The sequence below is a fragment of the Hippoglossus stenolepis genome, chromosome 1, assembly GCF_022539355.2.
Source record: "Hippoglossus stenolepis isolate QCI-W04-F060 chromosome 1, HSTE1.2, whole genome shotgun sequence".
Classification (NCBI taxonomy): Eukaryota; Metazoa; Chordata; class Actinopteri; order Pleuronectiformes; family Pleuronectidae; genus Hippoglossus; species Hippoglossus stenolepis.
In genome coordinates, this window is record NC_061483.1 from 13,969,438 (window position 1) to 14,091,333 (window position 121,896).

Sequence of the window (121,896 nt, forward strand, 5' to 3'; positions counted from 1 at the left end):
GCACAAAGAGCTGTTAATAAGTTCAGTGAAGTGCGACTTAGTTTGCAGAAACCCAAACTGCAGAATGGATTGTCGTTGGTGCCTTGAACGCACCTGTTGTCGTGAACGTGCTGTTGTCATGATCGACCATGTCGCTTATATCCATGACAAGCCGCCACTACTACAAAGTGCTGGTCGCCTGTTTATTCAAATATTAATATGGAATGTATCGCGTTTCCAAATTGCACCAAATTCAGTCCTGCACTTCCTTTGGCCATTAGCAATCAAAAGAATAGTTTGTAAGATATGTGAGCCACATACAGACGGACAGAGATTTCTGGAATTAGTAAATTAGATGAATAAAACACAGATTTTTTGTGGTAAACCCTGATAAAGATGCTTCAACCAAACCATACTTCATTTGTGTCATGTACAACAAAACCAACAAAGTTAATGCCTTGTTAAAGCCTCATCTTAATCTCATTTTAAGTCTAATCTTTAGTGATTTATAGTCTTTATATTTTTCAAAATTCTTTTAACAAATCACAAGGTTTACCTACATTATACACAGAAATCCATTGCTGTGTGGGACTTCTTTCATTTCCAGGAATCTTCTCTTGCAGACACAGCTCATACAGTCCAAAGCAATCCTCACACACACACACACACACACGCACGCACGCACGCACGCACGCACACACACACACACACACACACACACTAACACACTAACACACAGTGTGGGTGAGCAGTGCTGCAAAACCTAGCACTCCTGCGTTATTGTTTTGCTTTTGTTATTTAATCCCAAGACTATTTCTCATTTTCCATTTGCTCAGTTCACCTGGGAGCTTGAAGTTATCCTTGATGTGAATGTAGACCATGTTAGACTTTGATTTAAAACACGGTGTGATTCAAAATAATAAGAATTGTTTTTTTGTTTTCCTCTGCTGAGGGTACATTCAGTCAATGAATCCCATAATGTGGGAGTAAGATGTGTCAGACTGTGTCTCCTCACATTTTGATGATCGTGACCATATATGATTCACCCTTCTAGCACAGTAGATCATTTCTCTTTCATTTCTGTCACAAATGCGGCTGTGATAAATCTAATTTTATAGTGGTAATTTGTGGTAAATACACAGCATACATTTCTCATGATGCATGTCACAGACAGGCTTTGTGATAGTGATGCGTATCTGGACAGCCTCATTACAATGGAGGAACATTTATATGTCACATCAGATCTCAACATCATCACTAATGAGCGAAATTCCAATATGATAGCCATTTCATGTGTAAATCATTCTCTTTCCCCAATGGATTACATTTGCCAAGAATAGCTTAATTAATATGCAAGTGACTTAATCTTGGATCAGGAAATTTGCCCGCAATTAAACCGAGCACCTGCGGAGGGAGGTGGACATCAAGCTGAGGAAATTTGGAAAAAAATGTGAAAAGTACAGGGATATATATTTGACAGCTATTTAAAGGGTCTTGTATTATGTCTTTTTCCAAAGTGCACCTGTGGTTTTCAAGGGAAAATATAGAACTGCCAAGTGAATGAAGCGTTCTTAATATCTTGCACGCTGAGTTCACCGCTCCAGCATCACAATGCAGGATGAAATTCTCCTCTGTTCTTGGACACCGGGAGTTTCCCAGCACAGAGGAATGAAAGGCTTTACTTTATCACTACACCAAAGTTCCCTTTCTCTGCATGAGTGAGAGGATCTACTGAGGCAGGACATTTCTTTTTCACCGCAGAGACTTTTAATTCTTTGGCTTAATTGCATTCAGGGATTTCTATTGTTCACTTTTTATCTGCCAGCTTTTTTGCTTCCAAACCATTTCCTATTCATCCGCGGCTCCCTAACAGACACCACACAGTGTCTGAGGCAGGGCAATTAACCTCAATACAGTTAATTAATTTGAGGAAACAAATGGCTGGGCATAAAGGGAGAAGTGTGAAAATTAGCAGTATTTGCAGTCATCTGGAAAAACCTATTTGACTTTAACACGAGGCTGTGTTGAATAAAGATTGATGCAGCTCTAGTAACATAAAAAAGCAAATTGGTGTGCATACAGCAACATTGGCTAAAAAGTTCCACACTGAACCGTTTTTTGTTGGCTTCATGTAGAGCAACACAAAGACAAAACTAGGACAACACAACACGTGGGATGATGAAGGATTTTGTAGGATATTGTAGTTTTCACAGGAGCTATCTTCTTTTTCAGATATATTGGAACTCAATGGTTAAATAATAAAAATAAAAAATCCTGCCTCGAGTTTGGTGTTACGGGAAAACCTGTAGTATCATGTAAAATCACATAATATTCCTTTTTTGGTTTATTCCCAGTGGAAGCATGAAGGAATACAACAAAGCCCTTTTTTGTTTTGTTTGTTTGATTGTTTGTTGATATTTGTTTGATCTGGTAAAACAACAAATCACAAGTTCGAGGCAATTGATCATTTAGGCTTTGATATTTTTTGTGAACATGTTGACATTTTAACCTGACAGGAGTAGCTTTACAGGAATTGGAACCAAGAAGCGTGGAAATCCGGACAATACGTCAAGTGTTGTATGACAGTGGTGTCACGTGTGCAGGAGTCAACGGAATAATGGATCATGTGTTAGATCAACAGTGTAGGTATGTCAACCAATTGCAGTCAGAGTTTTTTTTTTTAGGCTCACTATATGACGTTAAAATGTTGAAAAATCTTCCTCACAACACCAGGAAGCAGAAACTACCTCACCACCTCCAGAATGAGCCGTCTGCAGACTTAAAGACAAGTTTAAGAACCAGGGCAACGGAACAGGCGATCGAAAACCAAACAGATTTATCAGATGCTCTGTCAGAGCTGAATCCCAAGAGGCTGCATGACTCACAGGTCGGAAACCCAGCGATATCAGTAGTCCAGTCCTTGTTCTGCGCTGTAAGCACAGCCGGGCCATTCACTGAGACTGAAACTCATCCTGTTCAATCTCTTAAACCAGTTGCTGACCTGCACCTCTGGGCAATGGGACATGTTTCACGTTCAGTGGGAAAAGAGTGCAACACGTCACATAATGGCTTTATTTCTGAGTTACATGGAGAAAAAAATCCTATGGTAATAGTTGTATTAATATATGCTTGACCTTAAAAAGGAAGGAATATTCACACAGCTAAATAGAGCAGTGTTAGTTTCCATTTTTCGCAGTATGATGATCTCCAAGTAACTTTATCGTAGATGCGATGTAATCTGCATGCTATCTGGTCGATGTTATGCCAGAACAGAATGACAGGTTCTGTCTCCTCTAATTAATCAGTTTACTCTGAGACTGAGAGAGGTATATTCACATATTTTCCACAGTAGTTTAAGGGCTTATGAGCTGTGGAAATAAGCCTCTGATACTGTTAAAGTTTGCATGTGGCACATAAAGGATCTATTTTAATATCTATTTACGTACCTACCTGTATCTCAAAAGCAGGTTATTGCCAGCTTTATTTCCCTCATAGCTTAATGTGTTAATCTCCTGACAGTGTGAACATGTCCCGGGGAGAACTGATTCCTAGATGCCAGCGGCCACAGCAGAGGACATCCACGCTGTGCAAACACTGCACCTAAGCTGGACTGCTGTGACAATGCAGGATGATGGAGGAGGGGGTCTTAGGATCTGTCCTCTGCACTGCAATATATGTTGCTGAAATATGGACAAGGATCAAGGAAAAAAAAAAAATCTTAAATTTCACTGCAGGCCATCTGAGTCATAAGCCTGGCAAGCACCGAGCTGTCAGAGCAGTCAAGGCTGTCCATGCTCATAACCGCCACGACGCCATGCACCAATATGTTACGACAAACTTAAGCTTAAGAGACACAATTAGGAGAAGGCAAGAGCAGCCAGTTATCGGTTGGAGGGAGAGCAGATTGACAGCTACGGAGAGGCAAGGCGGCATTTGAGATCAGCTCAGTCAGGAAGAGCGGGACACGGCTCCGTCGTCTCTCCAGAGCCCTCTCTCCCTGCTTTTCATTACCAGGTCAGCATAGGATAGAGAGGCAGGGAGTCAAACTGCCTAAAGAGGGCAAAGTTAAAGACGGCAAGTCCTGTCCCGTTTTATCTTGGGCTCAGGAGGGAGTTAAGAGCAGAGGGGCGCTCAGCACAAGCCCCCACAGATACACCACTTGAACGGGAAATTCCATCCATCAGACATGAAGAAGAAATCTATCATCTTTCTTTTGAGTGTCAGTGTAGAATTAAAACATAAATATGAAGTTTATATCCATCTACGCTGCTTGTTTTGGTCAAATATGTCTCACATTCTTGCCTTAAAGGCCTTTATGTAGTATTTATATTGCCTCTGCAAGATGTGTTGAATTAATTCTTGGCCACAGTGAGTGTTCGAGTGTATGACATCAGTTTTGAGATGTGATGGACTGAGCAGTGACCTCCCCAATAACATCACCGTGATGTGTTGTGAATAGGAAACAAGTGTAAGCAGTGTTCGAATCACACAGTAGCTTTCTGGGGAGCCCTATTTTTGGGTGGCACTAATAACATGTCACATACACCCACACGTGGAAATTGCAGGCTATTATGGAAAACACAAGTTTTGTGTGTCTCTGTCTTCATGGCTGACCCAACGTCGCTGATTTTTTTCTAAATGAATGAGTCACCATTCAAACACCACGGTGACCCATATGTGATTGACAGGAGCGCCGCCACACACGGATGGCCACAGCAGGAGTAGACATAGCTGTTTGTTAGTGACACGTTTTTGACATGAACGAAAAACACTTTGACATATTAATCCACTACTTATTCATTATTTATTTCAGGAGCCTCATCAAGATACGTCACCTATAAAAAAAAAATGGAAGATGTGTCATTGCTGATGTTCTTTACAGGAGAGCCGATTCCTCCCTTTGCTCCTCCATAATTCAAACCCCCAGTGTAAAAGTCTATGACCGTGCCAGCAGCCCTGTGAGGCTGAACGCAGGTACAGTGGGGAGCCTGTTGACACGCTGATGTTTAAAAGTTCATGTTAACCATGTTCTCACTGAGCTAGCCTGTTTAAACTGTAAACCAATCAGCTTAGAGCTAAATTGATATTTTAGACTTGCTGGTGGTACTAGGATAAAAGGATCATCAAAAATGATTAGGAATCATTTCCTGAGACGTTGAATATCGTCAAAACCAACGCACATTCACAACATCCAGTTGGATGAGAGCTGGATCAACAAAACATCACAAAAAGTTTAATATAGAGAAAATCCACAGACTTCGTTCACCTGAGGCAGAGCCTTGAAACGTCACTGGCAAGAAAAACTGTTATCGGGAGCTGTAGGTGTGTCGACTTTCTGTCTTTACAGACTTAAAGTATCGGCACCAAATTTCAATCTGTTCAACTGTGGTCGAGCCATTTCATTCCAAACCAGAAGTAAGCCCCATGATGGCACTAGAGGAAAAGTCCTGTGATCAAGTGGTGAAGACAGTTCCTCCTCCTGGGACCATGAATGTCTGTAAACAAAAATGACATAGCTCTGCATTAGGTAGCTGGGAGAATATTTCAGTTTGGATAAAAGAGGCGTGCTGACCAACTGACAGTGCTTTCCAAAGAGCACGACTAAGTATATGAAAAGGCCATAAAGGCCTATATAAAGAGAAGTCAAGTTAGAGAGTAAATGTATCCACATTATATTCCCCAAATTACTCCACAATGTAATGAATAGCATAGTGCCTATTGTCTATATGCTGCACTGTGTTCTGCTTACAATAGCGCTGAAAATCATTGTGATTCTGCACCAGTCAGCGATGACACATAATCACCATGATTTGTACGTGACCAGTTTCCCTCTTAGCTGAGCTTCCATACGGACTGTAGAGAGTAGTGATGCACTATCCAGTGTTTTCTTTGTTATTTCATTATGTGCTGTTATTGTATTGTGTATTTGTATATATGTAACTCCATGGTTGCCTTACCACAGAGTCATTCAGGAAATAATTGTCCATCTAAATTCTTCACCTCCATGATTGATGAGTGCTCTGAAAGGCCCAGCTGCGTGAGACAGGAACACACAGGTACAGACTGGAGACTAATCTGATCTGCATCATGTTACAACACCTGCACTGAGGGGACATTAGAGGAGAAAGCTGGTGTGTATCACATGTCTCAAGCATTTTGGTATGGTAATGAGGCCCGAGTGTGAGTGTGTGTGAGCTGATAAGGAAACAGAGGAGACTTTGTGTGCAGGCGAAGTTGAGTGGGAGGTCAGAGGGGTGGTTCCACTGAGAGCTATTGTTTATTGTAGCTATTGTGACGTCTGGAGCCGTGGTTTCTCCATTACTGGAGGGAAATATAACCGAATCTGACACGGACCGGCCAATCCGAAAAAAATACAATGTGACAATTATTTATTTTAATGTCATGGAGTTGAAAGAAAATCAATCTAAAACTTTTTTCTCGTCTTTCCGGGATCAAATGTGTCCTCCTCTCCTGAACCCAGACCGTCAATTTATCTTCAAAAAGATATTTTTACTGTAGAAGACTTGTGATATGTATAGTTCTGTTTCATGGTGGTACAGCAGTTAGAGCTGTGGCATCGCAGGAAGGAGGTTCTTGGTTTGATTTCTGCTTGGGCCGGGGACTTACTATGTGGATTTTAAATGTTCTACCTGTGTCTGTAGTCCGACTTCCTTCCCCTGGTCCAAACACATGCAGATAGGGGTTAGGCTAATTGAAGACTCTAGATTAACCGTAGGTGTGAATGGTTGTTTGACACTGTATAACCGTTTTTTAGTCAAGAGGACACTGTTTCCTTTCACACATGAAGAACACAGCAGGAGAGTGTCCGGTCAGACGCTGAAACTTTGCTGCAGAAATCGTCCCCTGAACACCTAAAGCTCTTGAATTTCTTCGCTTTATTCTGCTGTATTCTCACATGGGCTCACTCTGACATTTTTTAGGGGGCTGGCAGGAAAGGTTCCGGAATATGTTCAGATATCAGTGCATATCTGAAAGCCGCTTATGTTGGCCCTGTGATAGGCTGGTGACCTTTACAGGTGTGCTACCACGACTCTTGTTATCAGGGACTGGCTCCACCGCCCGCAACCCATAAAGGATAAGCAGTGTAGTTAATGGATGCATGGATGGATTCAATTCAATTTCAATTCGATGAGAGAGGAGAGTGAGACCAGGAACAGTTTTCTGAAAACTTTGTTTTCAAATGCAGCTGTCTAGCATGTTGTTTCATAGCTGATTGCTCCTATTTTGGTATTTCAATCTGTTCTGTCTTTATCTGTTTGTTAAGTATTAGTAAAACAAACTGTAAAACAGAAGCTGTTAAATGTTAAATTGCAACCAGTGCTTGTAAATGTTCACATTAGGTATAGAAATGTTAGGTGAAGACTATTAAAGATGAAAAGAGGCTTGTTTCCATTCACAAGTCCATCCTTGCAGTGCAAGTGGGAACATGCAGAGCTTTCTTAGTTGAAAGGAACTTTGGGGGACTGATGCTTCCAGGATTAGATCTGACATTAAGATTTTGTTTTCAAGGGCCTTTCTCACGAGGCAGGATTAGCGGGTTACCAAGCTAAAGTCGGGCTTACCCGTGGCTTTTCTGTCTCAGTGCCAATGACTCAGTATGAAGCTAAGCTAACCTGCAGTGGGGGATCAGAACATAAAGCGCAGTGAACTCTGTGAAAAACATGACCCGAGTCCTGCTGATGAAGGAGAAAAGGTCTCAACCTTAAAGTACCGAGAGATGTCGCATGTTGTGACAAATATAAAAAGAGAGTCATGCCAGTTGAAGGTGCTGAAATTCCTCTACTAGAGTCTCAAGGATGAAACAATTGCCTGCACTCATATTTCTCCTCAGCGCAGCCTTCAAGGGACGCAGAGCAAAGCAAACTTTGTATCGTGAAAACCCTTCCACCGCCTCAGCGTGAAGACATTGTAGTGTATTAATGAAAGAAATCCCCACAGCGCTTTAATGACCTGGCAGTGATGAGCCTGTTTACTCACACATGCAGCTTTCCTCCAGACTTCCTCTCAGAGCGTGGCAGCAGCCGCCGTTACGTTTTACTGTTGCACTTTGGTGTTGCTCATATTTATTCATTATGATCATTATTTGTTCGTCTTTACAGACAAACACAGTGCTACTGATCCACTTCTTCCCCATGTGTCCCACTTTATCTGCCTTACTAAACAGTTTCCAGTTGCCGACTATCACAGAAAGCCAAACTTTGTAGAACTTGTTTCATGAGGTGGTGCTCGATGTTTGTCTGATCCCCACCATAAAGCATTTTTGCGTCATTCCAGCAGATGTACTATAGAGTTATAGATTTGGCTCATTCTTGCCTTACAAATTTCTACGTCAGCGCAGGATAGACAATTTGCTGAATCCATTTTAGTGTGAATCTTCTCATACAGTATGTCATATCTATTCTTCCTCTGCTGCCTGAATCCACTTGCTGTATTCAGTAAAGCCCATATATTCATCTCTTGTCATATATTTCCTGCTAGTTTCCATTGTGTTTCCATCCTCTCTCTTTTCACCCTCTGCGGTTTTATTTCCACTGACAGACTGTTTGTACGTATCAGTGCTGTTTCTTTGAGGATTAACACAGTCTTTGTTCACTTTTGTGTTCATCTTTTTCATGTGATTGTGATGTCTCGCTGTTTTTCAGAGACTTTTTTTCATCCAATCATTTATTACCTTCGCCCAGAAGGTTTTGTTTTCACTCGTGTCTGTTTGTTCATTTCCTATTACGACCAAACTGGCTGAGCTTGTGCAGTGTGCAACTGTCTTTAGGGTGTTTGATCATCACATCTAGACATCGGGGGATCCAGAGCAGGGAAATGTCCACCAAACTTGTTCGAGGGAAACTTTGAAGTGGAAGTGGACAAAGGGGCAAATGCAGGATTTTTTGATTTTTTTCTTCGTCTTATTAAACTGTTAAATAACAAATAAATAATTAAGGTCACCGGACCACTCCATTCTTTCTTTTATATTTCTACTATAAGAACTAGAAGAGGACTGTTCAACCTTTGTGGAGGTACGTCTCCAACTGAGTGCCATTCTAGTTCCTGGAGCTTTTATTAGACATGGATGTTCTGGCGGCTTAAGAGATGTTTACCTACTTAAGTAAATTGTGTTTGTTTGTATAAAGTGTGACGTATCGGACACAGTAAGTCATTTCCACTGCAAAAGATTGGGTTTAACTGATGTCACATTACAGTTAAATTACCTCCCATTGTTGCTAATACCTCTCCTATGTAAACTTTCCTCATTTGTCTCTCACTACAAAAGTAATCAGGACATATAAAAGGATCATGTAGTTACAAACAGCGTATTATGGCCCATGATATTATACTTTAGTGGCATTTTGCACATTATCTCTGACTCTGCTGAATTGATATGGATTGTTTTTAAAACTGTCCATCATGATGACAAAGTTACAGTGAGAATCAGCAACTTTCCCGAGGAGCTCTCAGACAGCAGGAACTCACCACTTCTGCCTCCTCCACTGTTTCCGCTGTAAATATGACAGCAAGGAAGCAAGAGGCAGGGCTGCTGCTGCTGTCACTCCTGTGAATGTGCACGGGTAATGCACATCAAACTGCCACACACACCTTGGCGTGGGAAACTATATAGGGGTTTATCATATTATTATCCGATTTCCCTGAATCATACTCCTCAGCAGCAGCGAAAAAAAGATCAAGTTAGAGAAACGTCTTGAAGCATCATCAGCTGTAGTAGATTTACTTTAAACTGAGTTTACAACACTGTGTTTGTCTGACCTCTCTTCACTTCTCTTCACTGCTATTGAGTCATGAGCCACATAAACTGTTTTCAAATAGAAAATACTATTTATACTGTGCCTCAGTTATTATTTTACTGAGAGATCCATATTAGCCACTATGCCAAGCTAATCAACATTTTAAAAACTGTATTTAATTAATAGAGCCTAAGAGGGACAGCCCGCCTTTAGAATGGCTCCAGATCTGGAAGTAAATTTACCATTGATTTCAGCTATTGATGTTTCAGAAAATCCTTATAAAAGAGTTGTATGTCTGGAGCCTGGTTGACTAGCGACAATATGAATGGTGAGCATGAAACTATTTAATTTGAAGCAAAAACAATTATTAGAAAACAAGATGAAGGTACAAACTTTGTACATTATTATTTTAAGAGTGAAGGAACTACACGTTCTATTCATTGCAAATGATCTCTTTCCAATGACTTACAGAATTCTTCTTCTCTAATTTAACCTTGTTGAAGTGATTTTCACCACTTTAGAGAATCTTTTCTTCATCTAAAAAAAGACGCAGAAACTGACACTTTCCATGTCTGGGACAGACAGTGTTTCCCCTCACCTCCTTCTTCACACAGCATTAATATGCCCACCGACCATTGGGAGCTCAGTCTGTGGTGGCATCATTACAGTCAGTGCCTGCCGGCTGCCTGTGTGACAGCATGTGTTGCTTACACAAGCCTTCACCGAGTGTGTGGATCCTGCTCAGTGTGTGCTGAGCTTTCTCCTCCCATTTAAACACCTTCTGCATTTCAGTGATTTAATGTGGCAGTGATATTCCACGCAAGCTTAAGTGTCGCCTTCCACCTCATCATGTTTTTCATTTTCACATTTAATTTGTGTGTGTGTGGCTGCTTGTATCCAGTTGATTGTTTTTTTTGTTGTTGAACCTGTTGAATACTCAGCTGGGTCAAGATAATTAAGCTGAAGCATCTAAACCACTTGACTATAGCAACAAAAAGGTTATCCAAAACAAACGCATTTAAAAGTGGTGAAAAAATAGCCTCCAACATTTAACTGTTAAATACCAAAAAATAAACGTAATTTACAGTAACTAACTGTATTTTTGGAAACTTCAGTAACATACTAGTTAAGACATTTGCTGCAGTGCTAGTTTACATAAATTTATTTATATAGTTGTCCTTGGTTTGTTGTTATAGTTAAAAAGTAGATGTTAGGCTACACATCAAGAACTGGAGTATCAAGGTTAAAAATAAAATGCAAAATAATTTTTGTATTGTTATAATATTCTGGTTCACTGTGGCTTCATTCTGCCTTCTTCTACCTGTTGTGTACATAAATACTTGTCTACAATCTGACATCAAATCCCATTTAGGGCACTGGCACAATCTATTGTTGCCTCTAAAAGCCAACACAGAAGGAAAGTGGGTTACTTGTTCCTGGAAATATAAGGTTTCCAAATTATTTATGAAATGACATTTTAATATCAGGTACAAATGAGATGTCACATGAATCAGATATCATTATTCAGGCCATAGACATAGACTGTATGTAAATAACAACATATCAGCTCCCCCATAGTGAAGCTAAAACATTTCAGTCATCATGCACTGGTGGTTGCCTCCTCCAGGTTAGCAGATAGGACACGGACCAAAGTAAAAGAAATCAAAGAGCATGTTGAATAGATTTTTCTCAAAGGGGCTTTCTGTCATTTTAGGTTGTTGTTATCACATTGATTTATATTCTGGAATTCATTATTCGGGTTCTGTTTGTTCGTTAATTTGGTCCTAATATTGTGATGCTATAAAGTCTGAGTGAAACGCTATGAATGAGAGCTGAGACCGACTCACGGTGGGTCAAGCACGTTTAACGGCTGGACCTCGTATCCTGGATTATTGCCTTCAACAGGAGATCAGACCAGGTGTCATTTCTAAAAAATATTTTTTTCATAATTTGTTGTCAAAAATGTCCAGAATATCAGTTTCTTCAGTTACAATTTGTTGAACACAAGGTTACACACAAGCTACTCCACATATTTTCTTCTATCTGCAGTTTTCTGTTCCCCTGCCTGTGTTAAAGGAAGACACCCACTGCGACACCGAAGTCAGGGCTTAGAGCGCTGAGCCAACATGCACAAAATGTCAGACTGGATTTTTGGGTTCAGAACTGTTGTCTGCCATCTGTTTTATCTGCAGTCACAGCCCCAAGCACAGTGACATGTGACTGAGGGTGCTGCTGATGAAAATGATTGTCAGCTTCCAGGATAGCCGTACATCCTTATCATAGAGGAAGTTGTGCTTAATAATGTAATTGCTGTTTATTTATATTGACATATGAGAGAAATCCTATTTGTTAACGTGAGATTCACACCACAGTGAGGTTTTATAGTCTGGCATGAGAGGTGCATAACTTTGTCCAAATATGTGGTGCGTTCACTGCCCCTGGGTCACCATCTCCAACCCCAGCTGCCAAACAAAGCACATGCAGGTTAGCGCACAAATCCCATGAGGGAGGCTGGAAATAGAATCACAATATTAATGAGCAATTTGATGGGTATTATATATGAGTGTGTGGTGTACCTGCCCACACAGCACTTTCAGTCCAGCAATGGCAGTCACATTCCTTCAGCAGGATAAATGATGAAGGTTTTATGCTCTGGGGATGATGTAAGCAGGGATGATCTGACCCGGGAGTAAGAATGAGTGATGAGGCCGTTTGAACCTGCACAGGGCACATTCACATAAGTTATATGAAATTATTAGTGTGAGAATCAGTGGCATTTACGCAGCAGTGTGGTTGTGCCCTGCAGGCTCAGCGCTCACACAGAGGTCGTGTTAGTTAAAGGTTTGGGATTTTACAGTTTGTATTTCAGGCCTGAAGTAACTCAAATATATTTTTCTAGAATTAAAACATCATAATTATGCCATTACAACAATAATATACAATTTGTAACATCGCTTTATTTTGCTATTAGCTCTGGCAAAAGACCTTCTGCAGTAATTAATTCCCCATAAATGATGCATTAACTAATGTTTTGGTCACTTTTTGGGAATACTGAACACAATTTCAATACATCAATCAACTACAGCATTAAAACTCGTAACTGGTTATAATAAAATATTTGAAACTGCATATTAAAGCTAAGTTAATCACAATGCTAATGGTTCAGGGTCATCTCTTTAATAAAAGGCCAACATCAATTGGCCACAACGTTAAAGCTGTTTTCTGTTTTCGAACCAAGTTTCAACATTTCACTTAAAATGGCAAACTTACAAATTTAGCAGCTATGGAGAAATGTTGTGATTTAGTGACAATTGCATGTCCATTTGGTGAATTTAAGTCCAATATTCACAGTCTTTTTGCTCTGTTTTGTAGTTTCTACCAACTCCTAGGAGAAATAGATGTGTAACTGTTGTGTTCATCAGCTGCTATTTGTCTGCAGTTTGGTTGAAGAGCACAGTGCTGAAAACAGTGAGGTTGAAGACACTACAAAGATCTGCAGAAGTGCAGGGGAACTGCAGAGATAGATAATTACCCTCAGCAAGGAGGTTATGTTTTCACTGCTGTTTGTCCGTCAATCTGTCAGCGAGATTACTCAAAAACTACTGAATCTATTTTCATGAAATTTGTGGAGAGGTGGGCCATGACCCAAGAAAGAAACTATTACATTTTGAAGCAGAACCGGATAAATGGGCGTATCCAAGATTTTTTCTTTCACTTTCGTTACCGTGGTGAGATAGGGGGGCGTTAGTCTCGGTGAAGGAGTGGACACTCTGAGTGCCCTCATAGTTCTCTGTGAGTTTGTCACTACAAGTGACTGCTTCCACATACAAATAGTCATGAGATAAATTATTAGTATTGTTGATTAGAGCTGCTTGAACGTTTTTCAAACCTTTAGAGAAAGTGCACCTCACTGCCTCCTTTTAGAGATTTAGTTACTCAATTAAACTCAGATGTAATCGAAAGCTTGTAAATTGAGCTAGATGAATAATTGTATTATTATTATCTTGAAATAAAATAATGAGTTTTAAAAACATTTCAATAAAAAAACTGCATAAAATGAATGAAATGTGATAATAAAGGAGAGAAAGGACAGTGTCCTCATTTGCTTTTTTGTCCAGGTTTATTGTTTGTTGCCAAAACTCTTTTTTAAACCTTTTAGCCTCTTACTTCTTTGGACTGGCTCTCTGTCACCCACTCTGACCTCTGACTACAATGACACCCTTGAATAATTCCAATTAATGCCACTGCTCTTGGGGATGGTCTAATTACTTTTCCGCTGCCACAGCTCTGATGATGTGTCTGCTGCGTTCCCCTGGGCTTTACCTCCAGTAAATAAGAACATAAGGCATTTTCTTAACTTCCTCCTTCAGTCATCTCGATAATTCTGCCCAGTATATTCTGTAGCGTTCATCTCCCCAGTGAATACCACTTGTTTGTAGGCAGCAACTCCACCCCGAGGCATTACTTATCTGTTTCCTGTGCGAGAGCTCTGGCATCTTCCACCCGGCACAACAACACTTTTAATCTGCAGTTGTGCTTATCATCTCTTTTCTTTATTCCGCCCAGTGTTTTGATGGTCTGTGCGGCAACCTTGTAATGTCCACAACCTCAGGAGCGCTGTTCAACACAAGGGCCTGAATCTGATCCAACCAGGCATCTGCTGAGAGACATTTTCACAAGACTTTACTTGCCTTAAAGGAGCTATATGTCATTTATTTACTGTATCAAAAAGTTAAATAACCATGATACATCATCAGAGATTAATGAATCACGATAATTGAAACACTGACTTCTCTGACAACAGTGTGTAGCCTGAATATTCCCTTTATAAATTCTGCGTTCCGTCCCAGGATGTGTTTTTGTTTTGCCCAATGGCTGTTTACATAGATTGTAACAGGCAGTAGTCCCGCCCACTGCCCGACCACTTCCAAACACGGGTTGCCAGACTGACCAAACAGACTCAGCTGTAGCTGCCGTGAAAGCACCAAAGCGAGCTGGATCAACAGAGATGGACTCTACTCAACAGCAAGGCTAGATCAAATAGTGGCAGCGGCAGCAGCAGCTACTAATGGCATCTTTGGTGGGAACAATGAATTGCCAGGGCAGTTGCTACCGGTAATAAGAGATGCCACGGCAGTTGCCGCTGTTATGGGAGTTGCCACTGAGTTGCCAGGGTAGTTGCCGCTGTTAATAGGAGATGCCCGCCCGAGAAACAGGAACCTGCAGAGCCAGAGAGCCCCCCCCCCATTCCAGACGTACGCATGCGCCACCAGTTAGACATACGCAGAGAACCAAACTCTTTGAAGGCTGCCAACATTATCTATAAATATAAACATTTATTAAGTTAAAAAAGCCATATGCCTATACATTATAAACATACATCTAAAACAGCTGTATCTCCAACACGCATACGCCTATACAAACACTATATATGTTTTTAATTTAAAATTTTCAGCCTTTATGACGTTAAAACAGTTACTAGATGTTCAGTTTCCTTCTCTTAGTGGCATGGCGTTGCAGGGCACATGAACTTTATAAGCTTGTATCAACTCAAATCTTCAAAGGAAACAGTTCATAATGGTGTGGCTTCAGTTAAAACCTACAAAGCAGCATTAGTATAAACATTCTTTACTGATTCTTTAACGTTTACAGAATTCCAGATTCTGTAGTCTGGACAAAAATAAACAGCTCAACAAAAAGTTGCATGATAAGTCTGAGGTAGTGATAGTTGTGGCTGAAGCTGTCACTTGGGCACCAGGCCGCGGCATTTTGGGTAGAGAGGAGGTCCTGGACTGGAGGGGCTGCTCGACCTCTTGCTAGCTCTTGATCGACTGAGTGACAGAGAGCAAAGAGTGATGAGTTGAACAGATTGTTGGAATCCATGCAAAGGTCATAAATCTAAACAAACCTTTTGACTAATTAACATGTTCTATGATTTTCTTTAGTTTCCAGCCAAAAACCAAATATTCCAAGATCCAGCCGAACTTCAGGACAAAACAGTTAGCTCTTACGTCATGTTGTGATTTGGTGCTATGCATAAAATGTAACTGAATTATTAAATAAGTACAACATAGGGTATTGACAGCTGAAGGAGAGCTTACAGGTGACATTTAACTTACCCAGACTTTGATTTCCTGAGGCCGGAGATGGTGCTGGCTGGCCTTTCACAGTCTGAGGCATCTATCACCATCACATCCTCAATCTTGAGAGCGTTCCTCAGAGCTTCTAACATCGCTGGGGCGACCACCGGCACCTGATAGTCCAAAGTCGTCCGTGTTGGAAGGTCCAGTTTCAGTGTCGGGATGTGTACAGCCTGGGGGCAGAGAAGCACAAACATTTTTCTATTCGAAATGGAGTAAGGATGCACATTTTAAATGTCTTTCTCACTGATAACTGACACCGGTTTATCCACCATACACCGTTACAAGATTCAAATGTTTGATAAAACTACCAATACATTTTTTAAATTACAATTAATTACACATTTTACATGTGCAAACAGCAGCATAAAAACAGTAGAACATGAGGATTTACATCATCACACACCTGCTGCTGCTGTGAACAGTACCAATAGGTCTACATGGTTCTTGTTACCTAGACACTCCCATTTCCTTGCTTCTTTTATACACTCATAATAAAATGAAAGATCTCAAACTTGTGATGTCTTGTGACGTTGCTTCATCGTAGAGCTGTGTGCTGCACTCTTTGCCTCTGATTATAAACATATCATGTATAATAAAATAAGAGGTTTTGTCTCAATTGTCTGCACATTTAAGCTCAGCCCTTGTGGTGTAACATGAGATGAGGAGGACGAATGTACAGTCAATGTGTTTGTTTTTTTAAGCATAGAGACTCATCAGGGAAACAGGTGAAGAGGAAGTGCAGCTTACTTTGTATCTCGAGCCAAGTTTCGTCATGGGATAGCAAGTGTGGTAAAAGAGAGGCCTCCCGTAGTCAGGTGGCCTGGTCATCATCCCATGTTGAAAGCAGACACACACACAGTGAGCGAAGCATCTTGGGAAAACTTAGCATTTGACATTAGGGCTGTGCAATATGATATAATTAAATGATAGAAAAATACCTATCATTTCCTATGATGTTTACTTCACTGTGCCACAAATCACTTAAGATAAAAAACGTGCTAGGAATATTGTGTAACTCACTTCAGTACAGGCGTGATGGGCTTCAGTTTCCAGTGCTCATCCTCTTCATCAAAGTAAACTCTGCTGTCTAATTCGCTCTTCTCCTCTGGGGGAATGAAGTTCTCAATGATCAGATGTCTGAAAGACAAACAGACAAGCAATCAGCCAGAGGCAGTAAGAGACAGAAAAGATGGCCAGCAGAGAATGACAGCAAAACACAAACACTCAGATGTGACTGATCACAATCATTCTTGTGACTCTTGCCCTGCTGGGTCATTTATGACACCAGGAGCTCTGCGTATTCTAGGATGTGGTTTAGAAATTATACACAGAATTTAACCTCATAGTTTAATAATAAATACAGATACATATTTTAAAGGAAAGTCTGGTTGAACAGAACTAGTTCCTAAGTATGAAACCGCACAACTTTGTTACTATATGTGTTCTCTCCTGTAGCAGGACAGATTGTGTTCATCATAGATATAATACTGATGGCCAACAGTATGATATGCAAGCTCCATACTTGAGTTTGAGCTTCTTGGTGAGGTCATTCTGGTTCTGTTCCAGCTTCTGGCGTTCTTTGCTGTGTTCCTCCTGGATGTCGTGGATTTCTGCCTTCATTGCCTGCAACCTGGCAAACACCTGAAGCACAGAGGTGGAGAGAGGAAACGAGAATTTCCATGATGAAAAGGACTTTTACAATATTCAGTCTTTTTACAATATTCAGTCTTTGGCTTAAACACTGACTGTCATGACGAGTAGTCGAATAACTGAATCCACCATCAAAGCCAATCATATATGTTTTTACCCAATTTAAAATAGTACCTGACCTATTTACCTGCAGGGCTTTTTATCACCAGACACATAAATCCTCAAAAGCAGAGCACACAACATTTGCAAAATTAACGGTAATGTATCGAAAACATATTGTCATCACGATATCAACATCAGACTGCTTGAACTCACTACGGGCGGTTGATTATATGAAAGAATTGCGGAGCTTCTTTATGATCCCTGAAGCCTAGAGAAAAGAAATGGCGCTAACACACACACACACACTGACTCTCTCTCTCTATATCTCTGTCTATCTCAGACTCAGCTGACATCTCTGACTAGTTACAGTTTAAATGTTGATTTGTTTTAAACATTGTGATCGGACAAATGTGTAAACTCAGACTAGGTAAAAACAACAGTCTAAAATTGACTAAAACTTAGTCAATGTATGAAGAGCCGGATAATATGGCGACGTGCTCGGCTTGGCTTGAGGCGGCGGCCAAAGCACACACAAAGCACGCAGCGCTAATGATAGTGTCAACTCTCCAAAACTTTTCACGGCCCAAACGTGTATGAAAAGACCCCAATTGATCACTGTAAGTGGACTTAGTGAAGCTGTGCATGGCTCCCTGGGTGTCTGCCCCAGACTCAGTGTCTGCATAGACCACTTGCTGTATAGGGTCTATGTCAGCAGTGACCTAAGCGTTTATAAATAATTAATATTTATGCTAGCAGTGAATTTGTATGTACTCAGAATAAATTCATTGAATGCAGTGGCCAGGACCGGAGATGCATCCTGAAAACAAGTGAGTGGAGGACAGGTTGGAGCTGATACCTTTCTCAGCTTCTTGGTTTTGCTGTCGACAACCTGCTGCAAGGACGTAAAGGTCTCTTTCAGCTCCAGAGTCTCCTCGTCACGACACTCCATCTGCTGCTGCATCTCTCGCTCTCTGTCTTTCTGCAAACACACATTTTAAACTTTAGACCACAGTGCTCTGTGTGTATGATCAGGCAACACAGAAGTTGAGTTATTATTAACTGAAAAATTCTTTTACACTAAGGGTCTCCTAATGTTGCACCATTGTTTTGTACGCCACCTTTTGCCCAAAGTCAACTGGGTTTGACTGCAGGCCTAAAACTATCCGGTAACTTGCCATCAATTTTTGTTGACTTGAGACCTTCAAACAGTCTTACACTACTTTTCAAATGTTTGATATACCTTTTCAGCGATTTCATGCTTCCTCTGCTGCAGCATTCTCTGTTGCTCGTTGGTGTGATCCACTATGTTCTCCCCCCCAACCAGGAGCTTACTCTCCATTGCCTGAATTAAGAAGAATAAATTCATGATGGCACTTCAAATCACACAGGATATAAAGACAATTCACACTAGCAGAACAACATAGTCTGCTGACCTAAAAGAATATCCACTGGCCTGTTTGTACATTATAGACAAATCAGTTAGTTGTTGCATCTAATGAAAATCTAATTTGTCATGTTAAGGCAACAGTTACATTCTAGCTGTACAGAAACACAACCTTTCTAAAAAAGTCTGCTTACCTTAACTTTAGCCTCAATCAACTCTCCAGCCTCCCTCTCCCTCCTCAAGTCTTCCATTTTCTTCTCCTTTTCCTTGAGCAGTTGAACTTTCTCCTCAGCCACCAGACTGTGATCCTCCATGATGGCATTCCTCTCTCTCTCCAGCTTAAGCTGTTGCTCCCGCCAGTAATCTCCATTGTCATCTCCATCTTCATCATCATCCTCTGTCTCTCCTTCCAGATCCTCACCATTGCTCCCTTCCCCAGCCCTTCTCTGCTTCTTCTTCTTTTTTTCCCCTGAGCGCTTCTTCAGCTGCGCCTTCAGCCTGGCGATCTCCTCCTGAAACTCCCTCAGTAGGGCATCCTTGGGGTCGTCATTGATGCGTGGTTTATTCTTGATGTTCTTTGCCCTGTTGGAGTATCGCAATGTTGTTAAGGTCTCCTCCATGTTGTAGGATGCTGGCCCAATGTTGGCAACCATGACAGTGCAGGCATTGCCCCCCAGGGAGTCCTGCAGCAGACGGGTGAGTTTTGAATCTCGGTAGGGGATGTGGCTGGTCCTGCCATCCACCAGAGCTGACATGACATTCCCCAGAGCAAAAAGCGACTGGTTGATCTTTGTGGCTTCTTTAAGCCTCTCCCCCTCAGCGCCAGTTTTGGCCTGCCTTTCGCTGCCCGCTAAATCTACCAGGTTCAGATGGCCAACTCTGATATGGTTCTCTCCATCCACACCCAGCTCACTGCACTCAACAGTGATGACGAAAATGGCGTGAGATCGGGAACTGTGTTCATTCATGTTTGTAGCACCCACAGAACGATTCTGGTTGCCCACTTTCATGACATGCTCGATCTCTTGCACACTCTTTGTGACAAATGATGACAGGTCTTTGACAAAAACTCCCGTGTCAGGCCTCTCACTCAGCTCAAGACGATGGGATTGGTCCTTGGAGAGCAAGTCTTTGATCTCATCTTGGTAAATTTCAAGATATGATGCTCTCACCAGGTACTGCTGATTCTGGGACCGTGAGATGTGTGTGAAGATGTGATCAAAGGCGTTAGGGATCACCCCTCTCCTCTCTGGATCATTTCTCAACCCTTCCATTGTGTATGTCTTCCCTGTACCTGTCTGCCCATAGGCAAAGATAGTCCCATTGAAGCCAAGAAGAACTGAATTTACCAGGGGCCTGAAGGATTTATTATACAGATCTATTTGTTTGGAGTTCCAGTTGTAGACTGAATCAAAAGTGAAGACTGTGGGAGGACTGCTGGCTGAAGCTTCATTGGGGTTCCTGACAATAATTTGGCCCAGTTTCACATTCACAGAGACCACCCTTTCAAATTCGTTTGCCCGTTCTTTTTCATTCATTGGGCGGCAACGGACCACCACCTTTACTGACTCAGAACTCATGATGAGGATCTGAGGCAAAGCTGACATGTCTTCCAAGTGTCAGGAACAATTGGACTGTAAAAATCTGAATCTGCTGGAGAAGACACACGTAATGATTAGTACCAACCTTCAATGACAACCTTGATAATGCATCAGACACACTCAGTGAAACTAAACTATGAATCGACTTTAGCCTTGACATATCTATCCTGATGCTAACACCTGTGCTGCAGGTCAACATGTCCCTGTCCGTGGCTTTAAACACTTTTCCAGAATCACATCTCAATAATCAGCATAACATTAGAACTGATGAGGTTGAACTTGATCATTAAAATTCTCCCCTTAAAATTACAAACCATTAATTGATGTCTTCCTTATTACTGCTCCTTTACCTCAGTTCCGCATTTGACAACATTGATTATAACATTCTCATCAATAGACTAATAAAGTGCGTCGGCATATCTGGAATTGCCCTTAGATGGTTCAAGTCTTATCTCTCAGACAGAGACATTTCTGTTTCCATTGGAAATAACATCTCATCCTCGGCTCCACTGATGTGCGGGGTGCCACAAGGTTCTATTCTTGATCCCATTATATTTTCGCTGTAAAAGCTCCCATTAGGGAAACATCATTAGCCACTTTAATGGGATATCCTATCATTCCTATGCCAATGAACACCAAAGCTACCTGTCTTTTAAGCCCGACAACATCAGCCGTGTGAGTGTCCTAACAGAGTGTCTAACTACCATTAAGGAATTGATGTCACTTAACTTCCTTTAGGTAAAATCCAACAAAATAGAAATAATAATCTTTGGTCCCGATCAGCTAACAGGCAAACTCCTACCATCTCTCAGTCCCCTGGCAACCCTCAAAATCTAGCTGTCTCATTGGATTCCTAACATAATTTTAAAACACACGTTAAAGTTCACCCAGAAATGAAAATTCACTCATTATGGGGTGGGTGAAGTGTTTGAGTCCACAAAACACTTGAAGTTTCAGGGGTAAACAGCGTAGCTGATAAGTGACCTATCTTCAGACGTAATAAAACACCAGAAAAAAAACACAACATGCCTCCATACTGCTCGTGTGGTGTGATCCAAGTGTCAGGAAGCCCGACATTCATATTTGACTCGAAACGAGGTCATTTCCACCTATTTTAAGCTTAAAAGTCCAACAGAAGTGGCCAAGCTAGCGGACGTAAGCATTTCGGACGGTCCCTGAATGCACCTCGTCAGAAGATATCAGAGGACATTTAGACTAAACACTTGGTGTAAAGTCGCCGTTAGGAGTCGAACTTAAACGTCGGGGCTTGCGGACACTTGGATGACACCACAGGAGCAGTATGGAGGCATGTTGTTGTTTTCTAACATCTGAAGAAGGACTCACCATTGACTTCAACTGTATTGGATTCTGCTCTAACAAAGTTTACCCCTGAGACTCCAGAAGTGTTTTGTGGACTCAAACTCTTCACCCACCCCTCCCATTGGCACAGTGGTGAGTAGATAATGAGTGGATTTTCATTTTTGGATGAACTATACTAACTTACTTCCATCTACAAAATATTTCCAAAATTGAAGGAGTTCTATCTCTCCCTGACTTAAAAGCTACTTTGTCTTTTCCCGTCTGGACTATTGCATTGCACTTTATATATTCCTTAGTCAAACCTTAGAAACTCATTTGTAGCTTGTTCAAAATGCTGCTGTTTGTATTCTAACTAAAATAAACTGTAGGTCTCATATCAGATATATCCTATCAGATATATTCCTGTAGTTACAGAAATACTGTTTTGTTTAAAACCCCTCTGATCCTTTTATGTTACTTTTATTGCATAGGACAACCTTTGACTCTGCTTCTTGTTTCATTCCTTTGATCATTTTATCTCTTTTTTATTGCAACCACATTTCATGTAGTTTCTGAAAGGGATATAATGAGAGGGGATTCACTTATTATCCACTGGGGTGGGTGAAGTGTTTGAGTCCACAAAACGCTTTTGGAGTTTCAGGGGTAAACAGCGTTGCAGCCAAATCCAATATGTGAAAATATGTAAAATCAATTAGCTGTGATTATTTTTCCATTTACTGTACTGTGACACTTCATATTTTCCTCAGGTGCATTACACCAGGGAGTGAACATGCTACACCGGTAGAAAAAATCAATCCAGCACAACACCACAAAGCTGCAACCTCAGACATTAATCAAAAGCTCTGACAGCTTCTACTAAAAGGCTTCATGAAGGTGGTGTTTACTGTATCCCAGAGCTATTGTACTGGCATGTGTGGTGCACATGTTCCTGTCATGGTGTCTGTCATCTGTATATGTCACATCAGATGAACAGTTATTACTAAAACTTTAAATGTGTGGCTGCCAACAGATGTTCCTGCGATATGGCTGACCTTATAAGGAAGTCAGTTCGGTAAGGAAAATCAATCTCACACTTTTCTGCTCTCGCCCACTGGTGCCATGTAGTCAGAGGCTCATTACAACCTGTGGTGAGTGGGTCTGCATGTATAAGCCTGGATATGTAAGAAAGAGGCTATTTATATAGAGAGGATTAAACGATCTTTATCGTAATTATATCTTTCCATTTCTGTATGAAGTCAAATCTTTCCATAGGTTCAGAGTCAGCACCGGTGGACACTGTGATTTTCTATCTGGGATGTTTAAAGGACACATTTTATATAAACGTTAAATCTCCTGCAGTATAGTTTCATTTTTACGAGTTCAACTCAAAGGCAAAAAAGGGTTTTAGAAAGTGCCCTCCAGTTTCCTCTCATTTTTGCTGTCGGCTTTTAATTTTTAGTGATTTCTCTTGCAGGGATAGCCGTGGGCCAGAAATAGCCCAGACCACGAATGACAGTGAAATCTGAATTACTATATCTCTTAAAATGTTCTGGGGGAGTTTTAGCACTCTTTGGGAAATGAAGCTTTTTCATTAAACCTGCTGAAGCAAAAACTAAATTATTTAACAAGGGACATTTTTTTATTTTGTAAAATAAACATAATCAAGTAAAAACTTGTTTTGATTAATTTTATATATGCAAGGCTCTGTTAAATATGAACTATTTATTGAGAACAGCGACTGACTCATGACAATGATAAAAAATAAATAAGAAAACACTAAGCAGGCTGTGCACACTGTGGTTGCACCATTGACCTTCTGTTTTTAAATTACTGGGCCTCAGTAATAACACTGAGCTTGAATTAATAAAATCAATGAGCACAACAAACAACGATGTTTGTTTTGAGAAGTGTAAACACTCACTTCGCTGCAGCAGAGTGTCATGACAAACATTATTCATGTGAGAACTACTGCTTTTAGGTATTGATGCCAGTGCAGTTGTTTTTTCACTTTTCTAAATGAAATATATATTGTGACTGACAGCTTCATGGGTTTAAAGTGGAACGAGAATGAGCAGAACTCATCTATTGTTCATACTCTATGCTACAAGGAAGTGCTTATTACAGAGCGTTCAGGACGCATCCAGCTGTTCAGTGTGTGCTATAGTGTGTGTGTGTGTGTTTGGCATTTATACACTTCAGCATTATTCTAGACAGTATGTTGTGTGCAGGAGTGCGGGTGGACCCAAAATGCAGAAGCCAGGTTAACACATTTTTTTTATTTAATTAAACAAAGGGTCTTGCAGAAAAAAAGGTTCATAGACAAAGTCCAAAAAATACACAAACCAAAAAACACTGGGAACCAGAAAAGACAGCAAAAGGGGAACAAGGTGACAGGATCAACAGGGAACACGAGGAACGACAGAAAACTCACGAAAGAAAAAAACTCACCTCAGAGTCCAGATTCATGACATTGTGCTTTATTGATCACGTCGGCACAAACGGTTTTGTGGAATCTTTTTAGATAAAGGTTTCTCATTTGTTTCATTGAAGGGACTTGATTTCATCTCTTGACTTCGACTCCTGAATTATGCAAAGTTTATGATACCAGACCAATAAAATCCATGTTTCAAAGTGACATAAAAGTCTCCTGTTTCCAGTGATTACTGCAGAGAAACCTGGTGGTGTTTTTTTCCCCCTTTCTCACAAATGTCTTATGTTATTTACATTGTGCTTCATGACATTTGACTATAAAGAGCCACCCCAGAACGTATTCATCCCCACAAATGCAGGGTATGTATCTCTCTGCTAATGTTGAAACGTTTCTTCGAAGAGAAATTGAATGAGAAACTCTTGTCACAACTCACGTTTGTGTTATCAAAAATGTTTGATTGAAAACATGCTGCAGAAGGACAGTACTGCAAAGATACACCGCTAATACACCTCACAGTCTTTTGCAGTACAACAGTGTTCCACACTCACAGATCAATAAATAATGATTTTCATGAAGAGGGACTGTGAGGAACAGCATTCCCAACATGCAGCTGTAGAGATTTAAGAAATGGTCTGACTTTAAATGATGTTGTTTTACATTGAGTTATGCATCTGCATCACAATGTGTAAACACTGCACACAGTCAGTGAGCACCGCAGTGTTACTAACAGTGTGTGCAGAAGTCCTTCTTCATTTCCTAAACAAAGACCCTCTGCAAACATCACCTTGGAGCAAAACTCTAAATCCTGTGTTTGTTGACAGGCCTGGTGGAAACCAGTGAGAACACAGGTGTTCACTGATAGCAGTGTGTACGGCAGACTGCAGTTCACTCGGTGCATGCGACCTTCTCAAATTTTAAATTCATTTGGAACTGTAAGGAGCCTTATCTATAAAGCCAGAGTTCCCTCGAAAGAAATGTATTCACTCACACCCTTTTAAAGATAAAAAAAAACTGCGAAGACACATAATGAGGTTTATTTTATAGTCTATGTGTGTGGTTGTCGAACTAACGGCTGTGACAAATTGGTGAGTTTCCGCAGGTAACTTGACGATTCAAGCCGTGAGTATAATGAGTATAAACATTTTCCCGTTGCTGAACTTCTGACCTGGACAATGTCATGCTGCATACTTCAGAGGGTGAATGTGACTTGTACTGTAAATTGCTTTGAGTGCTCAATAAGACTGGATCCTACATAAATACATTCACCATTAACAGGATGAAAGGATGACGAATACTGTTCTGTGCTTTTCAAAATAAGGATTCTATCAAGCAGTGTCCCTATGTGGCCTCTGAAGCTGTAAAATGCTGTGATCGGTATAGAAAGATGAGTCTGACCAGACTGTGATTCTCTGAGGTAAAGCTCTATTCTTTTCTGTTCTCTGCATTTATCATTTTGTCATTGTTTACCTCTCTAACACTTTGTACATACTCTAATCCATCAAAACAATTTGATACGAAAAGGTTTTATTGACAGTCTCCAAAGTAAACTTCACTGCGGAGCCATTTGGTGGGAGTTTATTGTTGGATTATTGAAAAATCCTTTTGTTCCTGTTGCCACAATTTTTGCACATTTTTACTGAAGATGTAGTTTTATTTAATTATCTTCACCATTGGGATTTATATGGAGGTATTCACTTTCCTATAAGTCTCTCAGCAATCATCACGCACTCAGTCTTGGTTCATAGAAAAATATAAATGTGCCCAGATGCATATAGTTTTGCATCAGACAGAAGTACATCAGGAGGATTTCAGGAAAGACATTTTAAATTTTCGTCTGTGGTGATGTAACTGAAGTGCACAGAGCAGCCTCTGCAGTACTCGACCTGTTGGGGACAGTTTGCCATGTAAGCTCTGTGGTTTATTCTAGTTGACAGCGCTGCAATCTATTCCAGCCTCAGCACTCATCTCTGTCACCTGTTCAAGTCTGCAGGTTGGAAGTCACTACTTGTTAGAGGAGTAGCAGCACTGCCAGCTCTCTCTCTCTCTCTCTCTCGCTCTCTCTCTCGCTCTCTCTCTTTCTCTGCAAAACTCTCAAACATAAACTGCAAATAACCTCTTATGACTCTTGATTTCAGCTGCGCCTATAAAGCAGACCAAACTGAAAACCCCCTGCAGCTGCACTGCCCTGCACAGTCAGAGGCCGACGAGCGGAGGATTAGCCGTCCAGTTTCCTTCCCTGCTCTTTCAGTGGTCGGCCTCTGAAACAGCGTACGTACACTGTAGGCAGGTGCGTTTCAGCCTCGCACATAATCCAGATAATTATCAACCATGTAATTACAGAGCTCATATGGTAACCATGGAGACAGTAAGCATGTATTCCATCATGTTTCCTATATGTGTGCATGTTGTGTGAGTGCACAGATGACAGTAACTCAACATTATAGATCACATTATGATTACAATCATCAGTTTATAATACATTTTAAAGTAGATACGATTTCAGATTTAAGTGTTTATTAATATATTGGTCGAGATTTACAATATCTCCATTGCTTGACTCCTGCTTGTTTGTGTTTTGAGAATTTTTTCTTGCCATTTTTCCCTCTCGTTTAATCCTTTGCATTTTTGGGCAAAGGCAATCGAGGCAAATAAATAAGTAAACATATCCTACACACAACTGCACAGGAATGATTGTGAAGGGAGTCTGCAGTCCCTGATTTCTCAAAGGCTTAGAGGAGTTTTTACAATTTAATTCCCTTCAATTATGAAAACAAAAATAGGTCAGTTCAAAAATTACCCAATTATAAAATAATCCTGAGGTAGACTACAGCTGTAGGCATTAACAGTGACTTCTTAATGTGTCCACTCTTGCACACAGAGGTACAGTGCACAGTTGAATGTGAGTATTTGTTGAGGGACCGCTGGACTGAATTGTATTACATGGTTTCAGGTTAGAGTTTCAAGTTTTATTTGTCATATGTAATTCATCACAGGGTCCACAGTACAATGAAAAGTGTTGGACGAGAAGGACGGGTCAGCTCAGCAGTGCACTTAAAGCAATAATCACATTTAAATAAAAGCAAAGAATAAAGAGCTCAGTATGAGAAAGTCAACAATACTAAAAAAACTAAATACATTGGAGAATGCAAGTGTAAAACCAAGCTGACAAGTGTAAATTGTTTAGTAATATGTGTATGTATGTATAAGTTATTTCTCATTTTCCTGAGGTGAGTATGCAGAACAGTGCAAACAGGTAAACAGACATGCAGAGGATATCAAACTATGAGTTTAGAAGCCTGATGGTCTGAGTCTGGTGGTGCGTGCAGCCCTGCTCCTGTACCGTCCGCCAGGCACTAACAGGGAGAACAGTCTGCATGCTATGGCGGCGGCCCTTGTTGGCCATTAGCATTTACAGCTGTCATTTGTTGTTGGTGAAGGAGAAATTCAAACCATTTCCAAACTTTACCATATTTGCCAGATCAACTTCCTTCACTCCATCCTTCACAGCTGCAGACTGGACTTGAACTCGCTAACATCATTTTGAATAATGAGCGTTGTGTTACATAGTTCTCAAAACCACACACAAACAAAGTGTGTGATGCTATTTAATGACACAAATCCATAGAAATAATCTAAATGTTGATGATGCCAATTTTCGACACTAATGGAGTTCTTTTTGCCAAGTAGGAGGTACTTTCAGCTGCCCCTGCCTGTTTCTACAGCTATTACGTTTTTCCTGTGTCTCAGCCTCGGCCTTCGTACATTTTGTTCAGACTTTCTCTCCCCCTCTCATGAGCCTGAAGCTTGCGGAACATAATTTACAGTACATATTGAACTCACACTTGGTAGCTTAATTTCCTGGCACCGGCATACTGGTGCATGTCAAAGCAGTTAATTTCCCGAGCAGTGTAGTTTTCATGCAATGTATCTTTTATTCAAGCACCAGCGGCTCATTAAAGTGAAATCATAGTGAATCAGGAATCTGTGGACTGTGATGACCCGATTCAATACGCTTGACGAATGAAAGGATCCAAACAAGTGAGACTGGTTGTTTCCAGGCTCTGTTTGAATAAAGTTGAACCTTTCTCTCTTTCTGCAGGTGGCGCCACTGGGCGACTTTTCATTGAAGTTTTCAGTGACATGATGTTATTCTGAGGTCCACTGGTCGCCTTCATGATGTGAAGTTTGCCTGTACCTCTATTGAGTATTTTAATCTGTCTGACAAAGTCTTAACTCAACTGTGTGTGTGTGGGTGTGTTTGATCCAGCTGTCCAGGTATTCCTCATGTTGGAGGACTTGTCTTCCACAGGATGAAAATCAAATCCCAATAAGGTAAATCATAAAATTTTAGGATTAAGACATTGTACAGTTATAGTTCAGTTTAGATTTAGAGTAAGTTGAAGTCCTCTGAAGTCACGGATATATGACTCTGTGTGTGTGTGCGTGCGTGTGTGACTCATGCAGCTCCCCCTTGTGCGTCATCTAATGTTTGGGGCTCTGTCTCCCAAAGTGAGACAGAGCTGCTGACCACACTTTAATTGCTCATGTTACTACATGACAGGTGGATGAAGTGACAGCAGAAAGTTGTGAGTTTAAAATGACCCTGTGGAAAAATGGTAGTTGCTTCACTTACAGACACAAAATGAATGCCTCCTCCTCTCCTTCAGTCTGTCTCTCTGCATTGTCATTGTCCCTTTTAGTATTCACAGGCTGATACTTTTCTTTCACAGTTGCAACAGAAGCTCCCCCAAGACACTCTTGGTCCAACATGTCTTTGACTGGCCTGCGCGCTATTTTATTAAAGCAGCCTTTCCTTGCATTAAATATTCATCGACTAGAAAGAAGTTTCCGTTCCCATTGAAAAGGAATGTGTCAGGTTTTCATTTGGCAACTTCAAACTCAAAGACCTGATATGAGTAAATTTTGCTCAGAAGAAATTTAGATCCATTTTTTCGAAGGTGTGCTCAGCAAGGCATTTGTGGAGAAGCTGTGTTTATTGAATCTGTAAACGCAGCGAGAGCATCTGATGTGTGTCCTTTAAAATTCATTAACGTCCCAGTGATCAAAAGCTTGGGACTTCAAAACGATGACTCACACACTGGCAGCATCTGCTCTCAACTTTATTCAGTTTTGCTGTGTAAACTCAGTGTCACCCGAACAACTGGATTCAATGGGAACTCATGAGCCAATATCTTTCCATGGGAGTTACTATTTGAAGTATCTGAATCTAAACATGTGCAAGCTGTATTATTCATGTTCGATGAATAATTGTTAAATGTGACCCTTTACCTTTAACTTATAAAGTTTCATGAAAATTGTAAATGTGATTAAAATACATAAATATAGCATTTTAGGCAAAAATATTTTGTGAGTGGATCAAAATTATACGGTTTATTTGAAAACCAAAATCTAGCAGTGCATGAGTGGATAGAAAATCAATTAAAATCATCTTCTAACATAGAGCATACTGATCACAATTAATTAGAGTCTGGACGTATTTGTGTTTTCCAATGAATTTCATTTGGACTCCCATGAATTTCATTTAGGGTCGTGGGCAATGGACCAATCTCTGAAAATCAATATGTGATGCAGAACACCAGCGAAAAGAGTCTTGAGGTTTTTCTTTTAAATTCAAACCATGCCTTGCTTATCTGCTCATGCTGTTCTGTACTTGTGTATTTTATAGAAGCACGATGCTACTGCGAAGGTGATACAGGATTAAATGCAACACTTGCAGTAGAGCCGGAACGTGGCAGTGAGAATGCGTTTGTGTATTTATGTGCAATAAACCTGTACAGTGGAAGTCAGCTGGTGAGAGGTTACTGTGCATTGTACATAAATCCTCTAGTAAACAATGGTACTTACAAGATATTCAAAGCAAAAAAGAAGAAAATACTTTACACCAACTTTGTGTAACGATATTTAGAAGACACACAGGCTCAAGGGAGAAGTTCAACTTTTGGGATGTACTTTCTTGCCAAGTAGAATGAATGAAGCTGCAATCCAAAGGCAGTTTGCACAGCTTAGCATAAAGACTGGAAACAAGAATACTCCAGCACATAAACACCAATGCATTGTTTAAACAGACTAAATATAACATATTAAATGGGAAGGTTTTCTATGTTCCAATTAGTTTTTGACTGTGCAATAGGCTAGAAGATCCCCCTGTTCCAAGGCTTAAAGCTAACCAGCTGCTTGCTCTTACTTCCTGTCTCACTGTCCTCAATGTGGACATGTTTACGTCGTGCAGAATGTCCGACGTTAACACAGGAGCCAATGTTTGTCAAGTTTGTTGTCCTTTCAATTGTGATTTGTGGTATGATTCAAGAATTAATAAACATGTTACTTGTTCTTATTGACAATTACACGTAGGTACAGTGGAAGAAAACAAAACCATGTGAAACATGAAAAACAAAAGAGGAGAAATAAATGATACAAAGAGTAGTAAAGTGTTTCCATAAAGACTGTGTTTCTAAAGGGTACAGCACTACAAATACACATAAGTTAAGGGAAAAAAGATATGCTTACTGTGAGAGAGATCTTACGAATAAAGTATTCATCTCAATACCAGATGCATGAGGGAGACCAGGCTGATGAGCCGTACAGAAGGAGAACAGAGCAGTTGTATTGCTATCACCGAATCTGAGTATTGTAATGTCACAGGTCACAGTGGCCACATTAGTCTCTCTGTGGAGCTTCTTTATTGGACAAATACATCAAACCATTGTTGTGGCTTCTCATAAAAGACATATCCCACCTCAACCTTGGGTTCTATGAAAACTGCATTAGAGTAAATGGAACCTTGTATTATAACACAAATATGTGGTGAACTAGAAATATCTTTCATTTGACCACTTTGAAATGTCACCTTGGGTAGAGAAGCCCAAAAAATGAATTTGTAGTAAAAAAAAGAATAAACTAAATTAACAAAACCATAAAATAATCCTTAACATTAACATCCTGGTTCTAACTGTGTGATTAAAATTTAGAACTCATTTAGAACTCATTATCCAACTCTTGACAAGGAAAATAAATATATCAAACTATTCCTTTAAATATAAATATACACTACCGTTCAAAGGTTTGGGGTCACTTAGAAATTTCCTTATTTTTCAAAGAAAAGCGCTGTTTTTTTTCAATGAAGATAACATTAAATTAATCAGAAATACACTCTATACATTGTTAATGTGGTAAATGACCATTCTAGGTGGAAACGTCTGGTTTTTAATGAAATATCTACATAGGTGTATAGAGGCCCATTTCCAGCAACTATCACTCCAGTGTTCTAATGGTACATTGTGTTTGCTAATCGCCTTAGAAGACTAATGGATGATTAGAAAACCCTTGAAAACCCTTGTGCAATTATGTTAGCACAGCTGAAAACTGTTTTGCTGGTGAGAGAAGCTATAAAACTGGCCTTCCTTTGAGCTAGTTGAGTATCTGGAGCATCACATTTGTGGGTTCGATTATACTCTCAAAATGGCCAGAAAAAGAGAACTTTCATCTGAAACTCGCCAGTCTATTCTTGTTCTTAGAAATGAAGGCTATTCCATGCGAGAAATTGCGAAGAAACTGAAAATTTCCTACAACGGTGTGTACTACTCCCTTCAGAGAACAGCACAAACGGGCTCTAACCAGAGTAGAAAGAGAAGTGGGAGGCCCGGTGCACAACTCAGCAAGAAGACAAGTATATTAGAGTCTCTAGTTTGAGAAATAGACGCCTCACAGGTCCTCAACTGGCAGCTTCTTTAAATGGTACCCCAAAACGCCAGTGTCAACGTCTACAGTGAAGAGGCGACTCCGGGATGCTGGCCTTCTAGGCAGAGTGGCAAAGAAAAGCCATATCTGAGACTGGCCAATAAAAAGAAAAGATTGATATGGGCAAAAGAACACAGACATTGGACAGAGGAAGATTGGAAAAAAGTGTTATGGACAGACGAATCAAAGTTTGAGGTGTTTGGATCACACAGAAGAACATTTGTGAGACGCAGAACAGGTGAAAAGATGCTGGAAGAGTGCCTGACGCCATCTGTCAAGCATGGTGGAGGTAATGTGATGGTCTGGGGCTGCTTTGGTGCTGGTAAAGTGGGAGATTTGTACAAGGTAAAAGGGATTTTAAATAAGGAAGGCTATCACTCCATTTTGCAACGCCATGCCATACCCTGTGGACAGCGCTTGATTGGAGCCAATTTCCTCCTACAACAGGACAATGACCCAAAGCACACCTCCAAATTATGCAAGAACTATTTAGGGAAGAAGCAGGCAGCTGGTATGCTGGCTGTAATGGAGTGGCCAGCACAGTCACCAGATCTCAACCCCATTGAGCTGTTGTGGGAGCAGCTTGACCGTATGGTACGCAAGAAGTGCCCATCAAGCCAATCCAACTTGTGGGAGGTGCTTCAGGAAGCGTGGGGTGAAATTTCTACAGATTACCTCAACAAATGAACAGCTAGAATGCCAAAGGTCTGCAATGCTGTAATTGCTGCAAATGGAGCATTCTTTGACGAAAGCAAAGTTTGAAGAACAAAATTAGTATTTCAAATAAAAATCATTATTTCTAACCTTGTCAATGTCTTGACTATATTTTCTATTCATTTTGCAACTCATTTGATAAATAAAAGTGTGAGTTTTCATGGAAAACACGAAATTGTCTGGGTGACCCCAAACTTTTGAACGGTAGTGTATATATATATATATATATATATATATATATACACACATATATAAGCATTAACCAGAGATTAATGAAATGACCAAAACAGCAGCAGTTATGATGAGTCATGTGACTGTGAGGAGTCATTTGAATAAAATGAATACTCTTCACTTACAGCCCGTAGATTTCTTAATGGAGTTGTTAAAGCTCAGTGTTACTTTTTAATGTGGTTAAAGGCTGAGTATTGAATATTTGATGGGTCAGTTAATGGAGCCCAAAAGAAGTGGAATTTTAGAATAGGTTCATGAATGTGATATGCAGAAAAGAATTTGCAGTGATAATAGAAGACGATTCAGGCAAAATGCTGGGGGCGGGAGTGGGTAATAATTTTGCATCAGTTTATCTTTCATGCCTGTTTTTTTTTTTTCTGACTCCATAACTAATCAGGTTCAGGATCAGCTCAGCATCTCTGGCTGTGGAAGGTCATGGAATATGACAAAACCAGCAAAAAGGTTAAAGGTTGAGATAAATGAAATCCCTGAACAGCCGCATGTTTGACGGATTGTAGCTTTGCGTCACTCTTTAGAAATCTGCAGCCTCTACAGGTAGGTAAGCTATAGAGAGAAGGAATCTAACCGCACAGCAGGAAAATTGGGCTTCTGTGCTAATTCTGCCTTTTAGCTCAGCACAGCGGTGCATCAGTTTGAGTCGCGACACATCATCGTGGTAACTCTTCAGTGGCACAGATCCAAACAAAATAATGAAAAGCCAATCAGCTTTGAAGAAAAGTGGCAGCTGTCGGACCACCTGATAATTAAAGTACATCCACATTCAAATTCCAAGGTGTGGTACAAAAGACATGAACAGGAAAACACAACAAGATCAGCAGCACCATCAGGACATAAGTGAACAGGCAGTTATCAGCTACTTCTACTTTAAATTCCATTGGCTCTGAAACCTTCTCACTGCTTTCAGGTTGCATTCATATCAAACCACATGGGACCTGAGTGCAAACCGAGAAGTCCAGCAGGAGTTGTTTTTCTCTCCAACTGGCTGCCTGTGTGGTATTTTGTGGATTCAATAGACAAAGCTGCTCTGATGTTTTTCATTCAATGCAGGTCATATAAGGGAATTGTTGGTTAGTTTCCCCCCCAAAAAAGTAAAGTAGTATCAAGTGGGATAAAGTGTTTATTGGGTTCTTGTATGTAGTGGTACGCTCGTGACCTGTCCAGGGACCACCCAATGTCAGCTGGGATTGGCTCCAGCAGTACAGATAAGCTGTATTGATAATGGATGGACGGACGGATGGAAGGATACTAATCAGCAAATACAGTGTGTGTAAATAATAAATCATATGAAAGTCTGCACATTTGTGTATAGTCTGAACAATTTGTAGACCTAAACTTTTGTTTGGGTTGGTTGTATTGTTTCTTTATAACTTTTGATGCAAAGATTTTTGTTCAGTTTTAAACATTTCCACAGCTGGTATGGAGCCGACTTCTCCCCACTGCCCTGTATTAAATTCAGTGACTCTAGATGACATATTTGCTGTGGGCCGGGGTGTGGGAAGAATCTCAAGTCTTCGGTGACAAGTTTAGATTGTTATTCTATATTTGTGCCCTTGGCTTTATTGTTATTTTACTGTCAGACCGCAGAGCCTCTGTTAATACATCACTTCTCTTGGTGTTTTCATATCACTTTTTGCTTTATCACTTTTTTTATCACATATTAAAGTGCAGGCTATAAGCTCAGTGCTGTACTAGACATACTGAGTCTTTCCAGCAAAGTATTACTAATAAAACAATTTATTTTAAAAAAGAGGAGTTTCATTGGGTAAACTGAACTGCTGGATCACAGTGACCTCTTGTGGATGAGACCAATATTTTAAAGTGCAGGTGTAGGAATATATGCTGTATACTGTACTCCATGTTTCACCATATCACTAAATACTGCTGTGATATTGAGGAAGTAGCATATAATCCAAAACATAGATGTTCCTATGACAGTCTGACACCTCTGACTAGCTCAAGATATTGTATAGATTCAATTTACCTGTGCAATGCCGCAAAACCAACCATCACCGGGACACTGCACTTGCTAAGAAAGTCTCTCCTCTGAAGTGGTAAAACATCAGAGGACACTGTGTGGGATGTATATCTGAAAAAGTGCATGCGTGAATAACCATGCTACTTAAACTGTGTCCAGAGCACAAACAGTTTCTCTGACTCCTCCTCTGCCCACCTCCTGTGCAGCTGTACATTCATGTCAGTGCACTTTGCATATGATTTCTTTTCTGTTTTGCAATTTTCTCTGCCGACTGCCACTTGCTTCACCTCACAAACACTTATTACAGAGTCATGCTGTTCAGCCCACACAAACCCAAACCTGCAGGATCTTATTTTCAATTCCGCGATAACATTTTCCAAAGATATCAAATCATGTCAGGCGGAATTTTTGGAAAAAACATATAGAGTTATGGTCAAGAATGTTTCCATTTAAATGAAGCAATAAAAAACCAAATCCATAAAGATTTTATATTTCAAGCAATAACAAGTTTGGCAAAAAGCTGGAAAAGAACGCATTAGATAACATTTTTAGGAACTCAGTAAAGTATATGTGCTTCCGAAACAACGACATTCATTTTTTTCTATTCTATATTTATTAAATAAAATACATATAAAGTCCTGCAGTAAACAGAAAAATACCTAAATCAAATCAGTATTTAATGTGACTACCTTTCATACAGCACCAATGCTCAAGGCTACACTTGTGCAAAGTTTTTCAATGACCAGTCGAGGCAGGGAAGTTGTTAAAGAAGTTAAAACAAGTCCTCTGTGGACTTCTTTGTGTTTTCTGTCTCTTCATGTCATCTCACACTGACTCCATGATGCTCAGAACATGCAGGTTTCTGTGGATCCACATCATGTATTGCAGGACTTCTTCGTGTAACTGAATGAACGTGTGGCTGGTTAGAAAGAAAAGCACCGAAATGATTGCAGCGGAATATCGTCTCTTTTATTCCATGCATTGTTCTTCCTTGTCAAAACCTGCCACCTACCTGAAGCTTATACAGGATTTACACTGGCAGGCGATGCTCTGTGATCACAACCTCAGGGACCATATCAACAGCTGTGGATTTATTCTATCATACAGGAATTTACATCACATAATTGTAGCAATACTTTACTGAGCCAGCAGCAACATTGGCTTATGCAGTGTGTAGCTGAATGGCATTAATACAAGATTTTGTTTAAAAAAGGGATGAGCCACTCTCGGTAGCGGTTTGGAGGTCTGACGCCCCCGAGGCACAGATCGACCCAACAGGCCCAGTGGATAATCTCAGCTTGTTTTCTAACTGTACGCCCTCAGATGTTTTTTCTTCTTCAAACATTTTCAAACCAAACTGACGATGACTCGAGTGACATCCCTTGAGGAGGATATTAATCTGACCTCAGACAGAACCCTCCGGGAACCACAAAAGTTTTTTACTTAAATGGGAGAAATGTTTGTTATAGAGTAAATCAGATATCATCATATTGATAATGATCATCTTTTGTTTTAGTGATAGTGATGATTATGATGACTGTGAAGAAAAAAGCTCTCCGCCTGCTCTTTCGTTGCAGTCTGTGGACTCGATGCTCCGTGTGCACAACAGTGAAGAGATGCTAACTTGACACCACCACCACCTGTGCCTGGTAGTCAGATGGACATTGCAAAAGTACGTGATAGATTGATGTGAGTGTGGGGATCTACATAAACATGACTCCGACAGGACTTGACATATCCAACCTGCGAACCTGTTTCATGGAGATATGAAACATTTAGTTTGGCAAAAGAAACTCAAAAAGGCTCCGAGATATCTGAATGATTTACTGCTGCACCAGAGTCTCCCCCATTCATGAGCAATAAATGTTTATCCGCATGGTATGATGTAGATATGTGTTCTATGTGTTTGTTTGGTGTCACTGGCAAAGGCGGGATGATGTCAACAATCTAAATATACTCTATTTCGTTACATGATACGCTTGAGCAAGGTGACCTCATTTCATGACAAAAGTAACTCCATTTATGGGTTTCGGGGAAAGCATTGCATGGACCTGCTGTCCTTCCACACCTTTAAACATACAACTGAGATGAACCTGTCGCTAATTGGGTCCAATAAAAAATACGTACCTCTTACACATAAGGTTAAATTTAACTTAAGTTGGTTGCATTTAATTCCCAAATTGTTGTGACATTATCCTAATTATATGGATCTAAATGCAGCAGGTATGACAACACATGATATACATAGAAAAAATGGTAAGCATAACTATCTGAAAATCTATGAAAACACTTGTGTACGGAGGCAGCCTATTTACAGCCAACAAACTTACATATAGTTCAAAGAGATGAGTCATTTTTACGGGCCTTACTTTCTTTGTGACATGGGGGTGACCCATGTTAATGATTTGCGTGCAATTCTTCCCATCAATCCCTGTCAAGTCCTCCTGCACACACCAGTGGCATACCATCACTGAGATGGCTCACATTCTGACTGCATGAGGTAATGAGAGCAACTAGTATACTACATGTGCACGAAACATCGAGCTCAGTTAAAAGCACAGGATGGGGAGGGCTGATAGAGTCACATGGTCAGCATCAGGCCCTGCGTGGTCTCAACACTTCTGTTTCTCCCACAAGGAGGACCAGCCTCAGTCAGTTTGACTGGCCTGTTATAATAACCTCACACTCTTATTGGGTTTTCAGTGATGTCTGCAAAACACAGGGGAAAAATAGTCACTAACTAAAAATAAATGTGAGAATTTGTTGAGATTTTCTATTTTCCAGGCTTTTTTTTGAAGAACACAATGTGCTTGAACAAGGAACAGTTGTATTGGATGATGTCTGGCTTTGCTTAAATGATTTAAATGTGCACCTTACCAAATCAGGACTTGTGCATGGATGTTGGATATGCAGTGCCACATTTAGAAAAAATGGTTACTTTAATCATTTAAAAAAAACAGTTACTATCATTGAATTTATTTTAATTAAGACTACACTAAATATTGCTGAAAAACACATCTAATAACTTGCAAGTATGCAAAATTGCTAATGTAAATGTATACCATATTGTGCAGGGAACCTTAATGACAGAAAGATATAGGTCCTTCTGTGGCACCTATTCCTTCAGTCATGGCATAGCCATTCCTTTGCCACATTTAGAAAATGTCTTTCATGGTTACCTAATGCACCTTGTGACACAGTGACAAGGTTATCTACAACCCATACATCATAAATACTCAGTTAACTGTGTATTTTGTTTTAAATGTCTCATTAAACCATGGATATACACAGGGGTGCACCTCGTATGGCATCATACATGATTTCTTTTAGAATAGAAAATAAATATAACTTAAAATACGACTCTTAAAAGTGGAAAATGATGACAGATCCCAATTCCAATGATGTTTTGGTTTTAATAAAATGTGAATCTGTTCTTCTTTACATTATATAAAGAAAATGTCTGTGACGGCTTCATAGCTGATGAAAGCCTGATAATGGACAGGTTCTAGTGAGAGTAAAGCAAATTTGGAAAGTGTGAGACCTTCAGTCGAAGAGCAGGTGCGGTCTTCTGATCTATGAACATCCTGCACTAAAAAATGAACCGTTATCTCTTCTCAGATCTTCTCTGTGTGCGAGTAACTGTTAATCTGCGCTGAATTGGTCTCTCTGCTTCAGACCCTTAGGGCTGACCCACTTGCACTTCTTCACGACCTTTAGATGCTTGCATGAGGTGAACCATAAAATGAATTGCATTGCTAATAAATTCAGCATGACAGTCATTGCCTTTTCAAAGAGTATATGTTTTCACTGCAGTCCCAATGCATGAGACATGTCTGATTAGAGGTATTCTGACCAACAGGATAAGATCTGTTCAATAGTGTTTCATCAGGTTCACATAAGCATCACAACAAAACTGAGATCATTCAGCCTGAAGGGTGAAAATGGAACAAGTTCAAAAACAGTGTGACGAACAGGGCGCTTTGCAGAGGTGTTGACAGATGAGTTAGTAGTGAGCGGTGGTGGTGGTGGTGTCATGCAGATGCCTGTCCCCATCGATGCATTTGAAAAGTGACAACATAGACAGTGAAAATGGCTTATTGATGACCAGGGGAGGGCTACTCTGCGTATAAAAGGAAGAACCTTCTTCGCACGAAAAGACTGATCAAGTTTGACTTCGCCTCACTGATTCAGTAGTTCCTCAACAAAACCACCTGCCATACTCTTCCTGGATATACGGACAGAAAACCTGGTAAGAATGGCATGACAGTGGAAGAGTATTTGAATTTAGATTCGGGTATGATTAAAAAACATCAGGGGTTGTAACAGAAAAAAAAGAAATTACATTTTCTAACCACTTTCTGTTTCATTTGTTTTAGTTACGGAACATGTTTTCATTGAGGTACTTGGAAACGTTGGTTGTGATCTTCTTCTTCACCAGTTTGCACATAGAAGCTAAACCATTGAGGTAAATACAGTTTTGAGTTTGTGTCTATACAGAGCAAAATAAATCATTATTATATGAATATCATTATTATTATAATAAATAAAGTACTCATTATAATAGTTAACAGTGGTATTCTCTATCTTCACAGAAAGAGAACCATCAGTGAGGTACAGCTCATGCACAATGTTCGGGAACACAAACAAGTTGGAGACAGGCAGGACTGGCTTCAGGAAAAGTTAAAGGACATTGTTGTTGCCAGCATCAAACCACAGCCCGGACCCACAGGAAATACTAAAAACATTTTCCCAAATGATGTTCTTGGATCCAACACATGGAAAAGTTGAAAACAACTTATTTCCTGTTCTTTATCTGACCACACAGAAGCCCCATTCAAAATGATAGGAACTCACAGTGAATACTTTTTTCTAGCTGTTATTATTATTGTTTTTTATTATCCATTTATTTATTTTGTTTATTCATCTAATTATTTCTATTCCTTATTTGTATTCGTATTTTGTTGTTTTTATTTCTTTCTTTATTACTTGTATTTTAAATATTTAATTTATAATTAGTTGATTCTTATATATTTTGTTGCATTCTTTTGTCTGTCTAGCAACAGGATTAACAAGTTAGTAACTCAGGCCATTAAAAGTAGACCTTCATGCACATGTTGTTTTAGTTAAAATATTGTAGTATAATATTTAAGTTTAAATAATTACTATTTTACTGACAACATTAAGTATTTAGAATATACAGTATATTGTTAACTGTAATGTACAATGTGCAAATAGGGACCAATTAACCAGCTAGTCTTACAAGCATTGTTTCATTGTTCATCATTGTTCATTGTAATTACTCGTCATGCTCATTCTCTGCTTGTGCTTAACTAGATTTATTACAAATAACTTTAGACTCAAATAAATTGAGTCCAAAATTGATGATTTTCATTATCTTGCATTAACACAAATAACCATATTACAACATTTCTGTTTCAAATAATATGACATTACTGTAGCAGAACTGTGTACGTTTGTGTTCTCTTTTTTCCCACTTGAGTTTTCTTTTATATTTCTAAGGCCTACACTTTACAGAATCTGTTGCCTTTTGAACTGGTTGTATCCATGAAAAAATGTTCTAGTATTAAACTAGATCCTCTACTCAAAAGTACTAATACTACAGTGAAAAATAAAAGTCCTAAATTGAATCGCCCCGTGTTATAGCTTTCAATTTTATATATTTGATTATTATCACTTACTTATACAATTATTAATGTGTAATAATGTTACTCTTATGGTCAGCTGAGTTTGAACTAATTTATATTTCGGGCTTCAACTGATAATTGTTTCCATTTGCCCATCGATTAATGTGTTGTTTTTTTAACCAATCCATTAGTTTCATGTTTTGTAAAATAACTCAAATATTGCAAAAGGTTTGTCAGAATTACCCAGAGAACAAAGTGACACCTTCAACAATCACAACTTGATCAAGATGGTTAAACTTTCACCCAACACACCATTGTATGGTTTGATCAGTGTCTCAGTGCTCTAAAGACAACTTTAATGTGATCATATAACTTTTAATGTAATAGCTCTAAGGTGAGGGGGAAAATATTGCCTATGTAACAAATTGTGATACCTGTTGAAGTCGGTCAACTCCAAATTCCATCATAGATTTTACAACACTATATGGCGTTTTCAATAGAACGAAATATATAGAATGGAGCACACAATGTACTATTATATAATTTAAACCATCGCGAACCATCACACAGATATGGAACGTGAAAATTGTCCAGCAGCTGTTAAAAATAAGACAGTTAATGCCACAACATATATGTGAAAAGTAAAGATAGTTTTGTTTGTCTTCATATTATTTGTTTTATTATTATCATTATTATTACCCTCATGATTTGTTTGTCTCTTTCTCCACAAACGGTGTCCTACTACCTATAAATATATCTCTATCTGTGTATATGCACTAATTCGTGAATACAGGTTAAGAAAATAAATAAAAATAAGAAAATAATTAATAAATCGGACGCCATCTTGTAAATACAGTTTATTTCTCTGTCAGAATTTAGAAGCAGCCGCAGCGACAGAAGTTCGTGGTTGCGTCATGACGTCACCTTGTTAACGGCCGTCACGTCACGCAGGACGTCAGTTCGGTGTTTTGAAAGGAGATGGCTGTTAGCTGCGGAGCTACTCGGATTAAATCTCAGCGGAAGCAACAGACAGCTTGGTGGGTGTATTTTTATTCTCTTCAGACTTTACCACGCATCGTGTGACGGCCCGTGTGTCAGTACTGTCGGGACTGCGTCAGTAGCCGCGCGGCTTCTCACAACATTGTATTAACAGCGTTATGACGCACCGCTAGCAGCGCCAGCTAACGTTAGCTCGCGAGGTAAATGCTAACACAGCGCGCTAGCCAACCCGGTCGTAAGCGGACTCAGTTTTGACAGCGACGGTGTCAAGAAGACTTTGTTCCGGAGTGTAACGTGTCACACCGGCGACCGTCCAGCTCCGTGTACAAGTCAGCGACTCGCGCACACTCAGTCACAGACCAGTGTTCGGTCCGCGCTGTGTCAGGGGCTGACTCGCAGGACCGAGCTGACTTGTTGATTTTTGCCATGAATCAGATTATGAACGGTGAAAGATCCAGACCGGACTCCCCCCTGTCCCTGTGCGGCTGATGGCAGCGCGTCTGCGGTCATATGACAGCAACTCCAGTGAACCCGAAAACGAAAAGCGACGAGCCGACCTCGCAAATTCTGCAAGCAGTCGAGGTGAGCCAGCTGCAAACCCGATCCGCCTGAGCCCCGCAGGTCACAGCCGGGACGTGGTGTCAGCCGCCGAGGAGCTGGACCATCGATTGGTCTCACATTTGTTACTGTAATTTAAATTGATGATGTGCTGTAAAGGTTCAGCTCAAAGCTGCAGATCGCAAACATGCAGAATCTATACATGTGTGTGTCACATTATGTATCTGTATGTTGTACAGTGCCCCTGCATGAACTACTGCATACTGCACTATCATGTTAGGGCGAAGTACTCATGTACTATAAGGGTTTAATACCTTCACTTGGCAGCTTATCAGGTGAACATAGCTAACATTTACTCAGTATAATAAAACTGATCTGCAATAAATCATACCTTCATGAATATAACAGGCAATATTTGCTGAAACAAAACAATACAAAATAGAAATTAAATCATCTGAATTTGAGGTTTTTTAAAATATTTAATTTAATCCTGCTTTAAAGGTTTAGTGTGTAATATTTAGGTGAAATGTATCTATTGGCAGAAATTCTACACACTGAACCTTTAAATGTCATGCTGTAAAAAAAAAAAGGTCAGAATTTTTTTGGCAGCATGTTCATTCAGAAATCCCCTCAGTACCCTCAGCTTGGCTGTGGGAACAAATATGGACAGCTAATGTCTGTCTGCAGTTTGCGAGATAATTTGGCGTTTCAAGGATTATTCTCTGTTGGACTACTTTGCCTTATCTTCAATTAGAAGTATAACAAATTCTGGGACTCTGATATTCCTTCATGTCTTTAATTTCATTCATTATGGTCTTAAAAGTCTTAAATGTAACTTGTTGGAACCTGCAGAAACCCTGGAAGCAGTTTGTAAGTCATTTTGGAGGCTCCTGTTTGTGGTGCTGTGGAATTGTATTGTTTTACACAGACTGGTGAGTTTAGACAGCCCAGGGTTGGTGTTTAACGGTGTGCCTGTGTGTCATACTAAAATGTACAACCGTAAACTGGTCTTGGAAGAGAGAGGAATGTTACCTTTGCTTTTGTTTCAAAAAGCACCAGTCAGAGCCGAGCATCTCGACTGGAGGCAGAACAGAAGAAGATGAGCCTGCATGGTGCCAGTGGGGGCTGTGACCGTTCACGTGACCGCCGCCGCTCCAGCGATCGCTCCCGGGACTCCTCACACGAGAGAGAAGGCCAGCTCACCCCCTGCATCCGCAACGTCACCTCACCCACCCGTCAACACAACAGCGGTGAGTATGCATGGAAAGAATAGAAGGCTTATATGGATGTAATGGTAGAGGTCTGCAGCTCTCGGCAGCTACCGTTGAGAACAGCTGACTGCATTTATCAACTCACAGCTCAGACGTGGTTTACGTCTCTGCTGTTTTTGGCTGTGGATGGATAAACTCTGCACTAATCCACATGTTTGGGTTAAGAACAAGTCAGCTTGTACTTTGACTGTTTGGATACGAGACAAATGCACCTAGGGGGGCCCTTTCCAGTCTGGTCGGTTTAGATCAGCCTTGGATCATTACTCAAATGGGTGCTTAAGAGGGAACCAAGGAATTCCATGAATTGAAGCACCTCCAAATCAAGTTGCCAAACGATGTGAACATTTATGTCTGGAGTTCTGTTTTTGATTGGATGCCCAAAGTCATCGTTCTGCCTGTCTTATGTGTAGACCGTGAACGAGATGGTGGCCCATCATCGAGGCCCAGTAGTCCACGGCCTCAGAGGGTCTCTCCCAGTGGCTCCAGCAGCAGTGGGATAGTGAGCAGTCGCAACAGCAGTCTGTCCAGTACTGAAGGAGCCTTCAAAAGCTTGGGAGTTGGAGAAATGGTTTTCGTCTATGAGAATCCCAAAGAGGGAGGAGCGGGCGCCGGTGTCGGGAACCGAAACATCAGGACCTCAGAAAGAGTCACTCTGATCGTTGACAATACACGCTTTGTAGTAGATCCCGCCATCTTCACTGCGCAACCCAATACCATGTTGGGCAGGTATGGTGCACTTTTATCGTCATCTTTCTTTGTCCTTTCTCATTGTAGCTACATTAACTGAAAGTGTTTTTTTCGATCAGTAATGAATAAATTAAATAAATATGCATTTAAATATAGACATGATAAGTGTTATGGAAATTTGGGATTTCTTTTTTCTATGATGCAAATATTAAACAGCAGCTTCTAATTTTCAGAATGTTTGGATCTGGAAGAGAACATAATTTCACACGGCCCAACGAAAAGGGGGAATTTGAGGTGGCCGAGGGCATCAGCTCCACAGTTTTCCGAGCAATTCTGGTCAGTATGTCTCTTTATTAACATCATTTTTTTTACTCTAAAGATACTTTGTCTTATGTAATACAGCAGGACTACCTTTAACTTCAAAAATGTCCATATAGTTAAATTTACAACCCTTTTAAGATAGCTTCCATAAACCATTGTAAACTTTATGATTGTTGGATTTGTGGATGTTGTATGTATGTGTGACTGCATTACAGCTAGCTATATACATAATAAACTAGTAACAGTGCACATTTTTGAAATATTACTAGACTAACTAAAATAGCACTCAGTAGAGCACATTCCTCCGCCAAGGCCAAACAATCCTACGTGTCTCTGTAGCTCTTGTAATAGATAAATAAATGCTAAAAAGTTGCAGTCTGATCATACAATTCATAGATCTTTACTACTATTGTAACTACTTTAATGAATTCTTCAGTATGTGTTTCAGTATGTAAAAATTAAAAAGTAAAGTTATAACCTCCTTGACGCAGGTAAACAGGGAAATAAACTTGTATTTGTGATTTCTGTATAATTGACAGGATTACTACAAATCAGGGCTCATCCGTTGCCCTGATGGAATCTCCATCCCTGAGTTACGAGAGGCCTGTGACTATCTATGCATCTCCTTCGACTACAGCACCATCAAATGCAGAGACCTTAGTGAGTATTTCCTTCAGTATTGTTACATACACAAATTTCCTTTCTACTAGTGTTTTATTGTGTAGAAGGATTGTGCCTGGAACTGTTATGGCTTTAGTGTTTATTAGTTTTTAAGTACTTATTAAGTACTTATTAAGTACTTTGTTTTTAGTGTGCTGAACTGGAGGCATGGCTGCTATTTTTGTTACTGAAACTGTCAGAGTGGATATATAACATTTCTGTTTTACGAAGTTGCATTAATTTCAATATTTGGTTTTAAATGCGGAAAAATGTGTATTGATCACATTGTAATAAAATTACAAAATGAAGACAACATGGAACCAATAACCACTAATGCATCTGAGCACTCTCAGCCAGTGTGTCACGATGTGGTTTGAGGATTAATGTGGCGTCTCTTCTCATAAAAACATATTTTAGAACCATTAAGATAAAGTTGTTTCTGTGGACATTACAGTTTCTAGAGAAGCAGCCGTAATGTTCACAACAACAAATTATTAATCCAATAATGTGTCACTGGAAAAAAATCTAAAATGTCAGTACAATTAATAATTTTCCAAGAATGAACAACACAGACATAAGTCAGAATCAGTTCTTCCTCCTGTTGTCCTCCCTCTGTTGCTGTGATTCAGTGCCTGCAGGTTAATGCTGGTAGAGGGGGCGGGGGGTTGCTACGTGTTTGTTTTACAGGTGGTTTGGCAAAGTACTTTTAAGAGCGTAGTTGTTGACAACCCAACTCAAGTTAACGTCACATTGTGCGTGTGAATGCAGCCCCACCCCAGGAGGAGATAATAAAGAATCAGGGTAAACCGGAGTGGATTAAAATGAGGCTAAATAAACAAACAGATGGAAGTAGTGATGAAGTCATTTCTCTAATACAAGCCTACCTCAGATACTGTACAGCTCCTTCTCCAGATGAGACCAAGGCTCTGCTCCCTATCTGAGGAAATAGTAGTAGAAGTCATCTGGACTTCATTGGCCGGACAGCCGGCACTAATGGAAAGCACTGTTGAATGCAATGCATGATGGACAATCCTTAGCTCCTAACCCATGTTCTTGATCTCCTCTGTTGTCAGGTGCCCTGATGCATGAGCTGTCCAACGATGGCGCTCGGCGACAGTTTGAGTTTTACCTGGAGGAAATGGTTCTGCCTCTGATGGTGGCCAGTGCTCAGAGTGGAGAGAGGGAGTGTCACATTGTTGTCCTGACTGATGATGATGTGGTGGACTGGGATGAAGAATATCCGCCACAAATGGGAGAAGAATATTCACAAAGTGAGTACACTGATAGAGAGGCACAGATCTATGCATGTACAAAACACAAATATGTTATGAACAAGTTTTTTTTAATATTTTCTCTTTGTAGTCATCTACAGCACAAAACTGTACAGATTTTTCAAGTACATTGAAAACCGAGATGTTGCCAAGTCGGTTTTAAAGGAGAGAGGATTAAAGAAAATACGACTGGGCATTGAAGGTAAGTGGAATAGATTTAGCTTTTAGTGAAATTCATGGTATTTAAATAAACCACAGCTTGAGGTGCTGACAGCAAAACAAGCTAAAGGTTTCACTAATAGCAGATGAATAATGTATGAGCAGGATACTACACTGAAAGTCGGACTTGTTAAGTCCAGCAAAGGTTTTCTCAGACAAATGGAAAGAGAAAAAAGGAAAATATCACAGATGTGGTGGTTGTTTGTTTTATAGGAAAGTGGTCAACATGCATTAAAATCATCACTTAGTTGATGTGGCTGACCCAAATGAATAAATCTAATAATGAAGTAGGTCACTGAGGGGAAAATCAACAGTGCAGTAACTCACTGTACAGAAGTGTTTGACATTGCTAATGGGTTAAGAAGTAGAAAAAGGCACGTGTAAAACATGTGACAGCCGTGACCAGAGGCTCCATGTTTCCAGGATGACTGTCCAGGAGTCCGTTGGCCCCATTTTCATGAACATGTTATATCAGGAACGGCTTGAGGGCATTACTTTAATTGTGGTTCTGAATATTTACAATAAGATAATGGGACATTTCAGTTTTATTCTTTTCAATAATTAGAAAACATCTCTAAAATTCAGCTTTAGCCTTGTCAATATGGGTTATCGATTGTAGATTGATGAGGGGGAAAAGTGAATTTGAAGGATATAAGATAGAATAATGCTGCAATAGATTCAAATGTGAAAAACAACAACTTGTAAGCCAGTGTTTGATCACCTCACCTTCCTGGGGAAAACCTGTTAACATACACTGAGCTTATCTTGTCTCTGTGCCTCCGACAGGTTACCCTACATATAAAGAGAAAGTCAAGAAACGACCAGGAGGTCGTCCAGAGGTCATTTACAACTATGTCCAGAGACCCTTCATCCGCATGTCCTGGGAAAAGGAGGAGGGCAAAAGCCGCCACGTGGACTTCCAGTGTGTCAAGTCCAAGTCCATCACCAACCTGGCAGCGGCGGCAGCAGACATCCCCCAGGACCAGCTGGTGATGCACCCTGGCCCCCAAGTGGATGAACTGGACATCCTACCTAATCACCCACCAAGTGGGAGTCACTACAGCAACAACTACAGCAACGAGCCTGACCCTGACGCACCCTCACCTGCTGTCTGACGATGCTCTGGTCCTCCTTCAATGCCTCTGCTCCTTTCCTACTCTTCTAGTCCTACTCCCAGCATGCTGCAGCGTGGAGCGCCAGGGGCACCATAACCATATTGCCTTGACACCTCCTTTGCAGCCTTAGAGCCTCAAGAACCTGGATGACAATACAAGAAGAATCATGAGGGATATAAGACTGGTGAAAGGAAAAGTTCACTATTATTATTTACATTTTGTTTTTTACTTGACCAAAGGAATTTATTTTTCTGTTTGGGAAAAAAATCTGTAAAACACTTATTAATAACATATTATTTACAATGTTCTTGTACTTTAATTTGATATACGTTTGGCTGAGCACTCTTGTGGTGTCACTGTTTTCTCACAGGTTTTAATTTGATGATTATTTTAAGTTTGATTGTCTTGGGTGGCCTAATTACTAAATGTGCTTTGGGGGGGAAGAAAACCAGACTCGCTAGTATGACTTTCTGGTCATGGAGGAAATCAGTAATCACCACTTAGTGTCATGATCTCCAGTTGATTCCTCTCAGATGTCTCTGAATCTTGTAATGGGGTATGTAGTCATTGACTGGATCTGATATGTGATGTTATGCTCCCCCCGCGGGCCAAGATATTAAGCAGAGCACAGGCTGTTGTGGTCAAAATCTTTTTGTGCAAAGCTTGAAATGGTTGTTTAAAAATAAAACCTAAAATCATGAAATAAAGACATCAAAATAATTTTTTTCTTTGTATATTTGATCCATGATAGATTCACCCAGGGTTGATCCCAGATATGATGAATCTGAGAGCGTCTGGGGAAGAGCTCTGAAGTCTCTGAATATTTAAAGATCCAGAGTGCAGATATCTGAAGGCAGCGAGATACAGGATGATTAATCTGCAGCCTCTGATTTGAGAGCTGCCACATCAGAGCACAGTGTTTATCTTCATTAACTCGGGTGCAGGGGACACCAGGCTGCTTCAGAGCAACCTCATAACATACTGTACCGCTCTACTGTGACTCACTATTCTGTTGTTGAAGTGGGAAATACTAGTTTCACCTATCTAACTATCTTGAAGCTAAAGCAGCATGTCCTGTTTTACTCTTGAAATCCATTATTGTGAAACAGCTGTTGTGTCACTTTTTGCAACAGGCTACCACGTATACAATTGTGATGTGAGGTAGCCTTCATAAATTCTATTAAAATAGAGTTGTGTTTATTTATATAAATGAGGTGCTGTTCCACACCAATTTCCTGGAGAGCACTTCTTTCCATTTGTCGGGCTGTTATCTCCGGCTTCCCCTCTGCCTCTTCATGCTGCTGCACCTACATGAATACACCCCCAGTTTAAAGACGTACCTCTCTGTGGTTCTCAGTGCGTCTGCATGGTTCAAAAACACGGCCCTGAAAGTGACGAGATTGGAAGAGATGAAAGTCACCATGTTCCCAAATATTATCTGATTTCTGAAACGTTTCTGAAGTTATTTAACATGTTCATCAAGACATGATTAGTTTTCCTCAACAACCGTTAAATTAGTCAGATGGTGGTTACTCTAGGATTTCCCATAATTCCTTCCCTGCCCCTGGCCCTGTATCACCAGGAAGTCCAGGAAGTGTTTGAAAGTGCAGCTTCCTGTCACCTGCAACAAGAAGTGGCTCTACGATACTAACATCCTGGTGAGCGCAGTGAGGAGAGGTGTGTGTCACTGTCCCCTGGTGTTAGTTCACTGGTCATTGTGTGTGTGTGGGAAAGCAGCAGTTCTGATTAGAACTGCTGTCGGGTCGGCCATGAGACCAGAGGAAAGGTGATGAAACATGTCTTATCCTGTCGAATATATCTCAACATCTACCTTGTGGATGCACAACATTTGGTTCAGATACAGTTTTGTTCCTGCTCAGGTTGGCGAGCGTCTTACTTTTCCTATCGTGCCACCTCAAGTTTGACGTTTTAGCTAAAACAACTAATTTGCTATGAAACTTGGTGCAGACATTTATGGTCCAGAGATGATATATAGTGATGTTTTTGTTCAAATAAATGTAAATTTGTACAGCAATAGATGCTTAGCAGTAAGTAGTGACAGGATAAAAGAAAGGATGTCATGAAACAGGTTGATACAACATGATATTATATACTTACGTCACCGCTCTATTGGAAGAGACAGTGTTCTCAACCTCTTTGGTCCGAGGGTCCATAAAACTGAAGCAGCAGCTTCTTAATGTGATGAATGATCCATCTTTTTGTCTTTAACTCGCAGCAGTCGGTATTGATCCTCCCTCGTCTGTAGCACTCACAGCAGACAGCGACAGAGGAGCACCAGGGCGAATAATGGATGAAGTGTCCACAGGTAAGATGAAGTGCAGCCCTGTGTACACCCACTGCTTCATTCTGCTGCAGCAGAGCTCTGTCATTCCACCAGAGGAGACCAGACGACCTTCACACTCATCAGTGTAATAACTGAACGTGGACCCTTGACTTTGAGTGAATACACTGTAAATGCCGGCAATAACAGTTCATCAAGTTTTGCTTTTTGTCATCTTCATGAAAATTATGTTCCCTGTGCAACGTGAGGTGAATGAACCAAAATGGCAGTGGCCCTTAAAAAAGGTTCAGATCTCATTTGTTGTTGTTGAGGTCATGTTTTTATCTGCGTTTGTTTGTTACTAAAATGATAACGACAGATAAGAAAATGTCCCAGAATGATGAGGAATCCTTCTCTATTTTTATTTGACTCAAGGAAATGTTTCATAAATTACATTGAAAAAAATTATAAAATAATAAAACAGTGTCTCTTTAATGTGTGTCTAGTGTTTTTGTTTTGTTCTGATAATAAACTGATGATTAAAGTTTAAATTAAAGAAAGAGAAGAAATCAAAAGTTATTTTTATATGACCTCATGTGAGATCACAATTATGTGCCATGAAAGCCTCTTTTCACCATATGGGGGCAGCAGAGTGCAACACACAAATTGATGATGCCACATTGGAACTCATGTACAGGAAATCATCTTTTTTTTATTTACCCATCATGAATGAAATGCATGTGAAGATTGTCTCATTTTAAACTTTTTTAAACCTTATTTTTTTACTTGGTCTTTGGTCCAATTACAGCAGGTCACATCAGATATAATGTGCCTGCATTGGATTTGGAAAAGCCTGCCCCCGAGACTAAGTGATACTGATGTACTTGAATGTCATTAGGAAATAGATTACACTCGGCAAAGTACTTTTACTTTTAATACTTTAAGTATTTACTTACTTTTACTCAAGTACAAAGTAGGATTTTTATTATTTATTTTATTTTATTATTTTTCACTTGAGTACATCTTTGTCTATTTATTTGTACTCCTACTTAAGTAAAATGTTAAACGACTTCCATTTTAATGCTCCTCTAAACTTTTGTCACGTACAGTTTGTCTATACCACAGACACTTTGCCTCGTGCTCTCATTTACACCCATAACATCTGGAGTGTGATCTGTCAGACTGGAGCATATGTCACAGCTGAATTTAGCACAATTCTGTTATTTATGCACATCGCTGTTCAGAAAATGCAACAGTACATGTTTAAATGGGTAAAGTAAATAAATAGAAGAGAGGAGGAAATGTCATCTGGCTTTATCTTTGGTTAGAAACAAAATGCTGCAGTGAGATGGCGAACTTCATAGAACTGATACGTGGATCAGAGGGATGTAATAATAACCAGGGTCAACCCAGTTCATCCACACAGAGCACTGAGTTCAGACCAGTACATATTATTTTGTTGGAGGACGTCTATAGTTTGACTTTATTTCTTTTTTTTTTTTACTGTTTTCAGCCTCATTTTTTAACAGATGGGTGAGAACAGGCTCTGGTGTCTTCTAATTTAATATAATCCAGCCTGAGAAATGTGAACATGCAACATTACACCTTATTAAACTGAATCCAACCATCTGCTCTTTCTGGGGAATCGAGTGTCAGTGCACCAAATACTGACATGAGGGAAATCTAATGAAACAGGTGGCTCCTGTTTTAATGCTGTATTTTCTGAACCCTGAAATAAAAGCATTTTCTGTGATTATCATAATTTTGTCATATTGTCATTTTAATACTCACAGGCTGTAATTTACTCAGTTTTTTTTTATCTTATAACAAATACTAATTAAGTATTAGCACTAGTGTTGTTTGCTTTCATTAACAGCAAGTTTTGCAGCGCGTTAAAAAGAGATATACTTTGGCTACAGTATGTTTGATTTCCTCAACAGATCAAACCCAAGTGAAAACCATGTGAGAGCCGAACATTAATAAATAAAGAAATAGAGTCTTGAACGTTCACTTGAGGCTTTGATCTGTTGTGTTTAAGGAAAACGTGAAGATGTTCACAATGAAACAGCATAAAACCTTAGGCCCTTTGTGGTTGAGACATATCTGCCCAAATCAAATATGAATGAACAACACAATTGATCATTTAGCTGATTCAAAATAAATGTCTCATTTTAAACAAATTGCTTGTGTTTTCAGTAACAACGTCACTGTTCCATGTTTTCCATGATTTCTTATATTATTACTTCAAAGGATCTTTAATTTCTCTGCTTTGATTGTCTCTAGTCCTTTGATTGTGTCTCATCTGAGTTTGTAATTTTTGTCTTTTGTTCTTTCCGTCCACGTTGTTCTCGTGTTTGTTCTCATTGTTGTTTTTTAACTCTTATGTTCCATATTAATGTCCCTTGTACTGTGTTGTTTGTAAGTGTTTGTTAAAAACAAGATGATATATCTCGAGGGGGTTTATCCCATGACAATAAATGTTTAACAACAGCCATTGGTAAAAGTATAAGTAATACTTTAAATTGAGAGCAATTTGTACTTGCTAATGTACTTTTAAAGATTTTGATCACTGTGTCAGGATTTGATTTGTCTCATGTCATCCAGTTATCTGATGCCTTTTGATATTTGTAAATATCCCATGACTTGGATGACTGAGCATCTTCGTAAACAGAGTGACTATACATATTTTTTGTATGCAGCTCAATATAACTTTATTTTTCTAATTCAGCTTTCCTGTCAGTCCACTGTAACCACAGAATTGCCATAGAAACAATTTGTATTGTTGAAAACAACAACAAAATGACAAAAGCCGAGCAGCACAATGTGAAAGCAGAGACGAGGCAGCTATGCAAAAGGTCAAATGTCAGAGTCAGACAAAAGTAACATGAGACTAAATGTGCTAATGGACACATTTGTGTGTGTTGACTGAGCCATGTCCTATCAATCATCAAATACAAGGGTGATTTTCTGCTACAGTGGAATATAACTACTGTGTAAATGTGATTATGTTTACAGAGTGTATTTCAGCTGCATGGTATCAGTGTGTCTGATGATTACTGCCTCAGTCTTCACTTATTCAGATATTAAGGAGATTAGTTTGGACTATTAATAGAAAAGGCCTGAAGCATCTAGAGCGGATCCGGATTTTTATTTGGAGCTGCTGATAAATATCAGTTTTCTGAACCAGTCCGATTTTTTTTCATCAAGATCCACGAATAATTTTCTGTGAAATCAACGAAATTGTTGTAAAACCGCCTCCTGTCTCGCAAAGTTAAGACAGTGAAAAAAATGTCCTAGATCCGCCCCCTGATGCAAATCAGCACCAAAACTTGATGGCTTCTTTCTTGAACCATTCTGCTTCCTTTCACTAAATTTCATTGTAATCCAGCCAGTAGCTATTTTTGTGTAATCCTGCGAACACATGCTGATGAAAACCTGACATCCTTGGTGCACATGATTATGGGCTGTACCACCTAACTAAAGATACAACATACGGTTGCTCTGTATAGATTTCAGTATTTTGCAAGGTACAGTATAATACCTGGTTTAAACCTGCGTGCAGGATGTTAAATAAGTCTTTGGTGGAAATTCTCCGTCCAGCCCTGAAAAAGACCTGATTGTTATCATGAACACTAATGTGACTGCTCCATCTGTCAGGAGGGAGTCACAAGGAAAACCCTAAAAAACAAAACACTGGAGAGTAAATATAACACATCCTGCTGGGGCTGTGACATTTGGCCGTCATGGTGAAATTAGGTTCAAAGAGACTTTTTCTGGCAACTTTGATCAGATGATGAGTAAACATTGTTATGTCTGTCCACGTTCCCGCCTGTGAAAAGTGTGGCTGTTGAATTCAAGACACTGAATCACAAGGTTCATCTGCTTAAAAAAATACCAGTCAAAACAAAATCTCACAAGTTAACGTGCTCATCCACGGCTAAATGCATGTATTCTGCTCACTTTTTTATCACCTGACTCACCACATTTATTCTCTGCAAAATTAACTGTTATGACCAAAGTCAAAATCTGGGAGAGAAACATTATCATAGTGCTTTTCCCCATTTTCTGAACGAATCACAGTCGCTGTATGAGATACTCTTAAACCTGGTATTCAAATATGATCTCAACAATAACAGGTTTTCTATTTGAATGTGATCTGTTGTGTACCACCAAATCTTTTGTCTGCAAACTATTTTATTCCTTCACATGACTGACGTAACAGTGGAACTTGGTCACAGACGTTCTTCTTTCAAGAAATATGTCAATCCTTGTCTCAATTTGAATGACAACACCCAGGCAACATTCATTCGTCATTCGTAAACAAGACTCTTTGGTTTGGTTTCCTCACAATGTTTAGGTTCCCACAGATCACTGGTTTCCATGGCAACACGTAGAAGAGGGCCCACCTTTTTATCGCATTAGGGAGGTTTGCACTCGAGTGTCGAGTGCTCGCCTGCCTGCATATATTGATCTGGCAGAATTCCTTCTTTTTTTTTATTTGCCCACTGAGAAGACATTTTCTCAGTATGAGGAGCATTCTTTGTCCTTGGAGCAACAATCTTGGACAAAGCTTCACTTTAACTTTTATTGTGACACAAAGTGATTCCACAAGGACACAGATATCTTTTCTTTTACTAGGGTTAGGGTTAGAAGAATGAATGGTCTTAGGAAAAGAAGAACACTAAGGCATCAGGTGCTGTGTTTCACCTCGAGACCTCGCTGCAATGTCTGGATATGTGATGTTTGATGATGGATCTGGGATCAGTGTCGTCTATGGAGTTATTTACTGAGTGACCTAAAAGTGAAGTTGTGTAGCTGCTGTTGCTCTTCAGATTTTGGTTCGGTTTGATTTGCTTCTCAGCAGCATTAAATTCTCCTGAAAGTTGTTGGAGTAAAGCAGGAGAGAAATTTCACCCTGAAGTCGAATAGACCACGAGGCTCCATTTGGGTCCTGCACATACTAAAAGTCATTGTGTTTGACTTTTCTCTACAAGGTTTTGATTATTGGGCCTAACCCACTTTACATTTACCATTATGCTTTAGCTGTATTTTCCATTTTGTTGTAAATAATCAGCTTTTTCTACAATATGACATAAATGGTACCAACATAGGTCAGCGAGCATTCAGACTGAAAACAGCCCTGTGTGAAAACAATGCAATGGCAGTCTCTCTGAGACTTGAAAGCCTTTGTGTTCTTGTGAATACGGATGTGCTTAAATGTCATATAGTGTAATTGAGATTATTTAATATAAATAAACCCGCTGTCAGGTTTCAATGCTCACTGTATTTAGCAGGTGCAACATAATCAGCAACATCCGTGTAGTTTTGATCCTGTTTCAGACTCCTGTGTGTGTGTGTGTGTGCAGTGTGTGTGTGTGTGTGTGTGTGTGTGTGTGTGTGTGTGTGTGCGTGTGCGTGTGTGTGTGTGTGTGTGTGTGTGTGTGCGTGTGCGTGTATAACCCACAAAGATACTGCAACACAATCCATGCGCATTGTATGTGAGACCCAACTTTCCCATAAGGTGATAAGACGGTGGGTGGGTTACAGTATTTGTTGTGGAAAAAAGACTATGCTTTTCGCCTTGAGCGAGATCCATTGACTTTTGTGGAGAGGAAGACAATTTAGTGAATTTCAGAAACACCCAGACATCTTCATGAGTTTTTCAGTAACTGATACACTAAGCACACCCATGAAGTCCTCTGTTGTGCACGATAAGAGAATGTCTGTGTGTTGTTGGAGGAGACAACTGAGCTGCGAAGTACTTGAAGCTTTCCTTTCTTTTTGCATAGGTGTGGCCCTTTGCCACAGACCACCTGAAGCTGCTGTATGTGGTGTTTTCATTCCACTAAATCCTGAAACACTTCAAACTGGACGGTGCCACCAAGTGAAGCCACGCAAAGAACCATGGGAAGCCAATGGGGAGAGTTTGACAAAAGAGAAAGTAACGAGAGCTGCTGCGGTAAAGTGAATACCCAGTCACATGAAACCTGTATCCTCACAGATGACCAGCAGAGGGCGACTCCAGTGGTTGCTAAAACAAGTCCGTTTCTAGGTGTTTTCACACCTGAAAGTCTGGAACATGGTCCAAACTAAGGTTCATGTCTTAATTGCGTTGTTAAATTGGATCCAGTTAGTTTTGGTTTCACGCTGTAATTTCGGGAGCTTTCTGTATGATATGTACGTATGTCTGGGCGTGCAGAGACCCTATCGTGTATTGTCAAGAGAAACCCAACTGTTCCCACAATAAGCCAATACTTCTAAAACGTCTCTTTGACCAAAAGGGGGGCGTTGGGCTTCGAAGGGTTGGGTTGAAAGGAGAGAAATGGTGGAAAGAGGAGAAAAAGGAGGCGAGGGAGCCAAGAGAAGAAAGAGGATAGAGAAGAACAAAAGAAGGGACATTTGTGTAACTGTCAGAGTGGCAATTACACAAATATTAACAAGATTAGCAAAATATTGTCCTATACTGATGGTCATTCCATCAGTTGTGATTTGGGGATTTGTACAACGTTAAAACTGTTTGTCGAAGGATTGGATAGCTTCAAAGACATCCTGCTTCCACACTCTCACCTTGTGTCAGGACTGAACTCTCTAGCTCTGTTTTTACCTCCACCAAGGATGTTGTGGTTTAGTCTTGCTTTGTTTGTCTGTCTGTTAGCACGCAGGATTACGCAAAAACTACTGGACGGATTACCATGAAACTGGGTGGAAAGATTCGTTATGCCTCAAGAAAGAACCCATAAAATGTTGGTGCTGATCAGGAATCTGAACCAGGAATTGTTTGGACTTCCTTTTACGTTGCTAGATAGGTCGATGTTCAACATTTTTGTTGATTTCACAGAGAATTTGATTTTCAACTGGGTTAAATGAACTAGTCCCGAGCGGCCGGAAACCGGCCCATAGCCCCTCCGAGGAAGCTTATTGGTGGGTAATGAGCCCGTTGGTGACAGATCTGGGCTACGTCTACTTCTACAGGAGGCGACAGACCCTGAGTGGCTCACAGAGAGGCTGTACAGTATCCCACAGATGAGGTCCCGGGGTCAGCACCCAGCCTTACAGGATTAACACACCTGCCACCAGCACAATGAGGTCTAATGAGCACACACTGGCGGCCCCAGTCTGTTAACAGCAGGCAAAGTGCTTTCTGAGTGGCTCACACCTCAGCGCTGGTATTGAAGTCCTGGCGCTCGAGTCAATACCTTCATTAGTGACTTCATGGCAGATCACTCTCGGAGGCCGAACAAAGGCCGCCAGGAGCACAGAGTGACACATTCCAGGGATTAGAGAGCTCGGCCAGGTTTGCCATTGAAATAAGTTCTTTTTTTTTCCCGCCTGAATTGGAAAGAATTTGCTTTGACAACAGGAAAAAAAAAAATCACATTTCAGTGTAATTAATTTGACATGGTGACTTTTCCTCCACCCAGCAGCTTGATGTGGTGTTGACAGGTTTCACTGTAGAAGAGGCCAAACGCGACAGAGACAGTTATTAGAGCTGAAGGTTCACATGGAAATGGCAGATTGCTCAAGTACCTGCAACAGTAGAGCTGAAGTGATTAATCGACTAATAAGTCAATACAAAGTTAATCAGAAAGTATTTTTGAGAATTAGATAATCATTGCATTCATTTTGTGTGTTAGGGTCGAACTTCACAACCCAACACATGTTGTGTGTTCTTCATTAGGACAGTGACGCAGGTTGTTTCCACGTATTTTACTATCGTCTTGTGACTTGAGTCAATGTAAATCATGGCAAAGTGGATGCAATTTTATTTTATAGAATATTTATGCAGGTGCAGTTCTCTAAATTGGAGAAAATAATTCCATCGGCTGGATGATTGGTTGGTGAGTCAAGCACACGTGCAGAATAGGACGATGTCTCTCTAGTTCAAATACTTCTTTTGACACTTGGTTTTTACAAAAGACAATTTATTTGTATTTGATAGAAAGTGTTAAGAAGAAAAATATGGAACTGTCCAACATTACATACAAGTGATTATATGTCAGCCAACTACAGGGCTTAAAGGGATAGTTCACCCAAAAATCATTATCAACTCAGCGCTATGTCGATGGAGGGGAGGGTGACGTGTTTGAGTCCAGATCCTAATGTCACCACTGGTTTTCCATCATAATTTCTTATTTCAGCTGCTATGATCGTTAAACTGATGTTAGATTTTATTCAATGCAGCATTAAAGTGGTCTTTAAGTCTTAAATTAAACTTGGTGAACTCTACATGAATCCTAACCATCAGTATTTCAAACACACCACCAGCTGACATGTGAAAGTCTCCTCTGTAGGGGATATTCTCCAGATCTCATTTCGTCCTTTAGACACGATTGATGCATGGAAACGTTCAGCTCTTTCTGGTGTTAACTACGGTGACATAATGATTTAGTGGCCGTGCAGAGACCTCTGCTCCCTCCACAGGAAACTCTCTGCTCTGTCCATGAGGAGTTAGAGTCAGAGTCCTGCTGCGCAAAGTGTGCTGCCTCTCTCGGCCCCTGCCCCCCACGGGTCACCCTCATGACCCCCCTCGGCAGAGAGAGTCAGATGCTTCAGTAACTTTAACCCCTGATAACTTGACCCATGAACCCCGTCATGACCCCCGGACAAAGACTGTGATGTTTTCTTTATCAGAGCCTGACATGTTTTTGTTAGTGTGCACAGGGATGTGAGTTACACATGTTTCAGTACAAGCCAGAAAGTTGTAATCAAAGACAGAAACTTTGATAAACATTTGTGATAACAGAGACAAAGGAGCTATCAGACCGACTGTGGGAAGCTCTGAGACGAAATATTCAGATGTATTAGTGACATTCCTGAAAACCTTTTGTGTTTTAAATCAGGCCAGCGTAGTGAAAAGCTTCAAGAGAAGGACCCTTAAGATTCCTGAAAATCTTCTCAACAGCTCCAGAGTCCGGGGAACACTCAACATATTTAAAACTTAAAATTTGGCGATTGAGAAAAAAATGCTCCACACAGACTGCGCCGCTGAAACAAAAGGCAAAGAATGGGACTGTCCCGTTGTCCTCTGAGAATACTGTATATTGTATTACGCCGCTGCTTGTCACATGCGAGATAAAGTTTTATTCCCATCAGGTCAGGTTAATTTATGTTCCGCAGATGAAAAGGGAGCCACATGAGAGTGGAGCACAGAGGAGAGCGCTGCTATGTGCGTCGAGAGGGAGGAAGGCTGCCATTCACAGAGCATGTAATACAGTACTTCCCCTTGTTTGACAATGATGCTGTCCTAAATCCACAGGACAAAGACACTTAATGTGGCTTGTACATGTGTCTGTGTGTGTGTGTGCTCTTGTACTTCTATCGTTCTATGTGGTTAAAGGTTCAGTGTGTAAGATTTAGGTGAAAATTATCTATTGGCAGAAATTGAATATAAATAATCCTAGTGATGTTTTCTCCACTGTGTTTCATCTAAATTGTATGAATTGTTGTTTTCTTTACCCTTGAATGGGCCCTTTATATTTAAATACTTTATATTTACATCAGGAGCGGGTCCTCTCTACGGAGGCCGCCATGTTTTTTACAGTAGCCCAGACTGGACAAACTAAACAGCTTTTGAGTTTTTCTGAGGGCCACCACAGGTTCTCTTTATGTTTGGAAGGGGAGGGAGAGGTGAGGGGTATTCAGCTGCAACATGCAACTTTACCACTAGATGTCACTTAATTCTACACACTGAACCTTTAAACCTTATTGGTGTTGGCATTGTGTCCGTCTGTTATTTCTCTATGTCAAATCAATATTTGAATCTAGTTGTAAGCCATGTTTACGGAAGCCATGATTCCTCAACGCACTGCAACTGAAAGAAAACACAAACAAATAAGCACAGCACATGCGAATGGAGAAATCGATTTGACAACACATGTTGCAGCAAATACAACAGAACAGACACGGCTGGGACCGGCTTGTCGTTGCTATAGTTTGTTAATCTTTGTTATTAATTGAAGTTGGCTTTCCCTCAGTGATGTTGGAAAATCAGATGAAATATAAGTTTTTATGCTTCTTATAAAATTCAGATGTGTAGAAATGCTGTTAACCTAGCGTTCGCCTCATCTGTATTATTAGCCTTCCAATTCTGGTAATGTGACAAAATACATTAAATGAATTGACATGCTAGCTTTGACTTTTTCAGATCATTGTGTATTATCGTTACTGTGGAAAGCCTGTTTCTCAATTAATTCATTTTCATATAATTATTTAACTTGATTAACTGAATCTCCGGAAAATTGAAGTACTTAGAGAGTAAAACGTCATTTTAACGATTCCTTGTGTTCACTGGGGACACACTATAAACTAATGATCCCCCAATCTTCACACACAGTTATGTAACATCCTCTTTTCCTCTCAGTCACTGTATATGCTGAGAAAACTCTCTGCTCATCTTTTATTCTCTCTGTGGTTTTGAATAATTCTATACACCTATTAGGTAGCTATACAACTCTGATGACGGCAGCAATGTATATGTTACTGTTGTCGTGCGTATCACTGTGTGTTCGCTTGCAAAGCAGCACATGGGCGGGTTTATCAAGGGAGGAAACCTTATACTATTTCAGTGTTGTTAATTCTCTGGTGCTGACGCTTGAAACTTTTTCAACACGACATTTAAGGATTGAGAATCGGCAACAACATCATTTCTTTAGCTTTAAATGATAGATATCAGAAGAATGCATCTACTGCACTTCACTGTATAAACAGAGTATAAGTGTTTATGTGAAAGGACCTGGATGATGTTTCAAGGCTACAGATCAAACCCAGAAGTGTGTGTGTGTGTGTGTTCTTGTACAGCTGTCTTTGTGAGGACCAGTTTGAGTCTACGGAGTGAGGACATTTTGGGAAAGTGCGGTCCTCACTTTGTGACCCCCCTTTAATGGACTGTTTGGGGGTTAAGACTTGGTTTTAGGGTTATGATTAGGGTTAGAATTAGGTTTAGGTTAAGGGTTAGGCATTTAGTTTGGATGGTTAGGGTAAGGGGCTAGAGAATGCATTATCCTCACTAAGATAGAAGTACAAACGAGTGTGTGTGTGTGTGTGTGTGTGTGTGTGTGTGTGTGTGTGTGTGTGTGTGTGTGTGTGTGTGTGTGTGTGTGTGTGTGCGTGTGTGTATTTGGTTTTGAAGCATTTTGAAAGAAGAGTAAGTCTGACACATTTCTTGATACAACACTAGGATCAAACTGAACTTTGTTCACGAAACTGCCAAGAACACATTAGAGACACTTGTATATAAAGTAACTGGAGAGCAGGGAGGGGTGAGGCGCTAAAAATAAGTTGGCGGCCCATGTGTCACTGAATGAATATAACTGACAAGAGACATAATGAATCTTATGACACTGACAGAGGATCTGTGGTATCATCAGATGTCTGATCCTTTAAGTTTATCGTCCTTAGAGGGCGTGAGCCATAATATAATTTCAAAGCGTTATTTAATCTTGTAGAAAATATCAACACTAAGATGTGGTGAACTGTCAGATCACCAGAGCTTTAAATAAACAGCATAGAGCACAGGAGCTCAGTGGATGTCAGAAGTAAGAGGTGAGGCGAGGAGTGATTGGAGGGAAAGTCTGCAGATTGTAAAAATATTCTGTCACCAAAGCCTTCACACGTACTTAATTACTACATTGACATAAAACTAGTCTCGATGTAATTTGTTCCTGACTCTGTGGATTTGAACGTTTTCACTCCGCCTGCAAAGCCTCAAGTGATCTGTTTATTTCTGGAATAAATGTTGCAGTGTGTTTTTTCTTTAAACTTAAAATGTGAAGGTTGTGTGCGGCTGCCTTAAAAACCCTTAATACTCTGATTTGTGTAAAATACCTCAACAAGGTTCAGTGATGTTGTTCAGGTTCAGGAGCAGCAGAGACGAAGCCGCTGTTCTGTGTGAAATGTCCCTTTTTATCATCTGAGAGAGAGACCGAGGTCATGTCTGCTTCGTGACTCATCCTGCTGAGCTTGGTGTCACTGTTTTGACTTCACATGTTATTATGACTTTAGGATTCACAGCAGAGAGGCTGTATTTATCACACAGTGTCTGGGTCACAGTGAAAACTGAGAGATTGACAATCTGCAGGATAAACAGCGTTTGACTGTATGTTGTGTCTGCCTGTCTCTGAGGTTAGAAATGATCTAGTAGTCTTGGCAGCTTCTTGAGTCTTGTGTCATCTCTGACGTTGCTGCAGGGGTCAAATAGTAATAACAAGAGACTGGAGGGACACATGAACTCAACATTCAAAACTCTTATTTTCTTTTATTTATTCAAAAACAAATGCTCAGAGGAACAATTGGTGTTATTAAGAAAACCCTGTAGTTGTTCTTAAACTGGTTTAAGATGGATGTTATAAAAATTCAGGGATATATGGGGGATTGTTGTGATGCCGTACAAATCCACGTGTTTATTGCTCTTAGAAAAACAAAAATAGAAAAATAAGAAGACAAGCGAAGTAGACTTATATTCTGCACTTAATTTTACAAAATCTTAGATATCGACAACAATTATGTATATTTATGTATAAATCCATATTTCCTGAGAAATTGATGTCAAGGAAGGTGATTCAAGAAACCATCCTGGATCAGCCCCTTTAAGCAGATCCATAGTGAAGTGAAATGTTTTTTCTTTGGCTCGTGCTTGTAGCCATCTCCCCTCCACCCAGTGTGGTGTGAATCAGTTCTGTACTTTTTGCATAAACCTGCTGATGAACAAACAAACAGACAAGAGCACAGTAAAGATGGGTTCAGTTCCATGTCACTGCCATGTGGACGTATAATGTTCCTTCACTTCAGAGTAACTTTGATCCCTGAGACTGAAGCAGTTGGTTTCTCGTGATAAATGACAAACAGATGAACGACTCTGGGTCGAATCTTAAACCAGTGACTCCCACACAGTCTGGCAGTCTGAGTCCTGACTGTGCAGGGAACTTAATCCAGTGTCTGAGTCGTCGTCGTTCACGCTGTGAGCTTTGGAGAGACCCCTGGCCTGCTCCACCCACTCACTCTTCCTCTCCAAAGTGCTCATCATCATCATCACTCCTGTCTTATCGCCACTGGCTGTCCCTTCCTCCATGTCCAAAGTGTTCACTTTCTCCAGCAAATCCCTCATCTCCTTCTCCCTCGCATCACAAATCTCCTGGCTCAGCTCTAAATCGCTCCTAATAGCCTCTAAATCCGTGTTGAGGCGCAGACCGATGTACAAACTCGCATCTAGCTGCGTTTTGATCCTCTCTCCTTCCAAAAGCAGCTCGTTTTCTGCCGTAGTGTCCGTGTCCGTGCAGCAGGGGGCGGTCTGTGCGCCCTCGCCGGTCCGCTGCTCCTCTCTCCTCCTCTGCATCCAGCGGTGGTTCAGCTCCTCTTGGATCTGCGCCGTGATGATGTCCACGTGAGCCTCCTGCTCCCACAGCTCCTTTTGCAGCCTCACCACCTCCTCACACCGCAGCACGTACTCCTCTAACTTCACCAGTGTCTCAGGTGGACACAGTTTGTCCTCCTCGCGGCTGGAGGCTGCGGCTGCATTCACCAGATACGTGTCCTGAACATAGTTGACTCCGTGTCTCTTGATTCTGTCGAAGTGCACCTTCGCCTCGCACGTCTCGATCTCTGCGTCCAGCTCCGTGATCCTCTGGACCTGCTGCCGGATCGTGTGATCCTGAGACACCACGAGATGAACCAGAGTCTCCATCTTCTCCGCAGAGGACGCGTCTCGGTGCGCCACCCTCACCCTCTTCTTGTTCATCTTCTCCAACTTTCTGAAAGCTTTCCTGACGATCCGCCGCTGTTTCTCCGGTGAGATGCGTCCCACCGGAGACCGCGCGGAGCCTCTGGTGACACACGGGCTCTGTTTGCTCCGCACCACCCGCGCCTCTGCGCTCCGGGCCCCGTGGTTCGCCAGGGACACTTCGCTCTTCACCAGCACGAACTTCACGTTCTTCTGCTCGTCCCCCCACGCGACCCACAGCCGTAGCATCTTCGTTTTGTTCGGTAGAATCCTCTCGAAGCCCCTCCACTTCTCCACGATACAGCAGGACTGTGCCGCGGAGAGGCCGCGCAGGGAGTCCTGCTCCTCCACCAGCACTTGGACCACATCGGCGCAGGTTGTGCGCTTCGACAAGCCGAGGACGAGCTTCTCTTCTCGGCAGACCCACACTGATATCGTACTCTCCTCCATCGTGGGTTTATGTTAAACTTAAAAAGAAAGAAAGAAAAATGTTACTCCTAGGACATGTTTGAATCCACATGTCTGGAGAAAAGCGCGGCGGTATCCAAACTGACTTCCTCTGTGTGCGTAATGCGCGCTGCTGCGTCCTGGGCGCGTGTGAGTGGTCTGGAGGTTTGCAGCTCCATGTGTCCTCCGGTGCACTTTGCTGGGACCCAGTCAAAGAAAACACTTCTCCCTCCTAAGTACTGCCTCTGATCACATGACTCACACCAGTGACAGAGGAGCTGATAGTGTGGTGAAGACATGAGGGACTTTAGGAAATACACAGTTTATCTGTCATCTTGGTGAGGAACACCAAGATCAGTTCCTTAATGAAAAATACAAATTCTATAATTTTTGTTACTGATCTGACAACCACTAATTATCACTTCCCCAAATGATACTAAAATGACTAATGAGTATTTTTCTTAGCTTCATATTTATTCCTTGCGTACTTGACACCAACAGTTGTATTTTGGTTCCTCCAGCTCCTGAAATAAATCCCATTAAATACATTTAGTATCGGGTTTGGTGAGCCAGCAGAGGGAACCTGTGTTTTACACATTTAACATAGTAACAAGTTGGGTTTTGTTCCATTTAATTTGAGCCAATGTGACAGCTGGAGTATTTGTACAGTCCATAACCTGAGATTCTTTTGGAACTAAATCTTTTCTTAGGTGGAAATGATCTCACCACCTCTGATTTAAGAGGTTTGTGCTGAATCTGAGTCGGGTAAAGACTCCACGATGTCTAAATCAGTGATGCAGCACTAAATGATATTAACATTGAAATGAAATAAAGGTATAGTACATCACAATCAGAAATCTGAGCAGAGCAGTGATGTGTTCAATGATCTGGATATTCATCCCTTTCTTAAGAGTGAGAGAGCTCAGACTCTGGATTTTGTAAGTTATTTAACGGTTTGTAATAATAATAAAAGTAATGATAATAATGATAAAATAGTTTACTTCACAGCGTCCAGACACCCAGGACACCTCACAATATATCACAGATAAACGTGAATCATTAATCAAGTAAAACCAATGTTAAAATCCAATTAGGAGACACAAACACCGTTCAATACAACATTTAGTTAAAAAGTAAAACCAAGGTAAAACAATCAGGTTAAGAGGCATAGACAGCCTGACACTACATCACAGGTGAACACATCAGTGACTGCAAGAAAAAACAATGGTTCCAATCAAGTAACATCTTATGATACATGGCTGGGAATTAAATTAATGTCGTACAATGATGCTGTGAGTAAAACGTCACTGATATGTGGTGAAAGGTGTTGTCTTCTTTTGTCTTTGTTGGGGATGCTCCCGTAAATGAAAAGATTTGACCTCATTAGCTTTTAGTTCCTCATCTTGTTTCTTCTCATTGTCTGTTGCCTGATTCACATTCAGATTTCAGACTAATTTATGCGTAATGGACTTTTGAGTCCTGGTTACAAAGCAACAGAGCAAAGTGCTGCCCTCTTCTGTTAAAGTTAAAGTTAAAGGGATAGTTCACCCAGAAAGGAAAATTCACTCATTATCTACTCACCACTATGCTGATGGAGGGGTGGGGGGAGTGTTTGAGTCCACAAAACACTTCTCACATAGCATAAACCGAGTTTCGAGTCAAATTTGAATGTTGGGGCTTATGGACACTTGGATGACACCATAAGAGCAATATGGAGGCATTTTCTGTTTCTTCGTTTGTTTTTTCACGTTTGAAGAATCGGTTGGATTGGATTTGGCTGCAACACTGTTTACCCCTGAAACTCGAAAAAGTGTTTTGAGGACTCAAACATTTCACCCACCCCTCCATTGGCATAGTGGTGAGTAGATAATGAGTGGATTTTCATTTTTGGGTGAACTATCCCTTTAAAGTTTGTTACAGTTATGTTGGGTCAGTTCTCCTGATCAGGGGCCTCCACCTCCACCTATCTGACTGTTTTGTTTGTAGAGGTAGAAACTGAGTGAGTGAGCAATAGGTCAGAATCATAATGGTGATCAACTTAAACAGTTAGTTTATGTAGTGGACACTGCTGCCTCCTGCTGTTCATATCTAGTAACAGCAACACACTTTCCTTACAGAAAACATAGCCATAGTAATAATAATACAGGCTTGATATGAAGACGTTCAACCCATAAAACCATCGTAAATCACGATACATTTATGAAACGCCTACCCAGTACATAACCCTAATAATTCACTTGAATAAAATGTAATTTTATGAAGAATCTCTAAAATTTGAAGTGAATTTTAAGCTGGTGTGAGGGCAGCTTTCAGTTAAATCACATTTTCTAGCACTTACAGTTGATATGTGCTCAAGAAAAAAACAGCCTTGAACCACAGAGCTGTTGTACCCCGCATCTGTGAAGATGCAATGTGCCCTAAATGTCCACATGGTGGCGCAATGCACTACAAAAAACTAAAACATCTTTTCACTGTAAAGGGGGAATCTATGTGCTAAAACAAACATGGCTGAAAGTAAATCTTTAGGTGCCACATGGTCAACAGCATTAAATCATTTACACTTAATGTTATAGATTTGAGATCATTTCTGACATAAATAATCTGCTCCACAGTTTCCTCCTGTAAACAGGGTCAGTGTTTAGTGCAGGAACTTAATTGATGATTTCTGATATTGTATTTTTTTACAATGATGTCAGTAATAAAGCCCAACATTTGTAATTTTATTAGATAGTGATCTATCACAGAGATATCAGGCTACAGCAAACAACTGTAACACAAATTGTCTCCAGCAAGGACTTAACTTTTTTAAATCTAAACTATTATTGCTTTCATTATACAATAATTTAAATGCAGCACCAGAGGTTTGATCTCAGATTTTAAATGTGGCGACACTTTCTTTTCAGTTGAGCAATATTTGAATTCTCAGATATTTAATGGTTAACATTTTCTTGCTTTTGTACAAATACAGTTTGACTACAGATATATATACGTACAGACACATATAGAGTAAATACTGGTATCTTATGTATTTACTTTTACTTTGACAGTGTCTCCCTTTGGTGATGGTCCGTGTTTCTGTGGTCTACAGGAAAAAGTGTTAAATAAGGACATGGACCGATGAAACTAAAGTGACTGGCTCCACCTGCTGTTGATCTGAGGTGTTTGCAGTTTAAGAGTTAAACATATGTTGCCTCGGTCCAGCATGAATCAACCAAAACAGTGTGTTGGAAAACACTGAAACTTAAATGCTTCTTTACAATAATTATGTTTAAAGTTTTTTTCTGAAGTGACAACAAAGGGGCGACATGTTTCAAATTTATTTAACTTCAGTATTTGCATACATAGAAAGTATCTAGAAAGCTACAAAATAACTATATTATCAAGAAGGCATCATAATGTTACGGAGCAAAGACACGACCATATGCAGAACACAGAAACATAGCAGAGCTTCTTTTCTCTCCTTCTGCTCCAACACTTTACTGTCATGGATATGAGAAGATATCACACATCTGTACCAAGAAAAAGCTGAGATATCGTTTTGTACAAAGCACCTTTTTACAAAGAATAAAAGTCTGCACACAAAACCCAAATGTGTGCATGACGACTATATGTGAGCCATGTGAAGAATCACTTGAAAGCCACCATCGGAGAATGGTCATGAAACAGAAAGGTACCAGTACCTACAGAATTACAAAACACAAGAGCTAAACTGCTGATTTGTTTGTAGCATGATTCCTCAACTTAGCAGATTTTTTTATTTGACATTTTTTGTGTCCATTCCCTCTTGAAATGGTCCACCTGACATTCACGCCACTGGAGGCCTCAGCCCTGCTGTTTTTTCTACGCGTTGAGACGACATGTCGAAATGTACCAGCAGTGCAGCAGTAACATCATTAACCATCTTATTGGGCTTGCAATATACAGACAATGTCATCACAAAACCAAGTACAACTGTATACAAGTACAATAAGAACATCTCACTAAGTAATAATCAATAAATGTGAACAGATACACAGGGTAAACATAAGAAAAGGCCTGTTTAACACTCCAGTGTCCACAGGACTGTGGCAGAAATACTGAATGATTGATTTTATCTGCATCCACCAGAGACATCGTCTGCATTCGTCTAGAGCTCGATTAAAATACATTAGATGATGAAGTTGTAAGAAACAGTAAGAGTCGGAGTATCTATGGTCCTTAACGGCGATACGCATTTTAACCTTGACGGCCTCGTCCACAGCGGCAGTAAAACAAACAGCGTCTTAAACAGAATTTGGAAAAAATTTCAGATTTTGCCGCATTAAAACAGATCCAAATTATTGTCTGGAAATTGTTCTACAGACTTACTGATAATAATTAATTATAATTATATATAATTATAAAAGCTTGTTGGTCCCTGCATCGTCGACATCACAGCTGTGTCTGCGTCGTCAAAGGTAACATTAAGAAGGTCGGATATTTTTTGTGGTTTTCACATTGTGATCGCGGGAAAGAGGAAACTTTAAAGTTTCCAAAACACCTTTTATTTCCTTATAAAATAAACAAAACACTTGAACCTGCAAGTGTGCACGAAGCAGACGGCTGCAGTGAACTAGAGTGGACATCCTGCGTGCAGTCAGCGGCTGTCTGTATCAGCAGGTCTCTCAGTCTTTGACCTCAAGCAAAGAAAAAAGGTTTTCTCCAAATACATCATCATTAGTGAAATCAATTGAAAATAAAATGAATAGATCCTTTACTTTACCAGTATCCAGCTTTCCCCTGCTGACATTACAATCAAAAGGCAATGTGGTGATCGGTTTCACTTGTGTCTCCCCTTTTTGGTCTAGCAACATTTGAATTTTTGAAGTTTGTGTTTCGTCTTTTTGAAGCTGTAAATTTCAAACCGAAGGCACTTCCTTGCTACCATGCAGGACAGGACAGAAGATTGACTGTATCTCTGGTTTTTTTGGTCTGTTACAACAGGAAAGGCAGTCGGTCTGTGTTTAAAGTACACTCTCAGAAAAAGACTGAGATTTTAGGACACATATTACAGAGTTTAGAGAAAAATAGAACCTGTATCACAACAGATTTTGACCTTAAATTTCCAAACAGACTCACAATTGAAAAGTATTCTGCCTCTGGAAAAACCAACAATAAACAACAGACACTGGATTTTTTTTCGGAGTGTACTGGTGAGTGTATTTTCCTGTCTCATCCACTAAAATAGATTTTCGACTTGAAACAAAGCAAAGGGTGATGTCAGGATATAATCTAAGGCACTGTACACTTACACTTTGGCTGTTTGTAATATGAATTTTCTTACACGATGCAAACTTATAAAGTGTCTTCCCACGTATAGAGATCACAGTATTTGTGGCATGTTTTGGAGTTCACACACAGCTAGAAGATGTTTAAGGCTCGGGATCAGTGTAGGCCACAGAAACATGTGAATATGAAGGAGTCATTGCGCTGCGATCCCAGAGGGGGAAGGAGATTCTGAGTCTTTCAGGGGGCAAAGCCACAACACGCTGAACAGCGTCTGCTGTCTACAAGTGACCTACAGTGTTATGATTATAGAAACCACAGATCTAAGAGAAAGATATATCAGTAAGGCGACTCCAGGGAGGGGAACAAAGTGCTTTTGGACTAGTTGAGTCTGTTTGGAGGAATTTTTGCCGAGGAAATTCTCAGTTGTGGCAGCAAGGAGATGAATAACAGGTGGAAAAGATTTACTTCCTTTATGTAGTAGACTCAAGCAAAACATTTGTATTGTATTTTTTTTTACAGTGCATTCATTCTGCTCGTAGTGTTTGACTTGGAGTGCTTCAGTGGGGATAAATATACGTCTGTACTTTCAGAGACTGTGAATGTAGTGTGTTACTTTTGTTTCTTTGGAAAATCTATTGGCTGTGAGTGCATGTCTGTATATCTACAGTATATATGCTCACAAATCATAAACTACAGACGTACGAAACACACGCAAACATATTACACAGACCACATGAGGCTACTGGTAGAAAAGGCCAGCATCCGTTTTTTTTTTTCCTTAGTCTACGAGACGAAGCAGAAGACGACGCACAGATTTCCATTTACCAAATGAATCAAGTCAATTCTTTAAGAACGGCCACATTTATGCCCAACAGAGACCAACTCAATATAGTTTAAACATCCCGTATTTAAACATAAAACAACTGTACCGCAATTCACAGCTGCAGTCAAATAACAAACACTTATATTCAAACAAAATTTATAGCGACTGACTTCACCCGATACCATGACCAGAAAGCGTTGTAGGTGTGACTTTCCGGTAGAGGCACTGCCACTTGTTTTTGAGGTTGGTAAGTCTGTGAAAAGAAGGGGCTTCTCATTCCTTCACCAGTCTGTAGATGTGATGCTGGGCGCCGTGCTCGCTGTTTGAAACCTCAAACACACACGCCATACATAGCAGCGTCTCCTGGGTGTCCCTATTCGTCACCACCTGCAACAGAAAGGGCCGTCAGGAGTGGAATCAGTGCGGACTGAAGTCAGGGCGAGAAAAAGGACTTGACTTGTTTCAAAACCATCAACATCTGTAAAATCAAAAGACCAGAGGTCAGATGTATTAAAGGCTCAGTGTGTATATTTTAGTGACATCTAGTGGTGAAGTTACATATTGCAGCTGAATATCCCTCACCTCAGCCTCCTCTTCCAAACATGAAAGAGAACCTGTGGTAGCCTTCTGTTGTTGTAAAAACTCAAAAGGTGTTTAGTTTGTCCAGTCTGGGCTACTGTAAAAAACATGGCTGCCTCCATAGTGAGGACCCGCTACTGATGTGAATATAAAGTATTTAAATATAAAGGGTCCATTCTAGGGTAAAGAAAACAACAATTTGTACAATTTGGATGAAACACACTAGTAAAAAAATTTTTTTATTCAATTTCTGCTGATAGATCCCTTTCACCTAAATATTACACACTGGACATTTAATAACTAAAACTATAACTAAAGTAAGTTGCTTTCTTCTCGTAAGAGTTGAGCCTCAGTTCCACCCCAGTTTACATATAAATAATTTTGCCTCCTCCACCTGTGAGATCTGTCAGTGACTCATTTTATCAGTGAGCTTTGTCTGAATTACATGCAATTATATTTGCTTACTTTGAACTTATATTTTATTTCATCATCATTATTAAACATTATTAAGAAAAGGATTCAGAGGAATCAGATGTGAATATCAAAAAACACTTTTGTTTATATGTTTGTCTCCCAGACCTTGCATCACTGATATATTTTTTTTAGTCTTTCTCTCTAATAAAGGTTTAAACATGAAGTCATTGAGTAATAAACAAAAGTCTAATGTTGAGTCCTCAGTCTGAGCGGTTTGCTCTCTGCCTGTATGATTCCTGATAGTAAAGGATTCATTTATTCATGGAGACAATGATGACAGAAAATTACATTTTTGCTAATTCCTTCAAACATCATTTCTCACCTTATATTAAAAGTCACGTAAAGCATTAGCGGTTGATCAAAGTATAAACCTAAAATTGAACAAAAACAATTTTGCTTCCTCTTGCCGCTTTTGTTTCTTAGATGCTCTTGACTTTCTTTGAGTCAGTCAAAAGAATTTGTTAATTTGCAATCATTTCGAAAAGCTAAATATATAAGAGGAATCTCGTGTTGGTATTTTTTACAATCATCCTCGCCTTGTATACTTTTAAGACACGGGGCCCCGGTTGACATCCTGAGTGCACCCCCTTCCACATAGGGATCTAGGTCTTTCTTTTTATTTATTTTTTCTTTGTCAATAGTGGTGAATGACATTTTAAGACCCCATGTGATGGCTAATAACAAGGGGTTCCTCCTGCCACCTCCCTTTCCCCCTGCAGATAATGAGGCTCCACACACAGCGTTTCATCCTCTGTGGAATGAGAGGAATGTGAGACCAGCGAGAGGAACTCATCTCGAGACAACACCCCCTCTTTTTTTTTTTTCAAAGCTAGCCGGAGCCACCAACACGCCCTGACAGCAGCGAGGAGAAGAAGAAGAATGGGGGTCCTGCGGAGGGACCTCACCCACTCAGGTCAGTGAAGTGATTACCAGTAAGATGGTGAAGTTCTCCAACACACTGTTCATCATGTATTTCTCTGGTAGATGTTTTAGCTTATGGATGAAGTTGATCATGTATTCACACATGGGAGACCGGCTTATTCTGTAGACGAAGCGTCCGTTCTCAAACCGTGCGTATTCAGTCTGCGGAACAAGAGATACAAATACACACGCTCAGAAACATGTACATGTAGTAGTGCACAATCACATACTTTTAATCATCGCTCTGATTAAAATTAATGTAAAGTCCGTACCTCAACTTTCTCGACGACCTGCTTGCCAAAGGAGCACACCTTCGTAGAACATGTGATGGTCATGTTCTCTGCGCTCTCATACTGACTTGTGACGCCATAGAAAGAGCCGGTCTCATCCTGAATGTTGCAGTTCAAGTCGGCCTGAGGAGCAGAAGAAAAAAGGGCATCAAGTGTCAATGAGGATATGTGTATAATGTCCACATTAGAGGTTAAAACACACACAAAAACCAGCAAACAGATACATACAGTGTATGACAGTGTATCCTGACCTGGCACATCTGTAAAAATTGTTTATTCAAGGTATTTAAGACAACACATCTCTGGTTAACCAAAGGCAGACTATAAACACCTTTAGTACATTCATTTAACAAGACCAAACATATAAACACATTCATGGTCCCTAGGTTTCATCAAACAATAAATTATTTCATACAAAACAAACCCTTGGAATGTAATGTTCCCACTTAAACCTTTAAGGTAAGATGATTTTTAAGAGGAAATCTGTGGGCAGTGTCAATAAACCTAAAACCAAGAGCAAAATCTAATCAGTGGCCATAACAACTGGCATCCAAGCACTAACAAAAACTTTCTTGCCATTCGGACATTATTTTGAATATCTACCCAACAGTGCAAAGAATCCCCACGTCCAAACTCAAGTTAAATCAAAAACATATCTGGCCCTTTAGAGGCTGTATGCTCCACTAAGGTCCACATCGAGTCGCTAACTGTCTGTCTGGTGCAGAGCCAACAGTTTACAGTGGGTTTTTTAGAGGGTTTTCCTCTGTAAACAGTTGAACAGGTGAAGAAGATGCTCTGAGAGAAGTGAGAGAACCAAAACAGTGAAGTCACAGAACAGACAGGGAAACGAGCTGAAACTTAGCAGATGGAAGCTGCAGATTCAAGCGATAACTGTCTGTGCATTTATCACTATGAAACAAACACACACACACACACACACACCATCTTCTTTTCACATTGTCCTTCTCATAAAAGTATTGATTATAGCAGCTTTGAGTGTAGCTGACACTGGCCTTGTAAAGACTCACAACAAAGGCAGTGCAATTAGTTTAAAACACTTGTATCAACATACACAAGTGTCTGGATTTGTTTTATACTAAGTGTAGAAACATGAAGACAGAGTACACAGTGTAGTATTGAACTGGGGACAGTACATATCTGCACTTTCAGAGGAAGTCTTTGGTTTTAACATGGTAACTGTAAAATGTATCAAACTCAGCATTAAGAACTTCGGATCAAAGCACTGTCAAGATGGAAAATCAAATTAGAAGATCTCAGGCAGCATCTGAATAAGTATGTTAATGTGTCCATATTGGAAACAAGATTGTAAAGAGGATTAAATGAAGTTACATTAAAAGACTGATTTATAATGTTGAACCGGTCTGCTCCCAGAGGGCAGCCTTTCTATGCCCCGAACATCCTGTTCATTATGGACACAAAGAGAGGAGACGTCCTCCTACAACATTCTCCTCCTTCATTAAGCAAAGCAGTTATACGTTCATTATTGTGCAGATTCTGTCTTTCATTTGAAATTCAGATTGGTCGCTCACTTCAAAAGGAATTTGAAGGGACTTGGTCCAAGTGCATGCGGTCTCTACTTTGTTGGCTGCCGCTAGTTAGCATTTTGCATCAAGGAGGAAATACATGCAATGTTTAAACAGCCATTAGGAGTGCAACTAGGTCACTCCATTGTTTGGAGATATTACACTGAATTAGTGAGTGCTTTGATCAAAAGCTCTCCTGCTATGCAAGTCCAAATATAGCAGGGTGCATTCTGCAAACATTAAGAGAGCAGTCATGACTGTGTAGAGTGGTAACACCCAGTAACTAAAGGTGAACCTTGAACAGACTGTTTCTCAACAGGATTCTGCCGTGAAACATCCCACAATGTGCAAAACATTACTAATGACATCAAGGAATTAATCTGCAATGCTGACATTTTGTATATTGCTTTGTTGAATCCATGACAAATAGCACTCACCCAGAATTTTATAAGAAAGAAGGAGTTCTGTGGACCTTTCGCGTACAGCTCCTTCAGTCCGCCTTTCTTTTCAGGGAATTTATCATAAATCTGACGGATGTCCACCGACTCCAGCAGGGCGTCGCTGTAGGAGTGATTTGTCTGGCCGATATGTACAAATAGGTGCTTGTTGTACTGAAAAAGGAAATAAATAAAATAACATTAGGAACAAATACTAAAATATGTATTTCAAGTTGTATTATTGTCATTTAGAAAAGTAAAATAAATATAAACACATATCACATAAAACTGACATTAAATTAATCAATAACATAATAGCTCATCCACAAAGTGAATATACAAAGACAAGTAAAATAAGACAATTATAGCAATTTACCACCACCTATAGCCGGAGTTAGATTGGTAACAATATACTCTGATGATGTGAAAAAACCCTTAGAATAAAATTAGGCAAAATTATTCTGCTCACAAACAAAAAGATCCCCTTATGTTAATCAAGGCAGGGATGCTGGTTATTAAAGTTTTACATTATTATGATAAGCGAGAAAGATCAATCATGAGCTTTAAATGAGGTAAAATAATTCAGGCGGATGGTGGAAGAGCATAATTCAGTCTTCACTCACATGAAAAGCAACATTTCTGTATCAAAGCAACAATCACCTAAATTGACACTATGAAATAACACTGAGGTTGGATCTCTTGCTTTAAACTTCTCAACCGAGAATATTTGAATTATGTTTTTACAAAGTGAATAAAAACAGCTCTGTTCAGCCTAAAACCCATGATGCATTGCCACCAGCAGAAAGAGAAGCAGCAAATCAGAGAATAACATTTGATTTCCAGAAGTTTGTTGCCCTCACTGTGAGTATATGAAACTGTCATGTGGCAACTGCACTTCAGTCTAAAAGCTCACAGAGCAGCCGCTGTAGCGTGTGGCCTTTAGGGCACTGCTGCATGTAAGATTAATGGCCGTTGTCATGACATATCAATACCAAAAGAGAGCGAGTGCACGGGAAAATGTAGACAAACATTAAGGCAAGTATGAAATGTGAGCTGCTGATATGTGAACTCATAGTGAGACTGTGGTTTATCCCGCTGAGCCGAAGTCTGCAGTTTAAATATAGTTTTGGCAGATCTTTTTAAGGAGCTGATTAATATACAGTATTCCTGCAGGTTTTCCTGCTGTGCGTCTCTGCACACCAGACGTTTCCCTCCTCAGCTTGTTTTGGCCTCGTCTCGGCTGACCCGTCTGCCTGGGAAATTGTCCCAGTGTATTCATAGAGGAACGGCCTGGACGATAAGAGGTGTGAATCAACACCACGAGATAGATTTCATGCTGTGGTATGATGCTGTACTCACTGAGTCTTGGTCTCTCTGCTGCTCTAGGAAAGCGGAGAACTCCACCAGTCGGAGTTTAGATGTGCCGATGGAGCGGCCCTGCCATGCTGGTGCGGTGGGAGCTGGAGCTGCTGTGGTCTCGTAACCTGAAGTAAAACCAGAGTAAGATTCATCCTCTCACAGGGTTGTTTTACAGCATGAATTGGGTCATTTTAGAATAAATAAAACCTTTGTCATATTAGATGTACAGTTTAATTAGGGACATCTGCTGGGAGTCAGGTTTAGGTGCAACAAAATAAGTAGTTAGGTTTCACTCATAGCAACGCCACACTTTTTGCCGCACTCATTTGATCTTTACTTGTTTGAAGCTTTGTGGGATTCGTTTGTACTCTCTTATTTCTAAAATGTTACTTCTGTTGTTTGTGGCAAGTTCAATGCAGAAAGTAACAAACACTGACACTGGGACAAAACATAAATTATCCAAAAAGTAAAAAAACGACAACCTTGTCATGTTTGTGATAACATTACATCACAGCACGAAGTCTCCAGCATCTCCATGAGTTCTGTATTCAAAGGCAACAGATGTTTTTGTCTCCACCAAGGAGGTTATGTTTTCACCCCGGTCCGTTTGTGGGTTGCTTTGTATGTTTGTTGTTTGTTTGTAAGAAAGATTACATAATAACACTGAGTTTCCTTGGAACTTGGTGGAAGGATGGAACATGGGCCAAGGAATCCATTAAATGATGGAGTGGGATCACAAAGGAACGTTGAATGATCAGGCAATTTTCAACATTTACGTTAATTTCTCAGAGAATAAACATGAATATTAATATTAAGAAAATCAGGCTCAAATCAGTGATTTGAGGTCTAATATTTATGAGTGTGCACAATTTGGTGAAGATCCAAATGAAAATCTGGTTCGATTGAATTTAAGTGGTTTCATAATGGGACGGTTGGGCCTTGGTTGAGGTATGCAGTTTAATAAGTAAGTTTCAAATGGCAAAAAAAGAATGAGAAAAAATGTTGCATAACAGGACCTTTTGTTGATTTCTTTCTTGTGATAATGTTTGTGCAACATGAACTGCTGAAAGCCTTACAAGTAAAAATAAACCTTAAAAAAGTTAAAGTAAGTAATGAAAAATATGAAATATATATAATAAACTGGAGTGGCTGAAACTGATTTGATTTTTAGTCTCAAATTGTTTCACAGCAAAAAGTGACAACTAAGGAGGTTCTGAACTGCTTCAAATCAAGCAGGGAAAAGACAAAGCGACAAGGGAGTGAGTTTGATCTTCAGCTGGTTTATGATGAAAGTTATCAAAGAAGAGCAAAAACCAAGTGTACAAAAAAGCTTTTAAATGAAATAAATTCTTACTTGAAATGGCTGTTGTGACTGCTGGCTGAGTGGGGTAGGCTTGCTGGGTGAAAGGCTTAATACTGGAGCAGAGAAAGAGAAACAAAATGTAATAAAAAACGAATTTTAAGTTGAAGTTTTCTACTCTGAGGTCAACGTGTGATACTTACTCTTGTGACGATCCCGGCTGACCGGTCGATATCATACCCTGCCATAACTAGAGAATAAGATGTATAAATAGACAACAAAGTACAAAGTACAAACAACATCCAATTGTGAGCAGCTGTGAGCTACAAGATCAAACTGGCTTTTAGCTCCTTGTTCAGTGGATGTAGTTATCTTGACTACCCCTTCTTTTGATCATCTGCTTATCTGATAGGCACAAATAAGATGCAGTGTGTAATGTGATTTGGCCTGGGTGTCGGTGTGTTTGGCCCCGTGGCTGCCGGGGGTGAAACTGGCCCCAGGAGGATCAAAAGCGGGGGTGGAGTGGTGGGTGCTGCAGCCGACGAGGCTCTTACCCCTGCTCCGGGGAAGGCTGGGCGCGGGATGCCTGGCAGGCCGAGCTTGTTGTGAATCGCCGTGGCAGAGACGATCTGAGCCGAGGACATGGAGGCCATGCTCTGGAGGGCTTTGTCCTTCACGGCTTGGTCCTTTAACAGCAGTCACAAAAGGCTTAGCACCCACACAGAGAGAGAGGGGGGGTGCAGAGGCAGCAACACAACAACCAGACTCTAAACAACACACTGAAAGCACCACTGACCTCTCTCACAACAGCAAACAGCAGGCAGGTTAAAAAGAAGATGTATCAGCATTGCTATTTAAGTGTAGGTTTTTTTTTTTTTTTAAAGGAATGTGTCAAACAATTACCATTGACTTCCGATATACAATACTTAGCAGTGGTATGCACTTAAATGAAAGTTTGCTTGTTGATCTACCTCTAAAATACTTTTAAAACACTAGTTCAGCAGCCGTACTATCAAGACTGCATTTATCTGTATGTCAAAACATCGTAAGGAATTTTTCACTGAAGGACACTAATGACACTTTGAGAGACTTTCGCAGGTCCGGTTAGGTTTTTTAATTATTATTAATTTAATTATCCGGCTGTATACAAATTCATTCAAAATGGACATGCTAAATTAACAGGATGGTAATTTAAGAAGAACCCCAAAAAATCCTGTAGAAGTGCACTGGGACGTAGTCACTTGTTAAAGGGTTAGGGTTAGGGTGCACATATCGTAGCAACCCTATAGCAACGTGAGTTTTGTGGGCGTAGCCTTGACGAGAGGGTCGATGGGAGAGGGGGTGTATCTATTGCATATTTTCAAAGTGTAGCCTGCTCTTGCTAGCTCTTCCAAATTCAACAAGCCTAGCTTTAATGTGCATTAATATAGTTATTTCAAGTCGAGCTGAACTTGAGTACACACACACACACACACACACACACACACACACACACACACACACACACACACACACACACACACACACACACACACACACACACACCAGTAAACCCATGCATTCTCACTGGTGACAGAAGCTGAAGGTGAGCATGCTGGCAGAGCAGAGTCAAGCTGCACTATAACAATAGTATGATGACAAACAGACACCAATAAACTGGGAAAACACTGGGCAGCAGCTATTGTGTCACTATGAGCACAAACACATGACGAGCAGCTACAGGACAACAACTGAAGGAAATGAATACTTACCATGCTTGTAACCTAAACACAAACAAACAGGGCTTTAGTGTAAATTCTGTAGAGTAATTGGACAATTTTCAAAATGCTTTTATCAGTAAAAAACAATTTTAATTTGAGTGTCCAGGCGTCTTTACACAGTACAACAAACACATGGGAAAAGAACACCTCATGACAAAGGATTATAACATTTGTATTTACAAATCATTCTTGGTTTCTGTGGCAAATGTCTTGTCCTTTATAAATTTCACAATCTGATCAGGGGTCTTCGCTCCAGACAGAACAACAGAGCAGTAACATAATGACTGTCAATTCACTAAAATGCCATTGACAGGACCAGAAACAGCAGGTTTTCATTGATGCCCCCTGAAATGAGGGGCACACTTCTTGTACTTCTCTTTGCCACTGAACTCTAATTTGCTTTAAATGAGAAAAGACAGGGATTCATACAAAAGCTGTCTGTTTTTCTTCAGACTGCCGCCTGTGCCCCTGAAAGACCAGGCATTCATGTGGCTAGCAGCCTGTGTGACTCTGTCTCAACACAACCACACACACACACATGTTTGTACTTCTATCTTAGTGAGGACACTCATTGGCATAATGCATTCCCTAGCCCCTTACCCTAACCATCCAAATTAATGCCTAACCCTAACCCTAACCCTAACCCAAAAACCAAGTCTTAACCCCCAAACAGTCCAGTAAAGGGGGGGATCACAAAGGTCCTTGGTTTCCCAAAATGTCCTCACTCCATATGTTGTAGACGCAAACTGGTCCTCACAAAGATAGCTGTACAAGAGAACACCCACACACACACAGTCATAGATCACTTTTGGGGACATTACATACACTTGCATTCATTTCCAGCAGAATTACGCTAACCCTTAACCACTACTTGCCTCACCCAAACCCTTCACCACTGAAAAAAATGATCATTTTCCCAACTGAGGTTTTTATTCTGAAGCTTTGTCCCCTTTTGTATGAGCCATCCCAAAATAACTGGTCTTTTAGTCTGAAATGTCCCCAAAGGTAGCCTAGGATAAACATACACACACAGAGATTAATGAGGCTTCATTAATTTGAGTTGAAGTGTGAAAGTCAAAATGTATAGCAGACTCCCCGAGAAGAGAAAAGAAGACAGGGCAGGACACATGGGTGAAGTATCTTTTCATATCTAAACATTACTTCATAGAATATCTTGAAATACAAATCAGAGTTATTCAAGGGTGCATTATTCACAGTGATTTCTATTTAATAAACCAGTCTGAAAAACTTTCTTCAGTGATGTTTTTTACAGATGTCACTGTTGCTGTAATAACTGACAGGAACGCTCCGAAATGACGACATCTGAACCAGGAGGAAGCAAAGCGACAAACAGCCATGGCATTGTGAGAGCCCGGAGTTATTAACAGACTGAAGGGAGAACAAGAAAGCAGAGAGGGCATTTCAGAAACAGCCAGCTTCACGGCCATTCTCCGCTCTGAAGGCACAACACTGAGCCTTTGACAGCGGGGAAAAGTTGGTTTACTTTGTCAAAGGAGGTAGACAAGCAATCGCCTTTTTTCTAGTTAACACAGACGACCCCCCCCCCGCCATGCTCTGTTTTGTTAAAATAAATTCTGCTTGATAAGAGAAAGGCAGACCGATTCCCCTGACCGTCAGCCAATCACCAACAGCCAATGCCAGCATGCTTCCCAAAATTTGTGCTTAATTTAGGTTTCAAATTTCTTATATATAAAAGCAAAAATTTGAGCCTGACCAGCAAATAGTCTATATATTGGTAGTTGTAACATAAAAGTTTTTTTAAACTTTATCTACTGTCAATCTGTCCACTGCTTATTTTAAGATCGCTCAATAAATTTCAAATGTTTTGTCATGAAATGTGATACAAACTTTCATGATCTCCAGACGATGAGTCCCCCTGACCTTTAATTATATTTTTTAACTGTCAATATCCGTAATGGCTTTTAAAAAATTAAAATTCAGCAGCGGCCATTTTGTTGTATAATAAAAAAATCTAACTACCAGTACCAGTTTTTTTTAGATTGCTAACAATTTATGTATTAGAATAATTATAATGACTGGAAATAAAAACTGTCTATTCTGTCTATGTCACTATTTTCCCAGCATAGTCGTTGATATGATGAGCAGCCACGCTCAAAGCAAAGGGCCCATTCAGAAAAGTGAATAAATGTAGATAAAATCACGTAGACAGAATGAGTGAGAGATGGAGCGAGAGGGTGGAGGGGGTTAAAAAATGTGAGGAGACCACAGTCAGCAGAGGATTAGGGTTAGGGGGTAAATCAGAGCACCAGGCATTCACTCTGTCACCACAGGAAACAGGAAGTTAAGACGCACGGCAACCGACAAGCCCAAAAGCAGAAAAGCGCATACCTTTAGCTTGGAATGAAACTCACGAGATTTCCTTCTGGCAAGAACCTGAATGTGACTAGACACCTGCGGGGTAGGGGAGGGGAGGAAAACAAAGGAAGAGCCTGTAACCATGGCAATGAAAAGCCCCCTACAACTGGGCAAAGCCAGACGTACCTTAATGGCAGCTTGGATTTCTCGAACTTTCTTTCTTGCTAAGACCTGTATGTGACTAGACACCTCCATTAAAACAGAGAAGAGGGAGTATAAAAAAAACAAGCAAAAACAAAAGAAGTACAAAGTGGATTACACAGTTCTTTGTTTAGAAACACTTGAGGGAGATACGGTGGGTAACAGAAGCATGTCCACACCACACACCAAGCTAACAGCAAGTAGAGCATTATGCTGTGTGTTGTCGTTACTTAAGTGAACTGATTAAGGAGGATGCAGGCCCCTTTAGCTCACATTAAGACATACAGATGTGATCTGCTGTGTGCTGAATGAGAATCGGCTCGTCTTGTATTCTTTCGGGAGCTGAACGAGGCATTTCCCCAGCCAAGTTCACCGCTGGCGTTCACACAGTTCAAAATGATTTAATAGTCTCTGGTTATTATGATCAGCATTTTATACAAAATAAAAACAAAAACAATTCAAGAAATCAATTTGAAAATATTTGTTATTATTATTAAAATTTTAGATTTAAAGGAAATGCTTTTGGCTGATTGTTTAAAATGTAAATTGTAAGAAAATCCAAAAGTAAGAAGTTTTCTAAAGCCCAAACTGACAAACTTGCTCAAGCAACATTAGAAAATCCAAAGGTTTTGATTTTAGAATCATAGAAAACTCAGTGGACAAGGACAAATCACCATTTTAGAGGTTATGACTGGGGAATTGTTTTGAAAAGTTATCTTATAAAATAATTTACATGATAATTCAATCATCAAAATTGTTGCGGACTAATTTAATCTCAGCTCTACTAAAAAAGAACTGCTTGTTGTCAGCATTAACATAAATAACACATACATTAAAACAGCAGAAACAGCAGAAACAGCAGAAACAGATGTGTAGGTGTTGCTGTAGGGCATCAATTCTCTTGTCTTTCTCTCTCATTCTGATTGTGTGTTGAGGAGAAGAGTCACAGACTGATCAATCCACACAAACACACACACACAGTGATCGAACATCATTGTAGATGCCGGACTGTTTATCATTGTTATTCAGGTCAGTGGTCAAGTCTGGGAAAGAACTAGCATCCTTCTCATTCTTCTTAGTATATACACATAAGAGAAATACCGAGAGCCCTTAATTCTGATTGATTAACGTTAATTATATGACGTATTACTGCAAAGATGTATTTATCTATCTGAATCTGAGCTCATCTCTTTGGAAGGAAAAGCGTGATACAGCGTGTTGCAGAAAGCAGGATGCACTCACTGCCCATACTCTTTGATCAGAGATGGTACCAATCCATTAAGGCTTCGACCTTCCTGTTAATAAAGGCCTCTCTTACTGCAAAGTGCATGACCTCTGTGATGTAGTCATACAGAGGAATACTTGCACTGTCAGGCTACTCTCTCTTCACATAACAGCACTGATCTTAGACTTGTATGTACAGTACCTGCTTTACTGTAGATATCGGCAGGTTGCATTTTAGGTAAAAAGGTTGATATACTGTATGAAAGCTTTTTAAAGGGAAAACTGCACAAACCTAGTAAAAGCTACATGTCATATCGATGCATATTTTGGAAATGTAATAATCCAGGGATGTCTGATTTCTGTCAGCTTCAGACGTGCCCTGGACAGCTTAGCATTGTGTTACTCTCTGTCTATCTTTGTTGTTCTCCTGCAGTAACAAAGGCGGCAGACTGCACACATTCACATCTGACAGAGACATCTCCTCTCTTGTCGTACCTGCTTCCGAGTCCTCGTCTTCCCAGTCCGAAGCTTGATGTATCTGGCTATCAGCTCATTTCGACCTGTGTGAACAAGAAAAGAAAGGGAAATGTGTTAAACGTAAAAAAAAAAAAAACTCTGAATGCCAAGGGAGGAGTGGAAATTTAGAAAACATTCTGCAAAAAAAACCACCATGGAGTTTACAGGTGTGTGTGTGTGTGTGCTCCAGATAATGTGTGCAAGTGTCTGTGATTCTTTAGGCTCAACATTCATAATCTTGTTTTTATTTAGATATATGTTGCTTCTGGGTTTAATTTTTAGTTTTTTAATAAAAAACCTAAAAAATGGGGATTGAGTTTATGACTGTAGGTAAAAGTAGGGGCATTGATCATTTAGCAGTGCTGATAAGCTCCAGAAAAATCATATATAGATTATTTGCTTCAATTAAGTTAATGAATACCTTTGTACTTGAACATACAAATTGTGAATGAGGAAAATGCAAATTAACTTTTATTTAGACAAAGCACCTATAGCGTGTGCAACCGTACAAAACAGAAGGTATGTATATCATATAAACAAACCAGATCTAATTTCCCTATGAAAACACCATGTGACATTAGCATTAAAAAAAAAAAACTGGCAGCAGCAGCAGCAGCAGCAGCAGCAGCACAGCCTTTCAAATTAATCTAATTCAATCTCATTCTCTTCAAAGCCCGACGCTTTGAAAGGAAACAGACCTAGCTGTTCATACTATTACAGAAAATAATGGCTACTGAATATATTGGGTTTAAAACAGTGCAGCTCTGACTAAATTATAATTAAAGCATAGCTTTGTAGAGATTTCCAATTAACGACGGCTCCAAACATTCTTCTGCCCTCAGCTCTGCTCTAATTGCTGTAGCAATGCACATGACCCCAGCTTAGCCCTTTCATATGGTAATAACATGCCGCCAACCAAAACTATTACACAAATTATAGGTAAGGAGGCTCTCTAATTATGTGTCCAGCTGTAGCCCACCAATACCATGGATCTGTTCTGCTCCTCTATGAAATGCACGAAACCCTCAACATAATGACACATTTTTCTACGTTCACTTCATTATCAATTAATGGTCTTACTTTATTATTACGACACAATGGGACCACAACGTGTTGCACATGTGCTAATAAGCTGTATCTCAGGTAATCAGAACAAAAGGCATCTTCTATCAATGGAGGCACATCAGGGATCAGAGAATGTGACGGAGAACATAAACAGACACTTTTGATGGATCTATAGACAAGAGAACAATGGAAATGTAACTAGAGCGGTGCTCGGTATAGCGCATAACTCAGCCAAGAGCCAACAGTCACCTTTAAGCCTCACCAAATTATACACCCTCGTGGATTTTTCGATATCATCAGATTTTATTTTCAAGATCCATGATCCAAGTTTCAATAAAATCGGACCTGTAGTTTTTGAATAATCCTACTGAAACAGATAAATAGACAGAATAACATAAACTCCCTGGTGGAGGTAATCGGCCTGAAGCCTCATCTTGTGTGGCACCAGCGATCTTATGTTCTGCTCATGCTAGCAAGGTATAGCTAGCTTTCATCAAAACCCTCAAAACCTGCTATGTCCATGTCTTGCAAGTGATGATTGGTTGACCAATTATGTTCAATTAATGGTTTCATTACCTTAATAAACCCCCAAAAAACATCATGTTTGTTGGAGTTTTTTGAAGGTGGACCCCAAGGCTTATTTCACACTGAACATTTAAACCAGGCCAACACACATGAACCCAGTCATGTGACCACGCTGGACATATAAACATCAACATCTGGCGAGTGACAGGTCCAACCACCTGCAGTGTACACTTTACTAGATGTAGTAGAGGAGGGGAGGGCTGCACTATTTTCAATAATTCACACACTATGGAAACATGACATGACAATACAGGCATTCATGCAAACTCCTGATTCGTAGATCAAAGCACACAAATGGCCAGCTGAAAGCTTGCTTACTGTTGAATAATTCATTCTTTTCACCAGGCTGGAAAAAAGCTCAGTGGGTCCTGGCTGGCCCATGTTCTTTTTTTTTTTTTCTTTCTTCTTGCCTGAGTTGGCTCTGCAAAACAACAATTTCTGAAAAAAAGATGTGGCTGTCCACATTAATGACTAAAACTCGGCTTTTCCTACCTGAAATCCATGTAGTGCTACTCTGCTACATTACAAACTAATAAATCAATGATCTTCCACAAATAACTAATGGCCGACAGTTTTTGTAAAAAGTAAGTCTAGATGACGTTGAGGATAAGCGGATTTTATTATTTACGATTTACATTTTTCGCACTTTCAGTAGATGTATGTATTTCAACTCAACTGTGCTTCCCAAAACCAGTCATAAGACTATAACCATTTCAAAGAAGAAAACTAGAAACAAAAAATTCTTCAGTTTTTTCAGCTTTTATGTTTGGTTCAAAGTTTCTTAGTTGCAGTGAGCTCACATGCATTAAGGCTTGTAATGAGATATATGAAGCCATTACAGCAGGACTTACAGTACGTAGCAGTACAATATTACGGACATTTGTTGGGTCTTCATTCGCAGGAAATTTTGGCGTCCATGAAACAAGAGGAACCAACTGTGGTATCCCAGTTCTACATCTACTCTAAGATGTTTTGGTTTTAAAACACATGCTTTAGCCATGTGTATGCCTGACATCCATACTGCTCCAGAGTTCCTGTGCTCCTCAAACAGAGACTTTACGGAAATGCTTCTGTCCAAGTATTAAATAAAATAGTAACATATGAGATTTATAAGCTTCTGCACATTAATAAATGAGAGTTAAAGATATACTACTTGGTTATATCCTTATTTAGAGGTGGATTCAGAGTAAATAAAATTATTTCTTTCAGTTTAAGATGGATGAATCAGTGTGGTAAACTATATATAAAAAATTAAGTGGCATATTAAATTTAGGAATTTTTTTTAAGATGTTTTAAAGATTAAACTTTCAGAGCCAATCTGTTGAACAATTAACACAACTGAAATGCAGAGTGACACTGATGTGATTTCAGTCAGGGCAGAGCTTAAGATCTAAACTTTGAATTTGGGAAAGCCATCTTATTGTGAGTGCTGGCTATTTTTTTCAACAAAGCCCCGGAAGATTTTCTTCCCATTAGTTTTGAAAGATCAACGTAGCTACAACTGAGACAGGCGCTCAGGGTTAAATAAGGTCCTGCCGTCGTAGCAGTGCCGGGAGAAGGCTAAGAAAATTAACTCTTTATGGGGTGTTCCTGTCACTCAAAGCAGCAGGAAGGGGATTAAATATTTATAGTGTGACCCCTGAGCAGGTCTGTGTTGTTCAGCAGCTAGAGGAGCCCTCCACCTGGCCAGAGTAAACTCTCCTCTGAATTTCAATGAGTGTGGAGGATCGGCGACATGTGAATGGCACTCCAGCAGCAGCCCCACAAAGAGACGCTGGCTCGGCTTTCTCTAGACCGTCTCCAAGCAGCTGATTCCTCATTCAGTCAGAAATCCAATTTGGCCCTCAGCATCCTCTGTCTGAGGAACCTGGGACGGGCTCCCTCTGTTGTGAATGACAATGGAGTGAATTGTCCCCAGTCGACATGTGGACCAACCTCAGAGGTACCACACCCAGAGATAACTTCCCATTTCCTCCCATTAGACTTTCAATGTTGAAATCAACAGTTGATAATCCCGACTGATGATTATTGTCCCGATTATTTGATTAATGATTTGTTCCATTAACTAATGGTCAAAAGATGCTGACGACAATTTCTTTAAGCCCAAGATGATTTGAGTCTAAAATACCTTGTTTTGTTTGAGCAACAGTACAAACTCAAAGACACTGAATTAATTACGGCAGCAAATCTTCACACTGGAGAAGTTGAGACTGGGGAACGGAACCAAACGGCCGAACAGCCTAAAGGCCAAAGATTCTGTCTTTACGACAATGCTATGACAAGGAAAATCTTCAGGTCATCACATCTGAGAAACTGGAAAATTTGGGTGTGTTTTGCTTTAAAGGTTACTTAAAGATGATCGACTGTCAAAGTAGACGCAGATTCATTTTCTGTGAAAGTCGTAGACATGGATGTAGTTGGTTCAAACTCAATCCTGCATTGCTCATTTTCTGCTTCACTACAAACTCCAGCTAAAACCAGATTTTTTAAAGAGTGAAAAAAGAGTGCAATCTTCCTTTCTGCTGATAAATATGTGATTCCATGTTACTTGAAAAATACATGTATACCCTCAAATTCTGCATAAGTCAGTTCAAGTGTAAGAGCTATTTTAGCCACTACAGCGCTTTGTGCTACTTTAAAGTGCAAGAGAATGAGATTTTCAATAAAGGAAAAGTGAAGAGAGAGTTTTGTCCTTTACTCTGAGCACAACATATTTTAGGTTTATATTGTATTCTGGCTTTTAAAACCTTCTCACAGAAACTGGTATATCCTGTCCTCTCCCTTAATGGATTACACCCTGTATGATTGTTGGAACATCAGTTTAAACCGTGAGTGTAGATAACAAAGATCGATTAATCTTTAAGTTCATTTTAAAATGAATCAGTTCATTAGTTGGCTGGGAACACATATTGTCCTAGTAATAAATATAATCAATTTACTTTTAAATACAACAAAATACCACTTATTCGAACAAACGAAAAGCTGAAACTAGTGAATATTTTTAGGGAATATAGATTGTTTTAGCTCTACAAAGGATATCAAGAATGCCTTTTGAAATCATGCCGAGGGGTTTGAGACATTGTAAAATGAATAAATCATCTCACAACCGTCCGATACAGAATCTTAAATCTTATTTCTAGTAATGGGCTTCAGTGACAGTCCACAAGAAGTCATTGAACAGTGTTTAAATCCAAAGCAAACAATCCACAATTTCTTCTGCACATTCAAACATGTTTTCTAAAATCAATGTAGTATAAAATAGAAGCAACGTACAAGGCTAATCAATACGACATGACAATTTACATGGCTTGTATTTCATGTTTCCAAATTTCCACTTTACTAGAGTACCACTAAAACATTGCTGAATCTCCACTGGCATGCAAACCCAAATGCTTGTCATTGAATTCACTACCAACGCCTTTATACACCTGTGTAACATAAACAGTCTAATTTAAGTAATGGTACATTAAACAATTTAACTGGCTTGGTTACATCCTCTGAGCAGCAAGAACAATACTTTACTGCTCGGCTCAGTTTTTTTTCTTTTCCTCCTTTTAAAAGCATCCATTTCCTGTAACAGCACTTTTTCCTAATGCAGGCACAACCACAGTCACATCTGGCCCAGCACTCTGCCATGAGACAGTGAGACAGAGCTGGGCCTGGCCAAGAATCAGTCGGCAGATTGCCGACATGTGTGGCTCCTACCACTCAGCTCTGTGAGCAGGGCCTGACAGAACCGAGGACGAATCTGTGACGCTGCCCAACACAGTATAAGACACGTCTATCATCAACCCTTCATTCGATTCTTTGTTTTTTTAAATGTTCACATTACAATACCAAAACTCTGGTTAGACCGGAGGTGGTCTTGGTACAACAGCCTGGAAAGTATCATTCATTAATTGTTAAAATCCTTTTTCTCGCAGAACTGACAAATATTTGATAGTTCCAGTTTTTCAAATGTGAGGATCCAATTTTCCTGGTATTAACATTCCTCAAAAGTAAATATCCTTGGAAACTGTGCACATTTTTCATTGTTTTTCAGATATTTTGGGGGAATTTGTACCTTTATTGATAGGACAGTGTGTAAGCGTGACATGGCGAGAGTGAGCAGGGAAGACCTGCTGCAAAAACACAGGTCGGAACAAAACCTATAGCTTCAGCCTCATATATTTCTGACTATTTATAGACCAGGCAATTAATCAAGAAAATGAAAGGCAGCTTAAATATATAGATATTTAATAGTAATTCAATGCAGCCCTATACTTCTAATTTATTAAGTACAGAACTAATATATAAAATACTGCTGAAGCTACAAGGTCATGCTCCTGTCAATCAACAGAAAATTAAGTTGAATAGTTTCAGTAAGAAAACATCAAATATTTCCCAGTTCAAGCATCTGAAATGTGAATTTTTGTTTTGTTATTGCAAACTGGTTATTTTTGTTCTAGAATGAAAATGCGACCTTGAGCTCTTGAAACGTGGGATGAATGCTTTTCACCATTACTTAAGACTTATTAATTATATAAAATATGATATAAAAATGATAAACAACTTAATCTACTATTTATATAACAGTTGGTTGCAGCCTAAATTGCAACTGTTCATATTAACCCAAACAATACTTAGATTTTAATCTGTTGATTCAAACCTTTCTTTTGGTTTACAGACCACAGCCTGTTGTATGTTGATTTCTATGTGTGTGTGCACGTGTGTGTGCATGTAGCAGGCCGACACAATGGCCCCAGCTTTCCTGTCATCCGTGATAGATGACTCAAGGGTCTCAGGCAGACATTAGCATCACAATAGACTGAACGAACAATATGAAGGCATTCGGCCCAGGTTTTTGGGAAGAGCAGGCAGAGCCAGGAAGCCTTTCACTCGCAGTATCAATGGGAAATCACTGCTTGCCAAGTGGGGAAGAAGCTGTGACTTGTGACTTGAAAGAAAACTGACAGTGGCATTTTTGGAAGGAAAACGCCACGCTATCTGTTTAGCATTATTTAGCATTGTTAGCTGTGGGTAAAAGGCAAAAGGCTGCGCTGAGGACAAGGATCCTGTGGGATGAATAATTTTACACAGGACTAAATCACAACCAACTCTTGGAATCCCAAAAAAAGTATATCAGCTACATAAGCATAAACAATAACGACTAAAAACAAAAGGTGTACAGCTGGCCAGTCCCTGCAGGTGATTTAGCACCAACATGTATCAGTCTCTTCTCACTGTTCAACAGTGAAATCTCATGTTGGAGTCAGGAGTTAATCTCTGCTGATCATAACATCTGACTCCAAACCACCTGCTGCTTGTGACAAGTGCTTTAACTTCCTGTATTGTTGGGCCTTTGTACGGGAAGCGTGGGTCCATAAGAAAGACTCCAAGGCCGGTTGTATGAGCGACGCCACGATGATCACAAGCACTAATGCTATTCTCTGAGAGACAATAGAAATCCCTCCTCCTCATTGTGCGCGCACACACACACACACACACACACACACACACACACACACACACACACACACACACACACACACACACACACACACACACACACACACACACACACACACACACACACACACACACACACACACACACACACACAGGCTGAAACGGAAAAGTTCATAGACCATATATCTTCTCGTTACACTGGCTCTGTATTTATGTATCCTTTGTTCGATTCAGTCAGGAATGATTTCCAGCCAGGAAGTAAAATGTACACAATATAACTTTTCATTGTTGTTGTATATGTGGGGATATCGTTTCAATGTGTCAAAGCTTCTACATTGTTGGAATTTCCCACTTTTTCGGACTCAGTGCTGATTGAGGATTTACATACAGCGGCTCTTTAACCGTCACATTGAATTCTCTCAGCCTCTTTCAGTTCTGGCCTCACTTGCACATGGGTGTTCCTCCCGGATCCGCAGGAAACGGCTCTATTCACTTCTCACTTAGACAAGAAAGGCTGGGACATAAAATAAGAAAGACCTTCAATTAAATGCAGTTTCTTTATTTATAATCGTGAGAATTTCTGAACCGAAGACAGATAGAGACAAGACGATGAGAGGGTTTTGTTTATGTCTCTATTTTATGAACATGACGGAACTGTAAAATGTTTTATTCTTTGCAATACTATGTGTTTATTTACACAGAAGGCCAATGCCAGTGTCTCTTATGGTACTGAACTGGTTAGGAATGCAGAAGTGAATCTTTCTATTGAATAGAGGGCTTTGTTAATATCTGTAATACCTGTGCTAAAAGTAAAATCCGGTATGATCAGCTACAGTTTGTGCAAATGTATTAACAAAATTATTAAATCTCAAATGAGTTTCCACGAAATAAAGTCATAAAAACAATAACAATGTGAAAACTGTGATAAAAACATCATTCATGTGTGGTTATAGGGTCACTGGTGCTCACAGATCTCTACAGTGGAAGTAACACTCTCCATGAATGTCGCGATTAACACACCAGGTTTGCTTCCATTGCACCTTGCTTTAATCAATACAACAATCTATCTACCTAAACCAGGTGGATGTAAATATTAAACTTATGACCTGTCAAAATTCCACATTTTCTATGGACAAAATGGAAATGTGCATAAAAGCAGGTGAACAAAAATATACTTAGTGCAACCAGAAATTGTATGCACTTCTGACCTACAGTAAGTCAAATGAATATATTTTTTCATATAGCTGCACAGTATCTCAAATATATGTACACACATATATAAAACATATTTCGTGAAGTCAACTGAATGAAGCTCTGCTAACAGCCATTACAGCTTTCAAGGTTTTAATTGATGACTGCAAGTATCACTCAGGGTTTAAAAATCCAGCCCTGGCAAAATTAAGTTCTCCAGATAATGCAGTGTGCAACTGTAATTAACAGCTCTTTAAAAATCCATTTTTTCTCTGGACACCAAAAGAAATCAATACTTAACTTCAAATGACCTTATTGAGCTGGATAAAAGGCTTTATCGCAAGGGCTGGGTCAGGAGCGGTTGAGCTAATGTGTTAGTTGAACAGTGGGGGATTAAAGGTGAGGTGTTCTCTCAAAATCTTACAAGACATCACAAAGCAGCAGGTCACTAACCTGAGCCTTCCTGGAGACACTGAGAGGATTACAGCAGCCAACCTCTGCTGAACTGTGCCTGTATTCAGACGGGGCTGAGCAGGCAAAGACAGCCTCTTTATCACTCAGCGGGTCCGGCCCCTTCTATTTCCTCTCTCTCCTCTCTGCGTCTCTCAAACCACGCCAGAGATGAAACCTGTTAGTCCCAACTCTTTGCTACGTACTCACAGGGGACCAATTTGCACAGCCAGACCTTGTCTGAATCACTCTATCAATTAGGAGCCACTGTGTTTATCATCACATACATTATTGTAAAGGCTGGCCTGGTCATTGTGCTGAGGTGTTCCTCTCAGGAGAGAGAAACAGCTGAAATAAATGACCAGGGAGTGAAGCCACAGTTGGACAGGCTGCTGGACTAATCTGAGAGGACGGCTGTAATTATGAGTCCCCCGAGGAACTGGCTGTGTGGCGAGTGCAATGTGTGAACGTTGGCTCTAACAGTCAGAAAGGTGCGCTGCTTATACCCCCCGCCTCCCCCACAACAAAGTAAGACACTGAGTCAAATCAATACTTTCAATCTCTCAGGATCAATTCAGCTTCCGAGCACAAAGGAAGACATGTTGGCTGTGACCAATAATGAAAAGTCAAACTTAGAGGACATGATGGGCTCTATTGTCGCATTCTTCCATAATCACGAGCACAAGCCGAGGGAGGCTGGACTGAAAAGTCAATCCAAGTTTTTTGGAGACATAGGAGGTTCTAAATAGTTAATGGGAAAACTCCAGATAGTGAGAACGTCATAAACATGCACTTACTATTCGATTGCAAGGATAATAATAGCAATGATCATATACATGGCATATTAAGGTCAGACCATGAGACAGCATTGAGTGTGATCACTTTATGGCTCTGTCTGTCTGACTTTAATGCCGTTCAGTGCTGAGGGACATTTCTCTTTTCCACAGACAGCACAGAAACAAATGACAGTCTGTGTTCGCACTGGAGTGTCGTCCCTGTGCACTGGACGAGAGAATAACTCTGGCATTCAGATTCCATTCATATGTTGATTACACAAAATGGTCCCATCAGCATGAGATGATCTAGTCAGAATGGAATATGATGTAATCAGCACGAAACTGAGGATTTTTCCTTGAGGAGAGCAGAAAAAAAAAAAGTGACACTGCATCTTTAAGAAGACGACCGTCTCGCTGTGTTTTAGTCAAACAAAAGCAGCCAATTGGGAACATGCAACCTGAAACCAGAAGCCCGGCTCAGAGGGCCTCACACAGTCCTCAGAGCAGGGACACACCCCTCGCACTCCAGATTCAGGCAGGCACAGAACCACAGCCTGTTGTCCAACCAGGCAGTGCAAACACTTCCACACAGTCTGAAAATCACAAACACACACTCACGGATCAGTTTGTTTATCCTCTTTCCAGCGCTGATCTGGAAACACAAGCAGTAAAAATCTAAATGACTAAAATTTCGCGCAACAATTTTTAGGGTGATACAGTATAATATTTGACTGTGAAAGCATTACTAGATCCTGTATTGACTCTATAAACCTGCTGCTTGAGATGTTTTTTTCATGGAATGTTGCAGTGCACATTTGATGAACATGAATATATCATAAACAATATGCAAAGCAACACACAGAATCTCTTTTTCAGACAGCCCACTTTTCTATTTCCAAATCTCTCTCTCCACAGCATCACACTCTGCTCTGAGCCCCTCTACCACCACAGTTCATGATAAGCAGCCCTGTGAGGCAAGAACAACCCAGACGAGGTGAGGTTGCGAGAGTGGAGGTCTCACACGAGCGACAACATGTTATGCTTGGTCACCACAACATGGACACGAGCTGGAGCTGAAATCTGCCCCCTGAACAGACTGCCATGAAATAATATGCACTTCAAAATCAATTCTGCTGCTCAGCAACAGAGGATTTCCAAATGTAGAGCCATTTTGGCTCTCATTAATTGCTTGTTCCCCGAGCCATAGAAACACACGTGGATGATAAACTTAAGATATGTAGGAATTGAACGATGCAAAACGAGTGTGGTAAAAAAATCACAGTGATGTTAAGGTCATCTATTTTCTGGATGTTTTTGTCGGCTCCAGGTGCTCCGACTAGAGTCTACTGGGCATATTGGACCCATGAGTGCAGCTCATTGCTTTGCAAAACAACAGGTGCAGAAGGATCATCCGGGCTTTTTTTAACACACATGAAGGGATCGGTAAATATATATGCATACTATATAATCATGTATGCATCTATAATTACTATTTAAATTGCATCAGTCCGAACGAACTTTCACAACCTGCGGAAAGACAGGAAGATAAAGTGATATACCAGACATGCCTCATGTATGAGACTGCTGTCATAGGCTGGGACAAGGCAGGCTGGAGGTCTGCGAGTATATTTCCTCTCCATATTACTAGATAAAATGAGTACAAAACACAGCTAAGTGTCAGCTCTTGTCCACACTACTGCAGATATTTTTTGACCACATATTTTCCCCTTTGTTTTATATAAATATAAATGTCTACGTCCAGAAGAGAACACAAAACCACTACAAACGCTCAAACAAGTGTGCCGGACCAGTGGGTGGCGATAAAGTCTACATCAACGATCCATCGAATACCAAAGAAGAACGCTGCCATCCAAGTATTAGGATCATCAGAAGCCTGTGATGCCATCAAAGTAAATTCAGCGACAAACAGCACTAACCAAACGTAGAGAAACCATTATACAGGCACCATTTTTGTAGTTGTTTCTGGTGCATACTCATTTCACAAAGTAACACTGGACATGCACAGAGTAAGGTGTGACGTCATTGTTTCCCAAATGCATATACGCTGAAACCGGAGTTAAAGAAAATCTGCACTTTGGAGGGCATTTGTAAGAATCTTACTGATTTAAAAAGCTGTTTAAAAATGCAGAGGAAAACGCAAAATATAAAAAGCAATATTTACTTAATTTCCCATCCGTTATAGAAAAATCCTCATTGAGTAGAGTAAAATGTGACATGTGATGCACCATGTTGGAGAGAAGCGTCATAAAACCAGGTTAATTTGTGCTTATTGACCCATTCACATCCACCGTGTTTGATCCCTTTCACTATCGAGCTGAAAGAAGTATGAGGCATCTTCATCGCTCCTAGTGATAAAATAACCAGTTCGACACAACCCTACCTTGAACTATACCTCAAAATGGCTTCCTCCCTCCTTCATCATACCTGCATCAGGACTATTTACACGTTCTACACTTACTCCTTTTGAGGAAGACATAAAATAATTGGACTTTTTTCACTACCATGTGTGTGAAAACACTGCAGCCTTCCACTGACAATGGCAGGGGAACAAATGACGGATTATTCTGGAGGTGTGTGATGTCTCTCCTGCGATGAAGTTCCTCACACTCCATTCTGAGTGAATGCAGGTGACTCGGGGAGCCTGAGCTGATCCCAGAATTCCTCATTATCTGCCCAGCAGGGAGGATCAGATCCGCTCGCTCTGTCTCAGAGCATGCTCGGCCCGGTGAGACGAGACCCAGAGGAGCACAGTGCTGGGCCATCGGGGGCAAGCCAGGTCTGCTCATTATATCTAACTCATCCTTGGCATCTCTGCAAACCAAGTGCCACTTAGTTCCCACAGGAGGGGACTGGGCTGGATCACTGACGAGATGGCAGAGCAAACAGCAGAATGGTAACAGGAAAAGCTTTACATCCAAAGTAGCATGCAGCCACAGGCCAGCAGTATACCTTTGCAACAGGAATATTACAACAAGTATGTATTTTAATAATTTCTGGATTGTAAATATTATTTCAGGTTAAATATGAAAAATTTGTAGTGTAATTACTGATATTTCTTTAGAACAAGACTTATAGTCTATCACAAAATGCCATAAGGTGATTATGTCTCCACCTTTATTTGAATAGATGTTAAAGCTCAGGCATCAAATACAACTGGTCGCCTGAGCAAAAACACGAGATGGGAGTGGTATAGGCTAAGAAGAGTAAGTATTTACATATTTATTTGTCAGTAGATGGAATAAAAAGCAGTTTGCTTTTTTATAGCCAGTAACTGCGAAAAATTCACCACTGTCATTTAGCGTGTGGGGCAAGTGCAAATACATAACTCAATGAATAAACATGCAATTTGAGAGAAACGTGTTGTTTCATTTATCAACTCTATTTCTGGAATAAATGAATGCAGCCTAGCACAGCAGGTGAATTATGCAAGTGCAGAATCTCGGGCCTGTGGCTGGGGGCCAGTGCCCTCCATTTCCCTTTACTTTTAAAAATATTCTAAATAACTGTGGGGCCGAGGAGAGTGCCGGGTGATGCAGTCTATGCAGATGTAGTGTCTTCCATTGCAGTCACAATTAGCCTCAGAGAATGGGCACATCGCCAGCCGACGCTGGTCTCAGCGTATCCGAAACACTTCAGGTAAACACAACAATAAGCTAAGAAGCAGAAATTAGAAATTGTTTTGTACCGCAACACAGTTGCTATAGAGACTGTTGCTAATTAACTGCACTCTACCCCAAGATAACAAAGGGCTTAAGGGCACTCAGGGCGGCTCCTCTTGTGATGAGCTCTGTGTATGGAACACTATGCCTTCCCCAGGGTCTCTCAACCACAAAATACCTGCCTCCTTGTATCCAACTTTCATCTCAGATGCCATGAGAGTCTCTGTGTGATGTCAGTGTGTGTCTGTTATAAACCCTATGGACCTGGACCACAGCACCATATCAGCCTCACCGTGGTTAGCTGAACCCTTTTAAAAAGACAGATCACTGGATGTTTTAGACAAATCAATCCCTTGTAACAGCACGGAGGACCATTTCATTGGTATATCTCTGACGGTGTTTAAAGAAGCACGAGTGGAAACCTGGGGCATCCTACAAAGAATTTATCTTTACATGGCAAAGAGAGCATCTTTTGTTCATCGGGGGAAGCCAGGGCTTGGACTCCCCTTTTTCAGACGAGTTCTTTAAATAGCAAAATATATTTGACCTGTTTTTTAAATGATATTTTTAAACTACACATTTGCAGGATAATTGAATAGTATTGATGGAAACTAAAATGCATTGTTTTGTTTGCTACATTATAAATTCCTAACACTGACCAGTGATTTATGATACAATATGTCACACATTGAAACATATGCTGCAGTGACAATGAGGAAGTAGTGACATTTTTCTTTCTTACAGGGACACACATAGGGTTGAATGGGACAGACAAAACCCTTTGTATTGAGCAGAACATGTATGGCTGCCTTTGCATAATACTGCCCTGCAGATAGCAGGCGTGGAGATTTAGTTGCTTATTTTCATACAAAGAGGAACAAGTACGTGAATCCTTTTGCCTCTAAATGTCCAAGTGCCCAATAGTAACATGGGTGAGTGTTTATTCTGAAAATACTGTGTTAAACCCATAACCATGACAACCCATTGAATTGTTCCTGGTCCAACTTTCATATTCGGTAAACAATGTATTTTAGTACTGTACTGTCTCAATGCACTTTCAGAAAGACCCATGGCACCCGCCTGTCTTTGGGAGATTGTCATAGTTCATGGTATGATGGAATGGGCACTGGGATGCAGCACAGTTGCAGGACTGAGCAACAAGCACTGTCCCCACGAAACACACCCATGTTAAGAAAGAGGGCGGAATCCACAATTCTGCCTTAAATCTCAGAAAAACAACAATAACCTCTGTAGCTGCCAATAACTGACAATGTACCTCCAGTCTCTGCCACAATTTCACAACACATAATCATCTGTTGCATATTTCCTGTTTCTACACTTGAAGTTGTGTAAATATCTAGTATTTATCTCAAATCTATCAGGTCTGAATTACTATGACTAGACAGTGGAAGGATTCTGCCACTGGTGAGACAACATGTAACCAGATACGGAACACATCTGGCAGGACGGACGTCTATTCAACCCTACAGTCGTCTCCTCAGCAGATTTGAAGGTGGATTCAACACCGCAAAAACAAAATGTCTGTTCGGGTTTGTTATTAGGGTTTTGAATCTCTCTTGAGTAACAATCATTGTAAAGTGCAGAGTAAGACAAGTTGAAACACAATATTTTTCAGTCTATGACTTATATTTTTTGCCTATAAATCATTTTCATGAGGCAGATTTTAGTGGCTTGACTTTTGTCATTGCATCAATGCCAGTGGTGATAATTATCATCTGCTTATCTAATTTGATAGTAATATTTGAAAGAGAGGCACCTACAACCAACAGCTCATGTTTTACATTTGGCTGCTTGCAGTAAATGTAAATCAACAAGTAGGACTAACTCTTTTTACTTGCTCCATAACTTGTCAAAATACATATATTCTTAATGTCAGTGTGACAGAAAGCTGAACATTTGCATGACATTGAGAACGTCCGCTGGGTAATAGTGAGGTCTGCGGTTAGCACTGCTCATTTATAACTTTAAAAGAGCGAATCTTCATCCTTTAATTTAATGGGGACGGGGGAATCAGAGGAAGCAACAGTAGGGAGGGTCCTGTTGTCTGAGCTCACATCTTTGCACTGGCAGCTGAGGGGTTTCACTGCGACTCCTAGAATTTACATTTTGTTTGGCCGGAGGGGTCACATGACAGCTGCGAGCGAATGCTCTGAGGGGCTTTCTGCCTTCACTTGACACTGACAGGCTGTGAGACGGTCCAACACCGCAGAGAGAAAATATTCCCTCTTTCCATGACATCACCCAGCCAGGAATCGGGGGAAGTGGAGGGAGGAGCGGGGGCACAGCTGGTGGCAGCCGCAGTACCATCTGCTACTGACTAATAGTTCATGCTGCTTTACTTATAAACTTGCACTTCTGTGAACCAGAGTCGTAGCTGTAAGGCCATCATCACAGCACTCATCAGAGATACGAGACTGAAATATAATGTTGAATCACTCGACAGAACCATGTATTGAGTCTTTTTCTAGGAAAATGCATTCATTCACTCTTTTTGCGTAATTATAAAATTAGATTGATATCATGTCTGATGCCAGGTTAAATATGAATCCACCACCTAAGTTGAAAAAAGGGCTGTATATTTGACCAGGTGCCGTTATTTTCCTGGTCACCAAGGAATTACACCTGCAAAACCGCAAATAGATGTTTTTACACTTTAATTTTGTGTATTTATTCAGCATACAAGGTATAAAAAGGTAGTTCTTGAGCCACCGGGTGATGGTTTTATAACCTTTCCCCCCTTTCTTTTTAAATATGGCGTTTAAAAGCAAAACAATCCCTGTCCCTGGCGTTTTAGCTCCGCTTCAGTAATAATCCCCAATCCATACTAACACAACATATATCATCTGATCATTTAGGTATGTACTGTAAACAGGAAGGAGATTGTCTACTCTGCTGTCGGTTGCAAACTTACTGCAAAACAAGAAACAGCAATGGTGAAAAGTAGGAAGAGGGATTTATTTGTTTGGGTCCGACGATGAGGTGGAACTGTGACAGACAGTAAGTGTTTACAACTGTTTGCCTTCACCGCTGATAGTCAGGTCGTGACTGATAAGAACCAACAATCAGGAAACGAATGCAGCCGATTGTGTCATCGTGTCCAAACGTCTCAGTTTTTGCCCGTCCAGACTACAATGCAGCCCTGGATTTTTCTAACTCAAATGGGGCCAACATTGCCATTGCAAAAGAAACAGCAATGATGCGTTTTAAAACTAAACTTAGTAACGGGATGTAGCCAAATGCAGGCTAGATGTTTTCAGTCGCTTTGCTAAGTTCAACTAACCAGCTACTTATACTAGCTTCATATTTAAGGACAGACATGTGAGTGATATTGATTTTCTCATTCTAACTCTAGCAAGAAAGCAAATATTCCCCAAAATGCCAAATTATTCTTCAGTTCTCAGTTCTCTTCATGTGTTTTTTGGGTTAAAACACATCTGTACTTACCGTACATCTTTCCCTCATCAGAGAGGATGATCTTCCTGCGTCCACACGGAGGATAGATGGCCAGCGCCTCCTGGAAGCTCTGTTCAATGTCAGGGCTCCACACTCCCTCGGCATCATTGTCTACCGGCTTGTCTGCCGAGTCGCTCATCCTCTCCAGGTCCTCGGCAGGGCTCTCGCTGCCGCTCCAGCTGCTGGGATCAATCTTGGCGGTTGGGCTCTCCAAGCTGAAGCTTGGAGCAGACTAGGGAGAGACCTGGAATTCCCAAATAAACAAACACAAGCAAACTGTCACTCTCCACAACAGAACAGTGGACAGAAAGTGCACGCTGTTAGTGGATAGCCAGATGTGGAACAAAAGGAGGCAAACAAAATTGGACATCACCAATAATGTTTTAAAATGGGGGATATGAATATGAAGAAATAGAATATTTTCTCTCATGGACTTTTGGTACTTTCTCCTCAATAAATGAGAGAATACGGGTTTGAAAAAGGTTTAAAAATTAGATGTCAGATTAAATGAACCTGATGCCTGAAAACAATATGCTCCTACACATAAAAGGTCATGGAGAGATTAGCAGTTGGTCAACCATGACTTTTCAATAAAATGTGTTTGGCCTGGAGCCATAAATCTGGGACGGGAAATAAAAGAGAAGCCTTTGACACTGAGGTGCCCTTGAGCAAACACACTTGGTCACAAATGTAAACGCAAGTCACTCTGCAATAGTAAAAGTGAAAGACATCAGAGTACATACAGACATGTTCAAAAGGAGACTGGAGACCTACAGGCATCAACAGTTTACAGACTATGACACGGTCCAAGAACTCAGTCCTCTTCGACCAAACTGCCCAAATAACAGGAGAAAGTCTCACCAGCAGCCACTGACAAGATCAACACGCTCAAGGGTAAATCTGCAGCTAATAAACTGAGGACTGTGTCATTATGTGGTGGCGGCACCAGGAGCAGAAGAACAAAAAACAGAACATTATATTATTGGAAATAAGTATTACACAATAGGACTTCATGAATGCACAGATGCGACTGAAGCATGTGGGTGGTGAAATGAGATTCAGAAGGGCTGTGGTTGATGTACAGTGTGTGGCCTTCGTGAATGGAAAGCGTTCTGCATACAGTGGCATTAGAGTCCAACACAGGACTTCAAGAGAGTTTTGATTAGATTAGATAAAGAGCAGACATCAGAACGTGCTCCGTAGGTTCTGTGCTGAGCATGGCCAGAGAGAAAAACGCCTCATTAACGATGTAGAGGTTGAGTACAACTTGCACGGTGGAGGTGCACAAGCTTGAGGGCTGGATGAAGCACAAAAAAGGGAATCTGCATAGGTCTTTTTTGGTGTGCACATTCTGGACTGCCCTAAATTTGGGGTACACAGACCCTCATGGACGGATGAGGACATTTCTTCACGCAGACCTTGGTAGATTTAACCAACCCCTCGCAACCACGGAGATACAGAAACTATAGGTTGGACGTTACAAGGTAATACGTGTTATTATGCTATAGAAATATAGAGAATTTATTAGTTTTTCTTAGAACATGCCACTCCCTGATCTGTTTGTCAAATGGGTTATCTCACAAATGCAGATGAGCAGGTGTTGCAACATGAAAAACAAACACAGCTCAAGTAAACAAGGAAAGTCAAAAAAATTCTTAGTTATAGGTTAATAATGGTTTCATAATCATAACAGGAAATGTTTCAGAGAACTCGCTCCTGGGTACAGCAACTGAACACAAAAGGTATGGAAGAAATGCGATACAGACACATCTTCTGGAAGTTCCCAGAGAGGAATACACAATAAAACTAGTGTTATGTTCGGCTTTATGTCTTTTCTTCGACATAAATATAGCTTGAACATGATTGTATATTGGGAAAATGTCAAATGTACTGAAGCTGAATATGTCGAGTGTTCACGCTGGGACTCCAGCTGTTGTTGTTGAGATGCTGAGATGCTGATGTGCTGCTGTCACTGCAAAGGGTAATTTAGCCAAAGATGTAAAGAGACACATCCACTCTTCAAAGTCACTATAACTTTGAGCAACATGCTTCCTGTGTGTATTTTTCATCAGCTCAGGACAAATCACAGATTGGACTGTTAGTAAAAAGCAATCTCAAGAGTTTGTGTCAAACTGTCAGGCTTCTATTGTCTGTACCCTTAACTCACTATTTAAACTACAGTAGCTTGATGTTCTACTTCCTTTACAGAAAAATCCTGGAGGTTTTTCTCTTTTCTTAATCTCTCCTCTCTTTCCAGACAACTGCTTCCTCCCTGAGCAAGATCCCATTCAAGCAGCACAAGCTGTCAGGAAGTGGGAATAGTAGCATATGTTTCTTCCAGCATGTCAGTTCATGAGGGGGAAAGGGGGGGATGGTAGCAAGCTGTTGGGGGAAAAAAAAAACTCCCGGAGAGCAGGGAGCTTTTACTGAATTCCGTTTTTGTGTGCCGACTGCTGACACTGCAGAACGAGCTCACAAACTGATGAGGGAGGGGGAAAAGAAATTCCCATTTCAACCACTAAAAGGCTGGGACTCTTTATAGATGTGCTCCTCTCATCCCAACCAAATGATGAACTGTGCCGGTAATCATTTCCAGCTTACATTTTCATAGCAAGATGAAGAAAATAAAATCCTCATCCTTTTCAAACCCTGAATTACAGAGGTTTCAAGAGGCTCACGTAAAGTAAGATAGATATTTTTGCTAAAGTTGTTTTCAGTATGTTTCCATAAAGCTTTATAATGTCTTATCTACTAAACCATCTTTTAAATGATAAGTCTAGTGCTTTTTAACAAACATTATTTGTAAATCCCTCTAAATCTCTTAAGAGACAAATATCTACTCTCTCTGAATTTCTATAAATGTTGGATGAGCACTGGTTCTGTTTTATTTCTATGGTATGTTAAAGTTGATAAAGTGGGACTAATGTAAGTAGTCCTCAGTGACTTTGTGGCTCTGTCCATTACAGGAAATTGATTCTTACACATTCGGCTCTGTTTCCTTCCTCTGCAGGTGCTTTCCTCCAACACCACAACAGGACAATTATACCACTGTTACAGTAACATGCAATGAACTACATAAACATCAGCTCCACCCACTATCCTCTCTGACAAACATCGATATTAAGGAAAAGCGGCTGCTGCTGAAATGTGTTGCTTACAAAAGTATCTTTAAAGATTAAATGTTGAATTGTTTAGTCAAGAATGATGAAGCGGCTACATCACCATGTCCCAAATCACTCTGCAACAGAAAAAACACCAATACTTCGCTTCTACGGATATTTCTCAGGAAAAATGAAACAAATCAGCCAAATACAAATAACACAACAAACCCCACAACACCATATAAAACTGACTTTCAACTTCCTTCCCAGTCTCTTTAAGGAAATGAAAGGAAATGTATCCCCATCACAAAATTTCCCAATTTTCCATCAATAATGAGAGAATGAGTCGTGAGGCAGAGCCACCGTGGCAGACCCCAGGTATTTTACCTTTTCAGATAAGACTGAAGCTTCACTCGTAAATAAAATAGTATAAGTTAAACCTACAAGTCACACAAAGCTTCTGAAAAAAGTTATCGCACAGTCCTGCATCAACTCATCCCTTCATCCAGAACTCGTGACAGGTTTTATGCACATTTACACCAAAACTTCTTTAAAGGTTTTCTGGTTATTTATACTTACTTTAATCTCTTTTTAGTGATCTGAGTAGTGTTTTCAGTGAATTTCCCCTTCATATCTTTAGAAAACTAACAGTATCACTCAATGCAACTTTCATAATTGAAAACTTATGTTACCAAAACTATTTGGGCCACAGATCCTTTGAATAAGCAGCACATGCGCCGCTGCTTGTCATCACTTCAAGAATACACTACACTGACCAAATTAAAACTATATCGTGCACATGTTGTCTTCGGTATAAAACACTGTTAAGATTCCATTGATCTGTAAGACACTGTACTGCACAGAAACTATCACACAAAGTCATTCAGCTCCCCTTCCTTGATGCTACTCTGTCAAAACTACACTGTTGTTTATTGAGTGTTAAACTATACCAACATATTGTGAGATGTGGTAAATGAGAAAAGAAAGTAAGTGTTTGGGGTTACATTTTTCATGCATGTGTATACAATGAGTTTAGAGACGGCAACAGATATCGATTTATAAAACTATGTCTTATCATTCAGTTGTTTTTACCAAACAGTCAAATAATTGAGCATAAAACTAATCCCTGTGTTCAACAGATTTGTTTATTCGAATCCCATGACACCCATCGGATGTCTTTGCCATGTGCAACATGTGAGTAACCGCGCAGAGCTGTCAATGAAGACAGTCTCTTAGTGCCTGAGAATCTGCGGACTAATTATGTCTGTCAAAAGAAGGTATGAATGTCACCCATAGACACACTTGTGGCTCACAGATAATTGCATACTTCTGTCTTTGCAGGGTGTACACCATAGAAATGGTCTTATTTGTGAGGTGCTGGGCAAAGATGGCTCACAATGCAATGAGTGAATGTGGTAGCTAAGCAGAGTAGTAGCTCTGACATGGCATTATGGGAAATTACACTTACCGTGAGATTACATAAATCACTCACCAAGCTGGAATCCAGCTCCTTAAATTAAGAGAACCCATTTCACCCATCAGAAAGAGCAAGGTAATGAAATAGCAGATGAGAGGTCTCAAATGTAATTTTCCACGTGGAGTTCTTTTGTGCCGTTATCTCAGAGGGCGCAATAATGATGCTGTGAATGACTTTTGTGCACCCCATAATGGCCCAGTAGTTAAGGCCACAGTGTGTAAAACTATAATTACCTTGTGATTTCAAAACTCCACATTTTCAGTGTGTTGTAAAGACATATCCTGGCTTTTGCATAATTACAACAGCAATGTCAAAAGTATTCGCTTTTAAGCCACGCGTAACCAGCCATGGAAATTTACAATGAAAGACGTTTCTGAAATTCCATTTAGTTTTTGTCATTAAAACAAATTAATTACCTCGTGAAAACCATGTTTATGGAATGAAGGCTTTGGCAGCAGGTCTCTGAAGACCTTGAGAGTTACAAGGAACACACAAAAAAATTAAATTCACCAAAAATCTATGGAGATACTTTTTGAGGTTATTTAGAAAACTTTACCACTCAAGGTGGAGCGGAGGCATGCAGCCACTGTTTAAAAGAAACAAAACCTGCACAAGACTTTAATTAAAAAACATTTTTGAAGCACACACTTAACCTCCTGCATTTCATTTAGGAAAAGGAAATGGGCTGGATAGCAGGGGAAATTTAAATGACCGCAGTCATGTCAAAAACATTTCCAAACAGAGGAGTGTGTCACTACAGAAGGCAAGAAATTCAGGACAAACCGATTGATTCTGTGTAAGATTTTCCTTGAGGTTTCATTTATAGTACGGACGAATGCATAAACAAGGTTTTCAATACCAATTTCCAAAGGGTCCACTGGAGAGGCGCGAAAGCGTACTTATGCTGCTTCTTATTATTGGCAGTGGCCTAGTATTTATTTCATGCCTCTTTGAACCAGCAGGCTTATGTGCCATGAATCTGTCTGATATCATCCCACTCAAATCCGAGGCCTGGATCCCACCACCCAGCAACCGTCAGGCCACTGAGGGATCAATCTTTGTTTGCCAGAGAATGGGATTGATTTACAGGTTCTGTCAAAGCAGCCCCTTTTTCTACCTGCCTCAGACCGAGAAACAGGTAGCAACAACATGACCTGGATAACATCAGGCATGTGGGCAGTCCAGAAAAGAGGCATAGCTAAAGGTCTTCCACTTCGAACAACAGAGGGAAAAAATTACTGTAATCTCAGAGACAAAAATCTTTCCTTCTGAGGATACAATTTACCATTCAAACATGAAATGTAATGAAAGCTCGGGGGACATTTGCCTATCAAAAAATTTGCGGTGCATTCCAGACGGCGTTCGCCCGTGTCACAGTGGTGTGGCGTGCGAGCGGAACACATAAAGCTCAGGAAATTAAAGCTGTAAATAAAGGTCCGTCAGATAAAGGATCTCCTGACAGTTATGAGAGCAGAGCAGGCCGAGGGCTGGCCACTGGCTCATTCAGGACGCGTGTGGACGGTCATGAAAAAACAAATCATGGTGATGAGCATGAAGGCCACTATTTGCATTTGGCTCTGCCAATTCACACCGACTTCCATCTCTTTTCTTCTGCATCTCTAGTCATCATTTATCCCCTTGTGTACTTCTTTCTTTCTTGTCTCGTCTCAGTCTTTTTTTCCTCTCCCTTCTTTTTTCTTCACCCTGGCAACTATTTCATACCATGGAATCATCTGCCATGAAACTGCCTCCTGAAAGGTGTTGTATCGACAGGTGTATTTAACAACATCAAATGTGATTTTCTTTTCTTATACTACATACCAGTTACTGTATTTATAATGAGACATTACTTTGGCGATGACTGTGGGTGCATTGAGAATCTATTTATACACAATTATTTGTACAAAATTATCAACAGTAACGTAGGGAAATTCTTCATTAGCATGGATCTTGCTAAATTTAAGGTTTTTAATAATGTAACCATTTAGAGAACTGACCATTTTCAAATGAAGAGAGGGAAATATTCTTAATGTGTTTTTAGAAATGTGAACACAAAGTGTAATAATTCTCCACTAAAACTATTTATTTTAAGGTTGGTTGCCTTTTCAACCTTTTGGCCATGTACAATTTCTTTCATTATGGTTTGGCAATGAAAGAAGATCAAGTAAGTTATGAAGGAAATAATTAAAAACCTTTGGCTTATTTGTATTAAAGCTGCCATATTTACTATTAAGGAACACGCTCCGCTACACACTGGTATGATCACAAAAACACAGGCCAAACTAAGCCAAATTAAAATTCTTCTAACATAACAAAAGAAAAGACATTTTACCAAATTTCTCTTTCACCTAATTCAATGAAGAAGAGGCGGGCTCTACGTGTTGGAGCAGAAAACACAGGTGGATACAAAGATCCTGCAAAAGTAACAGAAATGTAATTTGACTTCCCTATTTTCATGACTACTTGTAGATTAAACACAAATAATAGTTATCTTGACTGAGTTTTAGAACGAAGGAGAAATAAGGATCCAAGGCTGATATTTTTGCAAGATACTAATTCAGTTGCTTTTAATTTAGACTTGAAACCAAGTCTTTATTTTATTTGTTGTTGAGAAATCCCATGAAAAGACCAAAACCAAAAATGAACTGATTTCACTGACAGGTATTGTCTGTATTTAAAGCCTGATCGCTATTTTTCCGCAGTGTAAAAGAATTGAAAGCACACCAGTGAGCCACAGCATGGAAATTGACACGTTTTTTATAATTACCAAGATTACTCTGTAGTTTTGAGTCCACATACACCATATTGAGCCTTAATACCCACAACAGCACAACATGCAGATTCATCTGCAGTTGAAAATCATCCAAAACATGATCGAGCCTTTTTTGACAATTCAAAATAAATATATCTGTGACATGTTTTGACTAATTTATGTCAAGGAATGAACGTTTGGGGCTGAGAGCCACAGAGCCACAGGATTTGGTAGTCAAACTATAAGAGGCAGATGAATAAACCTTTGCTTTACTACACAAAGAGCTGCAATCATTTTACTTTTAATCGAATATTAGTGCGTGCTACCATTTTAAACTGAATGTGTTTGGGTTTTTGAGTATTGGTTGGACAAAGTACATCACCTCTGGAATCAAAACATAATCGGTAGATTCATCAAAAATAATTGTTGGTTGCAGCCCAAACTACATATTCCCTAAAAATAAGAAAACTAAAGATGATTATGTAATTATAAAAGAAAAGTGAGTCTATTGAACGGACTAAACTGAGAATTAAAGTTTAAGGTTCAACAATGTGAGCTTTTCACCAACACTTGTAGCTAAAAACTGATTTGTTTTAGCTCAAGCTGTAAAATGTCTGAAGTAGTTGTGAAAAAAAAGTGTTGCAAAATTCTGCCCAAGCAGCCTTCATTTCTTCCCCAACAGAAAGGTCGATAACAAAACAACATTGACACGGTCACAGCGCCGAACCAATGTTCAACAACAACAGTGAACCAGCAGTGAGATGACGAGATAGCTACAAATAGCAAAACATACAAAAAGTATTAAGCCTGTTAGTCATTATATCAAAAGACTGAGAGCAACAGACAAACTTATATGTCAGACATTACAATGACCTAACGTTACCTGAAGCCCCTGGAAGTTCATCCTGACCAATATGGATTTTTGGGGCTTGATGTCGATACAGATAATAAAAAGTGATAAATTTACCACACCGGTATATCAGCTGGCACATACATTTTAAAACATTTGCCAATGATTCCCAACAATAATCAAACATTTATGACAAATAGATGTAATTGAGACTTAATATTTTACAGTTGATCTTTACATTTTACTATAAAAAAAACTACAAATAAAAAAAGAAAACACAACCACCAACAAGTATACAGAACTTGAACTAGGAAATGAAAATATTCTAATAAATGCAAATCTTTTCTGCAGTGTTTATTCTGTATAATAAAGGTTTTCATATAGGCACATATTGATAAACATTAACAGCGATACCAATGTGTCTGTGAAAGGCTCATGTCGGCTGATCACTAAATCTGTCTCTATAAAGGGTCTCCACATATTCCTTGATTATAGATAAATACCTTATTTTTAAGCATTTAAGGTTCTTCATGCGCTCCTACAATGTTCAACTGGACAATGCCGCTCTCTGATGCCGTGTCCCAGCTCAGATTCCAAACTTATTTACCGGGCACAGCCTGCATATCAATGTTGGGAGCTCACCCTCAAGTCCGTCTGAATCCAGGGCACCTTCAGGGCAGAGAGAGTCTGCCTGATCTGTGTCAGCCATGATCAAAAACACAACGACCATTGATAAAAGGTCTTGTGGGAATTTATTACAAGCAACGACTGAATACGTTGCCTGAGAGACTGAATAACCCACATTTGTATACAAGCCGCAAATTATACACACTTTCAGTAAATGAAGTGACTGTGAGCCTTTGTTCCACGGGTTTCTTTTCACCAGTGGGGAAGCTGAACACCACGACGGCTCCTATGGCCACCAGAGACAGGAAGTTGTTGAAACCGAGATTTCCTGCTTTCATTGTGGTCAAGAACTCAAAATGTTTATAGTGGTTTCAGAAACTGACTCATGTAATGATTCATGGAGAACATATTGCTTTTCATCTGTGAGCGATCATGAAGCAGCTCATTTATTTGTCTTTGTGTTCAAATAAAAGTAGGAAGAAAAAGTGCATGTCCCAGCGTCCAAACAGCTTCTAAGGCACAGCACGTCAGTAATAAGTGGTTAGGACATTATACAGACAGTATACTGTCTATATGCTCCTTTCTCCAGTGCAAATGGTTGAGACTGCCATATGGTTCACATTAGCAATGTTATATTAATGTGCTATGACTTCAAAGGGTGAGAGAAGCTGAAGGATTTGATGCGTTTATGAAAGCCTGGAAAGGCTCAAACACGACTTGTCCTTATGAATGAAAAAGCCAAAGTCCGCTACTACAGCAGAATGACACTAGACTTAAAAACAAAGCGTCTTTCATGAGTATGCACATGAAGAGAGAGAGAAAAAAAAAATTACAGTGTTGCACCACTAAGTTAGTTGACAAGGCCAAAGTGCATTCGGTAGCTGGCAGTCATTTTATGGCTGCAGCAGTGAAGCAGATTTACTTAGATGACGTCAGTGGCTTTGAGCCAGCTTTTCCTTTTTGGTGGCTCTCTCCACTGGCCTCAGTGGGCCCTGCTCAAACTGCTGAGCAGCAGCACACACTCTGAAATTCCCTTTCTAGATCAGAGTTTACCTCAGGGCACACACAGTCTGGACGCCTGCAGGAGTGTCCTCTTTTAAAAGCGCGCTTTGACCGTGAACAACACTGATGTTTTGATGTGATTCTAGCTCCGCCACATATCACTTCTAATTACACAATTAATGAGCATGTGTCCAGATTCAATTACAGATCACACATTGTTTTTCTACTCTGGAATTTTCAGAACAAAAACAAATAATAATAGTGCGTATTGTCGTTTCAATTAAAATGTGGGACACATAATGTGTTGACATTCCCACGAGGGATTTAACAGGCCCATAAATAGAGAAGATGCTTCGTTACACATACATTTATATTTTCAGTCAGGTAAAGCCTTTATTTCTACCATCAATGTGTCTATTCACACAATGTATGAAATGGATTAATGCCCAAACACTGTAAAAACCTAGAGCTAACAAAGCCTTTAACCCCTGACATCAAACATCTTGTAAATAATCAAATATCTTATAAGTTAAGTGTCAGGTCGCAAGACACATGTTTTCTATACAGTATATGATTTACTCAAAAAATATTAGATGGATTGAACACCCCAAAATAATGTAATTCAAACTAATACCGGTGGGATTTTATAAAACGTAGATAATTTGACCCTTAAAAAATGATCGCATCCCCCTAACACCTGTTGCAGAGAGCACTTCCTACTCGAGACTGCTGCTCTTAATGTGCTATAAATCAAAATACCATTACAGGTTATTCTAAAATTTAAGCTCATGATGTTAATATTCACAATATCAATAACATGACTCAAGGGAGGGTTTGGATTCCTCACTTGGTTTTTTAAAAAGTCATTAACATTATTGAGTGTATCAGTGTGTCGATGTCACTCTAACGGTAGTTAAAAGGTCCAAACTGATACGAGTTACATTTAATGACATCAATATATTCCCAAATGCCAAAAATGAACAGTGTTATATTCTGTCATTATTGTACGCAAAGACAATGTCAAGTTCCGTACCATTGCAAGAACATACCAAAGACTGCAGGAGAAAGTAAATCTTTGCCTTGTAAAAATAATAGATTTTTGCAATGTTTTCATGTAAATCAAAAAATGACCAAATACAGCTTACAAATGGCCAAAACAATATTGAGTATGGACATCCAAGAAAAATACAGTCTCACTTAACTCCGAGAATTAACACAGTCCACTGTGTCCTTCACAAAAGCACATTATTCTGTCCACACTTCACAACAGATAAACTACACTCTGTAGTCCTGCTCTCAGACCTCAGCAAAGGAACATAAATGAACAAAACCTGAGCCAACAAACCACATCGCCTGTGTTGCCTCTGAAGAACCATATGCACAACAACACAACCCGCTCGCATCCAGATATTTATCGGCATCTACTTAAATGTAGATCACAATCCCATTTTTAAAAAAGCATTTTCAAAGAAAAGCTACATTGGCTCAATACCAATTCTACATGATTTAAAAGTATAGAGTAGTTATAGTACAGGGAAAGACAGACTCCATGTAATCACAGCAGTGAACACGTCTATGTAGTCTCTTAAAGAAACTAGTTTGGAAACTCCTACTTGCAGAAGTGAAGTCTCATTGGGTCAAACAAAGACAACATCCTATTCTTGCTCAAATGTTATGCAGGCTTCCGTCCAACAGGTCCACTGGTTGCATAAGCTGAAAACAAAGCATCTATTTCTACTCCTACTTTTTTTCTTCCAAGCAAGGAGATTTACACTGTGACATGTCTGGAGTTACGCCTGACTGCATTCAGACTGTTTCCTGTAAATTATAACAGCCCGTTCACGTTAATTACATGACAACGGGTTTTTCTTTTCTCATCTATTTGTTTTCTACAAAGTTACATAAAATGTTTTAACAGCGGGTTAACTGTAAGAATATGCATATTTAACATTGTGAGAGCAGAGAGCTTCTGCACACTCAACATAACCCGCTCATGCTTTCACATGAAAAACACAAGGAGGTAAGAGACTGTAGGTGCTGCAGCAAAAAGCTAAAGTGGATTTTGTTACAGAAACAACAGGTATTGTTTTTCAGCCCAACGCTCAGCTGTGTCCCCTCTGTTGAGATTATTTTAACACAAAGCAGCAACTTTCACAATAATTCATTTTCTTAAGAGGCAATTTTGCTCGAGCAGAAAGAATAGATAGCTGACAAAACATTATAAATCAGGCAATGTGAACATTTTATAAAACTTGGCTTGATAAATGAAGTATATACACACTTTAATTGAATCACAGCAGCATATCTGAGCCATGTAAACAGTGCCCTGGTGACCTCACTGGCCTGTTGGTTCAAAGCAAACCAAATCTGACAATGTAGTGCAACAAATACTGAGGAGGTGGCGGTGAGTAACTGGAGTCTGGCACAAAGAGGAAATCTGTAAGTGTTTGAACAAACTTTTTAAGCTAAATCAACTGTAGCTAATGTGTGCGTTTGGCTTTTTCTCACCCCCTCCCTTTGCATAATAGAAGATGTCATATCCAGGAAGTCCACAATAAGGTATGTGGCTAAAATAATTGAGAGGTGTAAAACTTCAGTGACACACACACGCACACACACGCACACGCACACAGGCACACAGGCAGACACGCACACAAACACACACTGCTGGCCCACAGCTGGGGGACTGCAGTTTTAGCTGAGCAGGCATTTCCCAAAGCAGAGGGAGGAAAGGAAAACAATGAAGGAAACCCCAAATAAAAAGCTTCACAAACTCTACAAAGACGCTCTTTACATAAATCAGCAAACTGTCCTTTGAATTAATAGCGTGGTTTGCATTTCCAGCTATTTTAAAAACAAGGGAATAGGAACATTTAATTTAAGCTAGTTTTCATCCTCAACTCAAGGCTCATGTTAAGCCCTTTTAATACCATTTAGCTCCAGAAACTCTACACTTTTACATAAATCAGAAAACTGTCCTTTGAATCAAAGGCAATGTTTCAATTTGCAGCCTTATTTAAAAAAAATAAGGTAATGTCAACCTTTACATTTAAATATAATTTTCCTCCTCAACTTGAGGACCACGTTAAGCCCTTCCAATACTATTTAGCCCAACAAATTCTGCAGTTTACATAAATCGGCAAAATTGTCCTTGGAATTAAAGGCCATGTTTCAATTTGCAGCTATTTTAAAAACAAGGTAACTTCAATATAAGCTACTTCAACTTAAGGGTCATGTCATGGTCTTTTAATAAAACCCTGACAAGCAACACCACAGCAAATAAAAAAATGTGTTTTTGTTTTTGAATAACCTGGAGTGACACAGAGGAGCTTTAATGAAACAATCCTTAGTTATAACCTTTTCCCTCGGGTCCAGTCGGTGTGGTGAGAGTTCACAGTAACAACATGGAAACCGGCGAGAAAAGTAAGAAACAACACCCAACAAAATAATATCTACTTACACCAAACTTCGATGGCGATTTGAGAAATAAAAGGCACCGTCAAAGTGCGCTGAAGCAACAAGTCTCTCCAGGAGGTTTTTTTTCTTCCGAGTTGGGGCGAAAATGCTCCGGTGGAAGCTCCGACAACAACTCCCGGCTGAGCCAACTACGGAGAGGAAAACAGCAACGATTTCAACCTTCATCTTGTCCAAAAAGCTCTTATCGGTGCGGTGTAGGGTTTTTTGGGGGGGGGGCTGCTCCCGGATCCCCCCCAGCGGGATCTTTGACGAGGGTCTGACGGCGGACGAGCGGCTGCCGAGGCTTTTATACAGGGGCGTAGGAGCGGGCTTGTTTTCGGCGGAAAAATGTGAAAAATGTCAAAGATTTGTGTCGCTGCTATGTCAAAGCCGAGAGCTGCAACAGTGTGTGTTAGAAGTGAGCATCCTGTTGCAGCCAGCGGCCATGCATGTGTGTGTCTGTGAGGAAACACACGACCTGACGCTACACGGGAGAAAGAGTGAGCACCGTCATTTTTTCGTCAACACCACAACAGAAGTCTACACTTCGAATACCTGCGACTGCCAACGAAACTTACCTCGTTATTGATATCTCATTTAAAAATGTCCCCTGCTTTAGGTAGTGTGATGTTACTGGGTATTTCTTTTTTTTCTCTTTTTTTTAATACTATGTCAAGTTATTGTGGTGTTTCTGAAGCCAGCCCGGGGAGAGGATTTCAGGGTGAATCGCTTCGCGCACTGACAAGAGATGCGAAGAATGCTCGGAATGAGGCGAGGAATGAAATGAACGCGAGGAAGCGAGTTTGTGCGCCGGGGCGGAGCGAGAGGTGGCGTCATCCCGAGCCCGGCGGCGGCGGCAGGCAGCCCGGGCAGCGGGCGGCGGGAGGCGGCGGGGAGGGACCAGGCGGCTCCGGGAGGGAGGGGAGGCACATCCCGGGGAACGGGCGCCTTCAGGGGTCGGCCACAAAGCTCCGAATTTACAGCTCCAAGGAGGCTCTCGGTATCGATCCGGCGACGCGTATCAACACAGAACCGAGTCCCCTTCTCGTTAACCTGAAGCAGGGGTCCCCAACATGTGGGTCAGGACATCCGAGAGGGTTTCCAGAAATGAAATACAATATTTCAAAAAAGATAATAAGTAGTAGGTGCAGTTTTACATTTAAAGGTCCAGTGTGTAATATTAAGGTGAAATTGATCTATTGACAGAAATTGAATATACAATAATCCTCTGGATGTTTTGTACAAATTGTTGGTTTCTTTACCCTAGAATGGGCCCTTTATATTTAAATACTTTATATTTACATCGGGAGCGGCCTCTCTCTAGAGGCCGCCATGTTTGTTACAGTAGCCCAGACTGGACAAACTTAACACCTTTTGAGTTTTTCTGACAACTGAAGGCTACCACAGGTTCTCTTTCATGTCTGGAGGGGGGGGGGGGCGGGGGCGGAGAGGAGGGGGATTCAGCTGCAACGGGCAACTCACCACTAGATGTCACTTTATCTTACATACTGAACCTTTAAAGTAGAATTGTACACTCACTCAGCATCATAATTCGATTCAGTTTTAGCATCACATCACAATATACATTATCTCAAGGCACTTTACGTAGTCAGGTCAAGACCTTAAAGGGATTGTTCACCCAAAAATGGAAATTATGATGGAGGGGTGGGTGAAGTGTTTGAGTCCACAAAACACTTTTGGCATTTCAGGGGTAAACTTTGTTGCAGCAGAATCCAATACAATTGAAGTAACTGGTGGAGAGATTTTTAAGATGCGAAGACACAAAATACAACAAAGATGCAAAAAATATTACAAGGAGAAACAAAATTACCTAAATGAGACATAAAAAAACATAAAAAAAATGTACTAGGTGACTAAAAAGAGATGTAACAGTACCATGAAGAAATGCAAAGAAATTGTACAACAAGTACAACAAAGATACAAAAAATATCAGAGACACACGAATTGACCTCATTAAGAAACAAAATTTCAATAATGTGACACAAAAATACTACAAAGATGACAAATGATGATTAAAACACAACGTCCACAACAAGATGCAAAGCTACTCAAAGGAGATGCAAAACTACCACAACAAAATGCAAAGCGACTACAATCAAACAGAAGAACATCTACACAGGAACATTTCAAATGGCAACCAAGGTTATACAGAGACACAGCAACATTAAAGTTACATAAAATGTCCACGTGGTGACACAAACCCATAGAAAGGACACACAAAGACTACAAATGACACAACTGTGAATTCAGTCCTTCAGGATTTCTGAGGGCCTCTTACAGTACTTGCCTGTGCCGAGTGGCCTGTTTTTCATAATCCAGATATTAGATCAAGTGGTTTGTTATTTTAATAAAAGAAAATGTCTGTGAATATTATAGATAACAAATAGTAAATAAAAAGATATTATGAATCGTGTGTACAAATTTAGAAAAGTAAACAAATATGAATTACCCACAACTTTTAAAATAAATGAAGGAAGTAGTAGTAGTTGAATTAATTTCATAATTCAGTTTCTTTATAACTGGATTTTTATGGATATCATTTTCATTTCGTATATGTTCACTTTTTCGCGAAAAATTACGCTGTATTTTTCCTCAATTGATTCATATGGTGTTTTTGTTTATACTTATTTATTTACATTCTTATTACGTATTCATTTATTTACTTATTTAATAGTGAACTCTTTGAAACTTTTGTATGTCACAGCTGGATCACATGTCCTGTGCTTTAGATCAAATTCTGTTGCTTTTACACATGCAAGTTCAAACAGTTATAGACAGAAAGCCCACAACTGTGGTCCTGTCTGAACAAGTCATCCATTAGAAGCCAGCGTTTTGACACCAATCCTTTAAAAGAAAGGGATCTACGAAGATGAACGACTGCTCCGCTGAGGACATCCATCAACACCTTTTACCACCTGTCTGTGCACGTTCATCTGAGAGAGAAACACAGGGAGGTGTGCGATTGTAATGCGCTTCGTACTGGCTCATCTTTCAGTACATTTTTTATACTTTCTGTCTTTTTATTCCACGATCTTGTAAATATATAACTTCGTGGTAAAGCCACTTTCAAAACAGTTGTTATCCTGACACTGTATTCGGCTGCTGCTCATACGAACAGCTGTGTCTTTAAAGTCTTTAATGTGAAATGTCTACACGTTAAACATACCAACAGCTCTCGCCCATGTGTCAGGAGTGAAAGAAAATGCTCTGACACGAGAAGCCTTCAGTGTCAGTGCAGGCAGGGGAGACTGCGTTTTGTAGTTTACTCATCCAAATTATTACTGTTATAGATACATGAATTCCTGAGGGTCTGTGCTCACTGTGCAGTTATTGTACGCCATCATTCCTTCATGTGGGGAAGGAGAAAAGCCACCGAACAAATGACTCACACATCAAGACGGACCTGCGACAACACAATTAATCAACCGGTCCACACACCTGAATGACCATTTAGGTTGTTTGTCGCTAACCCGCCCCATAGGAGGGAACCAGTAGGTCTACAGCACATTCATTGCCATGGTAACATTTATAAAGGCACAGTTAACGTTATGGAACATTCACAGTTTGGTTAAGTTTGGGCACAAAAATTAATCATAGTCTGGGTTTAAATATGTATATTGTGTGAACTGTTGTGTTTCTCTATACATTTTTAAGGTCTTGACCTTCTATGTAAAGTGCCTTGAGATAAGGTATATTATGATTTGGCGCTAAACAAATAAAATTTGATTGAATTGACTTGAATATGTGATTCCTTAAGGTTAAAGGACGTTCAGTGTTAAAAGAAAATAGAAAAGGTATGAGGCCCCTTCCTTTTGAAGGAAATTGTCAAATGGATTTTTTAAGTAAATTTACCCACAGTGAAGACGTGGTAATCCAGCCATCAAAAAACTGACCTCTGACCTCAGGAGCTGCCTCCATGTCCTCTACACAACTTGAACGTCAAACGTCCATAAAACATTGTTCAGATGGCCCCTCTTATTTTGTTAAGTAAAACATTTTAAAGTACTGCACTTTATTTAAAAGAAAAAACTTTAATAAGATAATGTTTTTGGTGCACTGCATCAGTGTAACTACTATGTAGGTTAACAATGTCAGCTACATTCAGCTACAGACGTCACTGGATCGGCCTCATGTCAAAAGTGAAACCTATTTGCCATACTTCTACTCTTACTACTCTGCTCTACACTATCCTGTACTTCGCTCATACTTCACTGTGTGTCCACCAGGAGAATTCCCCCCCCTTAAATACTGAACAAGAACAGGCTAACAGCACTGACCCTGTTCTCAAACAGCCCCACAATCTTTTAGAAACAACACTATTAACAAACAGTTTTCTATCTGCACAACAGGCTATGTTCAGCAAAGATTATCTGTGCAAATACCAACATCTGCATTAAAATGCTTTGTCCATTGACTTGTCTGAACATATACCGTAAGTCCTGTGTGGTTTGCATAGACTGTACATAAATATGGACGACATGACAGCTACCCAGAGCCAAAGCATCTCGGGCTCCAACTGGTGGCTGGCTGCAGCATAGGTTGTAAGTCCTGCCTCCTCCATGTTAGTGGATGGGACATGGACCAAAAAACAGTTAAAGTACATATACATCAAATACATTTTAAAAAAGGGTTTGTGTCATTTTAGGTCGTTCTTATCATACTGACGTATTTTTCAGGTAAATTTGGTTTCAATTAGTTACTGGATGTTTTAAAAACAGGATGAAAGCTCTTGATTGACAGCTGAGACCGACTCACGATTGGTCAGCGCGTGTCTTGGCGGGACCTCCCTACGACAGCTCCATTCCCCAACTCTGGCTCCAAATGCACCGACAGCAGCGTAACATATATCTGGGATGTTTCAGTTTAATTTCTGGATAGTGGGAGGAAGTGGACACACGTCATCCATTATACAGTCTAGTGTTTGAATGTGGCCATGATGTTTAAACAACAGCTGTAGTTTGTACTGGTTTTTAATCCAACTATTTATGTGTCGATGAGTTTTACCAACCAAGCTTCTTTCTTATGCTTTGACAGACTTTTCACCATCATGAAGGTGCAATGCAACACCTCCATGCTGTTTGTGTAATGCGTCCCACCCTGTTTAGATTCTCTATCTTTTCCTAAAAAGTAAAAACAGATCAAAAAGAGTTAAATCCAAACCCTATTGCAATATTTTTTTCTGTGTTTAACTCTCTCGCTAATACCTTCACTCTACTGTGTCACTTTCAACATTCATGCCATCGGCAGCTGAGATAAAATACGCCAGAGGACTCCTTTCGTGAGCCAATTTGGGAGCTTGGGGATATTGTAGATAATAGGAGCTTAATCATTAAATGCATGCTTCAGAGAACGGCAATCAGCTGTTCCGAACCAGTGCAGCTATAGTTTCTTCACAGGGGTCTTAATTCCTGACTCCTGGCTTGTTAAGGTTGTCCTGTGCTGTGGCATTACTTTGATTTGAGCCTGCTGCTCTAAGCCTCAGAGGGAGGCCGCGGTGCAATAGAATTAACCTGCTTTAGTTCCTTTTACGAATCTGCACGTCTGCTGCTGCCGCTGCCTGGCCTGGTCTGGTTCAGCATGGCCTGCAACGTCCTCTAATCAGATGGCTGTGTAAGGTCAGGTGCTCTCCCTGGCTCTCTGCTCCAACTGCTCAGCTGGCCACACTGATTCCCCCCATTCAGAGATAAGAGCGGCCACTCACTGGTTAAAGGAAAAGTAGTAGGGAAGCCTGCATCCCAATTAATACAGATCCTGATACCATACACTGTGTTTGTGCATATGTTTTTCTTTACATATATTTGGTATGAGAAAGTGTGCCTGAACAAAGCTGAGTTTGTAGTTTGATATGATTTAAAATACCCGTAGAAAATTATCTTCATGAAGGAGTAGATATCTAGGAATTTGTTTAAACCACACTTTCAATTAAATTAAACAACTATATGTAATATAAAGTTCAACAAGAAAAACAAAAAGACTGTTTTACACACACAGACTGTTTTACACACACTGTAAATACTGTGCCAGTTTGGGATGATTAAACTAAAGGTTTTACTTGTGAATTGATGAAAATGTTTCATAAGTAAAAAAATAATCAATTCAGAAAAAACACAATGTGAATAAAACTGACTTTTGAAAAGGTGCATTTTGAAATAAAACATCTTTTGTGAAATAAAATTGTAAATGAAATTGAAAACTTGTTTTGTGTACCAGTGTTCATAGTCCTCTTTCCTATAAGTTCTTCATAGATCATTTATTATGGGATTTGATTTTAAAAAGCTTTTCACTTTAACATATATTATAAACAACAAATCCCACTTATTCTATCTGTTCAGATATTTATTCATCAACTCTCATTTACATACTTTTCCAATGTTTTTTTAATCACTCTGATATGCCGTCATAATAATGCCAAGTATTATAATAATTTAATGTAATAAATTGTACTTTTAAACTCAAGCTTACTGTCAGAAATTAGGCAAGACTGAACTCACTGACTGAAACATTTAAAGGGACAGAAATTAAAGACACATAGAAACATATGTATATCAACTGTGTTATACAGGCTGGAGTAGAATAAAGATAATGGGGCACTAGTGCAAAGACCTCAGTGACACAGCATCTCACTTCTTGGTCCTACTTATATGTGATAGGATTTTCCTCCTGTAGTCAAAGCCTCTAAGAAGTAAAACGAATAGCACAGGTAAGAAAACATCATAGATTTTTAAGCCAAAAACATATAAATAAACTGTGATAAATGTGAGAGGTGCCGTGTAAAGAGGGGTAAACATTTAAATACATAAACATTAAACATTAAAGGACAATATGAGAGAAATGTGTCACCCGATAAAACTGAGTTCTAACAAACTTAAATTTTTATTTATAACAAATTCAGTTTCAGATGCCTCAGTGTCCTGCTGTATTCACTCTGGTGTTTTCCCCCCCACGGTATTAAACAGTTTGCATACCTGCTAAATCTCTTTATCTCAGCGACAGCTCATTTTCCTGTTCAGGAGAAAGTCGTGCCAGGAGGACACAGACATTAAAGACAGATTATTGCATAACCAATGTTTATAATGTGATTATGAGCAGATGTGCGCGCAGATTGTATCTGAGGCAGAGGATTTTGTGATATCGCACAGATGCATGTTTTTAGAGCAGAGCTTCATGTCCTGCCATCAAAAGAATCAGTGCACCGGCAAATTTCTGCCATCTGGCAAAAAATACTTGGACCTTCGGTATGACACAAAAAAATCCAGGAAGGATTATTTCTGCAGGAACCAGGATTTTAGCTACTGTTTTTGTAAATATGACTATAAAGGCATAAGGTTTGTAAAATAATAAGAACTCCTGGCACACACTCTTAGCCTTGAAATTGTTGTATTTATAAAAAGCAGAACATAAGTGTGCATGTTCAAATAGCAGGGATAATACGAAAGAACATTCAAGTAGAGAACATTTGATTGGTTCTCCTTTTCCGAGGCCTTAGAACAAATCCATAATAAACATATATGAGTTCCTGCACCTCTAAGAGACATAAACTACTCATCCTTTGTGTCAGTCCTGCTAAAGTCTCCTCTTTGTGTTTATGTTGGGTGCTTTTCTTAAGTGCTGCCAGGACTTCTGTTGTTCCATATAAGAGACAGTCAGAACTGTGGCGTTAGCATGTGCACAGAGGCTTGTTTGGTATAATACAGAGGTTTATAAAGAAAAAAACAGGACTGCAATTATGCCTAATGGCTGGAAATGCTCCCGCTCAAAACATCTTGGCATATGGTGTCTGATTATGGGTGATCATTTCTTCCCTTTTTTGGTGAAAAAGCACGAGCTTGCAGGTCCTGGGTTTCACTGATGATAGTGGTTCAGAACAATGGGCCATTGAAATTCATTGTCGCCGTCCCAGCTTAAATGTCAGAGGATAAGGCTGGGAAGAAATCCAGGGCTCAATTTACGGTATCCTCAACCAAAACTAAGAGCAGCTGGGATGAGGCTATGAACTGGAACAACCCTCGAGTATCATTTCACCGCAGACTCCAACATAAAACATGCAGTGTAGGATTCACATGCAAAGAGATGATTGTTTTCCTGTCACTGTTGTCCTAATTATGACCTGATAGTTTACAGAAGGGGTAAAAGACTAAAGGGAGTATGAAAGAAAACTAAAACTATTTCTATAAAACTATAGAAATAGACTACCAAAATAAAAGCAGAAAAACAGTTAATAGCACACGGGCGAAACATTGTGATTGACAGCTGAGACTGACAGAACACGATTGTATCGGTGAGACCTCGCTCCCATGGGTCCCCCCCCCCCAATCGCCACTGTGCAGACTCAGGCTACAAATGCACACATTTCATTTCTGGACAGTGGGAGGACGTGGTGACACGTCGTCCATCTTTATATACAGTGTATGGTACAGCACCATGGACCACTTTGAAGTGAGATGGTCCCTGTTTGTACACGACTCTGCATTGTGACTATATCCAGACTCACAGAAGAAAGATTTCAACGTGAGATCTGAGAGGTGGTTTGATGCACTTAGACCCAATGCTAAACTTGTAGCTGGTTAATCTCATTAACAAAAAAATAACAACAGTTAAGTTCTACTTAACTGTTGTTATTGCTTTAGTCCTAAAACACAGTTACACAAGTTAAAAATACCTTCTAGTCATAACGATTGCTCTAAACTCTCAAAACCTT

General features: G+C 40.1%; 4 protein-coding genes across 11 annotated transcripts; 1 reads left to right on the forward strand and 3 right to left on the reverse strand.

Annotated features, from left to right (window-relative positions):
- Nucleotides 1-15,143: 15,143 nt before the first annotated feature.
- LOC118110058 (kinesin-like protein KIF3B) lies at nt 15,144-20,674 on the reverse strand. The gene is made up of 8 exons (XM_035157621.2): nt 19,208-20,674; nt 18,870-18,971; nt 18,486-18,608; nt 17,400-17,518; nt 16,898-17,014; nt 16,625-16,697; nt 15,854-16,047; nt 15,144-15,565 (listed from the first exon to the last, which is right to left on the reverse strand). Exons 1-8 carry the CDS (start codon nt 20,618-20,620, stop codon nt 15,478-15,480), a joined length of 2,229 nt encoding a protein of 742 aa, XP_035013512.1. The 5' UTR covers nt 20,621-20,674; the 3' UTR covers nt 15,144-15,477.
- Nucleotides 20,675-42,134: 21,460 nt separating this feature from the next.
- Nucleotides 42,135-48,509, forward strand: btbd10b (BTB (POZ) domain containing 10b). The gene is given in 9 exon segments (XM_035159706.2): nt 42,135-42,224; nt 42,227-42,269; nt 43,299-43,495; nt 43,927-44,242; nt 44,437-44,539; nt 45,064-45,184; nt 46,258-46,455; nt 46,547-46,657; nt 47,461-48,509. Coding segments are annotated over 9 exon segments (1,467 nt in total). The 5' UTR covers nt 42,135-42,175; the 3' UTR covers nt 47,790-48,509.
- A 13,843-nt stretch (nt 48,510-62,352) lies between these two features.
- Nucleotides 62,353-64,522, reverse strand: rassf10b (Ras association domain family member 10b). Its single transcript, XM_047340409.1, has one exon. It carries the CDS (start codon nt 64,232-64,234, stop codon nt 62,936-62,938), a length of 1,299 nt encoding a protein of 432 aa, XP_047196365.1. The 5' UTR covers nt 64,235-64,522; the 3' UTR covers nt 62,353-62,935.
- A 3,011-nt stretch (nt 64,523-67,533) lies between these two features.
- Nucleotides 67,534-114,055, reverse strand: tead1b (TEA domain family member 1b). Of its 8 annotated transcripts, none has more exons than XM_047339555.1 (14): nt 113,756-114,055; nt 113,182-113,326; nt 99,904-100,156; nt 83,223-83,287; nt 81,336-81,551; nt 78,957-78,968; nt 77,760-77,891; nt 77,409-77,455; nt 77,260-77,321; nt 75,906-76,030; nt 74,547-74,720; nt 72,548-72,688; nt 72,285-72,437; nt 67,534-70,688 (listed from the first exon to the last, which is right to left on the reverse strand). In XM_047339555.1, exons 3-14 carry the CDS (start codon nt 100,049-100,051, stop codon nt 70,575-70,577), a joined length of 1,389 nt encoding a protein of 462 aa, XP_047195511.1. In that variant the 5' UTR covers nt 100,052-100,156; nt 113,182-113,326; nt 113,756-114,055; the 3' UTR covers nt 67,534-70,574. The 8 variants fall into 8 exon arrangements, with proteins under 8 accessions (XP_047195511.1, XP_035009246.1, XP_047195513.1 ...); XM_035153355.2 differs by lacking the exon at nt 113,756-114,055 and having other exon boundaries at nt 81,336-81,398; nt 81,489-81,551; nt 113,182-113,749; XM_047339557.1 differs by lacking the exon at nt 113,182-113,326.
- Nucleotides 114,056-121,896: the final 7,841 nt, after the last annotated feature.

Coding starts and splice junctions, on each gene's coding strand:
- LOC118110058 (XM_035157621.2), bottom strand. CDS start 20,620: ATGTCAGCTTTGCCTCAGATCCTCATCATGAGTTCTGAGTCAGTAAAG. Junction 16,048..16,624: donor AACTTGGCTCGAGATACAAA/GTAAGCTGCACT, acceptor CTCTGCCCCCAG/GCTGTACACATCCCGACACT. Junction 15,566..15,853: donor CTCAGGAAATCAAAGTCTGG/GTAAGTTAAATG, acceptor TCTGTCACTCAG/TCGATCAAGAGCTAGCAAGA.
- rassf10b (XM_047340409.1), bottom strand. CDS start 64,234: ATGGAGGAGAGTACGATATCAGTGTGGGTCTGCCGAGAAGAGAAGCTC.
- tead1b (XM_047339557.1), bottom strand. CDS start 100,051: ATGAGCGACTCGGCAGACAAGCCGGTAGACAATGATGCCGAGGGAGTG. Junction 83,288..99,903: donor TGATGAGGGAAAGATGTACG/GTAAGTACAGAT, acceptor TTGTTCACACAG/GTCGAAATGAGCTGATAGCC. Junction 72,689..74,546: donor TCTTTCTTATAAAATTCTGG/GTGAGTGCTATT, acceptor TCTGCTCCTCAG/GCCGACTTGAACTGCAACAT.